The sequence below is a fragment of the Pelobates fuscus genome, chromosome 11 (genome assembly GCF_036172605.1).
Source record: "Pelobates fuscus isolate aPelFus1 chromosome 11, aPelFus1.pri, whole genome shotgun sequence".
Lineage (NCBI taxonomy): Eukaryota > Metazoa > Chordata > Amphibia > Anura > Pelobatidae > Pelobates > Pelobates fuscus.
In genome coordinates, this window is record NC_086327.1 from 37,972,448 (window position 1) to 38,111,472 (window position 139,025).

At 36.8% G+C, this 139,025-nt stretch overlaps 1 protein-coding gene across 1 annotated transcript; it reads left to right on the forward strand.

Annotated features, from left to right (window-relative positions):
* The first annotated feature begins 14,012 nt into the window (after positions 1–14,012).
* LOC134576866 (uncharacterized) lies at positions 14,013–97,427 on the forward strand. Its single transcript, XM_063435556.1, has 130 exons — positions 14,013–14,206; positions 18,241–18,307; positions 19,111–19,163; positions 19,666–19,821; positions 20,495–20,653; positions 20,795–20,950; positions 21,075–21,230; positions 21,373–21,528; positions 21,653–21,808; positions 21,956–22,111; positions 22,238–22,393; positions 22,536–22,691; positions 22,820–22,975; positions 23,100–23,255; positions 23,398–23,553; positions 23,682–23,837; positions 23,962–24,117; positions 24,260–24,415; positions 24,540–24,695; positions 24,838–24,993; positions 25,118–25,273; positions 25,416–25,571; positions 25,696–25,851; positions 25,994–26,149; positions 26,274–26,429; positions 26,575–26,730; positions 26,855–27,010; positions 27,153–27,308; positions 27,433–27,588; positions 27,731–27,886; positions 28,011–28,166; positions 28,309–28,464; positions 28,589–28,744; positions 28,887–29,042; positions 29,167–29,322; positions 29,468–29,623; positions 29,748–29,903; positions 30,046–30,201; positions 30,326–30,481; positions 30,624–30,779; positions 30,904–31,059; positions 31,483–31,638; positions 45,738–45,935; positions 46,158–46,373; positions 46,549–46,695; positions 47,499–47,636; positions 48,185–48,328; positions 48,640–48,754; positions 49,141–49,190; positions 49,471–49,625; positions 49,712–49,838; positions 50,234–50,408; positions 50,788–50,888; positions 51,261–51,482; positions 51,956–52,130; positions 52,628–52,705; positions 53,087–53,139; positions 53,549–53,696; positions 53,850–53,960; positions 54,728–54,869; positions 55,261–55,404; positions 56,148–56,285; positions 56,504–56,605; positions 56,701–56,811; positions 57,368–57,524; positions 57,612–57,638; positions 58,095–58,250; positions 58,579–58,857; positions 59,274–59,391; positions 59,705–59,784; positions 59,895–59,929; positions 60,181–60,283; positions 60,895–60,932; positions 61,079–61,181; positions 61,792–61,829; positions 61,976–62,078; positions 62,604–62,641; positions 62,788–62,890; positions 63,499–63,536; positions 63,683–63,785; positions 64,338–64,375; positions 64,527–64,629; positions 65,272–65,309; positions 65,433–65,538; positions 65,857–65,891; positions 66,170–66,275; positions 66,959–67,057; positions 67,574–67,614; positions 68,526–68,628; positions 68,965–68,984; positions 69,192–69,224; positions 70,045–70,147; positions 71,010–71,050; positions 71,167–71,272; positions 71,598–71,693; positions 72,977–72,993; positions 74,740–74,766; positions 74,964–75,069; positions 75,658–75,759; positions 76,135–76,160; positions 76,852–76,954; positions 77,128–77,147; positions 77,877–77,912; positions 79,047–79,152; positions 79,618–79,661; positions 79,751–79,856; positions 80,738–80,827; positions 81,216–81,235; positions 81,930–81,953; positions 82,357–82,465; positions 83,618–83,719; positions 85,084–85,112; positions 85,713–85,815; positions 86,106–86,125; positions 86,803–86,919; positions 87,375–87,480; positions 88,040–88,080; positions 88,166–88,271; positions 88,481–88,576; positions 89,918–89,949; positions 90,516–90,636; positions 91,126–91,142; positions 91,487–91,537; positions 92,188–92,296; positions 92,823–92,845; positions 93,404–93,424; positions 93,542–93,647; positions 94,418–94,510; positions 95,238–95,308; positions 95,987–97,427. The coding sequence occupies exons 1-130, from the start codon at positions 14,140–14,142 to the stop codon at positions 96,278–96,280; spliced, it is 14,445 nt and encodes a 4,814-aa protein (XP_063291626.1). The 5' UTR covers positions 14,013–14,139; the 3' UTR covers positions 96,281–97,427.
* Positions 97,428–139,025: the final 41,598 nt, after the last annotated feature.

Consider the following 139,025-nt stretch of genomic DNA (forward strand, 5'->3'; position numbering starts at 1 on the left):
TAATATTGGCTTGGATCCTGTTGGCGTGTATTCGTTTGCATTCCATATTTACCATGAAATTACCATGCCAGTATTGAACAGTAAACTGATCGCATAAAGCAACCATTATTCTAAGTTATAGGACTCTCTGTTGAATTTAACAACCATGAGAACATTGCAAATGCAGTACGTGCACTCATAAATGAGAAACTATTCCTGGAAAATACACCTTTGAATAAAAAAATTGAAACTCACCAGTAACGTGTTATCCTTTTTTTTTTTAATACAATGTTCTGTTGTCTTTAAAAAGTATACTGAAGATTTAGAAAATAACATTCACTAAATGTTGGTGGCTAGTGAATAAGCCCCACAGTTTTTCTAACATTTAAAGGAATTATCAATAGAGATGATCGACATAACTGCTTAGACAGATATTCAGTTTTAATAAAAAGTTTTACACGACAAAAACCTCAAAGTGTGACTCAAACTTTGTTTTAGCAATTTGATGCGTCATTGAAAACAAAAGGATCTTAAAGCTTATGACTTACCTTTGATACTGGGCTTTGCTGTATATGACATATGTGATATTAGAAAAAGACAGTTGATGTTAAGTCATGAGCCATGTATGACAAATATCACCTTTGGATTCATGTTAAGTAAAATATGGAGTAATCGAGCCTAACATTTCTAAGCTGTAGCTAACATGGGAAACTTGCTGTTCGCTTCTAAAGTTATGGATGCAAAAAATGTTTGATGAACTGCAGAAGTATGGTCTTGCATTCATTTAGCATTATAGCTTTCTAAATGTATAAACCCCTTTCTCCAAACCCTGGTGTAATTTAAAACTAAATGATTGTTTTTTTTTTCTGAAGTCAGAATAATTTTCTAAATAAGCATAATATATTTCTTATAAAATCTTCATGATTGTTATTTTTGGCATTTATCAAGCACCAACTTATTTTGCAGCACTTTACAATATTATAAAAGGGGGAAATTTAACAATTAAGAGACAATTACAAAAATGTTACAGAAACAATAGGATGATGAGGACCCTGCTCAAATGAGCTTACATAAGTATTATAAAATACTTATGTTGACTGAGTTGGAATTTGATTGAAATTTCATTGCAATCAAAAGTTGTCTTATGCTAAGTTTATGTTTGTCAAAAAGTAAGCTTCTACAATATATTACATTTCTAGCAGCTGTCGAGAAGAAGGTCACTCCAAGAAGGTCTCTAGAGAATCTTGCATGTACAAGTGGGCAACAGAGATGCAGGTTTCTAGCTACAGAAAGATCGGGGAACCGGTGAGGGAGAATTTCAGGTAAGTATGTATTCTTTTAGTTTATCTTCTGAGCTACCAAACACCAATGGAGCATGTAGACTTCGGAAGCTTTTGCAATATATGCAACGACCACAAAAGTGAAAGACATTTTAAAGCAGCACTGATTATAGTCAAGAATTTATAAATTACCAAATCTTATTGAAATATGTAAATTCAGGATAATAAGACACTCTGTATTAGAGGGTTATTGGTGGATATAGATACCTTTTCCATATACCATTTTTGTCGAGTTTTAAATTGCAATAAAAACAAATCTTAACTCAGAAATGATAGCCAGACATAAGAGTAGCCAATGTTATAAGTTGGCATAATAATGGATCACAAAAAAAGTATCAGCATTCAACCGTGCTACATAGGTCTCGGTTGAATATTTTGTTGGATAGACTTTTAAAATAATTTTATATTTTTGGATACACTTTTAAAATTATTTCATATTTTGAAAAAAAAATTATATTTAGAATTTGTTTTTAATATATATTTATGCATTTTTATACATGGTATATATTTTCATATTTTAAAATATTATTTTAGAAGTTTTGCAAAAAATATTAAATCATTTGAAATCTTTATCCAACAACATTAAATTAAGGCCATAGTTGAATGTTTAAAAGACAGCTACAACTTTTAACCATGTGAAAGGTAAAGGAAAATAAAGAAAAGGAAGGAACAAAATGGCGAGAGAGCTGCAGAGAGCCTTGGAGTGAAGTTAGGATTTCCATTATATTTTATTAATTGCTCCATCTGGCAAAAAGTACTAAACGCTTACAAAACAAGTCAGCCAGCACTATGCCATCTCAATATATCTCAGTGGTGTCACTTTTCACTTCTTGAAGAGATAGGAGTGTCTAAATATATATTCTTACAGTAGAAGGATTTTGAAGTATATTTACTAAATGCCAAATTATGCTGCTATGAAAAATGAACTGCAAAATGTAGCCTAAAATAATTAGACAGTGGCAAAGATAACTATGCCACATTTTGTAATGTGTAACAGTGTGCGTCCCTACAACAGCACTGAGCTAAATGCAGAAAAAAAATGGTCTCCTCTACTGCTAAAGGGTTTTCTCTTTTTGTATAAGTACTCAGTACAGAGGGAGATATTTACAGAGTCTTTAAATAGGGACCCTGGGACCCCCACTTATGTTTTAACACTAGCACTTGTAGGGTGAGAGTGGAGTTTGAAGATTCTTGGCAACTTGCATTCTCATTAGTGGTCTAAAGATCTGATTGCTTGCTACCTGATGCAGTGAGAATAGATTGTACATGAATAGAGATGGTTAGTTACATAGTTTGAGCTGTTATACTGCATTTTCCTAGGTTTAGAGTACCCATATTATGTAATTATCAGAGAAAGAACCAATGCAGGGATTTGTTTTTTTCACAATTCCAGTTTGTTCTCCTTTCATTTGCCCTTGTCACCCTTCTCCATTTATTTTCCACCTTATTTACTTCTCACGTCTCTCTCGTCCTTTGGCAGTCTCTTGCAGTCTGTTTTTCACAGGATCCCAAATAATGTCTGTCTCTCGATGGACAACTTTTAGTACATCAATGGAAAGCATAATTGTGTACACATTATTTAGATACATTCTCTTCCACAGTACATGAAATGAAGATCTGTTTCAGTTTCTGTGTCTGTGAGAATATGATGTAGACAATTGGATGGTAATGCTTTTAGGGTGATGTACATCGACACACATTGCAAAGACATTCTGTGATGGGCACTTTGTCATGATGTCTAGGTAAATCTGTGTCTTCTCAGCATCCATTCATGTATTGTAGGATTCAAAGCTCACTTTGTACACCTACATCAATCATCTCCTAAATCAGAGATGGATGACTGAAGCTGATACATTTTCCCCATGTATCGTCATCGTCATTGTAACGGATCCACTGGCACCCCGACTGGGTACCTCCGTTGAAAGATGCTCCTAGCGCTTCCAGAGGACTCCAAGCACTCCACCAGACAACATAAGCACCGCAGGCTGCAGCTATCTCCCTTCAGAACGAAGCAGGAACAAGCTCTTACAAGAGCTCAGTGATTATAGCAAGGGAATATGCCTAGCATAGCAATCCCTTGTAGCAGGTTCCCCCAATAAGACACAGGACTCAAGTTGAGGGTAAAACAGGAACTCAGGACTGGGACACCCAGTCTGGCTTTTATTACAAATAAGTACATACAGGACACTCCCAGGGGGAGGATGAAATTAACCAATCACAGGGATGTACCTCCCACACATTTCCTCCTCTTAGATTAACAGTTAAACCAATTATTACATACAATAAAAATACAGTTTTTACACACACACTGTAACTTTAAAACCATACATTCAATTTCAATAAAAGTTGCATATTCAGACTCAGCATACATCAAACATAAACACTTCCAAAAATCAGCCAAATCCCTCCAGTGGATCAAAAGTTAGCTGGAAGTCCTTTATGACCGACCGCAAGCACAATTTCCTGCCCAAAACAGTTCCATAGATTTGGGCTGTGCGGTCGGTCAATTTCATGCCGAAAAAACGACTAAGTCCCATTTCGAACGGGACTTAGTCTCTGGAGCTGCAAGTTCCGTATGGAAGAAGGTAAGGGTCAGCGGTGTTCGGCAGAATGTGTAGCCGATTTCAGTTCCACAGAATCTTTAGCATACCCCGCTGACCGCATTCGAGGAAACCAAGATGGCCGCCGCCACGTGCAATTAACCGGCAGTAACCTCACAGCCTGGGAGGTAAATTGCCTGCACACTTTAGCTTCTGGGTGGTCCGCCTGTGTGGTACTTGGTTCAGTAAGCCCTATTTACTGAACCAAGTGGGGGAAAGCCAGGAACAAGTTATTTTACCGGTCTGGGGACATAGTCTTAAAGGGGCATTGTTCACCAAAGTCACAATATGTCCCCAGACGGTTCTTAAAGGGCCATACACACCAATAAAAGTCCATACGTTTTCAGGGGCCATAGTCTTAAAGGGTATTGTTACCCAAAGTCTCAATAGGTCCCCAGACAGTTCTTAAAGGGCCAGCAGCAGTACAATAAAATACCATTCACTTTACTTAAAGGGCCAGCAGTCGCACGATAAAATACAATATGCCCCAAATATGTCCAGGGGCCATAGTCGCAGGGCAGGAGGCTAGCAACCAGGCTTCTCCAGTTCACAGTGGCGAAGTTGGTTTCGCCACAATTCTCCCCTTTTCCAATTAGACTAACAGGGTATCTGACCTCCTGCCGGTCAGTGCCCTGGTTAGTCCAGCAACCCACCCACAATAAACCGTTACTACACCTGGGTGAGGGAGAATCTTGTCCAGGTTCAGGTGCCTCACCACGGCTGTGTGGGGGACTGGTAGGCTGCCTTGGTAGGTTGCTGAGGGGGCAGAGACCAGCGGTACTCTGTCCTGTTGCCAGCACTACCACGGGAGTAGTCTGGTTGGAGCCTGGTTGCTGGAGACCGACTGTCTCCCCTTTAAATACACCGCTCTGCTGCTGGAGACCGACTGTCTCCCCTTGAGTTACATCGCTCTGCCGCTGGAGACCGACTGTCTCCCCTTGAGTTACACAGCTCTGCTGCTGGAGACCGACTGTCTCCCCTTTAGTTACACAGCTCTGCTGCTGGAGACCGACTGTCTCCCCTTGAGTTACACAACTCTGCTGCTGGAGACCGACTGTCTCCCCTTTAGTTACACAGCTCTGCTGCTGGAGACAGACTGTCTCCCCTTTGGCTAAACAGCCCTGTTGTGGGGGGGCAGGACCGACCGTCCCTACCCCCTGTGCTGGAAGTGCAGAGACCACGGTCCCATCTGCACAGGTGTGGGGCTTACAGTCTCCCCCTGGTACATTAAGCTGCCGCTGGGGAGAGGTGGTAACCAGCTCCTCTCCCATTAGAACACTCTGCCGCTGGGGAATGGAGACTGGGCTCTCTATTACCTGTACATTAATGATCCGCCGCTGGGGAGAGGTGGTAACAATCTCCTCTCCCATACATACTTTCCGCCTTTGTGGAGGGAGACCGACTGTCTCTCCTCCCAATACAGTGCCCTGCTGCTGGGGAAAGGAGACTGGGCTCCCTATTCCCTGCACATCAATGATCCGCTGCTGGGGAGAGGTGGTAGCAAGCTCCTCTCCCATACATACTTTCCGCCTTTGTGGAGGGAGACTGACTGTCTCTCCTCCCAATACATTGTCCTGCTGCTGGGGGGGGAGGTCGATGCTCTCCACTTTCTGTAACTCCAGCTCTAGTTGGGGATCTGGGCCGGTTGCCCAGCATCCCTGTAGGGCCGGTGGAGAGATCTCGGTCCCATCTCCACCTGCCTGCAGGGGGTCCTCCCAGGACCAGTCTATGAGGTCCTCTACCTCGGGTACCTCTGGTTGCTGTTGGGGAGGGAGACCGGTTGTCTCTTCCTCCAATAACCCATTCTGCCGCTGAGGAGTGAGACCGACTGTCTCCCCTCCCTGTAAAACATACTGCTGCTGGGGATCTGGGCCGGGTGCCCAGCATCCCTGTAGGGCCGGTAGAGAGACCTCGGTCCCATCTCCACCGGCCACTTCGGTTTCTTCCTCGTCCCACTCTACCTGTGGCTGGAGTTTCTCCCAACGTGCCCACTGGCCTTCCCTCAACGCCCTGTGTTGTAGGTTCCGGGTCACCATGTCCCACACGAACCGCACGTATTTCTCCTCTGGATTGGGTCCGTAAAACTTCAGGCGCAACCCTACCATCGTGCCAAACTCTAGTACGGAGTAGCTATACGCCATGCTTGCTGTAGCCACTGCTGGTTCCATTATGTTGCTGAAGATAGGGACGCTGCACAACTCCACACGTTACCGGTGTCTCTGAGCTGCTTCTCCTCGCACTAGGACGCCATCCCACCGCTTGCCACCAATGTAACGGATCCACTGGCACCCCGACTGGGTACCTCCGTTGAAAGATGCTCCTAGCGCTTCCAGAGGACTCCAAGCACTCCACCAGACAACATAAGCACCGCAGGCTGCAGCTATCTCCCTTCAGAACGAAGCAGGAACAAGCTCTTACAAGAGCTCAGTGATTATAGCAAGGGAATATGCCTAGCATAGCAATCCCTTGTAGCAGGTTCCCCCAATAAGACACAGGACTCAAGTTGAGGGTAAAACAGGAACTCAGGACTGGGACACCCAGTCTGGCTTTTATTACAAATAAGTACATACAGGACACTCCCAGGGGGAGGATGAAATTAACCAATCACAGGGATGTACCTCCCACACATTTCCTCCTCTTAGATTAACAGTTAAACCAATTATTACATACAATAAAAATACAGTTTTTACACACACACTGTAACTTTAAAACCATACATTCAATTTCAATAAAAGTTGCATATTCAGACTCAGCATACATCAAACATAAACACTTCCAAAAATCAGCCAAATCCCTCCAGTGGATCAAAAGTTAGCTGGAAGTCCTTTATGACCGACCGCAAGCACAATTTCCTGCCCAAAACAGTTCCATAGATTTGGGCTGTGCGGTCGGTCAATTTCATGCCGAAAAAACGACTAAGTCCCATTTCGAACGGGACTTAGTCTCTGGAGCTGCAAGTTCCGTATGGAAGAAGGTAAGGGTCAGCGGTGTTCGGCAGAATGTGTAGCCGATTTCAGTTCCACAGAATCTTTAGCATACCCCGCTGACCGCATTCGAGGAAACCAAGATGGCCGCCGCCACGTGCAATTAACCGGCAGTAACCTCACAGCCTGGGAGGTAAATTGCCTGCACACTTTAGCTTCTGGGTGGTCCGCCTGTGTGGTACTTGGTTCAGTAAGCCCTATTTACTGAACCAAGTGGGGGAAAGCCAGGAACAAGTTATTTTACCGGTCTGGGGACATAGTCTTAAAGGGGCATTGTTCACCAAAGTCACAATATGTCCCCAGACGGTTCTTAAAGGGCCATACACACCAATAAAAGTCCATACGTTTTCAGGGGCCATAGTCTTAAAGGGTATTGTTACCCAAAGTCTCAATAGGTCCCCAGACAGTTCTTAAAGGGCCAGCAGCAGTACAATAAAATACCATTCACTTTACTTAAAGGGCCAGCAGTCGCACGATAAAATACAATATGCCCCAAATATGTCCAGGGGCCATAGTCGCAGGGCAGGAGGCTAGCAACCAGGCTTCTCCAGTTCACAGTGGCGAAGTTGGTTTCGCCACAGTCATCATCATCTTTTCCAAATGTCATGATATGCATTTGGTATTTGTTCTGCTGGAACAAGACCTCACAACACAAAGTTAGTCTCACAACACAAATATAAACTTATTTTTGTTGTTGCTGTAGAACAGTAGTTGCCAAATAGTTAAGCCTCAATTGTTGCAGAACTGCAACTCCCATACGCTTGCAGGCTAAAGACTACTAAAGCAGGATGAGAATTATATTTCTGAAACATCTGAGGAACTCATCTTTGGTGCAGAGTGTCCTGCATTAAATAAGGAGAAATGCTACACTAAATGTTCTTGTGCAATGTTGACTTTCCTACTCCAGCTGCTTTTGTAATAAAAACTCTTCATAAGTGAACAACTCACCAGAAAAGTCAAACTGGGTGACTGTCACAGGGAAAGTAACCCGACTTACAGGAATGGCATATCCCACAAACAGAGGTTCTAGATAGACATATTACCGGGCCTTAGAGCAGCTAGACATAACATTTATAAAGATAAAGACAGAGTCAGGAATATAGAAAATATGGATAAATGGAATAACAAGTCGGGTCAGGATGCCAGAAATACTTAAAATCAGAAACAAGCCGGGTCAGGATACCAGAAATACAAAATGTCAAATATAAGTCGGGTCAGGATACCAGAAATATACAAAGTCAAATACAAGCCGAGGTCAATATCAGAATATAACAAAAGATACTTAATATGAGCATTAATGTGTATCAAAGCAGAAACCAGGAAATGTCTGTGAACAAAGATTCAAATAAATTTTATATAAGCTAACATACTTTCTGATTGGTTCATGTCATCTCTAAGACTTCAAGTGATTTGGGGTCGTCTAGATGCCGTGGTCACTTTAAGGGCTGGTGTGATGTCACATTTATTGAATAGACAAAAGATGCGCCATTCAAGCGGGCAGCATCCTTTAAAATACAAGGAAGAAAATGGCTAGGATTTTGGCCTGCGCAAACCAGCAGAGGGATCTGTGTGCTGGGCCGAATTGTAAGTATGAAGAAATCCCTGTTCAGGCCGCATGGCCATGTGGAGCGTTCGGGCTGCGCTTCCTGAGGAGGTGAGCTGTATGGCCGCATAAGGCATTCGTCTTGCGCGGCTTGACAAGGGGAGAAGCGTGGGTGCAAGGAGCAGGTAAGTTCCTCCTAATGACAGTAAGAGACTGATCGATAGCGGGAAGGGAGAAGAGAAGGGAAAAGAGGGCAAAGATGAGTAATTACTAAGGAGCAAATATCTGGTTTTCACCCATATCCCTCCACTGGAACACCCAAGGTGTGAGTGAAGTTTTTCAGTAGATCACCAGCCACATCCGTAAGTCCTGCACAGACTAGAAAAACTTATGGAAAGTTTGATACCCTTATATTTGTTTAAACAATGCCATCCATGTATCTGGAATATGTTGCACCTAGAGGCACGATTGAAGCTTTCTAAATAAATCATCTCACAAAGCACTGAGCAAAGGACAAGACTTTCAAGGGTGCAAGTATGTATCTCTCTACCCAGCTACTGAAAAAAGCATAGTGACACTATGCACTGGGATTTCTTGCCAATCTAGGGGGATAATAATGTATTCCGTATGCTTTTAAGCACCCCCTATGAACATAAAATTTGATTTTTCCTGAAACAGCTGCTTATGGGCATATTAAATGCATATTAAGTGCATTCTTAGCTTGAGACAATTTGCTGAGTAAAAAGGAAAATAATATATAATGAGAAAGCATTCTAAATAGAAAGATGAGATGTGAACCAACCAACAAATACGTAATGATTGCAAGGTTTTGAGATTACAGTAAATTTACCTGTAGGTGCTATGTAGCATTGTATACTTAAGGGGAAATTCTTTAACCACTTCTCATAAAAAATCTGGTTAGGGCAGTTTGTTCTCTTGTAATGTATAGAAACAGGTATATGACTAATCTTAGAAAGATGTGGTAAGCAACTTGATAGTCTAGGTATTAGCCCACCATAGAAAACACACAGATTGTAGATAAAATGTTATTGTTTAATTTTGCATACAGCATATAAGGAACTAATTGATTTTTACCAGAAAATATGTTAGTTCGATGTCCACATGGACAAGAGTTAAACTGATAAAAAGGAACCATGCTGGTGAGTTAATTTATATACAAAGGAATTTAGCATTAAGAAAATATAAATAACTATAGCTAGTATAACTAATATAAACTAATATAAATAACTATAACTATTTCAGAATAGGTAGTGGATTCATTGATACACCTCCTAGCACTAACTAATTAAATTAGTTTAACCAAAGAATGTTAGTCAGACTGTGGATCTTCTAAACAGAATGCTTAGCTGAGGCTAAGGGAGCTATCAGTCAATTCATAGTTTTCATTGCAGAAAATGCTAACGTAAGTGGTTTACAGTGACATAGAAAGAGTAATAAATAAGAGCAGAAGTAATGAAATGCCACATTCACAGTTTTTAGCAGACTACAATTCCTATAGAGTTTTTGCTAATAACTTGTTCTGTTTGTGGCTGAGCCTAATCTAGAGGTTCTAGCTACATGTATCCAGATAATTGCAGTATAGTTGCAGGACAGATGAGTATGTAACATGTGACCCCTATTAATTCAGTGGTTGCTGAGTTACTCAACATCTAGTGACTTTATTGGAAGATAAGACCCTAATTGCTTCTATAGGGACTTGTTTCTGCAGCTAAAAAGTAGAAAACATTTTTGGAACCCTTATAGTCATCCTGCATCTACTGTTCAGCAAGCTCTCTATCTACGCACTAGTAGAGATGTCCCGAACAGTTCGCCGGAAATGTTCGCTGGCGAACATAGCTTGTTCGCGGTCGCCGCGGCGGGCGAACATATGCGATGTTCGGTCCACCCCCTATTCGTCATGGAGGTGGGAGGGTCTGGGAGGGAGGGTCTGCTGCTGATTGGCTGGAATGTGTCTGCTGACTGGGAGGTACAGGGTCAAAGTTTACTCAATGATGACGAATAGGGGCGGACCGAACATCACATATGTTCGCCCGCCGCGGCGACCGCGAACAAGCTATGTTTGCTGGTGAATAGTTCCAGGCGAACTGTTCGGGACATCTCTACGCAATAGCTATGCTAAAATATATATTTTGTCCACTGACAACACCGTATGGTGTGTGATGGAATAGGTATCTGATTTGCATATAAGTGGATCATAGGAGAGTCTACTTGGTTTAATTTAGCTATTTTAACTAATTAGCCTTTTTTGAATTTGTATCACTTTATGTGCTGATTAGCATCTTATTGACAGCAGACTCTTATAAATCTTCTATTTATGAGCAGAACGCGACAGCCAATCAGCATCAAGAGGGTTTTACAGATCAAACTGCAATGGTTTTAATTGAGTCTTTTAAAGTTGGATGAAGATATATTTTTTTTGCCTTATTTTCACTGCATTTTGAATAACAATAGAATGAACTGAGTTTAAACATCCTTTTGAGCCAACCCCACCCAGCCTGTTTAAACAACATATCTAGAGAGTATAAACGCAGAAAACGAATCTCTCCAGTCTTCAGAAAACTTTACACTTTTGTGATTTTAAACACTCTAACAACAAAATGTATTTCATAGCATGTTACACAAAACAAAACAAAACAAAAAACCTCGAAAAATAAACAAGAAAAGAAAAACAAGTGTGCTATTCTTTGTGATAAACAAACCGACACCAACATTAAAAAATCAAATCAAAACAAACAAAAAAAATAGTAAAAAGTTTATTCAATATAATTGGCTGTAAATGGTCTGTAAACATTTACCGTTGTTAAGACTTTATTCTTTTTTTTTTTTTACTGTTCTATAGCATTAAAGACTGCTTAGTGTTTTTATAATTCATTCCATAACCTATTCTTATTTTCTTACAATCGCAATTAACTCCTTTACAACCAGCACACATTATACAATATGTTAGTTTCGTTTTGTATTATATTACACCAAAATTATATTACACTGTCTCTGTACAGACATGTGCATATATAAATATATACTCGGCTGACATTTTGAGTATTACATTCATATATACACCGGCATGCACTTTATATTTCTGGGTTACCGGAAGGAGGTGAGTGTAATCCATTGTAGACTTTACTATTTGAACTCCCACTACCACTCTAAGCCAGTACCCAATTTTTAATTTATTTTTAATGTGTTTTTTTTCTTCAATTTGATCTAATAAATTGATCCTTTTGAAAGTATTTCGGTTCTTGGGAATATTGTACCAGTAGGCATCTTTGACACCCCAGAGCATGTTTTATAGGGGACGGCTCTGGGCCATGTGAGTGATACTCCAACCCCATTCCTTCACCATATATATTTTTACAGTTCACACTAGGTTGGTTGTATTTTTTTGTGCTTTTTTTTTAGGTATCCGGTGGTACATAATTTTATGAACATACGTTTATATTTATACCTTTTTATTTTTGCTTATTGTGGCACAAGCTTCACTTCCTTACTGGTATATTTCTTTATTTTGGTTGATACGCCGGCACATGCCTTTTTTATAGTGCTTGGCATAGATACTTACACATTTGGATTTTCCCACGTTTTATAATGCTGCAATATAAGAACAATAATGATGCTAATGGAATTGTTAGTACTGGATTTGCATAGCATACCTTACACTTAAAGGTTATTAACTTTTAAGTGTTAGGTATGTTATGCTATTTTTTTTAAAACAAACAAAAAAAAAGTGCTCAAGTGTTCACCCCTGGTGCCATGAAATCCCAAAGTAAACCCAACCAATCAAACTCTACTCAATTCAGTTGCCTTGTCCTTGCGAAACACCAATTGTGCTTCCGTTATAAATAAATATTCCAAACTCTGGACACACAAAAAGCTGGACTTTATGTATGGTGAGAAGGAAGACTTTGCTAAAAAAAAAAAACAACAAAAAAAAAAATCTCAAATTTACCAAAAGGCATGTGGGAGGCACCACCAAAGGTATGCCTCGTGGTCTGATGAGACTATTGCAGGATAATAAATCAATGTTACCACAAAGTGATTTAAAATCAAGAACCAAAATCTCTTAAAATGACCTGGTTAAAACCAGTTCTTAATCCAATGGATAATTTGTGGAAAGAAACTTAAAAAATAATTGTTCGTTAGCGTTCCCCATCCAACTTGACAGACCATGAGCAATTTTCCCAAGAAAATTGGTCAAAAATTGCAGGATCCAGATGTGCAGAACCGGTGAAGACAAAACAAATCAAAATAAAAATCACAGTTGTAACTGCAGCCAAAATGTTTCTAACAAGTGCTCCCTTGGGGGTGTGAATACTTATGCAACCAAGAAAAGTTTTTTCCTTAAAAAGTTTTTTCCACAAAAAATGTTGATACAAACATAAATTAAGCTCTGTGCTCCAACTCCCACTACTCTTGGGCAGTAGCAATAACTACAGTACACATAAACCCCAATACATACAATAAAAACCAAAGGAGTACTGGGAATTTGAGTGCAGGACTTAATTGTGTATGTAAGTGTGTGTTTTTGTATTACACAACAATATTACAATGCTGCCACCCATGCCATGTGTTATCTATATAGGGTTAATACGTGTGTACGGATTTAAAAAGAATACCCCTCTCTTTCTCATAACCCTCTCTTAAAGCTGAAGACAGCAATGCAAATTGTTAGTTTAGGACTCACCCAAGATGTTTTGCCTCAACGTGGCAGGTGAGCTTACAATTTAATGGCCATTGGAATGATACTAAAAAATCTCCAGTTATTTTGGATAGTCTGCAAGTAACTTATTTCTTTGGTTTAAAAAAAAATTACTTTCAAGTTTCAATTTACAATAAAACAAACAGTAAAAATCTCATTAAAATATAATTTAAAGCCAGGTTGTGATATTACAAGTCATATATAGAATGAGGTATATACACACACACACACATATATATATATATATATATATATATATATATATATATATACCTAGTTCTCTTATATATATGTATATATATATATATATATTTATATATATATATACCTAGTTCTATATATATATATATATATATATATATATATACCTATATATATATATACCTAGCATATATACCTGACAGCTCCCAGCATTGCAAAAATCAGGCTGCACTTGCTCCGGCAAATTTTACACCTGTTAAGGGCTCTTCACAATTTTGTATAATATCTATATATCAGCTATATGATTTAATTTATGGTACATGAAATTATGATTGTTGATTTTTCACCTTTACAGCCAAATCACAGTGTCAGCACTATTGACCAGATTCAGGAGACCCACCAAGAGTTATTAATCTTTTAATGAATGTGGGAATTATGCTACGGATTAAAACAAAGTAAAAAAACTAAATTGTGAAAAGCCCTTAACAGGTGTAAAATTTGCAGGAGCAAGTGCAGCCTGATTTTTGCAATGCTGGGAGCTGTCAATGTTGAGAAACTTGCCATACCTGTCAGTTGTCTCCTCCCCCATTCCAATAGTCCACCTTATAAAATAAGAAGCCAGCAAGACATAATCCTACCACTCCAAAGTTGCTCTGCTATTTGGAGAGTGCTGTTTTGGTGACAGTAATGTTAACACTGCCATAGTAACAGAACGTGGAAGGTATAGACTTGGAGGCTACTTTTTAAGCTAGTATTGCACATACTGGCTAGAGCCATGAGTATTCTCCCAGTCTTGGTACTGACGGCCCTGTGCCTCTTCGCCAGCGCATCATCTGATAAAGGTAAATATGATTTCATTATACATTTATAAAAAAAAATCACTGTATCTTTTATTGAAAAATAGTATTTATATGTTTATGCATCGGATTTTGTCAGGGTTTCTGATCATACCCAGGACAAAAAAAATTCCATAGAACATAAGATTTTGCTCTCAAGATTTAATTCTGGGTCGTGTTGGTAATAGCAATGATTTATTCTTCAGCTACTTGGATAGACAGTACAGTTTGTTTTATTATATTTTCTAAAAAAAATGCGTCTTGTTATTTTGTTTTCTAGCTTTTCTGCATTATTACACTTTAAACAAAATACTATAAATCTATCCTAAGAAATCTTTCATTATTTATCGTCAACCCATGCCATCAGCAATTCTTGTCTTGAAAGATGCTATGCAGCCATATCCAGCCTTTGAATCTCTAACGCAATAATGCTAAAAAGTCAAGTCATTCAATTCCAGAGGTGGATCTTCTAGACTATTGGTATTGATGAAATAGCGAATTATCAGTACCCCAAAACCAACAACATAAATAGATTGGTCTCTGAGGTTTCCCAAACTTGCTAAACCATTTTCACTACTTTAAAAAAAAAAAAAAAAATACCTAAAATATATTTGTTTTTTATTGATGATCAGCTTTTTCAAAAAGTTTTTGAATGTATGGAAATTATATATATTTTTATTTAATATCTGTAATGCACAACTAGTTCCTAAGTAATGACCTATTCTTTGCCGAATAAATTTCAGCAATTTTGCAAAACATTTTTTTTAAAAATACCAATTATTTTTATTGTTCATAGAAATTAATGCTCACGGGAATTAATGCTTATATCTAAAAAGTAAAACGCATGCATTGACCCCAATTTGGCATCTACACTCTGTGTAGCCACTAAATAGTGTCTTGTTATGATTGCATACATGCAAGATTTGTCAAAGCACTAGAAAGTTTAGTGAATAAGCCACAAAATGATTTCTCTTTTTATTTGAAGTTGTTAAGTGTTAGATCATATTAGCTTTACAATGTTCCTGAAGACTTTACAATGTTCCTGAAGACTTTGCAATGTTCCTGACTTAAGACTTAATTTGGCAGAAGACACACCGAAAGCTGATCAAATAATTTAAAACTATTTGTTTCTGGACAAAAAGGTGAATTAAACAAAAAAAAAACATTTTGTTGGAGAATATTTATATATTTTTTTAAATAAATGGATTATCCAGAAAAAGGCTATTTTCCATAAGCCTTTGTATTAATTACTTTAAATATTTTAAGGATCTAGGCATCATCAAATCATCAAAAACATTAAACAGCAAGTTGTAAAAAAATCCTCAGTTCATCAATAATTGTATATTTATGTATTTTCTGGTGAGTATCACATACAAAATATACCCTGTGAAGTCCATACAATGTTTCTTTTATCTTGTTAGTGTATTCTTTTAAGTTTGACAGCCTTTATGTCTTAAAGTGTACCCCTAGGCAAGTTATGCTAGGAACCCACACACCTTTCTGCCTATAGGCACTAAATCTAGCTGGACCAGAATTTTAAGATTTGTAGCATATTTTGTGAAAGTGGACTGCCAGAATGAGAACAATTCACTGACTATGTGTTTAAGTGTTGACTTTTATCAGCGATAACATCTCACTGGGCAGCCCTAAGGCTATAGTGTGCTATATGTAGGACTGCACTACCATCCTTAAAATCTGTCATCTTTGTAGAACTCGAACAGGTCTGGTGACCCATGCACTACAACTTACTGGAGACCAACCTATTGATTCCATATATGCAGAGTTGAAGAAATAGGAGTTTATAAATTAAATTCTGAAACAGAATAGCAACATTTGAACAAAAATAGTTTGTCTGAATAAATTCTCACTTCCAGCTATAGTCACATACAGCTTGGCTACTTTAACTTGAATTAACATGTCCGAGCAGGTGTAGGCAACTTTTGGCACTCCAGATGTTGTGGACTACATCTCCCCTGATGCTTTGCCAGCATTATGGTTGTAACAGCATTATGGGAGGTGTAGTCTACAACAATATCTGGAGTGCCGAAGGCTGCCTGCCCCTTATGTAGACTATGTTTGATTCAGCAATACTCAGTCTTATGCTGTGACAGTCTTCAATACCTATGATGACTCACAGCCAGCCTACAGCCTATTCTGCTGCTAAGTCCTGCTATGGCTGACTTAAAATGACTAGATTTGCAGTTGTAAGTATATTATATTATATATGTATATTATTGGCGTGACATAAACAATCTGGACACAAGCCAGTTTGCGTCTTGCTGGTTTTCTTTTTCGCAAAGCAAAAAAAAGAAAAACAAAACACAACAATCAAACCTGTTTTTCCTTGAATGCAGGACAATCATCATTTCTGCTTCTTAACAATTATATCATATGTCAACTCTCCTGAGATGCATGCTGGGAAAAGGTCTATGCTGCAAAACATGGATAAGCTGTCTACTTAATACTAATAATGGAATGCGCAGCTCATCATATTTCATGTGTTGTAGCACAAATAGAAGTGATATTTAAACACGAATACATGGGTTTGCCATGTAAAGTGTCTTGCAGCATCAATATAATTACATGTTTAAGCATTGTGAATTGAGCTAGTGATTCTTTTAATCTTATTAAAGTTATTTAAAGCTCATAGGGAATTTATAGCTCAGGGGCAAAATAAAACTAACATCAGTTCCACTTGCTTAATAAAAACAGTTAGCAATGAGACACTGTGACGGTTGCTTGACAAAGCGAGAATTCTTGGGAATTCCAATTGAATTTCAAATTTAAGGCCAAAACAGTCAAACCGAATACTTTCAGTTCAGCTACTCTGGCCTTTAAATGAAATGTACCTTGAATTAATTCAGAATTTCCAGCAATCCTATCGAAATTCTGCTTTTTCTGCTTTTCACACACCTCTAACAATTTAATAAAGGGATCTCCCAGCACATTTTCCACTGGGATAATTATAACTGCAACACAACAATGCAAATGCTACAATTTATATAATAGTTTCCTGAAGCATACTTGTTTAATTAAGCTTCCATGATTAACATTATGTATTACCCAGTTTATACAGGGAAGGAATATATTGACATTGGCATTTAGTTTGTAATGTCTTAGTCCGTCCTGTCGTATTCAAAGGTTGAAAAAACAAATACATATAGTTCTGCTTTAGGAAAAAAAAAAGTTAACTTGCTGGTTTGTAAGTGATTATTTACTAAGATATGACAAAGTAAAAAAAAATGTGAGGTACTCCCTCATTTGACTCCCTCTTGACATGATTATAGAAAAATACATCATTTAAGTGTTATCCTCACTTATAAATCTGATTTGCTAACACTTACAGTGTTTTCATTGTTAGAGTAAAAGAGCAAGAATTATGGAGCTGTATGCAAACATCGTCACATAAAAATATAAGTGCAATTTTATATGGGATTCCTCAGTGTAGTGAAGTAGGTGAAGGGTGGGGAAATGGCTGAGTCCTGAGCAAACACATTTTATTTAATGTCCCTTGAATGTCAAGGTCTCTGTGTTTTTATAACTACATAGTGTCGTGTTTAACATTAGTACAATTAAAGGAATCCCGAGAGTCATCTCCATTCCTTTTAGTTGGTCTATTCTAGTGTACCCATAAAATGTAAGATATAGGGTCACAGGTGGAGTTCAATTGTCTCATTTCTCATCTCAAACCAATAGCGATCCATCTGCTATCCTTATCAATACATTTTGATTAATGTATAATACATCTTAGAGTTGTGTATTAAAAATTCAGGAATTTCGATACTTGGTAGCAAAATATGTAGACCTGAGAACTGATTTTAGGCCAAAACAGATTAAATGTGCTGTTTATATGAGTTAAATATTATAATTAACCTTGTATTTTGCCGGTTGCATGTTGCAGTGTATTGTGATAAATAAACTACGGTTTCAAAACTGCGTGTTTTGAAAATGTGCTATACCAGGATTACAGAACACATTTACATTCAAATTACATCAAATTAGGTACAAAAAGTGATGATTTTATTTTTTCTTTCCTGCAGCAAGTTGCACATTTAATGGAAAGACCTTCAAAGATGGAGAGACAATTCTTGACAAATGCCAGATTTGGTAAGACACTTAATGTTAATGTTAATCTAAAAAACAATTAGGGTTAAATTAGGGAGACATCGTAAAGGAAAATTAAAATTGAAAGCTTGTTGATAACATAATTATTTGCATGTTTTCAAATGAGAGGAGTAGCATAAACACTATAGTTAGTAATGTATAAATGGGAGTATTATGGGACATCACATATCCACTAACGTTTGAGTGACACAGAATTTGCTACTGACTTACCCAATGTCACTTTAAAACAGATGTCATAGGGAGTAACTCAATGTCAACAATGAACTAAAGGCCTGTCAGTTAAAAAAGTCTAGCCAATGTCTACCACTGTGTAAGCCAACACATTTTGGAAGAATATGACCTTTGCTATTTTAAATATGATGAAATGGATACTCACTAAGTCCAAACTTTTGGCCAACTTCCCTGAACAGGCAGTGTCACTTGTTCAGGTTGGGAATTAAAGGCCCAAAGCTGCTGATATCTTGAACGGAAACACAGCACTGTCGTCTGTATGAATTCCAACAATTATCAGATACCTTCTAAATTTCTGTGGCAGTATATCTGATAATGTTTTAACATTCTTATACTTATACAGTACATAACATTTTGCCTCTTACAAATGCAATCAATTCAACAGCTCCTGTTGTGTTCTACGTATTTGTGTTAGCTATGCAATCGTGCTTTCAAATAAATGTCGAGATTACTTTCTTAAGGAAAAATAACCATAGTCAATAAATTGAAAATAAATTAGGCGCACATTTAAATAGTAAGACAAGTTCAATATTTTCATGTCATTTTCTTTGCAGCGAGTGTGTCGATGGAGAAATAAAAGACTGCTCAGTAAATGCAAACTGCAAAGGTAAAACTCTTTTTAATTTATAATTAATTGTTTTATTTTGAAATGTAATTATAGTAGTACTCTTTATCTTCTTCAAAAGCTTAGGCAAACCACCTTATATAATGGTAGTCCTTGCGTGTGTCATGAAAAGGTTAAAATAAAAGCCTTTTCTGATAGCATACCTGCCATGCCATATCTGTCATGTGATCTGATTTTGAACAAATGCGTGTTATGCCATTTGTTACTAAATTCTCATATTTTTTAATGTAAATATAAAAAAGTCAACGTTTAAAAACGTAGTCCTGTGGGTTGTTTTCGACAATGCCTACAATCTCTGGAACGTAAGCCAGCAAGTTTTCAGATTCACTGAGTGAGGATAGGAAAAAAAAAACAGCTTAAGGGTGCAGTGCATTTAAATAATCTTAATCATACACATACCAAAAAGATAGAGAGGCTTACAGATTTATATGTCTTGTCTTATTTCCACCATGTATTGAAATGTACCTGTTTTATGAATTTAAAGCAGAGACTGTGACTCAACAAGAAGAACACAATGCTGCTATTAATTATGAAGATGACCCAAATGTAATTGGAAGCAGCAATGGGAATTCCTCAAATCGTAAAAAGCGTGGCCTGCCTCGAAAACAGGAAATGAAAGTCAACTTTCCAAATGTTGCGCGTAAGTATGGACACCATCAAAACATTCCATCACATAGATTTTATTGAGTACATATTTAGCACTGGCAAGAAGAAAATTACCCCTGGTGAGCATTCTGTGTAGCTACTTTTGCTTACGTTTTTCCCACCCTTCACTTAGAATTGAGAGCATTCAAGTAAGTAGGCCTGATGTTATAACTGATCATGGGAATTTTTATGCCATAAAGGGACACTTCACTGCCCAAATTAAAAGGAAAAAAAACACAGTTTAGTAGAGATTCAAAATAAAAACATTCATACCTTTAATTGTGCATTTTACATATCAAAAAGCATTTTGCAAAAGCTGCAGTTATCTTGTCTGAAGCCATTTGAAGCTCTCCCCTTCCAAACCCGTCCAGACTTTCAGTGTCTGTCCAACCACTGACATCACTTGGCCTGAATGTGGCTGTAAATATTGGTGTACAAATTTAAAACTTGGAGGTGGAGTTAACCTATGTCACCATGAATTCTGTACTAGCTGGGAAGGAAAAAAGACAATCATTGGTGGAGGTGTGAGTGGAGAATTAGAAGGAAGGAAATATGAGTAAAGCTTTTTATGAAATTTAACTCCATCTTTGCCTTCTTCTAATTATTTTGAGAACACTTTTCGAAAATATAAATCCACAAATGTTAATAGTTGTTTTAATTTGTTTAAGTAAATTCAATTGGCCTGAAGGGCAATTTAGAAATTGGTGTTGCAAAAATAGAGCTTGGAGGTGGAGAACGTCATGGACACCATGAATTAAGTACTAGCTGGGAAGGGAAGAAGACAATCATTGGTGGAGGTATGAGCGGAGAAATAGAAGGAAGCAAACGTTAGTAAAGTTTGTTTTTTAAAGGAATTCAATTTCAGTTTTTCCTACCTCGAGTTGTTTTGAGAACACATTTCTCATACATTTTCAGAATTACATTAAGAACCAACAAATGGTAATAGTTGTTTAAATGTGTTTAATTAGATTCAGTTGGCCTGAAAGGCAATGTAGAAATTGGTGGTGCCAAAATAGTGCTTGGAGGTGGAGAAGGTCATGGACACCATGAATTCAGTACTAGCTGGGAAGGGAAGAAGACAATCATTGGTGGAGGTGTGAGCGGAGAAATAGAAGGAAGCAAACGTTAGTAAATCTTTCTATATAATGTTACTTTGTTTCCTATGCCTTTCTTAATTGAAATATTAAAAATAAAATAGATTTATATATTAATCCACAAAAGCTAACAGTTTTCAATTCATATAATTAGATTCAATTGGATTGAATGGTGATGTAGAACTTGGTGGTGCAAAAATAGAACTTGGAGGTGGAGAAGGTAATGGACACCGTGAATTCAGTACTAGCTGGGAAGGGAAGAAGACAATCATTGGTGGAGGTGTGAGCGGAGAATTAGAAGGAAGCAAACGTTAGTAATGTTTGTTTTATTAATGGAATTTAATTTCAGCTTTTCCTACCTCTAGTTGTTTTGAGAACACATTTCTCATACATTTTCAGAATTACAATATGAACCAACAAATGCTAATAGTTGTTTAAATGTGTTTAATTAGATTCAGTTGTCCTGAATGGCAATGTAGAAATTGGTGGTGCCAAAATAGAGCTTGGAGGTGGAGAAGGTCATGGACACCATGAATTCAGTACTAGCTGGGAAGGGAAGAAGACAATCATTGGTGGAGGTGTGAGCGGAGAAATAGAAGGAAGCAAACGTTAGTAAATCTTTCTATATAATGTTACTTTGTTTCCAATGCACTTCTTAAGTGAAATATTAAAAATAAAATAGATTTATATATTAATCCACACAAGCTAACAGTTTTCAATTCATATAATTAGATTCAATTGGATTGAATGGTGATGTAGAACTTGGTGGTGCAAAAATAGAACTTGGAGGTGAAAAAGGTCATGGACACCGTGAATTCAGTACTAGCTCGAAAGGGAAGAAGACAATCATTGGTGGAGGTGTGAGCGGAGAAATAGAAGGAAGCAAACGTTAGTAATGTTTTGTTTTTTTTGTTAATGGAATTTAATTTCAGCTTTTCCTACCTCTAGTTGCTTTGAGAACACTTTTCTCATACATTTTCAGAATTACAATATGAACCAACAAATGCTAACAGTTGTTTAAATGTGTTTAATTAGAATCAGTTGGCCTGAATGGCAATGTAGAAATTGGCGGTGCCAAAATAGAGCTTGGAGGTGGAGAAGGTCATGGACACCATGAATTCAGTACTAGCTGGGAAGGGAAGAAGACAATAATTGGTGGAGGTGTGAGCGGAGAAATAGAAGGAAGCAAACGTTAGTAAATCTGACTATATAATGTTACTTTGTTTTCAATGCCCTTCTTAAGTGAAATATTAAAAATAAAATAGATCTATATATATAAATCCACAAAAGGTAACAGTTTTCAATTCATATAATTAGATTCAATTGGATTGAATGGTGATGTAGAACTTGGTGGTGCAAAAATAGAACTTGGAGGTGGAGAAGGTCATGGACACCGTGAATTCAGTACTAGCTGGGAAGGGAAGAAGACAATCATTGGTGGAGGTGTGAGCGGAGAATTAGAAGGAAGCAAACGTTAGTAATGTTTTTTTTTTTAATGGAATTTAATTTCAGCTTTTCCTACCTCTACTTGTTTTGAGAACACATTTCTCATACATTTTCATAATTACAATATTAACCAACAAATGCTAATAGTTGTTTAAATGTGTTTGATTAGATTCAGTTGGCCTGAATGGCAACGTAGAAATTGGTGGTGCCAAAATAGAGCTTGGAGGTGGAGAAGGTAATGGACACCATGAATTCAGTACTAGCTGGGAAGGGAAGAAGACAATCATTGGTGGAGGTGTGAGCGGAGAAATAGAAGGAAGTAAACGTTAGTAAATCTTTCTATATAATGTTACTTTGTTTCCAATGCCCTTCTTAAGTGAAATATTAAAAATAAAATAGATGTATACGTATATTAAACCACAAAAGCTAACAGTTTTCAATTAATATAATTAGATTCAATTGGATTGAATGGTGATGTAGAACTTGGTGGTGCAAAAATAGAACTTGGAGGTGGAAAAGGTCATGGACACCATGAATTCAGTACTAGCTGGGAAGGGAAGAAGACAATCATTGGTGGAGGTGTGAGCGGAGAAATAGAAGGAAGCAAACGTTAGTAAATCTTTCTATATAATGTTACTTTGTTTCCAATGCCCTTCTTAAGTGAAATATTAAAAATAAAATAGATTTATATATTAATCCACAAAAGATAACAGTTTTCAATTCATATAATTAGATTCAATTGGATTGAATGGTGATGTAGAACTTGGTGGTGCAAAAATAGAACTTGGAGGTGGAGAAGGTCATGGACACCGTGAATTCAGTACTAGCTGGGAAGGGAAGAAGACAATCATTGGTGGAGGTGTGAGCGGAGAATTAGAAGGAAGCAAACGTTAGTAATGTTTTTTTTTTTAATGGAATTTAATTTCAGCTTTTCCTACCTCTACTTGTTTTGAGAACACATTTCTCATACATTTTCATAATTACAATATTAACCAACAAATGCTAATAGTTGTTTAAATGTGTTTGATTAGATTCAGTTGGCCTGAATGGCAACGTAGAAATTGGTGGTGCCAAAATAGAGCTTGGAGGTGGAGAAGGTAATGGACACCATGAATTCAGTACTAGCTGGGAAGGGAAGAAGACAATCATTGGTGGAGGTGTGAGCGGAGAAATAGAAGGAAGTAAACGTTAGTAAATCTTTCTATATAATGTTACTTTGTTTCCAATGCCCTTCTTAAGTGAAATATTAAAAATAAAATAGATGTATACGTATATTAAACCACAAAAGCTAACAGTTTTCAATTAATATAATTAGATTCAATTGGATTGAATGGTGATGTAGAACTTGGTGGTGCAAAAATAGAACTTGGAGGTGGAAAAGGTCATGGACACCATGAATTCAGTACTAGCTGGGAAGGGAAGAAGACAATCATTGGTGGAGGTGTGAGCGGAGAAATAGAAGGAAGCAAACGTTAGTAAATCTTTCTATATAATGTTACTTTGTTTCCAATGCCCTTCTTAAGTGAAATATTAAAAATAAAATAGATTTATATATTAATCCACAAAAGCTAACAGTTTTCAATTCATATAATTAGATTCAATTGGATTGAATGGTGATGTAGAACTTGGTGGTGCAAAAATAGAACTTGGAGGTGGAGAAGGTCATGGACACCGTGAATTCAGTACTAGCTGGGAAGGGAAGAAGACAATCATTGGTGGAGGTGTGAGCGGAGAATTAGAAGGAAGCAAACGTTAGTAATGTTTGTTTTATTAATGGAATTTAATTTCAGCTTTTCCTACCTCTAGTTGTTTTGAGAACACATTTCTCATACATTTTCAGAATTACAATATGAACCAACAAATGCTAATAGTTTTTTAAATGTGTTTAATTAGATTCAGTTGGCCTGAATGGCAATGTAGAAATTGGTGGTGCCAAAATAGAGCTTGGAGGTGGAGAAGGTCATGGACACCATGAATTCAGTACTAGCTGGGAAGGGAAGAAGACAATCATTGGTGGAGGTGTGAGCAGAGAAATAGAAGGAAGCAAACGTTAGTAAATCTTTCTATATAATGTTACTTTGTTTCCAATGCCCTTCTTAAGTGAAATATTAAAAATAAAATAGATTTATATATTAATCCACCAAAGATAACAGTTTTCAATTCATATAATTAGATTCAATTGGATTGAATGGTGATGTAGAACTTGGTGGTGCAAAAATAGAACTTGGAGGTGGAAAAGGTCATGGACACCGTGAATTCAGTACTAGCTGGGAAGGAAAGAAGACAATCATTGGTGGAGGTGTGAGCGGAGAATTAGAAGGAAGCAAACGTTAGTAATGTTTGTTTTATTAATGGAATTTAATTTCAGCTTTTCCTACCTCTAGTTGTTTTGAGAACACATTTCTCATACATTTTCAGAATTACAATATGAACCAACAAATGCTAATAGTTTTTTAAATGTGTTTAATTAGATTCAGTTGGCCTGAATGGCAATGTAGAAATTGGTGGTGCCAAAATAGAGCTTGGAGGTGGAGAAGGTCATGGACACCATGAATTCAGTACTAGCTGGGAAGGGAAGAAGACAATCATTGGTGGAGGTGTGAGCGGAGAAATAGAAGGAAGCAAACGTTAGTAAATCTTTCTATATAATGTTACTTTGTTTCCAATGCCCTTCTTAAGTGAAATATTAAAAATAAAATAGATTTATATATTAATCCACCAAAGATAACAGTTTTCAATTCATATAATTAGATTCAATTGGATTGAATGGTGATGTAGAACTTGGTGGTGCAAAAATAGAACTTGGAGGTGGAAAAGGTCATGGACACCGTGAATTCAGTACTAGCTGGGAAGAAAAGAAGACAATCATTGGTGGAGGTGTGAGCGGAGAATTAGAAGGAAGCAAACGTTAGTAATGTTTGTTTTATTAATGGAATTTAATTTCAGCTTTTCCTACCTGTAGTTGTTTTGAGAACACATTTCTCATACATTTTCAGAATTACAATATGAACCAACAAATGCTTATAGTTTTTTAAATGTGTTTAATTAGATTCAGTTGGCCTGAATGGCAATGTAGAAATTGGTGGTGCCAAAATAGAGCTTGGAGGTGGAGAAGGTCATGGACACCATGAATTCAGTACTAGCTGGGAAGGGAAGAAGACAATCATTGGTGGAGGTGTGAGCAGAGAAATAGAAGGAAGCAAACGTTAGTAAATCTTTCTATATAATGTTACTTTGTTTCCAATGCCCTTCTTAAGTGAAATATTAAAAATAAAATAGATTTATATATTAATCCACCAAAGATAACAGTTTTCAATTCATATAATTAGATTCAATTGGATTGAATGGTGATGTAGAACTTGGTGGTGCAAAAATAGAACTTGGAGGTGGAAAAGGTCATGGACACCGTGAATTCAGTACTAGCTGGGAAGGAAAGAAGACAATCATTGGTGGAGGTGTGAGCGGAGAATTAGAAGGAAGCAAACGTTAGTAATGTTTGTTTTATTAATGGAATTTAATTTCAGCTTTTCCTACCTCTAGTTGTTTTGAGAACACATTTCTCATACATTTTCAGAATTACAATATGAACCAACAAATGCTAATAGTTTTTTAAATGTGTTTAATTAGATTCAGTTGGCCTGAATGGCAATGTAGAAATTGGTGGTGCCAAAATAGAGCTTGGAGGTGGAGAAGGTCATGGACACCATGAATTCAGTACTAGCTGGGAAGGGAAGAAGACAATCATTGGTGGAGGTGTGAGCGGAGAAATAGAAGGAAGCAAACGTTAGTAAATCTTTCTATATAATGTTACTTTGTTTCCAATGCCCTTCTTAAGTGAAATATTAAAAATAAAATAGATTTATATATTAATCCACCAAAGATAACAGTTTTCAATTCATATAATTAGATTCAATTGGATTGAATGGTGATGTAGAACTTGGTGGTGCAAAAATAGAACTTGGAGGTGGAAAAGGTCATGGACACCGTGAATTCAGTACTAGCTGGGAAGGAAAGAAGACAATCATTGGTGGAGGTGTGAGCGGAGAATTAGAAGGAAGCAAACGTTAGTAATGTTTTTGTTTTTTTTAATGGAATTTAATTTCAGCTTTTCCTACCTCTAGTTGCTTTGAGAACACTTTTCTCATACATTTTCAGAATTACAATATGAACCAACAAATGCTAACAGTTGTTTAAATGTGTTTAATTAGAATCAGTTGGCCTGAATGGCAATGTAGAAATTGGCGGTGCCAAAATAGAGCTTGGAGGTGGAGAAGGTCATGGACACCATGAATTCAGTACTAGCTGGGAAGGGAAGAAGACAATCATTGGTGGAGGTGTGAGCGGAGAAATAGAAGGAAGCAAACGTTAGTAAATCTTTCTATATAATGTTACTTTGTTTCCAATGCCCTTCTTAAGTGAAATATTAAAAATAAAATAGATTTATATATTAATCCACAAAAGCTAACAGTTTTCAATTCATATAATTAGATTCAATTGGATTGAATGGTGATGTAGAACTTGGTGGTGCAAAAATAGAACTTGGAGGTGGAGAAGGTCATGGACACCGTGAATTCAGTACTAGCTGGGAAGGGAAGAAGACAATCATTGGTGGAGGTGTGAGCGGAGAATTAGAAGGAAGCAAACGTTAGTAATGTTTGTTTTATTAATGTAATTTAATTTCAGCTTTTCCTACCTCTAGTTGTTTTGAGAACACATTTCTCATACATTTTCAGAATTACAATATGAACCAACAAATGCTAATAGTTTTTTAAATGTGTTTAATTAGATTCAGTTGGCCTGAATGGCAATGTAGAAATTGGTGGTGCCAAAATAGAGCTTGGAGGTGGAGAAGGTCATGGACACCATGAATTCAGTACTAGCTGGGAAGGGAAGAAGACAATCATTGGTGGAGGTGTGAGCAGAGAAATAGAAGGAAGCAAACGTTAGTAAATCTTTCTATATAATGTTACTTTGTTTCCAATGCCCTTCTTAAGTGAAATATTAAAAATAAAATAGATTTATATATTAATCCACCAAAGATAACAGTTTTCAATTCATATAATTAGATTCAATTGGATTGAATGGTGATGTAGAACTTGGTGGTGCAAAAATAGAACTTGGAGGTGGAAAAGGTCATGGACACCGTGAATTCAGTACTAGCTGGGAAGGAAAGAAGACAATCATTGGTGGAGGTGTGAGCGGAGAATTAGAAGGAAGCAAACGTTAGTAATGTTTGTTTTATTAATGGAATTTAATTTCAGCTTTTCCTACCTCTAGTTGTTTTGAGAACACATTTCTCATACATTTTCAGAATTACAATATGAACCAACAAATGCTAATAGTTTTTTAAATGTGTTTAATTAGATTCAGTTGGCCTGAATGGCAATGTAGAAATTGGTGGTGCCAAAATAGAGCTTGGAGGTGGAGAAGGTCATGGACACCATGAATTCAGTACTAGCTGGGAAGGGAAGAAGACAATCATTGGTGGAGGTGTGAGCGGAGAAATAGAAGGAAGCAAACGTTAGTAAATCTTTCTATATAATGTTACTTTGTTTCCAATGCCCTTCTTAAGTGAAATATTAAAAATAAAATAGATTTATATATTAATCCACCAAAGATAACAGTTTTCAATTCATATAATTAGATTCAATTGGATTGAATGGTGATGTAGAACTTGGTGGTGCAAAAATAGAACTTGGAGGTGGAAAAGGTCATGGACACCGTGAATTCAGTACTAGCTGGGAAGAAAAGAAGACAATCATTGGTGGAGGTGTGAGCGGAGAATTAGAAGGAAGCAAACGTTAGTAATGTTTGTTTTATTAATGGAATTTAATTTCAGCTTTTCCTACCTGTAGTTGTTTTGAGAACACATTTCTCATACATTTTCAGAATTACAATATGAACCAACAAATGCTTATAGTTTTTTAAATGTGTTTAATTAGATTCAGTTGGCCTGAATGGCAATGTAGAAATTGGTGGTGCCAAAATAGAGCTTGGAGGTGGAGAAGGTCATGGACACCATGAATTCAGTACTAGCTGGGAAGGGAAGAAGACAATCATTGGTGGAGGTGTGAGCAGAGAAATAGAAGGAAGCAAACGTTAGTAAATCTTTCTATATAATGTTACTTTGTTTCCAATGCCCTTCTTAAGTGAAATATTAAAAATAAAATAGATTTATATATTAATCCACCAAAGATAACAGTTTTCAATTCATATAATTAGATTCAATTGGATTGAATGGTGATGTAGAACTTGGTGGTGCAAAAATAGAACTTGGAGGTGGAAAAGGTCATGGACACCGTGAATTCAGTACTAGCTGGGAAGGAAAGAAGACAATCATTGGTGGAGGTGTGAGCGGAGAATTAGAAGGAAGCAAACGTTAGTAATGTTTGTTTTATTAATGGAATTTAATTTCAGCTTTTCCTACCTCTAGTTGTTTTGAGAACACATTTCTCATACATTTTCAGAATTACAATATGAACCAACAAATGCTAATAGTTTTTTAAATGTGTTTAATTAGATTCAGTTGGCCTGAATGGCAATGTAGAAATTGGTGGTGCCAAAATAGAGCTTGGAGGTGGAGAAGGTCATGGACACCATGAATTCAGTACTAGCTGGGAAGGGAAGAAGACAATCATTGGTGGAGGTGTGAGCGGAGAAATAGAAGGAAGCAAACGTTAGTAAATCTTTCTATATAATGTTACTTTGTTTCCAATGCCCTTCTTAAGTGAAATATTAAAAATAAAATAGATTTATATATTAATCCACCAAAGATAACAGTTTTCAATTCATATAATTAGATTCAATTGGATTGAATGGTGATGTAGAACTTGGTGGTGCAAAAATAGAACTTGGAGGTGGAAAAGGTCATGGACACCGTGAATTCAGTACTAGCTGGGAAGGAAAGAAGACAATCATTGGTGGAGGTGTGAGCGGAGAATTAGAAGGAAGCAAACGTTAGTAATGTTTTTGTTTTTTTTAATGGAATTTAATTTCAGCTTTTCCTACCTCTAGTTGCTTTGAGAACACTTTTCTCATACATTTTCAGAATTACAATATGAACCAACAAATGCTAACAGTTGTTTAAATGTGTTTAATTAGAATCAGTTGGCCTGAATGGCAATGTAGAAATTGGCGGTGCCAAAATAGAGCTTGGAGGTGGAGAAGGTCATGGACACCATGAATTCAGTACTAGCTGGGAAGGGAAGAAGACAATCATTGGTGGAGGTGTGAGCGGAGAAATAGAAGGAAGCAAACGTTAGTAAATCTTTCTATATAATGTTACTTTGTTTCCAATGCCCTTCTTAAGTGAAATATTAAAAATAAAATAGATTTATATATTAATCCACAAAAGCTAACAGTTTTCAATTCATATAATTAGATTCAATTGGATTGAATGGTGATGTAGAACTTGGTGGTGCAAAAATAGAACTTGGAGGTGGAGAAGGTCATGGACACCGTGAATTCAGTACTAGCTGGGAAGGGAAGAAGACAATCATTGGTGGAGGTGTGAGCGGAGAATTAGAAGGAAGCAAACGTTAGTAATGTTTGTTTTATTAATGTAATTTAATTTCAGCTTTTCCTACCTCTAGTTGTTTTGAGAACACATTTCTCATACATTTTCAGAATTACAATATGAACCAACAAATGCTAATAGTTTTTTAAATGTGTTTAATTAGATTCAGTTGGCCTGAATGGCAATGTAGAAATTGGTGGTGCCAAAATAGAGCTTGGAGGTGGAGAAGGTCATGGACACCATGAATTCAGTACTAGCTGGGAAGGGAAGAAGACAATCATTGGTGGAGGTGTGAGCAGAGAAATAGAAGGAAGCAAACGTTAGTAAATCTTTCTATATAATGTTACTTTGTTTCCAATGCCCTTCTTAAGTGAAATATTAAAAATAAAATAGATTTATATATTAATCCACCAAAGATAACAGTTTTCAATTGATATAATTAGATTCAATTGGATTGAATGGTGATGTAGAACTTGGTGGTGCAAAAATAGAACTTGGAGGTGGAAAAGGTCATGGACACCGTGAATTCAGTACTAGCTGGGAAGGAAAGAAGACAATCATTGGTGGAGGTGTGAGCGGAGAATTAGAAGGAAGCAAACGTTAGTAATGTTTGTTTTATTAATGGAATTTAATTTCAGCTTTTCCTACCTCTAGTTGTTTTGAGAACACATTTCTCATACATTTTCAGAATTACAATATGAACCAACAAATGCTAATAGTTTTTTAAATGTGTTTAATTAGATTCAGTTGGCCTGAATGGCAATGTAGAAATTGGTGGTGCCAAAATAGAGCTTGGAGGTGGAGAAGGTCATGGACACCATGAATTCAGTACTAGCTGGGAAGGGAAGAAGACAATCATTGGTGGAGGTGTGAGCGGAGAAATAGAAGGAAGCAAACGTTAGTAAATCTTTCTATATAATGTTACTTTGTTTCCAATGCCCTTCTTAAGTGAAATATTAAAAATAAAATAGATTTATATATTAATCCACCAAAGATAACAGTTTTCAATTCATATAATTAGATTCAATTGGATTGAATGGTGATGTAGAACTTGGTGGTGCAAAAATAGAACTTGGAGGTGGAAAAGGTCATGGACACCATGAATTCAGTACTAGCTGGGAAGGGAAGAAGACAATCATTGGTGGAGGTGTGAGCGGAGAAATAGAAGGAAGCAAACGTTAGTAAATCTTTCTATATAATGTTACTTTGTTTCCAATGCCCTTCTTAAGTGAAATATTAAAAATAAAATAGATTTATATATTAATCCACAAAAGCTAACAGTTTTCAATTCATATAATTAGATTCAATTGGATTGAATGGTGATGTAGAACTTGGTGGTGCAAAAATAGAGCTTGGAGGTGGAGAAGGTCATGGACACCATAAATTCAGTACTAGCTGGGAAGGGAAGAAGACAATCATTGGTGGAGGTGTGAGCGGAGAATTAGAAGGAAGCAAACGTTAGTAATGTTTGTTTTTTTATTGGAATTTAATTTCAGCTTTTCCTACCTCTATTTGTTTTGAGGAACACATTTCTCATACATTTTCAGAATTACAATATAAACCAACAAATGCTAATAGTTGTTTAAATGTGTTTAATTAGATTCACTTGGTTTGAATGGTGATGTAAAAATTGGTGGTGCAAAAATAGAGCTTGGAGGTGGAGCAGGCCACAGACACCATGAATTCAATACGACATGGGAAGTGAAGAAGACTATCAGTGGTGGAGGAGAGAGTGGAGAATTAGAAGGAATCAAACGTTAGTAAATCTCTGCATGAAATATCCTGTCTCCTTTGTATCTGATTACCTCTTTTTAAATTTTTATATTATATAGGCTTAAAATGCCTATGCACAAAAGCTATAATAGTTTGAATTCTTTAATTAGATGCACTTGGCCTGAATGGTGATGTGCAAACTGGTGGTGGAAATAAAGAGTTTGGAGGAGGAGCACGTCGTGGACACCATACATTCAGTACTAGCTGGGAAGGAAAGAAGACAGTTGTTGGTGGGGATGAGAGCAGAGAAATTGAAGGAATCAAACGTTAGTAGATATTTCTATATAATATCAGTTTTTTAAAATGCCCACCTTTTTTTGCAATATTTTACAAAATTTTAGACTAAAATATTAATCCACAAAAGCTAATTGTTTTAAATTTATATAATCAGAATTACTTGGTTTGAATGGTGATGTAGAACTTGGTGGTGCAAAAATAGAACTCGGAGGTGAAGCAGGTCACAGACACCATGAATTCAATACGACCTGGGAAATGAAGAAGACTATCAGAGGTGGTGGAGAGAGTGCAGAATTGGAAGGAATTAAACGTTAGTAAATCTCTGTATGAAATATACTGCCTGCTTTGTATAAAATCATCTATTTCATTAACTTTATATAATATTTTGGCTTAAAATGCCTATGCAAAAAAGCTGAAATAGTTTGATTTCTTTAATTAGATGCACTTGGCCTAAATGGTGATGTACAAATTGGTGGTGCAAACATAGAGTTTGGAGGTGGAGCACGTCATGGAAATCATATATTCAGTACTAGCTGGGAAGGGAAGAAGACAATCAATAGTGGAGGTGTGAGCGGAGAAATAGAAGGAAGCAAACGTTAGTAAATCTTTCTATATAATGTTACTTTGTTTCCAATGCCCTTCTTAAGTGAAATATTAAAAAAAAAATAGATTTATATATTAATGCACAAAAGCTAACAGTTTTCAATTTATATAATTAGATTCAATTGGATTGTATGGTGATGTAGAACTTGGTGGTGCAAAAATAGAACTTGGAGGTGGAGAAGGTCATGGACACCGTGAATTCAGTACTAGCTGGGAAGGGAAGAAGACAATCATTGGTGGAGGTGTGAGCGGAGAATTAGAAGGAAGCAAACGTTAGTAATGTTTGTTTTTTTAATGGAATTTAATTTCAGCTTTTCCTACCTCTAGTTGTTTTGAGAACACATTTCTCATACATTTTCAGAATTACAATAAGAACCAACAAATGGTAATAGTTGTTTAAATGTGTTTAATTAGAATCAGTTGGCCTGAATGGCAACGTAGAAATTGGTGGTGCCAAAATAGAGCTTGGAGGTGGAGAAGGTCATGGACACCATAAATTCAGTACTAGCTGGCAAGGGAAGAAGACAATCATTGGTGGAGGTGTGAGCGGAGAAATAGAAGGAAGCAAACGTTAGTAATGTTTGTTTTTTAATGGAATTTAATTTCAGCTTTTCCTACCTCTAGTTGTTTTGAGAACACATTTCTCATACATTTTCAGAATTACAATATGAACCAACAAATGCTAATAGTTGTTTAAATGTGTTTAATTAGATTCAGTTGGCCTGAATGGCAACGTAGAAATTGGTGGTGCCAAAATAGAGCTTGGAGGTGGAGAAGGTCATGGACACCATGAATTCAGTACTAGCTGGGAAGGGACGAAGACAATCATTGGTGGAGGTGTGAGCGGAGAAATAGAAGGAAGCAAACGTTAGTAAATCTTTCTATATAATGTTACTTTGTTTCCAATGCCCTTCTTAAGTGAAATATTAAAAATAAAATAGATTTATATATTAATCCACAAAAGCTAACAGTTTTCAATTCATATAATTAGATTCAATTGGATTGAATGGTGGTATAGAACTTGGTGGTGCAAAAATAGAACTTGGAGGTGGAGAAGGTCATGGACACCGTGAATTCAGTACTAGCTGGGAAGGGAAGAAGACAATCATTGGTGGAGGTGTGAGCGGAGAATTAGAAGGAAGCAAACGTTAGTAATGTTTGTTTTTTTAATGGAATTTAATTTCAGCTTTTCCTACCTCTAGTTGTTTTGAGAACACATTTCTCATACATTTTCAGAATTACATTATGAACCAACAAATGCTAATAGTTGTTTAAATGTGTTTAATTAGATTCAGTTGGCCTGAATGGCAATGTAGAAATTGGTGGTGCCAAAATAGAGATTGGAGGTGGAGAAGGTCATGGACACCATGAATTCAGTACTAGCTGGGAAGGGAAGAAGACAATCATTGGTGGAGGTGTGAGCGGAGAAATAGAAGGAAGCAAACGTTAGTAATGTTTGTTTTTTAATGGAATTTAATTTCAGCTTTTCCTACCTCTAGTTGTTTTGAGAACACATTTCTCATACATTTTCAGAATTACAATATGAACCAACAAATGCTAATAGTTGTTTAAATGTGTTTAATTAGATTCAGTTGGCCTGAATGGCAATGTAGAAATTGGTGGTGCCAAAATAGAGCTTGGAGGTGGAGAAGGTCATGGACACCATGAATTCAGTACTAGCTGGGAAGGGAAGAAGACAATCATTGGTGGAGGTGTGAGCGGAGAAATAGAAGGAAGCAAACGTTAGTAAATCTTTCTATATAATGTTACTTTGTTTCCAAGGCCCTTCTTAAGTAAAATATAAAAAATAAAATAGATGTATATGTTAATCCACAAAAGCTAACAGTTTTCAATTCATATAATTAGATTCAATTGGATTGAATGGTGATGTAGAACTTGGTGGTGCAAAAATAGAACTTGGAGGTGGAGAAGGTCATGGACACCATGAATTCAGTACTAGCTGGGAAGGGAAGAAGACAATCATTGGTGGAGGTGTGAGCGGAGAATTAGAAGGAAGCAAACGTTAGTAATGTTTGTTTTTTTAATGGAATTTAATTTCAGCTTTTCCTACCTCTAGTTGTTTTGAGAACACATTTCTCATACATTTTCAGAATTACAATATGAACCAACAAATGCTAACAGTTGTTTAAATGTGTTTAATTAGATTCAGTTGGCCTGAATGGCAACGTAGAAATTGGTGGTGCCAAAATAGAGCTTGGAGGTGGAGAAGGTAATGGACACCATGAATTCAGTACTAGCTGGGAAGGGAAGAAGACAATCATTGGTGGAGGTGTGAGCGGAGAAATTGAAGGAAGCAAACGTTAGTAAATCTTTCTATATAATGTTACTTTGTTTCCAATGCCCTTCTTAAGTGAAATATTAAAAATAAAATAGATTTATATATTAATGCACAAAAGCTAACAGTTTTCAATTCATATAAATAGATTCAATTGGATTGAATGGTGATGTAGAACTTGGTGGTGCAAAAATAGAACTTGGAGGTGGAGAAGGTCATGGACACCTTGAATTCAGTACTAGCTGGGAAGGGAAGAAGACAATCATTGGTGGAGGTGTGAGCGGAGAATTAGAAGGAAGCAAACGTTAGTAATGTTTGTTTTTTTTAATGGAATTTAATTTCAGCTTTTCCTACCTCTAGTTGTTTTGAGAACACATTTCTCATACATTTTCAGAATTACATTATGAACCAACAAATGCTAATAGTGTTTAAATGTGTTTAATTAGATTCAGTTGGCCTGAATGGCAATGTAGAAATTGGTGGTGCCAAAATAGAGCTTGGAGGTGGAGAAGGTCATGGACACCATGAATTCAGTACTAGCTGGGAAGGGAAGAAGACAATCATTGGTGGAGGTGTGAGCGGAGAAATAGAAGGAAGCAAACGTTAGTAAATCTTTCTATATAATGTTACTTTGTTTCCAATGCCCTTCTTAAGTGAAATATTAAAAATTAAATAGATTTATATATTAATCCACAAAAGCTAACAGTTTTCAATTCATATAATTAGATTCAATTGGATTGAATGGTGATGTAGAACTTGGTGGTGCAAAAATAGAACTTGGAGGTGGAGAAGGTCATGGACACCGTGAATTCAGTACTAGCTGGGAAGGGAAGAAGACAATCATTGGTGGAGGTGTGAGCGGAGAATTAGAAGGAAACAAACGTTAGTAATGTTTGTTTTTTTAATGGAATTTAATTTCAGATTTTCCTACCTCTAGTTGTTTTGAGAACACATTTCTCAAACATTTTCAGAATTACAATATGAACCAACAAATGCTAATAGTTGTTTAAATGTGTTTAATTAGATTCAGTTGGCCTGAATGGCAACGTAGAAATTGGTGGTGCCAAAATAGAGCTTGGGGTTAGAGAAGGTAATGGACACCATGAATTCAGTACTAGCTGGGAAGGGAAGAAGACAATCATTGGTGGAGGTGTGAGCGGAGAAATAGACGGAAGCAAATGTTAGTAAATCTTTCTATATAATGTTACTTTGTTTCCAATGCCCTTCTTAAGTGAAATATTAAAAATAAAATAGATTTATATATTAATCCACAAAAGCTAACAGTTTTCAATTCATATAATTAGATTCAATAGGATTGAATGGTGATGTAGAACTTGGTGGTGCAAAAATAGAACTTGGAGGTGGAGAAGGTCATGGACACCATGAATTCAGTACTAGCTGGGAAGGGAAGAAGACAATCATTGGTGGAGGTGTGAGCGGAGAATTAGAAGGAAGCAAACGTTAGTAATGTTTGTTTTTTTAATGGAATTAAATTTCAGCTTTTCCTACCTCTAGTTGTTTTGAGAACACATTTCTCATACATTTTCAGAATTACAATATGAACCAACAAATGCTAATAGTTGTTTAAATGTGTTTAATTAGATTCAGTTGGCCTGAATGGCAATGTAGAAATTGGTGGTGCCAAAATAGAGCTTGGAGGTGGAGAAGGTAATGGACACCATGAATTCAGTACTAGCTGGGAAGGGAAGAAGACAATCATTGGTGGAGGTGTGAGCGGAGAAATAGAAGGAAGCAAACGTTAGTAAATCTTTCTGTATAATGTTACTTTGTTTCCAATGCCCTTCTTAAGTGAAATATTAAAAATAAAATAGATTTATATATTAATCCACCAAAGCTAACAGTTTTCAATTGATATAATTAGATTTAATTGGATTGAATGGTGATGTAGAACTTGGTGGTGCAAAAATAGAACTTGGAGGTGGAGAAGGTCATGGACACCGTGAATTCAGTACTAGCTGGGAAGGGAAGAAGACAATCATTGGTGGAGGTGTGAGCGGAGAATTAGAAGGAAGCAAACGTTAGTAATGTTTTTTTTTTTTTTAATGGAATTTAATTTCAGATTTTCCTATCTCTAGTTGTTTTGAGAACACATTTCTCATACATTTTCAGAATTACATTATGAACCAACAAATGCTAATAGTTGTTTAAATGTGTTTAATTAGATTCAGTTGGCCTGAATGGCAATGTAGAAATTGGTGGTGCCAAAATAGAGATTGGAGGTGGAGAAGGTCATGGACACCATGAATTCAGTACTAGCTGGGAAGGGAAGAAGACAATCATTGGTGGAGGTGTGAGCGGAGAAATAGAAGGAAGCAAACGTTAGTAAATCTTTCTATATAATGTTACTTTGTTTCCAATGCCCTTCTTAAGTGAAATATTAAAAATAAAATAGATTGATCTATTAATCCACAAAAGCTAACCGTTTTCAATTGATATAATTAGATTTAATTGGATTGAATGGTGATGTAGAACTTGGTGGTGCAAAAATAGAACTTGGAGGTGGAGAAGGTCATGGACACCGTGAATTCAGTACTAGCTGGGAAGGGAAGAAGACAATCATTGGTGGAGGTGTGAGCGGAGAATTAGAAGGAAGCAAACGTTAGTAATGTTTGTTTTTTTTAATGGAATTTAATTTCAGCTTTTCCTACCTCTAGTTGTTTTGAGAACACATTTCTCATACATTTTCAGAATTACATTATGAACCAACAAATGCTAATAGTTGTTTAAATGTGTTTAATTAGATTCAGTTGGCCTGAATGGCAATGTAGAAATTGGTGGTGCCAAAATAGAGATTGGAGGTGGAGAAGGTCATGGACACCATGAATTCAGTACTAGCTGGGAAGGGAAGAAGACAATCATTGGTGGAGGTGTGAGCGGCGAAATAGAAGGAAGCAAACGTTAGTAAATCTTTCTATAAAATGTTACTTTGTTTCCAATGCCCTTCTTAAGTGAAATATTACAAATAAAATAGATTGATCTATTAATCCACAAAAGCTAACCGTTTTCAATTGATATAATTAGATTCAATTGGATTGAATGGTGATGTAGAACTTGGTGGTGCAAAAATAGAACTTGGAGGTGGAGAAGGTCATGGACACCGTGAATTCAGTACTAGCTGGGAAGGGAAGAAGACAATCATTGGTGGAGGTGTGAGCGGAGAATTAGAAGGAAGCAAACGTTAGTAATGTTTGTTTTTTTAATGGAATTTAATTTCAGCTTTTCCTACCTCTAGTTGTTTTGAGAACACATTTCTCATACATTTTCAGAATTACATTATGAACCAACAAATGCTAATAGTTGTTTAAATGTGTTTAATTAGATTCAGTTGGCCTGAATGGCAACGTAGAAATTGGTGGTGCCAAAATAGAGCTTGGAGGTGGAGAAGGTCATGGACACCATGAATTCAGTACTAGCTGGGAAGGGAAGAAGACAATCATTGGTGGAGGTGTGAGCGGAGAAATAGAAGGAAGCAAACGTTAGTAAATCTTTCTATATAATGTTACTTTGTTTCCAATGCCCTTCTTAAGTGAAATATTAAAAATAAAATAGATTTATATATTAATCCACAAAAGCTAACAGTTTTCAATTCATATAATTAGATTCAATTGGATTGAATGGTGATGTAGAACTTGGTGGTGCAAAAATAGAACTTGGAGGTGGAGAAGGTCATGGACACCATGAATTCAGTACTAGCTGGGAAGGGAAGAAGACAATCATTGGTGGAGGTGTGAGCGGAGAATTAGAAGGAAGCAAACGTTAGTAATGTTTGTTTTTTTAATGGAATTTAATTTCAGCTTTTCCTACCTCTAGTTGTTTTGAGAACACATTTCTCATACATTTTCAGAATTACAATATGAACCAACAAATGCTAATAGTTGTTTAAATGTGTTTAATTAGATTCAGTTGGCCTGAATGGCAACGTAGAAATTGGTGGTGCCAAAATAGAGCTTGGAGGTGGAGAAGGTAATGGACACCATGAATTCAGTACTAGCTGGGAAGGGAAAAAGACAATCATTGGTGGAGGTGTGAGCGGAGAAATTGAAGGAAGCAAACGTTAGTAAATCTTTCTATATAATGTTACTTTGTTTCCAATGCCCTTCTTAAGTGAAATATTAAAAATAAAATAGATTTATATATTAATGCACAAAAGCTAACAGTTTTCAATTCGTATAATTAGATTCAATTGGATTGAATGGTGATGTAGAACTTGGTGGTGCAAAAATAGAACTTGGAGGTGGAGAAGGTCATGGACACCGTGAATTCAGTACTAGCTGGGAAGGGAAGAAGACAATCATTGGTGGAGGTGTGAGCGGAGAATTAGAAGGAAGCAAACGTTAGTAATGTTTGTTTTTTTAATGGAATTTAATTTCAGCTTTTCCTACCTCTAGTTGTTTTGAGAACACATTTCTCAAACATTTTCAGAATTACAATATGAACCAACAAATGCTAATAGTTGTTTAAATGTGTTTAATTAGATTCAGTTGGCCTGAATGGCAACGTAGAAATTGGTGGTGCCAAAATAGAGCTTGGAGGTGGAGAAGGTAATGGACACCATGAATTCAGTACTAGCTGGGAAGGGAAGAAGACAATCATTGGTGGAGGTGTGAGCGGAGAAATAGACGGAAGCAAACGTTAGTAAATCTTTCTATATAATGTTACTTTGTTTCCAATGCCCTTCTTAAGTGAAATATTAAAAATAAAATAGATTTATATATTAATCCACAAAAGCTAACAGTTTTCAATTGATATAATTAGATTTAATTGGATTGAATGGTGATGTAGAACTTGGTGGTGCAAAAATAGAACTTGGAGGTGGAGAAGGTCATGGACACCGTGAATTCAGTACTAGCTGGGAAGGGAAGAAGACAATCATTGGTGGAGGTGTGAGCGGAGAATTAGAAGGAAGCAAACGTTAGTAATGTTTGTTTTTTTAATGGAATTTAATTTCAGCTTTTCCTACCTCTAGTTGTTTTGAGAACACATTTCTCATACATTTTCAGAATTACATTATGAACCAACAAATGCTAATAGTTGTTTAAATGTGTTTAATTAGATTCAGTTGGCCTGAATGGCAATGTAGAAATTGGTGGTGCCAAAATAGAGATTGGAGGTGGAGAAGGTCATGGACACCATGAATTCAGTACTAGCTGGGAAGGGAAGAAGACAATCATTGGTGGAGGTGTGAGCGGAGAAATAGAAGGAAGCAAACGTTAGTAAATCTTTCTATATAATGTTACTTTGTTTCCAATGCCCTTCTTAAGTAAAATATTAAAAATAAAATAGATTGATCTATTAATCCACAAAAGCTAACCGTTTTCAATTGATATAATTAGATTCAATTGGATTGAATGGTGATGTAGAACTTGGTGGTGCAAAAATAGAACTTGGAGGTGGAGAAGGTCATGGACACCGTGAATTCAGTACTAGCTGGGAAGGGAAGAAGACAATCATTGGTGGAGGTGTGAGCGGAGAAATAGAAGGAAGCAAACGTTAGTAATGTTTGTTTTTTTAATGGAATTTAATTTCAGCTTTTCCTACCTCTAGTTGTTTTGAGAACACATTTCTCATACATTTTCAGAATTACATTATGAACCAACAAATGCTAATAGTTGTTTAAATGTGTTTAATTAGATTCAGTTGGCCTGAATGGCAATGTAGAAATTGGTGGTGCCAAAATAGAGATTGGAGGTGGAGAAGGTCATGGACACCATGAATTCAGTACTAGCTGGGAAGGGAAGAAGACAATCATTGGTGGAGGTGTGAGCGGAGAAATAGAAGGAAGCAAACGTTAGTAATGTTTGTTTTTTAATGGAATTTAATTTCAGCTTTTCCTACCTCTAGTTGTTTTGAGAACACATTTCTCATACATTTTCAGAATTACAATATGAACCAACAAATACTAATAGTTGTTTAAATGTGGTTAATTAGATTCAGTTGGCCTGAATGGCAACATAGAAATTGGTGGTGCCAAAATAGAGCTTGGAGGTGGAGAAGGTCATGGACACCATGAATTCAGTACTAGCTGGGAAGGGAAGAAGACAATCATTGGTGGAGGTGTGAGCGGAGAAATAGAAGGAAGCAAACGTTAGTAAATCTTTCTATATAATGTTACTTTGTTTCCAATGCCCTTCTTAAGTAAAATATAAAAAATAAAATAGATTTATATGTTAATCCACAAAAGCTAACAGTTTTCAATTCATATAATTAGATTCAATTGGATTGAATGGTGATGTAGAACTTGGTGGTGCAAAAATAGAACTTGGAGGTGGAGAAGGTCATGGACACCATGAATTCAGTACTAGCTGGGAAGGGAAGAAGACAATCATTGGTGGAGGTGTGAGCGGAGAATTAGAAGGAAGCAAACGTTAGTAATGTTTGTTTTTTTAATGGAATTTAATTTCAGCTTTTCCTACCTCTAGTTGTTTTGAGAACACATTTCTCATACATTTTCAGAATTACAATATGAACCAACAAATGCTAATAGTTGTTTAAATGTGTTTAATTAGATTCAGTTGGCCTGAATGGCAACGTAGAAATTGGTGGTGCCAAAATAGAGCTTGGAGGTGGAGAAGGTCATGGACACCATGAATTCAGTACTAGCTGGGAAGGGAAGAAGACAATCATTGGTGGAGGTGTGAGCGGAGAAATAGAAGGAAGCAAACGTTAGTAAATCTTTCTATATAATGTTACTTTGTTTCCAATGCCCTTCTTAAGTGAAATATTAAAAATAAAATAGATTTATATATTAATCCACCAAAGCTAACAGTTTTCAATTCATATAATTAGATTCAATTGGATTGAATGGTGATGTAGAACTTGGTGGTGCAAAAATAGAACTTGGAGGTGGAGAAGGTCATGGATACCGTGAATTCATTACTAGCTGGGAAGGGAAGAAGACAATCATTGGTGGAGGTGTGAGCGGAGAATTAGAAGGAAGCAAACGTTAGTAATGTTTGTTTTTTTTAATGGAATTTAATTTCAGCTTTTCCTACCTCTAGTTGTTTTGAGAACACATTTCTCATACATTTTCAGAATTACATTATGAACCAACAAATGCTAATAGTTGTTTAAATGTTTTTAATTAGATTCAGTTGGCCTGAATGGCAATGTAGAAATTGGTGGTGCCAAAATAGAGCTTGGAGGTGGAGAAGGTCATGGACACCATGAATTCAGTACTAGCTGGGAAGGGAAGAAGACAATAATTGGTGGAGGTGTGAGCGGAGAATTAGAAGGAAGCAAACGTTAGTAAATCTTTCTATATAATGTTACTTTGTTTCCAATGCCCTTCTTAAGTGAAATATTAAAAATAAAATAGATTGATATGTTAATCCACAAAAGCTAACAGTTTTCAATTCATATAATTAGATTCAATTGGATTTAATGGTGATGTAGAACTTGGTGGTGCAAAAATAGAAGTTGGAGGTGGAGAAGATCTTGGACACCATGAATTCAGTACTAGCTGGGAAGGGAAGAAGACAATCATTGGTGGAGGTGTGAGCGGAGAATTAGAAGGAAGCAAACGTTAGTAATGTTTGTTTTTTTAATGGAATTTAATTTCAGCTTTTCCTACCTCTAGTTGTTTTGAGAACACATTTCTCATACATTTTCAGAATTACAATATGAACCAACAAATGCTAATAGTTGTTTAAATGTGTTTAATTAGATTCAGTTGGCCTGAATGGCAACGTAGAAATTGGTGGTGCCAAAATAGAGCTTGGAGGTGGAGAAGGTAATGGACACCATGAATTCAGTACTAGCTGGGAAGGGAAGAAGACAATCATTGGTGGAGGTGTGAGCGGAGAAATAGAAGGAAGCAAACGTTAGTAAATCTTTCTATATAATGTTACTTTGTTTCCAATGCCCTTCTTAAGTAAAATATAAAAAATAAAATAGATTTATATGTTAATCCACAAAAGCTAACAGTTTTCAATTCATATAATTAGATTCAATTGGATTGAATGGTGATGTAGAACTTGGTGGTGCAAAAATAGAACTTGGAGGTGGAGAAGGTCATGGACACCATGAATTCAGTACTAGCTGGGAAGGGAAGAAGACAATCATTGGTGGAGGTGTGAGCGGAGAATTAGAAGGAAGCAAACGTTAGTAATGTTTGTTTTTTTAATGGAATTTAATTTCAGCTTTTCCTACCTCTAGTTGTTTTGAGAACACATTTCTCATACATTTTCAGAATTACAATATGAACCAACAAATGCTAATAGTTGTTTAAATGTGTTTAATTAGATTCAGTTGGCCTGAATGGCAACGTAGAAATTGGTGGTGCCAAAATAGAGCTTGGAGGTGGAGAAGGTCATGGACACCATGAATTCAGTACTAGCTGGGAAGGGAAGAAGACAATCATTGGTGGAGGTGTGAGCGGAGAAATAGAAGGAAGCAAACGTTAGTAAATCTTTCTATATAATGTTACTTTGTTTCCAATGCCCTTCTTAAGTGAAATATTAAAAATAAAATAGATTTATATATTAATCCACCAAAGCTAACAGTTTTCAATTCATACAATTAGATTCAATTGGATTGAATGGTGATGTAGAACTTGGTGGTGCAAAAATAGAACTTGGAGGTGGAGAAGGTCATGGATACCGTGAATTCATTACTAGCTGGGAAGGGAAGAAGACAATCATTGGTGGAGGTGTGAGCGGAGAATTAGAAGGAAGCAAACGTTAGTAATGTTTGTTTTTTTTAATGGAATTTAATTTCAGCTTTTCCTACCTCTAGTTGTTTTGAGAACACATTTCTCATACATTTTCAGAATTACATTATGAACCAACAAATGCTAATAGTTGTTTAAATGTTTTTAATTAGATTCAGTTGGCCTGAATGGCAATGTAGAAATTGGTGGTGCCAAAATAGAGCTTGGAGGTGGAGAAGGTCATGGACACCATGAATTCAGTACTAGCTGGGAAGGGAAGAAGACAATCATTGGTGGAGGTGTGAGCGGAGAATTAGAAGGAAGCAAACGTTAGTAAATCTTTCTATATAATGTTACTTTGTTTCCAATGCCCTTCTTAAGTGAAATATTAAAAATAAAATAGATTTATATGTTAATCCACAAAAGCTAACAGTTTTCAATTCATATAATTAGATTCAATTGGATTTAATGGTGATGTAGAACTTGGTGGTGCAAAAATAGAACTTGGAGGTGGAGAAGGTCATGGACACCATGAATTCAGTACTAGCTGGGAAGGGAAGAAGACAATCATTGGTGGAGGTGTGAGCGGAGAATTAGAAGGAAGCAAACGTTAGTAATGTTTGTTTTTTTAATGGAATTTAATTTCAGCTTTTCCTACCTCTAGTTGTTTTGAGAACACTTTTCTCATACATTTTCAGAATTACATTATGAACCAACAAATGCTAATAGTTTTTTAAATGTGTTTAATTAGATTCAGTTGGCCTGAATGGCAATGTAGAAATTGGTGGTGCCAAAATAGAGATTGGAGGTGGAGAATTTCATGGACACCATGAATTCAGTACTAGCTGGGAAGGGAAGAAGACAATCATTGGTGGAGGTGTGAGCGGAGAAATAGAAGGAAGCAAACGTTAGTAATGTTTGTTTTTTTAATGGAATTTAATTTCCGCTTTTCCTACCTCTAGTTGTTTTGAGAACACATTTCTCATACATTTTCAGAATTACAATATGAACCAACAAATGCTAATAGTTGTTTAAATGTGTTTAATTAGATTCCGTTGGCCTGAATGGCAATGTAGAAATTGGTGGTGCAAAAATAGAACTTGGAGGTGGAGAAGGTCATGGACACCGTGAATTCAGTACTAGCTGGGAAGGGAAGAAGACAATCATTGGTGGAGGTGTGAGCGGAGAATTAGAAGGAAGCAAATGTTAGTAAAGTTTTTTAGGAAACTTAATTTCAGCTTTTCCCTACTCTACTTGTTTTGAGAAAACATTTCTCATACATTTACGTTATTAATATATGAATCCAGAATTGCTAATGGTTGTTTGAATGTTTACATTTTATTTTAATAGCTTGTTTTATTTGTTTAATTAGAGTCAGCCTGAATGGCAATGTAGAAATTTGTGGTTAAAATAGAGGTTAAAGGTTGAGCAGGTCGCAGACACCATGAATTCAATATTAATTGGAAGTGATGAAGAATTTAGGCTTAAAATGCATATGCACGAAAGCTAATATAGATTGAATTCTTTAAATAAATTCACTTGGGACGAATGGTGATGTATACATTTTTGGAGGATGAGCCATTCATGGTCACCATACATTCCATATTTGCTGGGAAGGCAAAAAGACAATTGCTGCTGGAGATAGGAGCAGAGAGTTAGAAGGAATCAAAAGTTAGTAAACTTCTATATGAAATACATAGTCAGATTTGTATTCAACTACCTTTTTATTTACATGTTTAATATTTTTTCAGTTTTAAAATATGAATTCTAAACAAGCAAATTGTTATTTCAATTTGTTTAATTAGATTCACTTTGCAATTTAGAAATTGGCGGTACAAACATAAATTTTAGAGGTGTATACCAGAATACACCATGGGCACTATGAATTCAGGACTAGTTGGAGAAGTTAAAAAGATAAATTGATGGAGTTGTGAGTAGAATATTACAAGGTTTAGCTACATCTCTGGTAGCTAGCTTATCTATGTATGTGTAGTGTTTAAAATTGACATTCTGAAAATGCAGTGACCACTTCAAATTACTAAATGGGTTATGGTGCTTGGAGTAAGCCTGTAGAAGATTTTCAGTAAAAGGAAGGAAAATTTACAGATAGATAGATAGATACATTTTATACATATACATCAATAAATATCTGCCTACCTCAAATCCTTATAGACTGGACGCTTGTTTGAGCAGGGCCTTCTACACTGCAAATATAAACTTTCTATAATTCAAAGTACGTAGGAATAGGACAATACTTATGTAAAATTTCCTAAACTAGATGGTGAAAATGTACAAGTGGGTGGCGAAGCTGGCAACTTGAAGGTGAAAGATGAGGATAGTGACCAGAATGAGAAACACGACTTCAACAGCGAGGAGGTAACAGCCACTTTCCATGGAAAGGTTGAGGGTGGCTGGAAGAAAAATTGGAAGGAGGAATCAAGTGAGGAGAGAAAAGACTCATTCAAATCAAGAAAAAGTATGTAAAATCTTTTTACATTAGCTGAATATTTAAAATGTACTGTTTTACCCCTTTTCCTGAACAATATTATTGAATTGGTGAATTTATTTTTGCACTGTCATGATCAGTCATGATCTATTGCCTATTATATGCTGTCTACATGTTCTACATGTTATAAGCTCCATGATTTTATTTTTTTTCTAACGAGATCCTATTTTTATTTAATTTTTTTTAAAACAGATTTCCATGGTGTAACTGTACAGTTAGGTGGCGAAGCTGCCAGCGTGGAGTTAAACGGGAAATTCGGCCATAAAAATAAGAAACACGAGGAAGGTGGCAGTAACAGTGAGGAGGAAACGGACAAGTCTAGTAGAAAGAAGGGTTGGAAGAAAACATCTGAGAGTGAAGAGATTCATTCAAGTGAAAATACAGAAGACTCATTCAACAAAGAAAAACGTTAGTAAAATTATTCTTTAATTATTTAATAGGGTTTTGTTTAATTTCTCTCCTTCAGAATATATGTTTTAAATAGTTCTACACACAATCTGCTAAGACAATGAAAAAGATATTTGACAAAGAATTTATATTTTTTAAATTACATAAATATTATTATTAACTTGATTAAAAATAGGACGCGGGGGTGGTAAACAGAAATTTGCATCTTCAAGCGAGCAGAGTACAATCACCATTAAAGGTAAAGGAAAGGGTGGATGGAAGAAGTTCTCTGAAAGTGAAAGCTCCATTGAAGAGGAAAAAAGCTCTTTCAAAAAACATAAAGGTCCGTTGTTCAAGTTAACAATTTACTTTTAAACTTGATAGAATTCTTGCATGTTTTAAACTATATTGAAGGCTATAACTTTAAGCAAAGTATACAAGTTCTATCAAGCTGTTTTAATTTACGACAATTATAGAGGGAATCACTTTAAAAGGTATATTGTTTTCCTATTAAATTTTGTTTTTTTTTCAAATAGAAAATATAACTATGATGCCTACATTGGTACATAGGAAAATGTAATTTCTTTTTATCAACATTGCTCACCACTGGACTTCATCACTCTTCCGATTTAGTTATAAAGCAAAGAAGAGCCATTAAAGAATTTGGAAGGGTGGGAGCATGTTTAATCGACTCCTAATATTCAAGTCAGTTGCATTTAGTTGGAAGAGCAGTCCTAGGAGCTGGCATGCACTTTAACTGCTTGATACAGAGCAACTAAAACTGAGCTGGACAGGACGTTTTACATTTTGACTGCATGCTTAAATCACTAAGTAGGGAGGGAACATTAGTGACATAGATATAGATAAGATAAGATTCACAAAAACAAAAAAACAATATACATTTTCATGGGCTGCTTTCTAGCACCATAAATACTGTAATAGTCTTTCACAATTATGGTACTTGGGGTGTCTTTCTAAATATTTTTAGATAGTAAGCACTTAAGTATAATATTTTTAGAAATTTTATTTTACATGGTTAATAACTTTAAAACCTTGCAACAATAATATATCAAAATAAATAAGCATGCAGCTTGATGGAAGGAGGCTTATTTTTTTTGTTTGCTGTTTTGCTTTTAATCTATGAAGGCACTCACGTAAAAGGAACGTTTGAAGAAAAGACCCAACATGGTCATGCCTATGGGCACAATAATAAGGGGAAGACTACCAAGTGGGGATTCAAAGATGGAGAAAATGAGAGTCATGATGAATCATCTGAAGAGAAATGTATGTTTTTCAGCCATTCAAGTTCTCTTACGTCTGTTTTTATGATGTATAGATGAACATATAAATCAAATTATAATTAAGTAGTTTTTAACACTACTTTTTTTTAATCACAACAGTTGATGGTAGATTAGACGTGCTCTTTTTTCATATTGTTTATATTGAGATATATTTATACAGTGAGCAAATGTGGGTCATATGGTGAAGAGTAGACTTGAATGGATAGAAATACCTTCTAAAATATTTTGTTGTCAGACACATGTGCTACAGTAACAATAGAGAAACATCTGAAGACTCCTTTCATATTGTCCTCTTTGCCCAATTTATCTCTCATTAAAAGCCCAGTTAACTAAACACCATGTACAGTTAAATACAGCAACATGAGATTAATTAAGAGAAGAAGAAGCAGGTAAGATAAATAGGACTATTCACAAGAAAATGCATTCCCAAGCCTAGCGTTACTAAATGAAGTATAAAATTAAACAAATTCCATTTATATTATGTAACAATTTGTATAAAGGTCATCAAAAATTGTTAATTTCTGCTTTTAGTTAAAAAAACTATAGAAGATATTGACCTGGAAATTGAAGAAACTGGTACAGTTGCTACTCCAACCGAGATTCCTGTAACCGTGTACGAACCTCCTGTCATCACTGAACGTGTTCCCTTACTATATACTGAAAATGAAGTCAAATGTGAGTAAACTAAAACAACCATTTCTTTTTTTATTTCAACCTTTCTTGAATTGAAGGTTAAAGTCCAATATGCATTATACCATACATATGTTTTATTAGTCACAAAGAAAATGCACTAAAAAGCTTAAAATTATTTTAAATAAATTGAAAATAAAAAAAATACAGTCACAGCAAATCCATTGATTTATACACTCGCAAAGACAGTGTGCTTGGGTTATTCCTCTTTTAATGATGCTTAAACTTTTTTATACTGTTATATGCCATTACACCAGAATTTGACTTGGTGAACTATATTTTCATATTTTTTTCAGCAATCGTTACAGAGCCAGAAACTCTCCCTATCACCAGAGGCCCACCGATAGACTGTATATTTAATAAAAACTCAGTGGCTGATGGAGACTCCTTGGTACTTAATTGTGTTACTTGGTATGTATACATTGTATTGATTTGCTGTTTTTAATTTGCCAGTTTATAAAAAAAAAACAGAAACCTTAAGGCTTAAAATTGATGCAGCCATCACCTTTTTCAGCGTTAAAGGTACTACTTTGACACTCTATTAAAAGAGACAAGGTTACATCTCAATAAACAAAATGGTTGAGTAAAACACTATTTACTTTAATTGGTTACGTGCCAGATGTTTGCATTGTTCAACTTGCCGAAAACTCTTTTGGTAAACCAGGGCAGCCTGAATTTGCCATATGTGGGTTAGAAAATGTGGTTATGGTGGCTGAGGCTGCATCGTTTGGCCTCCATTTAAAATGATTGATTATTGATTCTTTTAATGTCTTTTCTATTTTTCTTCTGTATTTCAGCACTTGCATCAGTGGATCACTTACATGTGTTAAAAACCTTGACTGCCCAGGTAAGAGTTCTTTCTCCTCTACCTTTACTGAACCAAAAACTACAGCTATATAACAGACAGTTACCAATGGTGAAAGTAAATGAACAATGTTTTTCATACTAGAACTCTAATTTCTAACTCTATTTCGTAAATCCTAATCCTAGAAAAATCCTAATCCTTAAAAAATCCTAATCCTAAATACTTTATACAAACTAAATATAATGCCTGTTACGTTCACTTGTCTTTTAACAGCAAACACGTCCACAAGTCTAATCTTTTTTATATATGTCTTTTATATCAGGAATATGTTCAATTACTGGATATCAGATGGTTCGCACATTTGATGGCACCTTGTATGAAAATCCTGGAACTTGCAGCTATGTTTTGGTAAAAACACCCAGTTACTCTATCACCCTGAACAACAAGCCCTGCGTTGAATTGAGAAATGGTATACAGGTAGGCAATTTCTTGAAGCATTTAAAAGACAATGTAACAGACTAATAAAAGGCAATATTTGACATTCTTTTTGTCTTGGTTTTTAGGATCCAAAGGCTGTGTGTATTGAATCGGTGGACATCTATATACCTCTTATAGCCAGCTTAAGCCTCTCATATGATGGCACAATAACCTCTGCAGGAAAACAGTCTGCTATTCCATATTTTATTCATGGTAAAAAAAAAACGTCTTGATACTATAATTAAAATTGTTGAAATGCCTAGTGGCATTTGAGCATGTGCTACTTTCTGTCTTTTAGTTTGGATTAACACATATGTGGAGAGCAAAACAAACAAAAACAAATTGATGCATTTTGGTTGGATGAAACCTCAAAGTATCAAATGAAAATATTTATACAACTGAAATCACGGTCAGCGGCGTAAGGAAATGCACAAATGACAATTCACTAATTGAAGCCCTCATTCTACTATAAAATGCATACTTACTTTCTGAAGTTATAAAAGTAAAATTAGGCTAAATCCACATATTTTAATCTATACTTTTGGAATTCTAAAGTGGAATAGTTTAATGTCATGTAATCTTGAGTTTCTTTTTGTATTTTCTCCTAGATACCATCACCATTCTCAGAAGCTCATCTGTCTTCCTGGATGTGGCTAGTGACTTCTTTAACCTGCAATATGACTTCAAGGGGAACCGGCTTTACGTGATCCTTCAGAACAGCTACAAGGACCAAACCAGTGGTTTGTGCGGAACTTACAATGACAACCGTAATGATGACTACAGGTAAAAATATTATTATTTTTGTTTGTGGCAGCTTAGCTGGTATTCCCTTGATACATATGTGGCCTTATTTATAATCTCTTAATGCACTTAAAAAGCAAATTGACGGTATGTTTTAATGTCGAGATTGTTCCTAACTGATGATATAGCTAAAGACATGTAACTTGATTTGTATATAAATACATAGAGCCTGCCCTGGACTAATTTATAGCTCATTTTTGTAACCCAATATTTTCTTAACCTTTTGTTTAGTTTAATATTAATACAGCTCTGACCCGTGTCTTATTTAATGCAATTAACAAGTGTGCTCAGTAAATCTACTAGTGCTTGCTCTTTTTGACTGATGAACCTGACGATTTTACCATTTTATTTTGAATTGCAGGAGCTCACTTGATATAACAGAGACAGTTTCTGGTTTATTCGCTGTATCTTGGAAAACCCCAGGCCAGTGCGCAGACAAACCCAAAGAAGCGGAAAATGAAGGTAAGGAAAATTGAATTTTCAAGAGAAACTACTCAATAAAATGAAACGAGTTTACTTTGAGCACTGGCTTCAAGCAAATCTATTTTGATTGTTTAATTGTCTTTTCTATTTCATTTTGATAAAAAAATAAGGATTGACTCTGATAAAGAACGTATTATAATGGCACAATCCAACATACTCTTAACTAACTACTTCCTTGTTCGCTGATGATTACAAGTGTTTTGGGGCATCAAGAGGTTGCCTAGCCATGCCTCTAGAAATCAGCAATGATTTTTAAATAAAAACAAAAATGTATAATTATGTTAGGACATACAATTTTTCACTTGATTGCTTGGTAGTTCTTATGACTAATCAAAACCTTGTTTTTTTCAGATAAACGTGTGACTGCTGAATTAACATGCACTAGTACTTTCCAAGATTCCATCTTTGAAGATTGTCGTCTTCTGATTGACACTCATGGCTACCAAGCTTCTTGTGCCAACAGTATCTACTATGGCAACTCCGAAGGATTTTGCTCTGCTATTGCAGACTATGCCTATCGCTGTGCCAGGGCAGGCATCTTCATTCCTGTGAGCTCTACATTCACTTTCTGCAGTAAGTATTAGTTGATGCGTCCAGTAATCTCTCTGTGTTCCTGATTCACAAAAAAGCAAATAATTACATTTTGATAGTAAGAATTTAATCTGCATTTATTGGGCAAATAAAATAACTGTTGCATTTAAAAAAAGAAATAGAGATTCCAAAATCCTGACTAATGAAAGCTGCTGGCGTTGGAGATACAGTTCCAGCAGCAACAGGAAATATTTAAGCATATGCAGTATTTCTTATGAACCCACTACATACAGTGTCCTTGTACCATGACCACTCCAAAACACAGATTTGGTCATAGTGCTTGGAGTAAACCTTTAAATACATGAACCATATTCAGCACATATTTGAAATATAGATTCAAATAATAAAATATGAGATGCCATATGTCATATCAGTGGTCTAAAATATGTACCAAAACATTTTGAATAGAACAAAGAAGTCTTGATTATAATACCATTTTTATTTTGTGATTTCAGCCCCTACATGTCAAGAAGACATGCTTCTTAGTTCAGACAACCTTTTCACCCAACAAGACTGTGCTGAATATTCGGCTACTCTATTGAAGATCTCATCCAGCATTCCTCTGAACGAAGCCTGCATCTGTCCTCGTGATTTGTATTATGATGCAACTTTAGATCGATGTGTCAGTGGGTATGTTGAGCGTAGGCTTCATGCCTTAGTTACCAAATGTTGGTTTATGATAATATAATTGAAAGATATTAGGAGACTGGGAAGTCTTTAGAGGGACATAATCATTAGTAATTATATGTTCATATGTGGGAGAAGATATGGTACTGGAGAAGATACTAAACAATTATGTTGGATATTTTGTTTAAACAAAAAAGTGAATGTGTATGAACTATACAAAAGAAAGAGAAACTAAAATATATTCAATAGTTTATTCAAGTTTCTAGGCTAGATGGTATCTGTGACATTGATAAGTTAATTAAAGCACCAGGTTTGCCTGCTTAAAAATTAGGATCACACTTTATGTAATAAAAAAAATAGCAGAGGCTTCATTCAATTTCTTTTTTCATTTTTCTAGCTCTGCGTGAATGATTTATGAATCTTGTGTATGTGTTTTTTTTTCAATATTGTAATAAGTAATATACATAAATATATGATATATTATTTTCTTTATTTTACAGTGAGCAATGTCCCTGCTACGTCAACAATGATGTGTACAAACTAGGTCAGAATATCACATTCCCCAATGGAGAATCATGGTAAGATATACAGATTAATTGGAAAATAGTAACTAATTGTAAAACGCATGCTTTCCCACGAGAAAAAAAAAATGAGTTTCTGTCGGTCTCTGGCCAATACAGTACATAAAAAAATAGATAAAATGAATAACATGACAAATAGGCAGTCATTGCATTAGTTTATATGTGGTTCACTTTGTTCTGTAGTATACAAGATGGGTAATTTAACGCTGTGTTCCGTTCACATCATTGTCAAGTTTTATTTTAGTAGTTCGTCTAGAGAAGGATTAAACCCTACATTTTATGTAAGGCCTCTGTATCAACAAAATGGTTAAGCTTGGCATCTGTAGTGTGGTCAAGGACATTATAGCTAATCTTTATCCTGGATGTGTTTCCCTATAGCCCCTGTGAAAGAATACTACAGTGCAGCGGAACAGATAAACCTGACAATGGTGGTAAGAAACTACATACCTGCTATACCTTACATACATTTCTCCTTGTTTTATGATAGAAACTTACATGTTCTTTAAAAGTCAAGTGTCCAAAAAGAAGTGAATCTCACTTTTGAGAGGAGTGTACTTTCAGATTGACATAGTCCTGTAGTTTGGCCAATACTGTAACATCTTTAGAAGTCAACTGCTTTTTCGCAGGACACCTACACATTAATATTCTTGCTACTTTATCACTGGAGATAGCGCAACAACAAAATATTCAGGATGATGTAATTATGGTTTCCAACCATCATAGACACAGTCAACAATGACTACTGGTCAATGTTGGGCTCTAAATATAGGCATTCGAATTCATTCAGTTATGGTTTTATAACCATAATCCGTTGAGACTCAACACTTGTTTCTTTTCTAGGAGTGATTAAAGAATGCCCAGAAAATGAAATATTCTCTGATTGCTCCCTGGGATATGGGAAATCTTGTGAACCCAGCTGTGAATTCCTGGCTGTGCTTGACCAGGGCTGCGGTGCAGAATGCGCAACAGGCTGTATCTGCAAACACGGGTAAGCATGGGAACAAAAAGAGTCTGCTGGACACTGAATCAAATATTAACTAAGTTTAAATATAGCCCAGCAGAACATATACATATTAGTTTTGTTTAGGTACCTGGTAAGATAACCTGCTTTTTGCTAAATGTTTCATTGTATTGATTCTAGTCTATTGAGAGGTAGCGATGGAAACTGCATCCCACTGAACGAATGTCCATGTATTCACGGAGATGATGTATACAACCCTGGAGAAACACTGGCCAGTGACTGCAATACTTGGTAAGTACCACTGATGAAAACTTGGATGTCAAAAATGCATGTGGTCATGTTGAATAAATATCGCTAAAGATCAGAGGTGTGCACAGCACATTACTCTAGGATGTGCAAGAGAAAATTATCATCCAAACTTTATTTTAAAAATAATAATAATAAAAAAAGGCAAAGCAATTCACAAAAATCTGTATTTTTTTTAAAAGTGATTACACAGATACTGAGATATACAGAATGGTTTCCTTAAAACTTAAAGTGAACTCGAACTCTATGCACTAGGGTGTGTCTGGGAATAACTGGAAAACCTTGTACGCATGCCTATGCTGAAGAACAGATTAGATCTATTGTTTTCTAAAACTCAACTGTATAGGTGCTCTTAGAGAGCTGTTTACTCAATAAGTGCACTATGACCGAAGCACAACTAGTTCTTCAGTTTATGGGACCAGAAAGATGGCTGGTGCTCAGTTCAGATAACTAGAGACTTATTTTACATGAGCAAAAGAAATCCTTCACTTATAAACACAGTGAAATAATAGGTTCATCAAGCTGAGAGCCAATATTTTAGCTAGCCACGTTTGAATTATCGGAAAAATTGCAGAATTGGAAGTGCTTCAGACTAGGTTTATTTGCCTTCTTTTGGATCAACAGCAAAAACATATGTGAGGAAGGCTGAATTTGATGGATGCAAGTCTCTTTTCAGCTATGTAACTATGTAACTATGTAACATACAATATTCCTATTTTTACCATTATACTGTTTATTGTTATCTATCCTAGCACGTGTGAAAATGGCAAATTCTCCTGTACCACCAATCCTTGCAATAAAGTGTGTAATGCATATGCCGGATCCCAGTTCTTCCTCTTTGACAATATCTGGAAGACATATACCACAAGGGATTGCCCAGTTGTCCTAGTGCAGGTATGTTACAATGGAGTAATATTTAATTATGCAAATTATTACATCATCGTCCCTTCTGCAAGCTCCTCTGTGTGTTCCCAAATTATGATCTGTTCCAAGCTTAAACAATAGAATATAATGTAATGGGGGTGCTGATACTTTTTCCTGTCTGTAGCCCATTAATTCAATTTGTGACCATCTTTGTCAAACACACCCTTGTTTTAACAGTGTAAGATTTTCTTCTACTGATGATGGCATATATTGTATATGAATTGAGTATAAATATAGAATGTAAAAATATGTATAAAATAAATACCAATTACATTAATTTAATTTAAGGAATTTTGTAGGTTGAGAAGATACTGTGAAATATATTATTTTACATGGATACTTTATTTTTTATTTTCCATAGTCTCGAGAGGATGCTGTTCCAAACTTCCGTGTTATCATGCAAAATGTCCGGTCTGAATCTGTTGGAGGAGCTTTGGCCAGAAAATATATTACCATTGCATTTGAAGGCATTAGTGTAGCGCTGACCGAGGGAGAGCCTAGTGTGGTAAGACAGAGCCTAATTATTTGCTGGGCTGAATCTCATTCAATGGGCTGCCTGTTTTAATTTCAGATTATCTCTTTTTCCATTGTTTTGACACATTGAGATAAACACTTGAATGAGAGCAGATTGCAACTATATTATACTGTTAACTAAAATAAATGTTATTATTTTGTGGTTATGGGAAACTATAACTGAGAAAGTGCTAAGATGTCAGCCTCCAAATGCTAATGGAAAACCTGTAGATCTCTTTAGGAAATATGACTAGCTTAAAATACAAACCGCATATGGCCTAATAAAGAAGAGCTGTAGCTTTGCAAATAACCATTATGCAATAAAGCTTATTTACACAAGGGTGGCTTTTCTGCCATAATTAACTGGCTGCTTTCCTAATATTCCTGACAAAGAGCTCAAACTCAGGTAAAGAGTCTAGTTGGCATCTTCATAGTAACTTTGTGGTTAAGGAAGCTGGCTATTGTAGCTCAGAGTCACATGTTCAATTCCCACCAGGATCAACTAATTTTTTCATCCTTCTGTTGTGGATAAAATGAGGAACATTAAGTTACGTAATAATAACATGAAGAGCTCAGGGAGTACTTGGAAAAAAAAGCTCAATGTATCTATCCTTGTTAAAAAGCATTGCTATTAACTTTCCTTCTTAATATTATTCATATTCCCATGTAACAGAAACTATCAAATGTGCCTAGTTAACGATTAGCAGTTGTTCAAATAGTGTTCTGTTTTTACAGGTATATGATCCTAACAGCAAAGCTCAAGTTAAGATCTACCGTTCTGGATTCTACGTAGTAGCCCATTTCACAGAAGGTCTTACTGTCTACTATGATCAACATCTGGATGTCATTGTTCAACTTGAGCCAAGCCTACAGGTAAGATATCAATATTGTGGCTTTCCTTTTTAAAATGGCCTTTTTAATAGTAGATACTTCATTATGCCTCCCTGCCTTAAATACTGCCAAACTGAAAATAATGATACAATGAGTTTGAAAGTTATAACATTTTAATATATATTTATCCATGTAAATATACATGGAGTCCACCAAGTATCAAAAGTTATAATCACCATCTAAATGTTCCTCTTCTCCAGGGCAAGGTTCTGGGAATGTGCGGTGATGCTGATGGATCAACAACTACTGAACTGGCCATAAGTAACATGGAGCAATATGCATCACAATATCTTTTGGGAGAGGTAGGACATCAATTAACCATCTTACAGAATAACAATACTTGATTGATTTAATTTCTGACAGTGCAAATGTAATATGTATATGTTTTTTTTCACAGTGCGCAGAACCAGAGGTACCACCCTTCGTTCCAAGTGACAACCACAGGAGTTACGTTGAGAAACGTTGCAGTGTGCTTAAGAGCTCAGAATTTGCACTGTGCCATACTGAGGTAAGACTTAATTCTGAGATACTGGTAAATAGTTTAACCAGTAGGTTTTTTTTTTAAAACTTTTTTTATAATTTCTACTAAATACAATAAAGGTCTTCTTGCTCATATTTCCATAATTTAAGATTATTATAAAGGGATACTTAGCTTCACTGAAGTGCGATAAGTTCCCATTTTTGACTTAAGTGTACTTCATTTGCTCTAGAACAGTGGTTCCCAAATCTGTCTTCCTGACCCACCAACATTCCAGTTTTTTTGACAGTATCTCCATTGGAGCAAACAAGGCAAATACATAAATCCTGGATTATTGGTGGGCCATGCAGACTACTGTTTTAGATGTTATGATTGTGTACAGTAATGCTATAACAGTCCAGAGAACACAACAAACTCAACAACAGCTGGATATTCTACGGTGCTTATTCCCTTTTTAACATTGTTTTAGGATTTGGAGATAGTTAGATCATTTGTTATTTAGCCTGTCCTTATCATCCTTATTGAATTTAAAGCAGACAGGCATCTAGAATTGACGCTCACTAAGTTTTCATATTTCCCTTTAAAGGTCAATGTCCAACCTTATTACGCAGCTTGCGTAGAAGAGACAGAGAGCTGCAGAGAAGGGGAAAGCTGCCTCTGCTTCTGCACATCACTTGCTGCTTATGCCCGTGCCTGTTGTCGTAAGGGCATCACCATTGACTGGAGAAATCCTGACACATGCCGTTAGTATATCCTCTTAAATATTTAGAACTTTGGATTTTGTACACCCTTAATTGCCCACTTAACCTGTTGTCTTATATCTCTTGCAGCATCTCCCTGTGAATATTACAACCGAGGTAAGTAAAATATGCATGAAGAATAAAGTACTACACCATGTACTAACATTTCCATATCAAACATATTTTTTTTTTAAATGGGCAAAGTTAAAAATGTGACCTTCAAAAAGTCACCAAAAATCTATTTGTTTATTTCCCAGGAATTTGTTACAGAAATTGTGACAAGTCTTTAATTAAAATGCATTTCGAATTATTTAAAAATATAATATTTTTTAAACTTGACAAGATATTATCAATATAACTGCCCAGAATATTTTAGCATTAGTTTATTTTAATTCAAAGTGTTTAGGTGGATCTGAACACAACCATACATGTAACATTATGCATCGATCTGAAGACAATTCAGATCAATAAAAGCACAGCTTTTCTGATTATATATTACAATACATATGCATTCAAATAATTCTCCAATGTATGTATTGATTTATAGAACAACCTGTCCTGTTTATTTTTTAGCTTCTGGAGAAGGACCTTATCGTTTGATCATGTTGAATGGCAACACACTGGTGACAGATTTTGTTACCAAGAAAGTATATGTGATCCAGGATGATTTGCCAAATAACTTAGCTGCAACCTTCATGGTCACGCCAAGCCTCTATATTGACTCACTGAGTAAGTTGTTACATTGTGTCTCTTTCCTATATGTAATGTGTAGTATGGTTTGAGGCATGGTTTGCACTTGATCCAACTTGGCCATGCCTAGAATTTATAGACTAACAATACTAAACTTTTTAAAAACTTTTCCATTAGTGAAAAAGAAGGCCTAGCTTATTGCTAAATTAGTTAAATTATAATTCAAGTTTATAAAATGGAAAGGAGAACATTTTACTGAAATTCTAAGAATTAGCACAAAAGCATAAAAGAACAAATTCTGCTTAGTTCTTTGGACAATAAGGATATTTTGCAGAATGTTGACTGATAAATTTGATTTTGTTTTCAGATGGCAGGAAGTTAGTTTCACTAGAATCCGCCGAACATCCAAATTTCTTCATCGTTCAAAATAGCGATGGCAGCCTCAGTCTTCAGAAATGGCAACCAAGCGTCAGCTTCCGTTCTCAGGCCACATTCATCATGAGAGCAGGTCGCTGGGTCAGAGGCTACAATGCCTTGGAGTCCTTCACATCCCGTGGGCAGTATCTTTCCATCAAAAATGATAACTCATTAATTATGTCCAAGGTGAAGTCTGGAAACATGCTGGTGATGAATTTCAAACTGAGAGGTAATTGTACAAACAATTTAATTATTTTCAAGATATGGAAAGGAGAAACAATATTAGATTTAATGGTGCCTTAGCATGGTACAAAAAAAAAAAAAAAAAAGATTGCATAGATTCTATAAAAAGTTTCCTAAAGTTTGCAATATAAAAATCAGTTAAACTATTGTATTCTTCAATTAGCACATGAAGTTAAATTACTGTATAATATGCCAGTGTCACATAATATTATTTGATTATTTTATGAACTGAGTATGATAAAAATTCATTAAAACACAAAAAGTGAAGAAAAATAGAATATATGGAACCTGATCTCCTTGCTAATTTAAAGCATTAATATATGTGTAAGCTTGCTTTAAACAAAGAGTTACCCAAAAGGTTTACTATGTTTTAACATGTTTTATATATATTTTTTTTTACAGAGGAAAGCTTTGGTTTGCCCTCTTTCTCCATCTGTACTTGGAAGTACAGAGCTTGCAGTAACCCTTGCATTCCAACATGCTCAGATCCTCTTGGAACCAAGTGCACCCTCACACTCAAGTAAGTGACAACAGCATTTCTGAGGAATACCAGTATGGTTTTAATCAATATATGTAGATTTAGAATTATGTTTGTAATGATGCTTTTCTGATAAAACAGACAAAGCTGTAGCTGTCAAGTGAAAAGTATATAAGTGAGGTTATGATTCTATGCATAGAACAATATGGAATGGTAATCACTTATTAGAATAATTTTTTAAAGAAATCAATAGACTTCTCCAATAGGATATGTACTTAGATCTTCTACATGTTGAGCCATTTGCTTGACTGCTGAATTAGAAGCATTAAAACAATATGTCTCATTTCTTTCTTAGAGTTGAAGGCTGTTATCCAATCTGTGCCCCTGGCATGGTTTTCGATGAGATTACCCATCGTTGTGTGCGATTTGAAGACTGTAAGTTGACTTTTGTTTCCATACTGATAGCTGACCTATAATCCAACATAGGCAATGCAAAAATCAATTAAGAAATCAATCACTCAATAGTGTTATCTGTCTTATTTCAGGTATTAGCTTTGGTGTGCCCACTACTCCTCCACCGGTAAGAATCTACTGGGAATTATTTTTTTAATTGTTTTCAGATATTTACCTGGCTTTCCTAAAAGTTATACAGATGTACTATTTTTTCTCTCAACACCAAATTATTGTGAATTGAACACTGGCCAAGCTGTGACTATAATGGAATTCTATATTGTTCTAAATCACTATTTTTTTTACAATAAAGGCAATCACAGAATTCTTAACCATTGCCATGTATTTTATTAATGTGTGTATTATATTTAAACATTACAGGAGCAATGTAAGGATGTGCAGTGCAAAGTAGAGACATGTGAACAAGGGAAGACCCAAGTAAGAGTTGACTCACCAGATCCTTGTTGTCCAAAGTACATTTGTGGTAAGTGTGAGAGAATCTTTCCATAAGATAAACAATAAATAAATTAATAATAAACAATTAATAAATTAATCACTTTGATATGTCTATAAAACAGGAAAACAAGATGTTTTATATTTAATTAATATTATTCATTCTAGACTCTGTGAAATTGTTCCATAAAGCAGTGAAGATGCACACTTTAAAATGTGTTATTTATCTAACCCACTTACCCATCAAACTGGCCTGACAATGATTTTAAAATTATTTAATCTCTGTCATTGTATTAATTAGATTGCTTCAGGCAGAGCAGGATTACCATGGGTGACTTTAGGCACCTGCCTCGGTCACATGGGCCAGACAGGGGTATCTGGAGTTAAATTCTAGGCTCCATTCACCATCTATACATGAAGAAGAAAGGGGGGCTTTAACCCCTGAAGGACACATGACATGTGTGACATGTCATGATTCCCTTTTATTCCAGAAGTTTGGTCCTTGAGGTGTTAAGCAGTAACATGCCTGGGGTTTCAGATATACATGCAATGTGTTTTACATGGTTCTGAAGGATTCTGAAGAAAAGCATTTACCACTTCTAATTTTTATGTGTTTTTTAATGAATTTATTTATTTTTACAGTTCCAGAACAGACAACTACACCATCAACTTCAACACTGGTAAGGCTATCATATTGTTACATTATAAGACGGAATAAAAAATATTTTTTATCCTTTTCTACATTATTTCTATCTAATAATCCTATGTTTTCTTGGTTTAACCATTACCACGTATCCTATTAATGTATTGTATGTAAACATTACAGGAACCATGTAAGGATGTGCAGTGCATAGTAGAGAAATGTGAACAATGGGAGACCCAAGTCAGAGTTGACTCACCAGATCCTTGTTGTCCAAAGTATATTTGTGGTAAGTGTGAGAGAATCTTTCCATAAGATAAACAATAAATAAATTAATCACTTTGAATTGTCTATAAAACAGGAAAACAAGATGTTTTATATTTAATTAATATTATTCATTCTAGACTCCGTGAAATTGTTCCATAAAGCAGTGAAGATGCACATTTTAAAATTTGTTATTTATCTAACCTACTTAAAACACTTACCCATCAAACTGGCCGGACAATGATTTTAAAATTATTTAATCTCTGTCATTGTATTAATTAGATTGCTTCAGGCAGAGCAGGATTACCACGGGTGACTTTAGGCACCTGCCTCGGTCACATGGGCCAGACAGGGGTATCTGGAGCTAAATTCTAGGCTCCATTCACCATCTATACATGAAGAAGAAAGGGGGGCTTTAACCCCTGAAGGGCACATGACATGTGTGACATGTCATGATTCCCTTTTATTCCAGAAGTTTGGTCCTTAAGGTGTTAAGCAGTAACATGCCTGGGGTTTCAGATATACATGCAATGTGTTTTCCATGGTTCTGAAGGATTCTGAAGAAATAAAAATAAATGCATTTATCACTTCTAATTTTTATGTGTTTTTTTTAATGGATTTATTTATTTTTACAGTTCCAGAACAGACAACTACACCATCAACTTCAACACTGGTAAGGCTGTCATATTGTTACATTATAAGACGGAATAAAAAATATTTTTTATCCTTTTCTACATTATTTCTATCTAATAATCCTATGTTTTCTTGGTTTAACCATTACCACGTATCCTATTAATGTATTGTATGTAAACATTACAGGAACCATGTAAGGATGTGAAGTGCATAGTAGAGAAATGTGAACAAGGGGAGACCCAAGTCAGAGTTGACTCCACAGATCCTTGTTGTCCAAAGTATATTTGTGGTAAGTGTGAGAGAATCTTTCCATAAGATAAACAATAAATAAATTAAACACTTTGAATTGTCTATAAAACAGGAAAACAAGATGTTTTATATTTAATTAATATTATTCATTCTAGACTCTGTGAAATTGTTCCATAAAGCAGTGAAGATGCACATTTTAAAATTTGTTATTTATCTAACCCACTTACCCATCAAACTGGCCTGACAATGATTTTACAATTATTTAATCTGTGTCATTTTATTAATTAGATTGCTTCAGGCAGAGCAGGATTACCATGGGTGACTTTAGGCACCTGCCTCGGTCACATGGGCCAGACAGGGGTATCTGGAGCTAAATTCTAGGCTCCATTCACCATCTATACATGAAGAGGAAAGGGGGGCTTTAAGCAGTAACATGCCTGGGGTTTCAGATATACATGCAATGTGTTTTCCATGGTTCTGAAGGATTCTGAAGAAATAAAAATAAATGCATTTATCACTTCTAATTTTTATGTGTTTTTTTTAATGGATTTATTTATTTTTACAGTTCCAGAACAGACAACTACACCATCAACTTCAACACTGGTAAGGCTGTCATATTGTTACGTTATAAGACGGAATAAAAAATATTTTTTATCCTTTTCTACATTATTTCTATCTAATAATCCTATGTTTTCTTGGTTTAACCATTACCACGTATCCTATTAATGTATTGTATGTAAACATTACAGGAGCCATGTAAGGATGTGCAGTGCATAGTGGAGAAATGTGAACAAGGGGAGACCCAAGTCAGAGTTGACTCCACAGATCCTTGTTGTCCAAAGTATATTTGTGGTAAGTGTGAGAGAATCTTTCCATAAGATAAACAATAAATAAATTAATCACTTTGATATGTCTATAAAACAGGAAAACAAGATGTTTTATATTTAATTAATATTATTCATTCTAGACTCCGTGAAATTGTTCCATAAAGCAGTGAAGATGCACACTTTAAAATGTGTTATTTATCTAACCCACTTAAAACACTTACCCATCAAAATGGCCTGACAATGATGTCAAATTATTTAATCTCTGTCATTTTATTAATTAGATTTCTTCAGGCAGAGCAGGATTACCACGGGTGACTTTAGGCACCTGCCTCGGTCACATGGGCCAGACAGGGGTATCTGGAGCTAAATTCTAGGCTCCATTCACCATCTATACATGAAGAAGAAAGGGGGGCTTTAACCCCTGAAGGACACATGACATGTGTGACATGTCATGATTCCCTTTTATTCCAGAAGTTTGGTCCTTAAGGTGTTAAGCAGTAACATGCCTGGGGTTTCAGATATACATGCAATGTGTTTTCCATGGTTCTGAAGGATTCTGAAGAAATAAAAATAAATGCATTTATCACTTCTAATTTTTATGTGTTTTTTTAATGAATTTATTTATTTTTACAGTTCCAGAACAGACAACTACACCATCAACTTCAACACTGGTAAGGCTGTCATATTGTTACGTTATAAGACGGAATAAAAAGTATTTTTTATCCTTTTCTACATTATTTCTATCTAATAATCCTATTTTTTCTTGGTTTAACCATAACCACGTATCCTATTAATGTATTGTATGTAAACATTACAGGAACCATGTAAGGATGTGAAGTGCATAGTAGAGAAATGTGAACAAGGGGAGACCCAAGTCAGAGTTGACTCCACAGATCCTTGTTGTCCAAAGTATATTTGTGGTAAGTGTGAGAGAATGTCTCCATATTAAGATAAACAATAAATAAATGAATCAATGAATTTATATATCTATCATACAGGAAAACAAGGTGTTTCATATTTAATGCATAATGATATTTTAGACTCTGTGAAGTTGTTCCATTAACCAGCGAACATGTACTCTTTAAAATGTGGTTTTTAGCTACTCCACATAATCATCAAAATAGCCTGAAAAATAATTTCAATAATTTAATCTCTGTAATATTATTAATTAGATTGATTCAGGCAGAGCAGGATTATCATGGGTGACCATAGACACCCGCCTAGGACACATGGGTTAGACAGGAGCCTCCAGAACTATTTGCTTGGCCCCATTCACCATCTAAACATGAACAAGGATGGTGGGCCTTAAGCAGTAACCTACCTGTGGCACTAATCAGTAGCCTGTCTGAGGTTTCAGATCTAGATGTAATGTGTTTTCCATGGTTTTGAAGGATTCTGAAGACATTAAATAAATGCATTTATCATTTAAACTTTTTATCTATTTTTATTTATGTATTTATTTCGTTTTACAGTTTCAGTACAGACAACTACACCATCAACTTCAACAGTGGTAAGACTGTCATATTGTTACGTTATCAGACAGAAAAAAAAAGTATTTCAACCTTTCCTACTTTATTTCTATATTATCATCCCATTTTTTTTCTTGGTTTAACCATTGCCACGTATTCTATTAATGTATATATTGTATGTAAACATTACAGGAACCATGTAAGAATGTGCAGTGCATAGTGGAGACATGTGAACAAGGGGAGAACAAAGTACGAGTTGACTCAACAGATCCTTGTTGTCCAACGTACATTTGTGGTAAGTGTGAGAGAATGTCTCCATATTAAGATAAACAATAAATAAATGAATCAATGAATTGATATATCTATCATACAGGAAAACAAGGTGTTTCATATTTAATGCCTAATGATATTTTAAACCAGGTCTGACCAAAAGGTAGATCACAGATGTTTTAAAACTACAGTTTCCATGATGCATTGCTTTTCTAAAGCATTCTAAAGGCATGCAAATTGTCATGGGGTTGTAGTTCTACAACATCTGGGCATCTACGCTTTGGGCACCCCTGTTTTAGAGTCTGTAAAGTAATTCCATTAACCAGTGAACATGCACACTTTAAAATGTGTTATTTATCTAGCCAACGTAAAACATGCAATCATCAAAATGACCTGGAATTTATTTCAAATCATTTAACCTCTGCCATGGGTGACCTTAGGCACCCGTCTATGACATGTGGGTTAGACAGGGTCCTTGGAACTATGTGCTTTGCCTCATTCACCGTCCATACACAAACAAGAAAGGGAGACCTTAAGCAGTATCCTGCCTTGGGCTTCAGATATACATGTAATGTCTATTCCATGGTTCTGAAGAAAGATATAACAATAAATACATTTATTGTTTCTAATTTTTATATGTGTTTAATAATGTTTTTTGTTTTTACAGTTCCCGTACTGACAACTACACCATCAACTACAACACTGGTAAGACTGTCATATTGTTACGTTATAATATGGAAAAAAAAATATTTCAACCTTCCCTTCATCTTTTATATCTAATCATCCTCTTTTATCTTGCTTTATATAAATATGTGCTCTTGATTTTAGGACGCGTGCTGGAATGTGCACTGCCCAGTGGTGACATGTAATGAAGGAGAGAATTTGGTGAGACTGGATTCAGCCGATCCTTGCTGTGCACGCGAAGTGTGTGTTGGTAAGTTCTTAGATGATGAAGACAGTGTATGCAAGACTTAGAACGGTATTGGTTGTAATAGACGATAGACAGACAGATACTATTTCCTGTTAATGCAAGATGGGGTTGGGATAAGCTCCTTTCTCTTGTTTAGTTCTTGCATTTGAAAATTGCTTTCTAAACAATAGCTAAAGGAATAAACATAGTTCATTATTAAAAGATTGCAACCTTACTGTTGGTGTTATCTGAAACTTGCAATGTCATGTGCTTAATGATTTGGACATGCTCGGTGTTAAAATATTCAACGTTAACACATAATCTATTTTATGCTATTTATAGGAACCACCACAACCACTGTACCAACCACAACAGAAGTGAGTATCTGCAAAAAAATCGCACTCATTTCTCACAGGTCATTGTTTATAATGTGTATTTAAACAATTCAGGCAGATACTTAGGTGGGTTAGATAAGGGTTTTTCAATTTATTCAATGTCATATAACACCACACTACCAATCAACATAAAATAATTGGTGTAGTTTATTGCAGTTCATATTCATCAACTAATACTATTAAAGGAAATTAAAAGAATGGCGTGCTCAGAAAATGTTGACATATTAATTGTGTTTATATAATGTGTGTATACTTTACAGGACAAATGCAAACATGTCGTGTGTGATGTAACAATATGTGACAAGAGTGGTTCATATGTGAAGGAACTCCCTTGGTCAGATCCGTGCTGTCCACGTTATGAGTGTGGTAAGTTCTAAGAACCTAATGGAGTATGTCAGTAGGAGATATTGATGTTTAGAATTCTTGTCTAAATACAAGCATTTACATGTAAGTTCTCCAGAGACTCATTCACCCAATATGTAGTATTTAAGACACCTTGTGTTTCAAAATATTATATATGACTTAGTCCAGTTACTTACTAACCAGCATTTGTTTCTGCATTTTTCATGAAGATAATGTCTAGCTATACGGGATCTGAGTAATATGTGTAATTGCTACATATTAACTATATTGACGGGTTTTAAAAGCTGATTTAGCAAAAGCTCACTAGTGAATGCACTTTTACATCAACAAAAGGCAAAGGCAGATTGTACCGGTTATGTTGATAATCATATTCCAAAGATATTTTATCCCTACTGTGTTAAGACTTGATTCTGTTTTTTGAATTCCGATTGCCCTAAAAATACGGTATTTAATTTTATTCAAGGCAACTGATTTGGCAACTAATTTATTTATTTGTCTTGTTTTCCCATGTTAGCTTTTGATTTTAAAAAACAGCAAATTTGGAATCTAGCAGTTTATCTAGCTTGTAAATGTAACTCAACATAACTTGAGCAATAATGGATTTTACAAAACAGTTTTGAAAAAAATACAACACCGGTTTAAATATATATATATTTATTTATTTATTTAAATTTCTGTTTTTCTAGCATGCAAGATGTGTGAAAATCCTCCGATATGTGAAAATGGAGAACCACCAATTGCACAATTTGATGAAAATACACAGTGTTGCCCAGTGTATATTTGTGGTAAATACCTACCTCATATAGGAAGACTAAATTGAGTGTGTAGCACAAGGAAGGCAATGTACAGTATAAAACAATTCATGGGTGAAAGTGTGAAAACGGAGGAGGAATATTAAATTTGCTCTCCATGAATAAATGTTAATTATTTTCTGTGCCACATAGGTTAGTCCAGCTGCCCAATTCTTGGAACAATATTTTACCTAGAACAATATTTGAATTTAAAATCAATGTAGTTTGAACATATTCTAAGGATAATGGCAAATGGTCAAATTCTAAGCAGGTCCTATCATACAGAACATGCACTCATTCTACAAATAAAATTCTTAAGGAAGTTGCAAATGATATTAATATCAATTTAATGTTTAAAAGGAAATACTTACATACCACAGGTATTCTCGATCTTAAATAATTTGTTACTGAAACTCAAGATTCAAAAGATAGATAGACAATGTTTCATGCTATTAAATCAGTCTCATTCAATAGAAACACTAATCTAACACTGACATTTTTTGGTAACAGGACAGACAAAGACTACGACAACTGTGTCTTCTAATACACCGGTATGTTTGTATTTTGTTGTTGTTTATCTTTATATTTATACTGAATTTTAAAATGTTGCTTTAATTCCATTTCCACCCAATATAGATATACTCTGGGGAAAATGTGCATATAATATAAATTATTTGAAAGTAATGATGACAATGAATTCGTTTAAAGAATAAAAGGAAAATAATGATCCACCTTAGACTTTTTAGCACTGAGCAGCACTGAAAAATTTTAAAAATTGGGAACAGTATATAACCCTGTAGTTTATGTGGGAACAAACAAAACTTTAACATCCCATAATAAGGATGCTTTTAAAGAACACTCCATAGAACTAAGCAATTTACTTTAATATCTGTTTATTGCTGAATATTTCACAAATAAAAGTACTTAGAGGGCATGTTTGCTTTTCATGCTGTCTTTACAATATTCTTTATCAACAAGTTTGCCCTATTGCATATATAAAACAAATATTACTTGGGCTGGGTTAGATGGTATAGACAAGGGGTGCCCAAAAAGTAGATCCCCAGATATTTTAAAACTACAGTTTCCATGATGCATTGTCATTCTAAAGGTATGCAAAGGAACGCAAAGCATCATGGAAGTTGTAGTTCTACAACATTTAGGGATCTACCTTTTAGGGATTCTGTGTATAGACTGTATATTAATCAGTATTGGCCCTGTTTAAACCTTGGTTATGGTAGGTTTCATTCAGTTCAACTTTTCAACCTAGTGAGGTGGATAAGATTGATAGGGAATGATAGTATCTATTTATGTATTGTCACTTAGTTATGTCAGAGAGCATGAATTAAAGACATTGGATTCCGATATGGAGCAAACATATTATACAGATGTTCCTGGACAGTGCTATATGATGGAACGTCTGAATGATGATACAATAATATCCTTTTGTTTATTTACTATGCAGAACCCATGCAGATATGTTGAGTGTCCCACTAAAACATGTAATTATGGCGAATATCTGGTGGCAATCAATGGAACAGACCCATGCTGTTTAGACAAAATATGTAGTAAGTATGAATGGAATATTTGTTTGCATTTTGAATTTTATATATGTATGTGTTGATAATCCTAGTTTAAAGCTTTTAAAGTGTTTTATGTTTGTTTTACTAAACTGCCATAGACAAGTGCAATTATGTAATCAATACAGCCCTTACCCTTAGCCAGAATAGCATAGATGTCTATTTGAATATTTAATTTATTTTAGTTAAATATATGCTTACCCTTATAAACAGGGAATAATTTATATCATGTATTTATTATTTTTTTTTAATTTCATCACAACCTTGTCCAGACTTAGACAAAATAATATAATAATATAATAATATCAATGTCTTTTTTTCTAGTTCCTGAAGTCACCACTCCAGTAAGTTCACAGTTTTATCTATCTATCTGTCTGTCTATCTGTCTATCCGTCCGTCCATCCGTCCGTCTGTCTATCTATCTATCTATCTATCTATCTATCTATATATCTATCTATCTATCTATCTATCTATCATCTACCTATCGACCCATCCAGTTTGGACTTCTTATACTTTCTGTTACTTTAATGTTTTTTTAATTTATTTTACAGGAACCTCCCATCTCTACCATCACTACTCCTTCGGTATGTCATTTATCATCCTTTGTTGATAATAAGTCAAATCAAGTTTAGCTTAGTTATAACAGAACAATAAAACATTTGCAAGGATTAGTACTCTAAGCATTATTTGACATCAGAGAACCCTGTGTGTTATAGGAGAATTGTCATGTTTGGCCTAGAAAGGTATTGAGTCCCATGCAAGCAATACAGCTACAATTAGTCAGGACACTATTGTCAGTTTGTCACAAATATTAATTTATATCAACTGACTTGCTTAAAGGGGCCCTCTCGGTAATATAACCACCACAGCTAACTAAAGTGTTTATGTTATGATGAGTCATTGGTCCTTTGTGAGAGCCATTTGGGAGCCATCTCCTGGTTCTTTGCTGAACTTTTTGGGAACAGTTTCGTTTTCTTTTTGGGAACAAACTGGGGCTCTCTCCTGCACTCTGAGACCACCTCCTCCTCAGCCATATTAATAACGTGGATTTAAAATGTCCTTGCTTCCAGTAACAATTTCATCCAACTTGGATGAACGTGATAGGTAAAGAAAGCTAGGCTAACCCACCTTCTGCTTTCTTAGTCAATCACTGCTATCTAGCTTGAAATAAATGAATATGAATAATGCAAAACTGTAAATTTCTAATTATCAATGTAGCTAAAAATGGTTGATCCCCTGTTTTACTGAAACAAAAAAAAACAAATAGATTGACAAAGAACAAGGGGAAGTCCCTAGAATCTTGGTAGTATACCCACCAAAAAAAAGATATGTGGTTCAGATTGTCCGTTTAAATCCGTTTTAGATGACTTATCTGGTTTACATTACGTTTCTTCTCTTTGTTAGCCTTGTGAAAATGTGCAGTGTCCAACCTCCAAATGCGATTTTGGAGATACTGTCTTGGTGAAAGTAGACTCAGAAAATCCATGCTGTGCATTGTATGAATGTGGTAAGTGCACACGTTACATCCAAAGTAACAATCTAGAATATTCACAAATACATTCAGGATTCACAGAATTGGAACTAATAAAAATGATATCATAAAATGCAACACAATTTAAAAATGATGGTCACACAGTCAAACAAAAAAACCTTAGTAATAAAAAAAACATAAAACAATGGAACTGCCCTTTTATTTTATTTTCAATAGTTTCTTCTCTAAAAAAAGAATAGTTAATTGGGCATATTCACAAAACGTTGAATACATCTGTTACAAGTTTAGAAGCAATTTTGTGAGAAATAGCCAAAAGAATTTAAAACATTTTTAGGAAATGTATCTCCTAACAAAAGTGAAATTGATCATAATGAAGTTTATATAGGCAGCAGAAATATAGATTTTATTCAGTATAGTGATCTTAATTTGTCTACGTGTGGGTAAAATTCAAAATGTTTAAAGACAATGTTTCCTATGATTAAAAAAAAAAACAGTTAACAATGAGAATAACCACAGAACAACTAAAACAAAAAAACTGCAAAAACAAACAAACAAAAAAACTAACTCTAATTGAAATAGAAGTACCCATATAATGAAGATGACCAACCTTAAATCTAAAGGCAAATACAAAGAAATAGCTATAATGGTAAATCGGATGTTGATTAATGTGCTTAATGGATTCCATCCAAAATTGTATTTTACCTATTGAGCAAACTAGCAATTGACCAATATATAAAATGCACAGACATGTTTCATAAAGCGGTGATGGCACAATGCTGTGGTCTCCAACAGCTGGACTGCCAGATTAATTACTATCACAAACCATGAAAATGAAGCAATGCTTTGGTTTATTTATTTCTCTTTCTGTCCTATCTAGTTCCACCTACTACAACTCCAACAACAGTAACAACAACAAAGGTAAGCATAGTTAATAGCAAAACCTTTCAGGCACAGTGTGCCTTGAGATAATATGCAAGTATATAAATTACACAGGATTGTTAAACCCCAGTTACTTACTGCTGTTACATTTGCAGGAGAAATGCTGGGATATAGTATGTCCAGTGCACGACTGTTATAAGGAAGGAACCTCAAAAGTTGAAATTAAAAGCGATGATCCCTGCTGTAAAGCATACGATTGTGGTAAGCTACTCTATGATCACGGAAGGGCAATATTATTATATGGTTAGCTGAAAAGAAACTTGCATCCATCAAGTTCAGCCTTTCTCACAAATGTTTTTGCTGTTGCTCCAAAAGCAGGCACAAAACCCAGTCGGAAAACGTTTCCAATCTTGTAAAATTCAATAACACATTAGTAATCCCCTTTATTAAAAAATAAATAAAACTTTAGTAGAATTGATTAGTTGCAATATTTCCCAAGGCATGTAACATTTTGTCATTTGGATTTCAATTGGATTCACTACAATTCTGAGATAATATGTCTGTACATTGTTTTTTTGTTTTCTAGAATGCCAACCATGCAGCCCAGCTCCCTTCTGCAATGGAAACAAGCCCATAATGAGCATTGATCCTGAAACGCAATGTTGTCCAACCTATAGATGTCGTAAGTACCAATATAAAGTGATGCATATCAGGCAATTATACTAGACTTAGATAACTATATTCATGATTCTGTAATCTACAGGATTATTGGTTTCTCTGTACTTAATGAATCTCCTCAAAACCCATAATGACTTGTGATATATCAATATGATTCATTAAAGGAACACCTATAGCATTAGGAATACAAATCTGTATTTCATACGCTATAGTGTTCCCCTCTATATTTAGATTCAGACCCCGCTCCTGAAATTTAAATAAAACTGGAAAATAAGTTTTTTTTACCACTGCCAATATAGAGTCCCTGCAGCAGCTCGATCTGCATTTCCTGATATCATGCTGACGCTTCTAAATGTCCAATTCGATGGTCCTCATAGATGAGCATTGGGAATGGCTTCTATGCTTTTACATTGCAAGGTGAAAACAAGAGGACCATTGCGCCCAGAGCACTTCATTGAGATGAAGTGGTCGGTTTGCCTTTTGTGATTGTTTAATCTACCTGGATACACAATTATTGGATATATTAAATAACTAAAGGGTTTTTAGTATCACTCCAATAGGCATTAAAGTGTAAGCTCCACCTGCCACGTCAAGGCAAAACCTCTTGGGTAAGTCCCTCACTTACTTTTCACCTTGCTACTTTAAGTTGAAATGTAACATATCTAATGAGACACAGAGGGGTATTTTTCTAAACTGCTACACACTTATTAACCCTTAATAGGTAACACATGGGGTGGGTGGCAGCACTGTAACATGGCTGTGTAATAGAAAAGCCATTTAGCTTACAGAAGCACGATGAATTGTTAATGTAGGACTCACCTCAGAGGTTTGCCTTGACGTGCCAGGTGGGCTTATACTTACATGGCCATTAGCGTGTTACTAAAAAAAACTCCAGTTATTTAAATGTGTATTGGGATATGAGAAAGTGCGCAAGTAAATTTGTCTTTGTTTTTGATTGTATGTTTTGGGGATGATGTGTACTATGATCATTACTGCCAACCAGGAGTAGTGGGAGGTTGAGTGCAGGGCTTACTTTTGTATGTTTTTATTTCAATATATGCTTTACTAACTCAATCACAATGTAATATTGTATCCGATGTATTAGTATCCATATATTATATGTACTGCTAACCCCATTGGTATAGTAACACAAAAAAATATATATTGGTCAAAAATGAATTTCAGGTAAAATGCCTAAATGATTAGTAGTTAATGGAAAACGTTTTTATATTGATTCTATTTTCTATGTTTTTATATAACATTAACAATGTTCCTTCTGCATTTTAGCACCAGAAAATCCTCCGGTAAGTTCTATGGTATAAAGTATTGATTATGTGGGTTTATGTATTGCAGTAATTAGTTATAGGTACACATGACATTAGCTATCATCCCATTAACATATTTCAGCTGTGGGTTTTTTCTCACTGTCATGGCACAACAGTTTAATTATAGTGTTATTAAATGACATACAAACATTAGAATATTGCAAGTCATTAAACCACATCCATTGGGCAGCCTGGAGAGATTAGCATAGCAGATGGTGCTCTGGTTCCATTAAGAAAAAAACTGTCAGCATTTCAGTCTTCTGATGCCATTGTCATTAAAGGGACACTCCAGACTCCTAAAGCACTTTAGCTTGCTGTAAAGCTGTATGTATGACGAGTGTGTCTTATTTTTTGGCATTTTGCTAAAAGTGCCGATTTCATTAGAATTTTCTAAATTAAAATGGTTACATCCCCTTGGCTGTCAAGCAGACAATTGGTTGTGTTACTTCCTGATTGTGTAACTTAGAAGAGCTAGACTCAAGAGGCAGCAATTGCCCAGGGCCTCTGCCTTGTAAAGACTTCTCAAGGAGCTGCATTGGGAAGTCTCTGATTGGACAGCCACAGAAAGTCTGGGAGGGGTTAGAAAAGGGAGGCTTGCAAAATCTGCAGACAAGAGAATTACAGGTGTTGCAAGCTGGCTTTTGATATGACTGCAATGAAAAAATGCATAATTAAATGCATGCAAGTTTTAATTTAGGTTATATCAACTCCACACACAGTGTTTTTATTTATTTTGTATTTGGGAAATAGAGTGTCCCTTTAAGTTGAGAAATAATAACATTTAGACCCCATAATGTATTCAAAAACCAGGGATGGCCAAACCCCCTTTAGTTGAGTGATTTGCTATTGCTTTACTATAATAAAACTCTATATTAATCATGATAATGACAATATTTTTACTTTACTATACACTTACAAAAATATAAAAAAACAAGCTAATAATCTCACCATCCATTCTTCATATCTTTAACTAATATGTTTAGATTGGAAGACAGTGGGTGTTGATGCATTTGGTGCATAATACTATTTCTTACGTATTGAGAATTAAATCATATGGTATAGTTGAAATCTTGTGGTGCTCATCAAGGGCACAAGGTGTTTTGTTTCTCTAACTTCTAGCATTATTACAATTCTTTACGTTTACGGTTATGGATCTTTGAATGATTATTCTGTGCAGATATTATACACCTTTGTGTTTCTATATAATTATTTTGTTATATCTCAGAGATAACCAGTTGCAGATGTCCATTTAAATGCACCTTGGCATGTGCTAGATTTTTGTCTAAGCAATATGTTAAATGCTACTTGTGTCTTGCATCTGGTACAAATGTTTCCTACATTCATAGAATCTCCTAACTAAACTGTATTCTGGTCAATTAAAAGTGCTGCTGCTCCATTAGTCAATCACATATAAAGAATAAACTATAAAAAAAACTGCAAAGGTATTCTTTGGATTTTTACATTTTTTAGCTTTGTGCTTCTGGTATCTGTGTTTCTATTCAGATGTTGGCACTCATACCTAATAGTATCCTAAATCCAAGTGTTGCTAGATATGCAATGAATTACATCTTTATTCAGATTATTATGTGTAACAGACAATTTTGAACATGCTCTTTCAAGAGTAAAATATTATCTTTATCAAGTCTAAAGAATAATTTTATAAAATGTGTACGCACTCAATCTAAAATGTTTTAGTAATCTTTTTGTATACATTTTTTCCCCTAGACACCTTTCATCCCTACGACCACCGAGGTAAGCAATGATAATGATAAAACTCAAATATGTGATTTTTTTTTTATTATTATTTCTTACTAGTTTATTATTTAGAAATATGGGATTAATCCTAATAAAAAAAAAATTGGACCTTTGACCTTATTATCATTTTATACTTGCTATTACTAAACTTTATAAGTCAATTGTTTATGATAATTGTGTTATCTTAATTCCAGAACCCATGCAATGGTATAGTGTGTGAATCTGTAACCTGCTCGAAGAAAGGTGAAGTTTTGGTGGATTTACACGTGACAGGTTCCTGCTGTCCCCATGTAGTGTGCGGTAAGTTTTCATGTACACTCTAAAAATACTGCATATTTAGCGAATATGTCTAGAGTACCGTACTAATAAATCATTAATTTATTTATCTTGTTTCTAAAGAAATCCTTTGGGTTTAAAATGTTAACTTTGATGTAACAGAAAAAGGGGAATTCTAGATATCTATGAATATAGACAGGCATTCTCTTAGCACAGGGGTGCCCAGATCTTCAGATGTTTTAAAACTACAACTTCCATGATGCTATGTCATTGTAAAGCATCCTAAAGACATGCAAAGTATCATGGGAGTTGTAGTTTCTCAACATCTGGGATCTACCCTGTGTTAGTATAACAGAAGGCTTTTTATAATTATACAAAAAAAATATGCTGTTTGGCATTTGATTAAAAAAAATATTACTGAGTTACATTTACAGTTACATTTCTCCTACCTTCAGCACTGGGCGGCTATGTGCTAAGGATCAGCTACTTATGGCCTAGTTTCTCCTAGTATTACATAACTACTTGATCACATATATATTACCTAACTCATTGATTATCTCCCAGCATGTGCTATCAGTTGTAAATTATATCATTATTTTTATTTGTGTGCAGAATGCTCCAACGCGTGCCCAAATCCTCCTGTGTGTGAATATGGCAACACACCAATAAAATCTTTCAATCCTGAAATTGAATGTTGTCCAGAATATATATGCAGTAAGTACACAAAACGCAGAAAAAAAATAAATAAAAAATACAGTAAAATATAAAAATGTTATTATGCTGGATAGATTTTTCTAACTCCCAGGACGATTGACACCAAATAATTAATGAGTGGATATTGTGCATTAATTTTAATGGAATCATGTTTGTCAATTGAATTAAATTATTCATATTATCAATATAATTATTAAAAATGACCCTGTTGTTCGATAAAATTATTACTGCATAGATCTGTGGAAAATGTTGGCGCCTTATAAATAATAATAAAAATAATATTTTTTTTATCATGATCTAAACAGTTAAATTTAGATAAATGTATTTGTCCTTTAAAACATGGAATAACTAAACAATGTTTTGTTTCATTGATAGATCCCATTGAACCTACAACACCAACGGTATGTTTCTCTAATCAAGTTAATTAATGGGCTATTGAGATAAAACCAATATATATACAACTTGGTCGTGGATGATATAAAAGACATCTTATGGAAAGCATACTTTAACAATAAATGTAGTTTAGCATGCAAAAATGTTTTTTTTTTTGTTTTTTTTTTGTCCAGGCTTATAGTATGTTTTGTGCCTAGTATTATATATCTAAATTGTATGTTCCCGCTTCCACAGCAATAATATTTCTCAAGGTAGCAGGGACTATAAGAAACATATATGCTGCAGTGTTAGAATTTTATATGGCACTCCAAACTAAGATCAGATATCCTCAATCAATTTGTAACAAGAAAGCTACGCTGGTATTTGACAGAGCTTGAATAAATAGAATATTTTAGTTTTTACACTTTTTGAGTGATATGAGATAACTTTGAGGTCAACAAAGAATGTTTGTGATGAAATCCTGGACCACATTGCTGTGGGTACACTGAGATCACAAGCTAAGGATTTGTAAATCCCCAATGGATTTTGATTATATCTATTTTCAACTTGCCAATCAGTGATTTTTTTTTAAATTCAGGCTGACACATTTTATCCTATAGAGTACCCACAAAGCTTGCACTTTACATCATGTACACTTTTTCCCTCATAAATAAAGCCTTGTATCTGTATACAATCTTCATGGCTAAAATTTTTGTATAGGTGGAATGTAAGGACGTTGTTTGCCCAACTAAAACATGTGATGAAGAGCACACTCTGGTTGCAGTATTAGGAAATGATCCCTGTTGTTTCGACTATACTTGTGGTAAGTGCAATTATCCAATTTCACAAATGAATTAAGTGAACAAATTAAAGTTGAGCAATTCCTGACATAGGCTTATTGGGTGTAGAATTGCTCACTGTGATTTCTTGCGAAGCACATAATTCATAGACATTTCATATTTCAGCCATTTAAAATAGTTTTCTTTTATTTTTCAGTGCCACACATTACAACTACAGTAAGTTCAATATTGCTTTCAAATATGTCAAGTGATGGATTCCTTTTGTCGATTTTTCTTTCTTCTCTTACATCAATATTTCATTTTAATTTCACCCTACTTTTATTGTGTTATTCATTCGTTTTCTTAAATGGGCTATGTCTGTAGGATTCATATTACAAATATATAAATTCAGAAAAGACTCAGATAAAAGATGAAAGCTGTATTAAATATTAACTCCTACAAAGCAGACTATTCCAACTTCCAGAGAGGCTGAAATCAAATCTCCTCCATTATATACCAATAAAACAAATAAATAGCCATATCTCAGAATAGGGGACATAAAAAAAACTAAATAAATACAAAGAAAAAATACCTTTATTTTCCATTATAAATTGTGTAGGGCTTTAGACATCAGGAAAGACAGGAAAGAAGAGAAAGATAGTCTGACGCATTTCGCTAATATGATCATGTCATCAAAGACTGTGCATCAATCAGTGTATACTCCATTTGAGTATTTCCTGGGAGCAGTGTTATGAATAGTTTGGGGATTAAAATAAACAAAAAAAAAAGAGTTAGTAAAGAGGTGGACTGTAAGTTATTTTCCTATATACTCTTTATATATGAATTCTGTTATATTGTTTGATTGTATTGAAAAATGTCATTTCTTTATATGCATCCATCTCCTGTTAAGCGATGTAGGTCATATTTCATTCTACAGCTAGTATTGTGTATTCATGTATTTTACAGACTCCTCAAATTGTCATCACCACTCCAACCCCAGAGGTAAGATAATAACCATTACTCATCGAATAAATCCCTTTTTGTTTGTCTGAGGTGACCTCTGTTTTTGTGAGGTAGTGGTACTCCGTGTCTGAGAGCCTAATTACTGAATAACATATGAGAAGCTTTGATGCTCAATGAGCAAATGAGCATATAGTTTCCATAAAGCATGCAAAAAGTAAAGCACCTGGCACTCCCAGTAAATTGTACTGAAAAACAGGTGTTATGTATTAAACATCATCTAATGTATTATTTTTGTATGCAAATGCCTCAAGGGGTTAAATCATTTTAAAACTATTTAACCACCAAAGTGAGCCTCCAGCGCCAATATCAACTCCACCCCCGTGTGCTGTTGGGCAGGGGTGCTGCTGATTGGCAGACAGCAGTCAGTTGACGCTCTCAGCCAGCCAGTGGCTTACCTCTCTGGCTGCACTCTGTGCTTCATGAAACTGAGATTTCAGTAAAGTAAATGTGTTATTCCATGTCACTGCTAGCATTACATTAACATATAACTTGATATGATGCTATAGTGCTTGTAAATACCTTTATTTCAGAAATATCCGATTTAACTGTCTATAGTGTATGTGGGCATTATGCTTAAATGCAGACATAGCTGAATGTAGGTAGCACCTCTAGTGGCCATCTGAGTAACTGCTCCTAGAGGTATTACTTTGCAGCTAAGTAAATGTTTACCAGGCAGCAATGTAACGTTTACATTAAAAAGCTTGCAGGGACAGTTAAAAGCCACCAAAACCACTACATTAAGCTGTAATGGATCTGATGACTATAGTGCCCCTTTAATTTTGTCTGACAAGCAATCTGTACACAAATTAAAATTGTATTATATGTTCATGTGCTAGCTATGCATCCCTTATTTCAAATAAAAGTTTTACTAATATTTCTCAAACAAAAAGTGTTTGGTAGTGAAGGAGTTAAGATGAACTGATTTGAGTGTCCCTTGGATTACTTGTGATGTCCTGATTCTTGCAGGCGAACAGAATGTATTAAGTGTTTTGACTCATTTAATTTAATTTATTTTATTTGTTTTGTAAAAGCTTTACTGTGAATTACTCTATATGAAATTATAGTAGCTAGCTAATATTGTTTAAACACATTTTTGTGTTTTCTTCCTGTCAGCCTTGCCGCGATGTTGTGTGCCCACCACCAACCACCTGTAATCTTGGAGATACCACCTTGGTAAAGATCGATCCAGCCAATCCTTGCTGTAACATAAATGAATGCAGTGAGTATCTTGTAAAGGATAGCAATCTAACTTATAAAAAAGATAATGACATCTTTATTGATATGTCACTAGATTTTTTTTCTGGTTATCTGGACATACGAATTAACTGGAATAATAAAATTGGAGCTATATTTGTCGATCTATTTTACATTTCACTGTACCCTATAGAATAAAAAAAAAACAAATATATAAATTTCACAGGGATCCGCAAATAATTCCTATAGAAAATCCAAACTGGTCTTGTCCTGTCAATTATTTTTGCAACTGAGGGGTCCACAGAGATGTGATTTCAACATTATTTTTAAGAAAAATATGTTAGGGTGCACTTCAAATTTAACAATTTAATTTAAAAAAAAATAAGGGAAGACAAATATAGAACATATATACATGGAACAATTACTTGAATAAATTCATATAAAATAAATACATAAAGAATGTATAAACTGAGTGTGATTTTGTTTTCAGTTGTCGTTCCTGGAACTACAACACCTCACTCAACAACAACACTGGTAAGCACTGTTAATAGTTTATTAATAATATGAGATAGCACAAAACATGCTGTAAAGTAAATACATTAATTATATATGTTTTTCTGCAGGATCAATGTAGAGATGTTACGTGCACACTGCCCGAGTGTTCACGAGACAATTCTTACCCATTGTCTCTTGGACATATTGAACCCTGCTGTGAATCATACACTTGCGGTAAGATCATCTAAATTCCTAGCAGTTTTATACATTGGACACAAGGTCAAGCATTTAAACTGGAAGAAAGGAGATTTAGTCTAAGGCAAGTGAAAGGAATTTTGCAGTAAAAACAAAAAGATATGAAGATATAAAGATATGGAACGAAAGAGGTGCCTGAAGAGGTGATTTTATCAGAGTTTGTACAGATGTTTAAATAGAAATTGGATAAATACTTCCAAAAACATAATATTCAGGGATATGATTCTGATTAAAGGAGATATCTGCCTGATATTTTGGGGCCAAGAAGGATTTTTTTCCTAGTTTGTTAAAAAAAATTGGAAGCACTGTGTTTTTGCCTTCTTTTGCAACAAGAGCAAACACAGATGTGAGAAAAGAAGAACTTAATGGATGCATGTCTATTTTCAGCTATATAATTATGCAACTATAGCACAGATTACTAGGATACATCATTTTAGAATGAATTCCCTATTCCCTACCTTCCAATACTGGGAGATGTGAATGAGGGCTGAGTGAGAGGGCACCAAGGAGGGGGCATCAGCGTGGCATACATCCACATCCGGCTCAAGGCTGATTGTTTAGAACACCTAATCTGAACTGAGGAACGTTATGCTTTATTGATATTTGGAGGCTCAGTAATTGGGTTTCCATCCTTGTGATTCTGTCTAGATTTTACAAATCAGTGTTGTACTGATCCAAATTAAGGCCTATCTAAAATTCAGGGCTATTCCATCTTATCTGGATGTTTTTGGAGGTATATTTTTTTTCTGTGACTAGCTGTATATTTTTTTCTATATGAAAGTGACAAATACTAGGAAATTAAATAATTGTCATCTAGAAAAGGGAAACATTTTAATTGTATGTATTTAATTTTCTCGTAGTATGCAAACCATGTGGCCCACCTCCATCCTGTGATGGATACGAAACGATTTTTAATTCTGAAACTCAATGCTGTCCAACATACATTTGTCGTAAGTATCCATTTAAATTAACATACTGCTTTTAAACATTTTATATATATTTATATAGAGAGAGAGATAGAGAGGGAATAAGATTGTGGTAAGGACAAACATGATACAACTCCCCATAGTGCAAGTACAAAAAGTTAATGTTATGCATCAACTGCATATCGCAAGTTAAATTACAAATGCTCTTTCTTAGGCATAAAACGTGAGAAATTATGTTTCCACAATTATCTCAGATTTCCCAGCTTGACATGCAAAGAAGCAAAGACAGTCATTGTATCAATATGTAAAGAATGCATAGAAGAATTTGGGGAATAATTCATATTTCTGGATTTGTTTAGGTCAATATGTTATTTCAATGCATTATTTATACTTTCTTATTTTCATATTTCAGCTATTATTCCAACTACCACAGTAAGTTATATGACATAAAATGCAGCTCTCAATAATATATGTTCTTCTGTTGTGAATATAATCATCAACCTTTTTTCTTTTTATTGTTGATAACTACTGAAGTAATTTGAGGTAATCAGCAGTACTATAAATGGTCTGTCAATAAAATGACTCAAGGAATACCTTCAGTACAGCCATGATACTCTGTGGAACAGTGAATATGTTTTTTGTTCTTGCTTAGGGACACAATTCAGTACATAATAAATCAATACCATATTGGTCTAAATTATATAAAAAAAGTTTACATTTAGTTAATACAAATTATGTATTCCCTAAGTAATTAATATTAATTTACTAAAATAAAATAAATGATTTCCTAATAGTTTATTGTTAAGAAATTTTAGATTTTTTTTTAGCAGATAAGAAAATATGTCAAGTCGGTAGGGGTGGCAAGGGGTAGGACTTACATAGACACTCTTTGTGGAATACGCGCAATTACCTAAACATAGCAAAAGAAAATATTTAATAATACAAAAACAAGGTGTCCAGTGATAACGATGAAAAGTAACTAACTTATTGTATGGTATAATTTATTGCGTTCACATTCTGTTTACATACTTTTATGAGAAAATGAAACAAAACATCTCCAGATAAGGTGGTGTAAAAATATATATTTGTAAAAGTCATTCTAATATTCTCTTTTTTTTTTCATTAGCCAATACCCCCTACAACTACTGAGGTAAGAAATGCTGATGATAGAACTCACAAAGACAGTCACTTTTTAAAAATTTTATTCAGATTTTTTTTTGTTTTGACGGTAATTCCCTGTAATCTTGTGTCAAGTCAGCAAAATGATTAAGGGCAGTTAGACTGCCCAAAATGGGATGCTGTGATTCTCTGCAACTGGAGCCTGTTTTCTATAGACCATTGGTTACATTGCACAGTATGTGTTCTACTTTTAGAATGTTGTAAAGAAGTAGTTAATGATAATGGGTATTATGTATAAAAGCTATTTGTATTGAATAGTTCTGCTAATAAAGCAATCACTTTAGTAATGTACGATTCCTGCTAATTACTCAATTTTACAACTTTGTCATACAAATGTTCTTTCCAATGATACAATTTATTTATTTAAATTCTAGAATCCATGTCTGAATATTGTGTGTGAACCTCCAGCACAGTGCAGCAAGAAAGGCGAAACACTAGTGGACGTATCCTGGGGAAATACCTGCTGTCGCAATATAGTGTGCCGTAAGTTCTTATGAAAAAAGCTAGAGACCCAGAAATAAATATAGTATTGTTAATGTAGGGGCTAATGGAGCAGCAGCTCCATGCCCATGCTTTGAAGTATGCCCAATGTTGATAACAGGACCAGCACTCACTAGCTAAAAGAAGGATTTTAAAACTATTGTGCCACACAGACTAGGGTGACTACAAAATCCCAGCAGTAAATCAAAATGCCAGAAAATGTCAGGGCACACAAAGATCAAACTACAGACTTTAATGGAAATTAACAGGCAATGTTTTGTCTCAAGCAGGAGCCTTTCTCAAGTGGTTATTTTGAAGTACACCCATAGTAACAACAAAATGAATGTGTTTTTTTTTTGTTATTTCTCGTGAAATAGGCTACTCATACAGTGGTGCGCTGCTCATTATGTATCCAATTGCCTTTTCATTTAGTAATAGTCTCGGAGGGCTCAGCCTGTTTTGTGCAGAGGCTGGTTTACATAGGTTAGATATGTGACTTTGTAATCCTATAAGAGGGAGAATACAGACATCATTGGACCAACAGTAGCTTAGTTATATGTCACACATACAATCCATGGCAATTATGACAATGAAAATAGAAATTTAATCTCACTTATTAGGACCATCATATTTTTCAGTTTCATGCCAATGAAGCCCTAAATACGGAACTGATAATATTAATTTCTTTTCTTTTAAATAATTAATGTATGATTCTCTTTGGGCTTCAAGATGTATGTTTAATCCAAAGTAAAAGGGATGATGAATTTGATCTTTGTTATAGCAGGTTCTAAATAACTATACAAATTAAATATTCAGTCCAGAATTTTAACACTATTAGGCTATTTAACTCAATTTCTAGTTAAGTCTTCTAAAGCTTATTTTCAAACTGAACCTCTTTATTCATCCAGTTAGGTCAGTCAGAGTTCGAAAAGGGCAACCAACAGTCTCACCAACAGTCCAGGACATTTCCAAGTTGTGTTGCTAAAGAGATACTAAAAAAACCTGGACCATTAGCCTGTCTTAGTGACAGGTTGGGCAACATTGGCCTTGGGCACATCTACACTGTGCTTTAATTAACTGCATCATTACCTCCACACAAAGAATACACACCAATACGTCATTAGTTGTAAACAATCTGGCTATTTTTTTGTGCAGAATGCCCCACGGTGTGTCCTGATGCTCCAGTATGTGAAAATGACAAACCAGCAATCAAGTATTTTAATCCTGAAATACAATGTTGTCCAGAATACGAATGCCGTAAGTACACAAAACACAGAAAAAGGAAACGAAAAATAAAATCTAAATATTCTACAATGCTGCAAAGAGTTTTCCTAACTCAAGACTCTATAGGATGAGTGAAACACAATATTCTGTAAGAGGATATGTTATAGGCAGAATCAGCAAAGTGATTAATGTACAGTATAGCGTGAATTAGTCATGTTAATGCTGTATAAGAATAGAAAATGAAAGTATAAACTTCTCTCTACTGAGTTCACAGCAGTGATGTCCGGTGCCGTTTTAAGACAGTGTGGCGCTAGGCTCCTCCCTATACAGTACAGAGATACTCATTTAATACAGAGGGCTGAGTATAATACAGAAATGCTCATACAAAATGACAAGCTGGGGACAACATAAATATATATATTAAAATTAACAGAGCTGGGCACAATGCAAAGATACCTGCACAATATACATAGCTGGACAGACTACAAAGATATCCATAAAACAGATAGAGCTGAGTAAATAAACGGTTCAATGTATGTTATCATTTCGCTTACAAAATAAAAAAAATAAAAAATATAGAGAAATAACACACAGAGTTAGGCACAATAAAGAGATACTAATAACTATCCCACACATCCAGGATCACCGTGATGGATTATACAGAGCTTCAATACATAGATATCCACATAGTACATGATCCAGCTCTCTCTCTCTGTCTATCTTCCTAGCTCACTTACATTTCCCTTTCATGATCTCATCTCCAGTAGTGCTCCTGCTATGATCATTTTAGTTTTCTAGTAAATATTGCTGCTGTTATGAAACATGTCAACTACTCCATTAGTGCTCAGTATACAGTGCATGCATGGTTAAAGCATCAAGATACTGTAAGACTCCAATCATGTCAGCAACTCACTCATAGCTCTCAGCACACTGTTTACACAGGGTTTAAGCAGCAGAATACTGAAATACTCTTTATTACCTTTGCAACTGGCAATACAATTAATCTGCAGTGGTAATATAGAGTCAAGAAGTAGCTGACATGATTAACAGAAGCAACAACCATTATATATTAAAACAGCCTACCCCTAGGCTTTCCTGGCTTTCTATATATTAATTGTAATTTGAGTAAATTCCCTTGCTTAATCAGCCATCAGACAGTCACTGGGGCTTTAGGGGGAGGGAAAAAGATATACACTTACATCTGACCGGGCCATGAGCTGCTGCTGAACTCTATTGAATGGTGGTGTTATTACTGCACAACGCTGCAGAAAATATTGGCGCTTTATGAACAATAATAAAAATAATCTTGTTCTTACAATCTAAATATATAAGTGTAGATTTGTGTATCTGGTCTTTGAAATGTAGAAGAACTAAACAATATATTCTTTTTTTGATAGAAATCGAAGTAACTACTCCAACTCCACTGGTAGGTTTCTATAATCAACATAAATGTATGGACCATAGAAATACTAACAATGTCCTATTGAAAACATGTTTTTTTGGGGCAAATTACTGTTCAGAAACTGAGACAGCCATCCATGGGCTATGTTCAAGATGACGTAGATCCATTCCATACAGCTACCTGGTAGAATAAATACAGGATTATTCACTAAACTGAGAATTCAAAATGAATTTCAAATTTAAGGCACAATTAGTGGTACTGGAATCATAGCTGAATTAGAGCTGAATTCTGGTTCAGCTGTTTTGACCTTAGATTTAGTAAATAACCCTGATAGAGGACATTTTATGGAAAACAAATTCGAGCAATATGTATAGTTGAACATGCTAAATACAAAAAAAATTGTATTCCATTGGTTACAAGCATAGTTATTGATTAAATTATCTTCATACAATTGTAATTGGAAAAAAAATGAAAAGCTTATTTGCAAGGAATGCAATTGTGTACAAGGTATATCTAATTCCGACTTGTCATTTTCTGAAGTAGCTGCAAAGTTAGCACTTTATATCATATGCATTTATTTTGTATCTCTATATTACCTTATTGCCTTACATTTTTGTATTTTAGTTACCCTGTAGAGACGTTGTGTGCCCAACTAAAACATGTGACGAAAACCACATTCTGGTGGCAGTAAAGGGAGATGACCTTTGTTGCTTCGACTATATATGCGGTAAGTGCAATTAAAAAAATGAATGAATTAAAGTTATATACAGTGCTGCGGAATGTCAAGGCACTTACTATAATAAAGTATAATAATAATAGTTGTAAAAAGCAAGATGATAAATGAGGTTGACGGGTTAGCACAATGTGTTTCAATTTAAACACATATAGGAACTTATCAATTCATGACTGATACTTCTTGGGTGCAGCATTTCACTCAGTTATTCTGTGTATGTAGCTTAGGTATAAAGGAACAATTATGCTTTTGGAAATTTAAAAATGTTTATTTTTGTTTTTCAGAACCAATTATTCACTCTACAGTAAGTACAATGTTGCTTTCAATTTTGTTTAGTGATGTATCAGTGCCACCTTTCTGCCTTTTTCAGAATTTTTCTGTTTTACCATTCTAATTTTAATTTCAGTTTACATTTTATTTCAATGATTTTGTCAATGTTGTGCTTTTTAGACTGTCATTACATGAATGTAAGATTGTGTAAAAAGATCATCTATGTTCTAGAATTGATATATCAATGGAGTTTTCCCAATGGCAATACCATGAGGAATTTGGGAGTTTGAAAATTAATAAAAAGGTGTTAAGTTGGGGAAAAATCCAATTGTGAATGAATTACTTACATCATTATCATTATTATATATTTAATCGGTTTCCATTTTTTTCATGGAATTCTTTTAGCTTACCTCAATATTTTCCTTTTAGTTTTTTAAATGTTATAGTTTGTGTTTTTTTTAGATTGATTTCATCCCATATTTGGCATAAATGCTGTTTAGAAATTGTAGACTAAGGTTGATGGATCAATGAAAATTGAGTATTTAGTTGGAGCAGTCTTATAAGAAATTTAGAATTTAGAGAAGTTGGAGAAAAGCTTATAATAAGTTAACTATTTGCATATATATTTATTTAAATTTATCATAGTTATAGTTTATTTAATTTATATTTATTTTATCTTTTTGTTATATTGTTGGATTGCTTTAATATTGTATTTCTCTATGCGTCCATCTCAAGTTTTACTTTGTAGATTATATGAATTCTACAATTAGTGTTGTGTGTTTGTTTATTTTACAGCCTCCTCCCGAGAGCACTACACCTTTCATTGAGGTACATGGATGTCACATTTATAACTGTGAAATTATTTCCGTTTTTGTTTATTTGTTTGGTGCTTAAATAATAAATGAAAACTGGCATCACCATCAAGTATGTAGAGAATAAAATATAAAGTTCCTGGTAGTCCCAATTAATTAAAAAAAAGTGAAATGTTAAAATTAAAGGTTCCTTGATGTTTTACCTTCATAGAGACATATCAGAGATACATTCTAATTCTAAAGAACTTATTTTAAACTCAAGATTCAACAGATTGAAAATGATGACACATAATTTAATTTACTTTATATTTTAAATATTTACAATGGGATAGATTTCTATGTGCCTTTGAATTTCTCTTTTCCATAGCAGAAAATAAATGCAACATTTTAAGTGGTTCACAATGATTTATTTTGTTTACATAGTGACTTCACGTTTATGTTTCATGTTTAAATTGTTTCTTTTCCTTCCAGCCTTGTCACGATGTTGTGTGTAACACAAAACATAACTGCAATCCTGAAGATGCCATCCTAATTAGATCTGATCCAGAAAATCCATGCTGTTCTATATATGAGTGCAGTGAGTATAGAGAAATTAGTGTGTGATGGATAACAATATAACTAAAAAAATAGTAATTTATATATATATAACATACTTTTTTTATTTTAAGGAACCTGACAGTAACAAATCAGTTGAATTAGTACAGTTTAATATGTAATATTCATCTAGGTAAAAAATAAAGTAAAAAAAATCTTAAATATAAAAAAAGCATAACAATATTAAATTAAAAGCATTTTCAAACTGCTCGTGGCTAATCCAGTCTGGCTTTGACCTGACCTAACTAGTAGAATTAAACAAATATAATAAATATTTCTTTAGGCAAAAAATATGTTGGATGCGTTAAACAAAATACTATTTTAAACATGAGCTATAAATGAAAATACAATAATTATTATTATTTTATTCAGTAACAATGTATACATTTTAAAACACTTATACATTGTATTACGTACATTAAAAGTTTTCTAGAATTAATACATAAATACATAAGAAATAAACATACTTATTAAATACTGAAATTATTTTTTTAAAATTAAATGAAGTGTGTAACATAGTATGTTTTTATTTTCTCTTGTAGTTCCTCCAACAACAACCACTGTGCCTCCAACAACTACAGAAGTAAGCATGGTTATTAAAGTTAGCTGTTTTTTGGCACATAAATTACCTTAAAACATATACATCAATGATATACTTCTTTTTGCAGGATCATTGTAGAGATGTTACATGCTCAGTGCCTACATGTTCACGAGATGGCTCTTATGCACAACCCACTGGAGGCTTTTATGCCTGCTGTCCAGAATACACTTGTGGTAAGATTATCTACACTTTTGGAAGGATTATGGTAAAGATTAGTTGGATCTATCAATACTTCAAAATGTATGCTCTTCTCTCTCTGACTTGCCTCAACTTCACCTCTATATGAAAGTGACATTTACATGGACATTAAAATGTTTGTAGTTAGAGATAGTAAATATTTTGAAGGTGAACATTATATCTTAACGTGCTATTTTCTTTGCAGTATGCAGGCCATGTGCATCAATTCCATTCTGTAATGGAGACAAGGCTATAATGAGTTTCGATCCATTTAACGAATGTTGCCCAACATACGAATGTCGTAAGTATTCTGGTTGCTAATGAATCTACTGGATTCCGATAAATAAATTAATGTTAAAACAATGTATCACTATTTCACCAAGGCATTAGTTGATATCTCTGTAGGGTTCAGATAATTTGTGGACATTTGTTTTACTATTTTTTAAGTTTATGTTTGTAAATGTAGTAACTGTGGGTAATTTGCTATCAATATAAATGAACCCCTTAAGGACCAATGATTGCCTACTTAGTCACAATAATCTGTTCTTTAAAGATCATATCCAAAATTGGAATGGCCCACTCAAGAAGCAAATTTATATTCTAAAAGATCTTTAGAGACCATGTTGGGCTAACTCAAATTATCTTGAATTTGGTACGTTTTGGTGCGTTGCTTAAAGGAAACTTAAAGAAAAGAAAAGCGTGATGGCAGCAAATGTGAAAACCTTAATTGAAAATTTACGATTTTAAGGAGGATTCAGTTCTAGTGGCCATTTCACTTTTGTCATGTTGTTGACAAGATATAAACATGGCTGGTTTTTTTTTAAATCAGAAATGACAATGTTTTACAGGGGAAGCATCTATGCACCAAAACCCCCATATAATATAGTGGTTTTGGTGCTTAAAGTGTCCCTTTAATTGATTTTAATTTACATACATGTTCTCCAGCCATCTGCCAGCACATGGTTTTAGGGGAGAGGAAATCATAGGTCCATTCAGATGCTGTCTTTCTGGTTAACATTGATCCTAAAGACACATATTAAATGTTTAAATATTAATTATTTCTTGTTATTCAATATGGTTTACTTGATGACAGCTACCTGCAGACTTTACTTTTACATAATATTGCTGCTCGGGTCTGAACACTGGGGATCTCTTACTAGAAATCTCTGACATAGACCACCAGCACTGGTTGGTTTCAGGAGTTGGGTTCAAGCAGGTACTTAGTAAATAGCCATGTTTCTCTCTGTGTAACCTGCTATATTTTTCAAGCTGTACCTGATGATAACTAACCCGTACAGTTTGAGTTACAATGTTTACTTTACAATCGATTGATCTAAAGTGAGTAATCAACCTTGGAGATGTTTCTCCAAATAATCTATTTCCACCAACATATGCATATTGGTTTCAAATTTGATTTAATTCAGTCTTCAGTTACAGTAATACTAGAATAAATTGGATCATTCATATTTGCACACCCTAATACATTATTTTGATGTACCGTATGATTTCTCATATATCAACAAAATAATTTTTAACTTATTTCTAATACCCCACTTGTTTTAAAATTATTCACAAATCTTCAGATGTGTTTGATCTCAAAATTGTGGTTAACATATCTGTGTTTTCTGTTTTATTTCATCAGCTCCACCACCACCACCACCACCAACAACACCAGTAAGTTAATTTAATAACTTTCTCTATCACTGACCATTTAAATCATTAGGTATTGACCTAATCCTCATAAATGCTATATTTTAATTGATTGGTTTAACTTAACAGGCTTTAGTATTCTATGTTTTATTTTATACAGATTTTACTAGTGTCATAAAAACACGATTCTGTAAGTTATAATTGATAACTGTAAGTTTGCATTTATTCACAATAAGTCTACTTCAACATGTATTTCTCTTAGAACCTTAAGCAGTAGTGGGCACTGGCAGTGAAGAACAAAGCTCACATGTCTAGAGTGTAGAGATTGGTGTTTAGAGATATAATGTGTCATAGTTCCTAATGCCAATATGGCAAAACTCACTTGGCTTTGTGACAAATCTAGGCCAAGAATACAACCTAAAATGTTTTTTGTTTTTTCCCCCGTAATTTATGGAACAAATAACACTAGGCAATACATTTTTTATTTTGCGAATTTATCACTCAGATACCTAATAAAACTACTAGAGCTGTAGAATTCGTCATTAAGCTGATATAGTTATCTAAAAGGTTGAATTTATTTCTTCTTGTAGGGTCTCTGCTCAGGTGTTACATGTATTAAGGATGTTACCTGTAAATTCAATGAAATCGAGATCCACGATGTCAACCCCAGTGACCCTTGCTGTCCATTGTATCGCTGTGGTAAGCAGAGAAAATAAACAATTTAGTAGAATAATATAAAGCAACCCTGTATACTTTTATTATACATGTTAGATTATTTGCCAGTACTACACCTTATTTACCGAAACATAATGCCATATCATAATTCTGCCCTGGCAGCTAGAAGATAGCTGCTAAACAAATCTCCAAAATATGTAAAAAGAAACCTCAGGGTTCAGAAACCATTTGCAGTGTTCTAGTGGTATAGTTCCAACGTGATTATAGTTGGGGTTGTGTTTTGAAAAGTAACATTGACTAATCATTTTTGCTTATATGATGGAGATCTTTCTCTAATAAGAATTACAACTTGACTTGAGGCACTGTACTTGTATGGGACAAAACAGCTAAAAAGTAGAGTGTAGGTTGTACTGACATATCTCTCTATATGAATATAATATGTTAAAGTATCTAAGGCTAGCCAGCTGGAAATATTTTAAAACATTTATACTGACATAACTCTTTCTATTTTTTCCATTTTTTTAGAACCACAAACCACGACGGTAAGTAGACAATCTTCAACATTAAATTTGCCTTTTGATTTAATTTGCATTTCCTTTTCTTAATTATGAACCTATTATAACTTTCAACCATTCTTTCAATACTGCTTCCATAAAAATAGAATTTGAGATTGTATGGGAGTTAAGATAAAGAGGCATGCTATGTTAAGTGATAGTTTTGAGCACCTAGCATAAGTCACTTAATGCCCAGATGCAGTTATAGGTAATAGAACACCTGTTTCTTTCTCTTTTGTCTGAATATATATATTTTTTTACAATTTAGTGGCCCATGTTTGCATATGTTACATGTGTAACAACATAATTATTGCACAATAATTGGTAATTTTCTCCATTTATTTTCTCAGCCATCTGTTCCTACCACCACCATTGTGACTTCGGTATGTTTTTTGTTCTGCTTCAAATTATAAAACTATAACTACATTTTTAGAAACTCGAACGATACATATGAATGTTGTAAGATTATATTTGGCAACATGTCAGAAGTATTAGAGAAAACCAAGTTTGTGAGTTAGCTAATCCCTTAAGGACACAACTTTAAAAATAAAAGGGAATTATGATGGAAAATTTAAACATGTGTACTAAAGGGGTAAATATCATTATCCTTAATTTAGTTGAGATAAACATGATATATCTTAGTACATGCTAATATAAAAGGTGTCAGAGAAACTATCTGAAAAACTTAGAATCTTGAGACACTGAATACACGGGCAAAGGAAAGGCTTGGGAGTTGAGGGGTTGTAACCCTAGAGCAGTTATCTCTATGTAATATTCATGTTTAAGTCCATTAAATACAAATCACTTATGAAAAATCTTGCAGGAAGCTAGAATTAGAATATATACACATATCTCAGTATATTTCATTATCTTCAGATACAGATGTCTAATCAGTCATCTAAGATAGTAACTAGCAAAGCATCTAATGAGAATGTATACAAAGTACTTTGAGAATATTCACGTAAGTAGATTATATTTCAAGACTAAGAGGAATCACTCTTGAATACTAAATATTGCTTTCTTCTTTTTGTAGTCAATCTGCAGCAACGTCAAGTGTTACAAAGATGTTCAATGTAGACCCGATGAACCCGTCATTGAGTTACCCAATCCATTTGATCCCTGCTGCCCCAGATACGAATGTGGTAAGTGAAAAAGTCGATCCACATTGATTAATGGGATCATACATTAAGAAACAAGTTGTTGCCTTCATTTGAGCTTCCAAATATCCATGCATTAATGTAAAGTGACAAATCGACCGAAATAATGTTTTCATATTGTAATTTGTACATAGCCTAGTGTACAGCATAACAGAGGACTGTTTTGTGCTAATCATTAATAAGCAGATAATAAGATATTGGTTACTGAAATAATTTCAAAAATAAATTTGGCAAATGAATTTACACACGTTAATGACACTAATCATCAAAATGAAATAAGATCAAGTCAACACTTGGAGCACATTTTCCTTCTTTACATATTTTGTTAAATATTATCAAATTATTGACTTGAGTGAAATAAGACAAAACCATAACAGTATGTCAGTATGTAAATTTCAGCTCAATTAATAACATATTCGTGTGGATTCATGTAGAAGACACTAAACTTGTATTTGAAGACTCATGGTATACTATCATGTCTTAAATCAACACATTCTCCTTTTAATTTTAGGAACTGTCACACCAACTCCTACAGTAAGTCAATATATTGTAAAACAAAATATGTGTTAACATAGTTTTTCTTTGTTTTGATGTGTTTGTGTGTCATCAGACTAACCAGTCATTTTATTCATATTTGACTGTCCTTCCAATGCGATTGTCATTTTCGTTATACACTTCGAGCTTACATGAGCATTTTATTTTTTTCCTGTCATATAGTAGGATATCTTACGCCCCATTTTATATTTTAGTATAGTTTGCGGCATTGTGTATTTTCGAAAGATTCCAGAATTTTCAGTTCAGCTCCTTAAACAAATATTCATTACTATACATACTCAAACTGTATATTAACACACCCTGTTTTTGCCCAATATTCATAGTTCATTAAAAACATATATTTAAACAACTAACAAGATGTATTACTAAAAACTTTCCACTAACTTCCTGTAGACCCTCTTAGAACTGATAAATAGTTTTTGTTTTTTTTAAATAAAGAATGTTTTTTTTTTTTTTTTGCTTGAACGATGTCATCCATCCTTCCTTCTTTTTTTCCATGTCTTTGAATCTTAATTGAATTTCTTTTTTTCCCAACAGGTCATTATCACCACAAGCCAGGTATGATGTGAATTCCACATTATTTTAATCATCGTGAAATTGACACATTCATAAGAAAAACTAATTATATGCATCTCTTATATCATAACACATTGCTCTGTTTAATGCATTTTTTAGGTTGATTGTTCTGCAAGAGTATGTGAAAGGAAAGTCTGTGGGGACAGTCAAAAACTGGTAGAAAGAGTGAACCCATTAGATCCTTGTTGCCCACTTTACACATGTGGTAAGTATCTAATCTAGACCTTATCAAAATATTTATAACCTACAATCCGTTTTAAGCAATCGATTCTTAAAATTAATAATACTAAAATGAGACTTGTTCAAACGATAGCACCTAGTTTTTAACAGCTTAATTTTATGTATCACCTACTTAGTTACAAGGAAGCAAACAATTTAATGCCAAAACCCACCAATACTAGCAAATAAAATGTATGGAACTACCTACTGCTAAGATATCTCACTCACACTCTTTACTTTAGAAGTAAAGTTAACATGTCAATATCTAGTACACTATGTACCATACCCGTAGTGTATGGGCAGGGTATGAGCTGGAGTTTTTAGATTAATTGATGGGACTTTCAGGGCAGTTCTGTGTAATTCTGTTCACTCCACAGCAATTATGCCACTAGTTTTGGGCAACCCAACTCATTTTAGAGACTTAGTTTCCCAATAGATTTCATCACATTCCAGATGATTCACTTCCTTTCTTTTAGACCACTATAGTCCCATTTCTTACCAGGAGGTGGAACTATATAAGCAAAGTGAATTTAGATGGCTACAGATATAAATATGTGGCTTGCAAACAGAGCAAATATTGTCCTTCAGCAAATTTAAATGACCACCAACCAATGTAAGATATATTTCTTAATCTAAAATATCCACCAACTTATTTCTAAAAAGTTTGTTTTTTATATTTTTTTTAGTAAAGTACAGTTGCATTTCTGTGCATTATTAAATCCTTACTAATCGCACACAATTTTCTTTGTTGTATAGAATGTGAGTGCAAGACCGTCCCATCATGCAGCAGTGATGAAAGACTGGTAGCAGTGCATCAGTACAACCAGTGCTGTCCCAAACTGAAATGTGGTATGTATCAGAACAGGTTTACCTGTTCAACTCTCAGAGTCATTGGTTATAGTCCAAGCAATGTCAACTATATTTTTCATTCTTCTGAGGTTAATAAAATAGAACACTTGAGCTGGGAAACAGTCAATTCTATACAAAGGACATGGATGGAAATGAGAGAGAATTTTATAATATTATGTCCTTTTTTGAATGGAACACCATCATTCATTTTATCAGTGAATATCAGGTTCAGTTATTTTAATGGACTGTTCACAAAAGTGCACAAATATGTGATCTATAACTTGCATTTAGAATGTAAAGTAAAGTTCATTTTGTAAAAGGTGACACTCGGTATATATCTATTTATATTTATCATTAGCATTTTTATAGTTCCAATAAATTATGCAGTGCTTTAAAATTACAGAAAGGGGATATTTAACCCCTTAAGGACACACGACATGTGTGACATGTCATGATTCCCTTTTATTCCAGATGTTTGGTCCTTAAGGGGTTAAAGGTAAAGAATGCTCTGCTCAAATAAGCTTACAATCTATAAGAACCCTCACTGATAAGGTGATCTAATCGGGATTCAAATCTGGGTTTCCCGCTTCTCTGCTCGAATCAGCCGATATATCTATTTATTAAATTCTTATAAATGTGTGTGTATATATCATACATTTAAGTTCACAGGTTGTGCTATTAATGCTGGACATGAGATGTTATTTATGTTGTTCTTTTTTATTTAAAGAGAGGAAAAGAGATGAATGTCACCCAGTTCCCACTGAAGTGACCCTTACTTCTGGACAATGTAGTGCTACGGTAAGTAGTCAGGAAATTGTATCAACCAATAACAACAAAGACTTAGGAGGACAACCAATCCATTTGAGTCTTTGAGGGGACAACATGCATTGCCCTTTATCTTCCAAACATTTTAACTTTCCATTGAGCATCAGTGCTTAAAATTTATTATTAATTAGAATTCTTATTTATCCTTGAGAAAATAGCAAAAAAATGCATTTCAGCATAGTTTTAATTTGAGCTAATGTGCAAGTAAGCATATAGAAACTTGTATGTTGCAACTATTTTTTTTTTCATGATGGTTTTTCATAACCATCATTTGTGGATCACTAGTGCAGTACTCTTTCTAAATCTAACTTTACTTACTTTACATTATATCTGTAAATATTCACTTTCACACACTACTAACACCATGGATAGTATTGCACCATTTGTTACCAATTTGTACATAAAAGTGCTTTTAATAGATAACCAATATCATAGTATACAATTGTGTTTTCAAATAAAATTATTGTATAGAAATTTTTATATCTAGGTTTTCTCTGAACAACTTATTGTTTGCTTTATACTTCAAATGTTTTTTTGTTTTTTTTCTTCATTATGACTTTTTCCACCTAATCATTTCTCCAGCTTTTTACTTTTCGGATGACTATTCAAATCCCAAGATTCTAACATTGACCTATTATTGTTTGTGTTTAGGTGGTCCTGTCATCATGCAGTGGATACTGTTACTCTAAGAGTGACTTCGACAGCCTTTGGAACCCGATCTCCAAATGTCGTTGCTGCTCTGCAACAAGTACTCATGCAAAGAACTTTGAGCTTCCCTGTCCAAATGGTTCAAGAGCTCGTCTAACAGTTCTGGAAGCAAAAGAATGTGGTTGCAATAAATGTTCAGATAATGACGAACATCATAGCGGTAGCGGAAGCGGTAGTGGTAGTGGAGAAGAGGGCAGTGGGTTCCTGTTATGGTCAAATTTGGAAGGAAGAAATTAAGTTTATAACATAGAATATAAAAGTGCAATCCATGAATATAGAAAATTGTTAAGTATTTGTTGTTTCATGCTCTCTCTATAACTTTGGAGTGAGGTATTTCCCTAAAGTCTCTATATACATTACTGTGAATTCCATTTTATTTTTTTTTCATTTTAGCACACTGTCATTTTGATATTTTCTAGCACAGTTTCCATCTGATGAGTACATATAATGCCATTTATAAAATATGTTTTCTATTTTTTATAATCTCATAATCTCTAACTAGAACATCAATACCTACATCTCTAAACCCATGAACATCTGAAAAAATGCAATACTTTTGGTTTTTGACCAAACACATTTTTTTTTGAGACGTCACATGACTAACTTCACATCTACAAATCACAAAGCACTACATGAGCCTTGAACAAATATTTTTAGGAAATAAACAATTAAGTTTAGTTTGCAGAAGTCAGGCATCTTCAAATTGTTCTCTTTCGTCCTAAATGTAACTTGATATAGACTATTAGATAAATCTACGGTATTGTCAGACATTGTCATCAAGAACTTCCATATTATAGTTCTCTCAAATAGATCAATGTGCATGGCAAAGAATATGTATAAGCCCCAAACAGTGAAACTACAAAGTATTCATTTTAAGTTCAGTGTGATGTGGAATGCGTTGGCTAAAAAGTGGTAAATGCATATCTGTCAAGCATAGATTTGCCACTCCAATTCTGACATTTCGGATATATCAAATGGCATGTTTTTGTTTTTTATGTTTTAAAAACCGGTACAATGAAGGATTTTTAGCACTTTTTTAATCTAATGTAACTCCATTTGTATTGGATGATGTAAAAAAAGAAATAATACTTTTCTGGCAATTTTATAGATTTTGTGCGTCAGAAACTGAGTTCATGCATAGTGTTTAACACTGTAAATAATTATAAAATAAGATGTATTACATGGTTCTAGAGATGTGGGCTCTGTTAAGATACTTTATTTGTATTGTGTGTTATATGACAGATTATCGCTATAAAATTGTCATGAAAAACAAAAAAAAATTGTTTTGTAAACATTTGTTTATTTTGCCTAAAGTGCATCAAAGTGATTTACTGTCTAGAAACATCTGCTGTAATTTCTTGAATAAATTCTATTCCTTTATAAATGTTGCTTATTTTTCTTTCTTTATTCATTGTATTTTTTTTTATGTTTTGTTTTTAATTAAAATATTAGTATACTTCATTGCAATGCAAACACAAGGGATTTGCTCTGTGGCAAAATACCAAGGGTACATGCAATGGCCCCTCATGCATATATTGACTTAAGTCCTTCCTAAAACCAGCCCCATACCATACCCCATGTCATTCCTAAACCATAATTTGTTCTAAGAACCATATATTGTGACACCAAATCTGTGATTGAATTAACCCACAAGCCATGCTGTATTATCCCTTCAACACACTGCGTTGAAATCCACCAACACATCAACAACCGCACTGTGCTGTACAATTAACATTCAATCCGATGCATTGAAGTGACACTGTCATGAATTTTATAACTGGAACTGTTACTTAATTCCCAGTATTACAGGGAACTCAGAGCTAACAAATGGCTAATAAAATTGTGTCAAATGAGATCAGGGTATTTCAAGACTCCACTTGGGACTCCAGCTCCTGTCAGTCCCCCTTACAATGTCGTTGGCCAAGCATACGCTTTCATTATTTGGTAGCTCATTTAAATACATGCAAAAAGCTAATGAAAGGACTACCCCATTTTGCTTACATATGGTACTTTACCACCGATAATTTCTTATCATTGATTTGTCATTTCAGAACTCATTAGTCTGGTGCTTTTAAGGTTAGGAATGAAGGTTAAATGTTAGAAAACTTAAGGGCTTAAGGGCTAGGAGTTAGGCTGCATCAAAGAAACAGATGCATGCAAGGCAAACAGTACAGGTGATACTCGAAAAATTAGAATATCGTACAAAAGTTCATTTATTTCAGTAATGCAACGTAAAAGGGGAAACTAATATATGAGATAGACGCATTACATGCAAAGCAAGATAGTTCAAGCCCTGATTTGTCAGTATTCTTTATTGTGTCCAAGCACATAAGTCAACGTTTCAGTCCTTATAGCAGGACATTTATATATTAATTTTATTAATTACAATTTGGAGAACCTAACTGCCAATCCAGGTAGAAAGTCCAGATAATTAAAATGTCCAGCCCTACATTTAACCCTGTAACTTTTCCAAACACCATAAAACTTGTACATAAGGGGAACTGTTGTACTCTGGAGAAATTGCTGAACACAAATACTTGTGTTTAAAAACATTAAAACATATCATCACTAAAAGTGCAGTGTTTATGTAAAAAATGCAAAAAAACTAATCTGAATGCTACTTTTGGCCAGCGTTTGTTACTAAATGGCTGCTAAAAAAGACTGGGAATGTCCTATTGTGAATACCCTGTGTTGTCTTCTTTTTTAAATACCATGATGGGGTAATTTCAATTTTTGGGCTTCCATATGGTCTCAAAGACAACATAACCAATACCAACAGAAAATGGGCAAGTCTTATATTTTACCTTGTAACTTTTTGAAAACACAGTGAAGCCTGAACATAGTGGGCTACTATTACACTCGTGAGACATTACTGAATACAAATATGAGTGTTTTAGAGCAGTGAACGTAAAATGCTGATGATATTATCAGTGAAAGAGCAGTTTATTTGTGAAAAAAAATATGAACACTAAGTTTGGGCAGGGTTTGTGACTAAGTGGAGGTGAATTAGAGGTCCTAGGAGAGGTAGAGGCTCATTGAGACGTAATTATGTAAGTGTTAGCTACAGTTGTGCTATATCTTGGCTTCATTGGTGCTAGCCCGCTTTTGTGCGCCTGTTTTGCCCCTGTCTCTCTGCCCTTGTGCCGTATCATGTCCCTAGTGGGCAGGTTCAGCTTCTGGAAGAATGCCACTCGGTTGTCTGCAGAGGATAGGGTGTGTATCTGGTCCCCTCTTGGGACCTGCAATGAGCTGTCTGTCCCCCAGCGGTAGCGGACTGCAGCCTCTTGGAGCTGTTTAGCGGTTGGTGCAAGCAGCCTCCGCACCACCAACGCTTATAAGGGGATGTCTTCATAGATAGCTACTGTGTGACCCTCAAATTAGATGTTGGGTAAGTCTCTGGAGCGTACTAGAATGGCGGTCCGGACTGCCACATCCCCAGTCACGGCTATGATGTCTCTGGGAGCATCGTCTGGGGCAGCTGCAGCTTTCCGGATCCAGAATGCAGAAAGTATTGTCCCTGGTTCTGTGCTGCCTTTGACACCAATCGTGGTAAATAGCCTCTGTATATAGGGCAACAGGTCTTCCCCGCCGATGCGTTCCGCAATGCCTCTGAGGCGGACATTCCTCCTCCTGTGCCTTGCTTCCAATGTCGTTACGGTCCGGTTCAACTTTTGGACCTGTTGTAAGACTTCTTTCATTTGGGCTTGAGTGGTCTGCTGGGTCTGCTCCCTGTCACCTTCTTTGGCATCCAGTGCTTTGCTGGACGGCTCCCATCTCCCTACGGGTTTCTCTGAGGTCGGCCTTCCATACCTCCTTCATTTCCATCAGGAGGTCTCTGATGTCCCTTTTTGTCACTGGTGAGTCCTCTTCTGACTCAGAGTCTCTATATTGGGCTCTCGCTGCTGGTGAGGTAAGGCTCTGCCTGTCATCTTGGGAGCTCACTGAGGCCTCTGGCACCATTTTGGTCTGAACCCGTGGTACAGGCCTTTCAAATGAAAGCCGAATGTCGGCTAATTTAGACGTCTATAGCACGCAGACTTTTTTATTTTTTCACCCTATTTGGTCTCTGGAAGGGGATAGCGTGGTTCTGGACTCAGTTAAGGAGCTGAATCATTCTTTTGGGCCATGTTTTTCCAGGGTTGAAACAGAGCTCCACATGCACACGTCTGGTCTGGTAGATGGTCCACCACAACCCCCCACAGCCCATTTTTAATACCCTAGGTTGTCTTCTTTTGTAAATGGTATGCCATGATGGATGAAATTCTCATTCCTGTGCTGCCATACTGTTTCAAAGGCAACTTAGGCCCAGAAAACCAATCTAGTAAATTTCAGTGTGTAAAAACAGAAAATGGGAAAAGCCCTCTATTTAACCCTGTAACTTTCCAAAACCTGATAAAGCCTGTAGGGGTGGGGGCCAGGGGCAGGGGGAGGACATTAGGTCCCCCCCCTTATTATAATTCAGGGCCCCCACCCACTGCTCAGGGGTGGGGGTCAGGGGGCAGGACATTAGGTCCCCCCTTATTATAATTTAAGGCCCCCACCCACCGCTCGGGGGGAGGACAATAGGTCCCCCCTTATTCTGATTTAGGTCCCCCACCCGCCGCTCAGGAGTGGGAAATGGGGGGGAGGACAATAGGTCCCCCCATTATTTTACTTTAGGGCCCCCACCCATCGCTCGTGGATGGGGGACAGGGGGAGGACAATAGGTCCCCTCCATTTTTTATTTTAGGGACCCCACCCGCCGCTCAGGGGTGGGGGCCAGGGGGGAAATAGGTCCCCCCTTTAGTTTAAAAGCCCCCAATTGCACGTCGCAGGTGGGGGCTCTGGGAGGGGTGGACCCTTTTTTTTTTAAAGCCTGTGGCTGCTCACTGTTTAGTAGACATGCCCCTACTCGCGTGTTAGTATTAGTCAATTTTGTCCCTACTCGCTAAGTAATTTTTACTTAGTATTAGTAAATTTGTCTGAAAGACCAATTTAGGTCTTTCAGCCTTTTGGTAGATAGCTCCCTAATACCGTGGTAATTAGGGAGTTATCTACTAAGCGGCTGCAAGAGAAGTCCCGAAGTGCTGAAGTCCCGAAATTCCAAAATGCCGAAGTTCATAAATTCCGAAGTGCCGAAGTGCTGAAGTTCCGAAGTGTCGAAGTGCCAAAGTGCCGAAGTGCTGAAGTCCAGAATTGCCGAAGTCCAGAATTGCCGAAGTTCCGAATTTCGTAATGCCGACCGAACCGAAAATTTTCCCCATGCACATGCCTAGTATCAGATATTACTGTAGGTGAAAGTTTAGGATCCAGTGATCATCAGTCAGTGTGGTTTAATATAAGAATAGTGACTGAATTACACCACACAAAAACAAAAGTTTTAGACTTTAGAAAAACAGACTTTTCTAAAATTAGAATGTGAGTCATTATTAGACTGGAGCAGTTTAAATTGAGTCCAAGAAAAATGGGATTATTTAAAAGTTGCACTGCTGAAGGTAACAGAAAATTGCATTAGGCTTATCAGTAAAAGCAAAAAATGTAAGAAACCACTGTGGTACTCCGCAGATGTCGCAAACATTTTAAAAAACAAAATGTTAGCATTTAGTAATTATTAAAAAAGTGAGGAAAATGGACAGATCTATAAGATTAGGCAGAATTGGGCTAATCAAGTTATAAGAGCTTCCAAATAACACACAGAAGAGAAAATAGCACAGTCAGTAAAAAAAGGGGACAAAACATTTTTCAGATACATAAATGAGAAAAGAAAAAGTAAAACAAGGATTAGTTAGATTAAAAACAAAAGAAGGAAGGTATGTAGAAGAGGATAAAGGTCTAGTGTACTGCCTCAATGAATATTTTTGTTCAGTATTTACAGATGAAAATGAAGGAAAGGGGCATCAGTTAGGAAAAAGGACAAATGAGTCATCTGTTACATCTGAGTTTACAGAGGAAGTGGTTCTATTTCAGCTGTCAAAAGTCAAGACAAATACGTTAATAGGGCCTGATGGAATACACCCAAAGTTATTAAAATAGCTTAATGGTGTACCATTAATAGTTTTATTTAACCAATCATCATTAGCAGGAGTAGTCCCAGAAGATTGGAAGTTAGCGAATGTTGTGCCCATTCACAAGAACGGTAGTAGGGAGGAGTTGAGCAACTATAGGCCAGTAAGCCTTACTTCAGTAGTAGGGAAAGTAATGGAAACCATGTTAAAGGATAGGATTGTTAAACACCTAAAATCACATGGATTTCAACATCAGAGACAACATGGGTTTACTACAGGGAGATCATGCCAAACTAATCTTGTTGAATTTTTTAAATTGGGTAACTAAAATAATAGATAGACAAAAGGATAAAAAAGGATCAGCTATAATACACCAAACTAAAAGATATATATAAAAATGAAAGTAGGCGACACGCCTTAAAACAAAAGCCTCCCTCTAAGCCTTATAAACAACAGAGATAAGTCAAACAGGGGGGATAAGGGTAGCGCCAGAAATTATGAAAACAGAGGTGTATTATAACATATATATATATATATATATATATATATATATATATATATATATATATATATATATATATATATATATATATATAAAGGCTTGGCCTGTAGTTGTGGGAGGGGCTTGGTTTCCCTATAAAAGGGCTACCAATCCACTCTCACATTACCGTCAATGGTCTGGCGAGTCACAAATGTTACTTCCGGTTCTGACCGCCATCTTGGATTTCCTCTTACCTGTTCATCGTGGTCTCCGGGTCCGGTGCCCTCCTGAGTTGTCCAGGTTCTCCAGTGCTATTTCCCGCCGCCGCTGCCGCCGCTGCCGCCGCTGCTGCCACCGCCGCTGCCGCCGCCGCTGCCGCCGTCCGCACAGTTTTCCGGTACTCACTGCCGCCATAATAACCGTAAGTTGGGCCCGCCGTAAAGCAAACCGCTTCACATTCACGGCTTACACGGCGGAGCCCCTATTCACATTTAACCGCATTCGGAACTATTTTCGTGGGAATCACTCCGCCGCTAAACAATATAATCCCTATTTTTAAACGATTTAAACGATCACTGCATTCGTCTATATATTTAAAATTACGCTACTAAAACGAAACGTTTTCATTTATAATCTAATCACACTATTTAAATTTACATTTTTTACTCAATATTTATACACGATCCTGCATCCACTTCTTAGGTGGAATCTCGCCCCCTACCGGTCAATAACGATATTACACCAAAATAAATTAAATTTATGTTACATTTAATTAGATTCCTGATTTCTGATATCTTCCAACAGGTTTTCTGACCAGTATTCATATTAATATTTGGGAACCCTGAGATCGGTATCATTTATACGTTATAGGTTGGTAACATTGTCATATGATCCATGTAAATGACCATATAAACATATGATATTAGTTAAAATATAATTTACTCTCCTAGGTTTAGTCATTGGAACGGTAGCTTTTACAAGCAAGAAGCCGGTTTCTCTCGGTTATCTCCTCCACAGTTATCGGGTAGGTTCTGGTTCTAAGGTCCACGATCTGGCCTAACCACTACCCCAGATTCAGATATTTACATATCATCTTATATCCACAGGTTAACCAACCGACAAAATCACAGTTACTCTTCAATTGAGAGATCATGCCTGACTCACTTTTCAGGTACTACGCCAGATCCCACTATTTCCTAAAAATATTATTTGAGGGGTACTGGTCCCAGGTTAGGTGGCCCAATTAGATAAATATTTTCTGGTCTTAATCCATAGGCTAGTGGTCCCGCGAGGCCAACATCCCTAACGTAACACTCGGAGGTGATACGTCCCTCGGGCCAAATCATAGCTAGCCTCCTCGCATCAATGCAAAGAGAGGGCCTCACCTGTCACTCCCAATCTTTCTTATGCTTTAAATGACACCGAGAGGCCAACACCCCGCCACAACGTTCGGTGGCCTCAAACGTCCCCTCGGGCCCACGCATAGATAGTGCCTCTCAAGCCGCTTGGCAACTAGCAGGGCCTCATCTGTCACGTTCAAAAAAGCTTAATTGTTTCACTGCTTGGTATTTTGCTAGCCCACCAGTAACCACCCACAAAACAATTCATACGACTGACTATATATATTTATAATTTCAGTTATGTCACTAACGCCAGATATTCCTGAAGAACTGTCACTACCTAGCACACCCGCTAGGCCTGCCACCCCTGGTCCAAGTACAGACGTGAATAGCCCGGCATCCATACCACGTCTTACAGCTGAACTAAGAAGACGCTGCATCCCTTTCCCAGCTACAGCTAGAAAGGCGGAGTTGTATAGACTACTGAACACTACCACTGACAACTCCGAGGCAGGGGAAGGCCCTAGCGGGTCTCAAGTACCAGCATTTCATGCAATGATGACGTCCCTTATGACATCCATGGGGAAAATCAGCGACAGGCTGGACAAATTGGAGGCCGGTAGTGCTACTCACTCCACTACAAATACAACGGTCACCACTCAGCCTCTTGCTGATACCTTACCCGGTAATACCCTACCAGCCACGGCTGACATAGAATCTATTGATCCCTCACACATGGTCCCAGCTCACCTTAAAAAGGACATTCTGGAAGGCAAGGACGTTAACCTAGCTTCATTGCTTATTGCCTCCCAGGATGTCCTTGAGAACAGGACCTCTGCTTGTGGGGACATTTCTGTAGTCCTTAAAGCTAGGGACCCTCGCCTGAACAAAAAATTGAATATACCAGAATTTGTGTTAGGTTTTGGCATCTATAGGGACGTATATTGCACTGTATACCCAGGGAAAAGAGCCGAGCTAGATGCATACATGCACAAGTTGGTGGATTTGGGGCACAAATACGGTGGTACAGCGTTCTACGATTACCACCGTTCCTTCTCTGCAAAGGTGGCCGCAGCTCTGGCTCAGTTCAATTTAAGTATTAAGTGGAACAAGTTGGACATTGAGCTATTCTGTAGGCACTTTGCAGGCCTCAAGCCCCCAACTTGTGCAGTATGCTCATCAGCAACCCACAGCACTAATTTTTGCCCTAATACAGCTGAGGTAGAACAAAACCAAGCAACTACTAACCCCTCAAGGTCAAATAAAGGTTTGAAAGACAAATTAGGAAGAGATATTGTCTTCTTAGGGAAATCCCAAGTATGCAACAATTTTAATGCTGGCAATTGTGGGTTTAGTTCGTGTAGACTAATGCATGTCTGTTCACATTGTTTTAGGGCTCATTCCAAGACAATGTGCCCAAATAAAGCTTTCCCCAAACCCTATCTCGCATGCGTGAACCTCAGCTTATTCACCGATTTGCTACATCTACACCCATCACGACATTTTAGTGACTACCTCATAACAGGTCTATCAGAGGGTTTTCACACAGGGTTGATACATTTACCTACAGGCACACTGGAATGTGACAACTTACTTTCCACACGAGATGACCCACAGCTGGTACATAAACTTATCACAATTGAGGTGAACCAAGGGTTTTTGCTGGGTCCTTTCAACTCACCACCTTTCACTTCTTGGAGAACCAATCCCATTGGGATTGTCACGGGGAAAAACTCACTTAAACCCAGGCTGATCATTGATTTATCCGCACCACATTCCTCCACAGTCCCCAGCTTAAATTCCCTCATACCATCTGAGTTTTCACTGCATTACGCCACTATCGACCATGCCATTGGGGCTATCATTAAAGCAGGCACAGGGGCATGGTTAAGTAAAACGGATGTAGTGAACGCCTTCAAATTACATCCTATGCACCCTACACTTTGGCACCTTCACGGCATTAAATGGGAAGGGTTATACTATTTCTTCACTCGCCTCACTTTTGGCTCTAAAAGCAGCCCGCGTATTTTCGACTCATTTGCAGAGGCCTTATGTTGGTTGTTACTCAATATATGCAAATGTCCCTCAGTGATTCACTATTTAGACGATTTCCTCACAATTGAGAACAACACACTTCCACCCACAAGTTTAACCCCTTAAGGACCAAACTTCTGGAATAAAAAGGAATCATGACGTGTCACACACGTCATGTGTCCTTAAGGGGTTAAGACACATGTTGGCATTATTCGAGTCACTTTCTATCCCAGTCTCCCCACACAAGACCCTGGGGCCAGGCACTCAGATGCAATTTCTGGGGATACAACTAGACACAGTACACATGCAGGCTAGCCTCCCTCATGAGAAAATTGAGCGTATCCTGGCGAGCATTGACCATTACCTACAGCAAGGTTGTTGCACAAAAAAAGATCTACAATCATTGCTGGGATCGCTTAATTTTGCAATGAGAATCATTCCTCAGGGGAGATCATTTATTTCACATTTGCTGTCACTATTTCCACAATTTACCTCAGACACATCTTACATTTCATTAGACAACCACGCAACATCCGATTTGCGCATGTGGAGAATTTTCCTCACTTCTTGGAACGGGCGTGCCATGTTTATACCACCTCACTCAGACACTTTTTTTTTTTTATAAATCTCTTTATTAAAGGATTAATAAGGACGACATGTCAGAGTGTTAGGACACGCAGGTCCAGCATTTTGAATGAAACAACAAAATATAACAGGTAGATAACGGCTTTTGACATTCACTAGGTAATCAATAGCGGTCTAAACAATAAAATATCTACGACAATTGAGCCTGGTCCTTTATAAGCGTATTTTCAAAGTGTGAAAAGATATAAGCGGCAGTAATCTTGCCGATAAAACGCTTTATATACTAGATTCTGGGTTGAAACGTCTCAGGTGTAAACAGGTAATGTCCGGAATCGAGCCCTCCATTACGTACAGTACACATTATAAATATCTATTGTGCTGTATGCTCACCTACACACTTAGGTTTGGGAATGCTATATCTGAGAATTAAATGGCTAGTGGTATCGATACCAGGGCAAAGAAAAAACAAGCAAGAAAGAACCCCCTGGTGTATGAAGAGTGGATTCACGTGCCTTGGTGAAGACCTCAGGCCCCGTGTAGACTTGGGAGACGGGACCTATAACTAATAAAGGCCTCATATGTGACCCATCGATGGTCCCCTCCAACTCAGCTCTGGATCAGGCCAGTTGGCCATTTCAACGCGCATGAAAAAAGAAAAAACAAAAGGGGGGGGGGGACGTGAGGAGGTTCCCCATCTCAAGTTTCAGAAGTAAAGTATGTTATGTAAGTTGTAGCGTGTGCTATCGGTGCATAAGCAGGAATTGTGTCGGGGGTGTGTCACATCTATAACCCACGGTTCGGTGGGTATCATCCCATCATAAGATAGGTAATAATCAAGTCTGATAGTCAGGTAGTTCAGTCCGTGAGCGCTTTCTATATAGTGTTGTTGTTGTGTGTGTATCTCGGATCTCCACATCATGTATTAAGGTCGAAGTGTGCAGTCATTATCTCACAGTGAGCGTCTAAAGGACTCCTCCGGTCTGAGTCCGGAACCTCGGCCACCGACATGGGTAAGGAAGGGGGTGAGGGGGGAGAATAGGAATGGAACTGAAAGGGTATTGCTCCCTCTGCCTAACTCGGCACGGCCCCCGCACCCGACGCGCCCCTGTCCTCGCGGCATCGAGAAATATACATGAACCACGGCGTCCACATCTCCGCATGCTTCGTTTCCCTGCCAGTTAGAACAGAGTAGGCTGCTTCAGCACTTTGGATTTCCTCCACCCTAAGAATCCATTCGGATTTGGAAGGTGTATCAGGTTTTTTCCAGTGAGCTGGAACGTTGGCTTTAGCGGCGTTGAGTAAGTGCCGCAAAATCGATTTCTTGTACGATGAAATAGAGGACGACGTGATATGCAGAAGGGCGAGTTCCGCCGACCAGTCCGGAACTTCCCCCAGGATCTGTACGATTGTGTCCCTGATCATCTCCCAATACGGGGTTATAGCCGTGCAGGTCCACCAGATGTGTAGAACCGTTCCGCTCGCCTCCTGACATCTCCAGCATACAGAAGGTATGGAGGGGAATATACGGTGCAATAAGGTCGGCGTCCTATACCAATGGGAGATGAGTTTATAATTCATCTCTTGGTAATAAGAACTCATGGAGCTCTTATTCTGCCATAATAATGCTGTATCCCATTGTTGTACCGTGAGAGATGTTCCAAGTTGTTCTTCCCATTGTCTCTTGAACGTCTGAGACGTCGTTACTTGACTGGTTTGGAGGTATGTATATAGGACCGAGATAGCATGCTCCACAGCCGTGCCTTGGTCACAGAGGTTCTCGAACCATGTGAGGGGCCTGTGCAGCTTGTCTTTATGAGGTAGTGTTTCATAGAAGTGCTGTAATTGGAAGTATCGAAAGCATATGAGAGGCGTGCGTGGTCTGTCGCCCATCATCGAAGGCAAGGTCCGCAGCCTCCCGCCCTCAAGGGCTCTGTGGATGGGTATATACGTCCCCGTATCCTGCAAGGGCCAGGCTACGGGGGGAAGTCCCCCACCTATGGCCTCATTATGCGAGATCGGGAGCATCGGGCTCGGGGATGGGGATATGTGATCCAACTGTCTCACAGATCTCCATCCCACCAAAGTCTGGTAGGTCAGGCCCTCGACCGGGTGGCGGGTCGGCGATCGCCTCGGGGAGCCCCATATGTGTTCCTCCAATGTCGGGCCTATAAGACCTTTATCAAGTGTCACCCATTGCTTGGTGGAGGGTGTTATATGCCAATCCAGGATGCGTTGCATTATCGCGGCATGGTAGTATTTCTTGAAGTCGGGTAATGCCAACCCACCCTGGGTTCTAGGTCGACAAATGATTTCGTGCCGGATCCGAGATCGACCGCCTCTCCAGATATACTTGAGCACTGCCGTCTTCAGGGTAGAAAAGAAGACCAGCGGTAGAGCTAGAGGTATGGTTTGCATTAGGTACAGAATCCGCGGCAGGATGTTCATCTTGATTACCGCGACTCTGCCGTGCCAAGTGATGTGTGGGTGTGCCCATCTGATGAGGTCCGAAAGTACGGTCTTTAATAAGGGTGCGAAGTTGTGTTGGTACATGCTATTTGGGTCTTCTGAAACCCAGACCCCAAGGTATTTCATTTTGTCATGACACCAATGAAATGCGAACTCTGTTTCCAGTGAGCGGAATTCCTCTGAGGGGAGCGTGATGTTCAAGACCTCGCATTTCGATACATTGAGCTTAAATCCGGAGATTTGCCCGAATCTATCGAATTCCTTAAGTAGGCACGGCAGCGTGGTCCTAGGGCTGCGGACAAAGAAAAGAAGATCATCCGCGTATGCTGCCACTTTGTGTTGTGTCCCTTTCCAATCGTAACCATGGATGTCTGGATTGTTGCGAATCGCTTGTAAGAGGGGTTCCAGAGAGAGGGCGAACAATAAGGGCGATAGCGGGCATCCTTGTCGGGTTCCGTTGCTAATTGCGAAATCCCCGGTTGTAGCCCCGTTCACCCTCACAGACGCTCGTGGACAGCTATATAGCGCGGATATCCACGCAAGTAGTCTCTGCCCACAGCCTTGTAAACGGAGGGTCTCTAGCATATACTTCCAGTTGACACGATCAAATGCCTTTTCGGCATCGGTAGACAGCAGGAGCAGTTGTGTCCCCGATTTTCTAGCGTGGTGCTGGCTCACTCAGACACTTCACCTACATATTGGACAGACGCTGCAGCAAACACAGGTTACGCAGCCATATGGGGAGACCAATGGCTTGGGGGGCCGTGGCCAACTGAGGTCATAGCACTCACAAAATTCACAGAGACCTCAGCTTTATTTGAGTTGTACCCCATTGTGGCAGCGGCCGTTACCTGGGGCCACCAGTGGTCCGGTCACACGGTTTGGTGCTATTCTGACAATATGGCTGCTTGCCATATTGTCAATAAAGGCCGGTCATCATCACTGGTAATTATGGCTCTTGAGATGACTCACATGGGTAGCAGCCACTTGTCAATTCTTTCTAACATGTATTCACGTTCCAGGGTGCACAAACATCAGTGCTGATCACTTGTCTCGATTTCGTTTTCAGGAATTCTTCACGACACTACCCACCGCTTCCAGACGGGCAACTCCAGCCCCACTTTTCACAGACATGATAATGGATTAAAAGCTTTGTTAAATCACGCACGTCACATTTCTCACCTGGCACTTTCTGTAAATACAAGAAACACTTACGACAGAGCATTTCACATATTCAGGAAATTTATCACTGATTTTCACATTCACGACATGTTCACGATAGAATCAATTTTGGGTTTCACTTCTTTTTGCCACATCAACCTAAAACTATCATTCAACACTATTAAATTATACCTCACGGGAATTCAACACCACATGCTTATTCAACAACCCAAAGCCACCAGTTTCCTGTCCTCATATCAAATCAAGACAGTTCTTAGAGGCATTAAAAAATTAGACACACATGTCCCAGCAAAACGACTACCTATAGATAACCATATATTTCATGCACTAATCAACTTGTTAGATTCCTCCCCGTTTGAGCCCAGGACAAACACGGTCATAAAGACAGCCATATATCTAGCTTTTTATGGATTCCTCCGTCCCAACGAATTCACAACCAGGACTATTACGACCACTGATTACTTAAGAACCATGGACTTAGAGAAACATAACGACCATTACCTACTCATACTTAAACACTCTAAAACCAGCACCATGGGTCATACCGTTACTATCCCTTTGTACCCTACTCATAACAAATGGTGCCCGGTACAAAATGTTGACAATTATCTGCAATCACTCCACAAACAATCATTACAACCTTTGCTAGAACTGCACGGTAACGTTCTAACTACAGCAAGGTTTATGCTCTATGTAAGATTGCTGTTGACTAGACTCGGCTTGAACCCTAGTCAATTTTCAGGTCATTCTTTTCGAATCGGGGCAGCATCTACAGCCTCTGCTAACCACATACCTCCGCACATCATCAAAACAATGGGACGCTGGAAATCTTCCGCTTATACTCTCTATATACCCAATCCTGTTAAAGAATTAAGACTAGCTTTCTGTGACTTATCTAAATAAAGTTTTGGTCAACATATTATGTCTTATGGTATTTTATTTTTGCCCACTTTTTACAGGCCTACTGCTCTGTCGGTTTCGGCACACCACAACCGACTAATTCCAACTAATTGGTATTTGTTATTATATGCTATGATCTCATATACGGCTATATGGCCACGACCACAAATATAAAGGCTTGGCCTGTAGTTGTGGGAGGGGCTTGGTTTCCCTATAAAAGGGCTACCAATCCACTCTCACATTACCGTCAATGGTCTGGCGAGTCACCCCACCCGCCACTCCCTCTATTACAAACACCCTCTAAGGTGAGCCCACTTTTTACAGGCCTACTGCTCTGTAGGTTTCGGCACACCACAACCGACTAATTCCAACTAATTGGTATTTGTTATTATATGCTATGATCTCATATACGGCTATATGGCCACGACCACAAATATATATATATATATATATATATATATATATATATATATATATATATATATTATATATATATATATATATATATATATATATATATATTATTATGTTATTTATATTATTATAAATATTGTTATTTTTTATTTATTATGTTATTTATTAATGTTATTATTATGTTATTTATATATATGAAAAAATATATATATAAAAAACATATATATGAGGACAAACAAATAACAAGCAAAAGAAAGTTCATAAACACATTGAGCAGTTAGTCTGCCCAATTAAATGTGAGTACCAATTCATTATTTTATACTCCTGGTACCATTTATGCTGTGAGCACTATTGCTGTCTCTTTTATATGTTTTATGATCTTCATACCGATGATACATCTGCCTACCTACACCATCCTATATATCCTATAAGTGGGGATTGTACCACTGTATGCCATTCAGACTAGAGCTAGGTTAAGCTTTATAAATTGTAAGTAAGACCATCAACGTTTTATTATCTTTTATGTTATTCTGGGATTTTGTGCACCATTAATTCTCTCTTTCTGTTGCATATATGGCTGCCAAGAATACTCTGATCTGACCCCATACCAGAGGAACTACCCTTACTTTAAGGGTTTTATCTTCCAGCAAGTAATTACATTTGATTTCACACTTAGACTTTTTTTTTAATTTAAGTACATACCAGTCAAGCCATAAGACTTGCTTTTCCTGCAGAAATCTTTCTTTAACAGTGCTCTCACTACTGCAAGGGATTCTGGGTAGGCGTATGCAAATGAGCTCAACAAAGAGCCACATTTTTGCCTCATAATTCCACTTTATAGCCCTTGGAGTATGTGTCTGCTGTATACAACAGCTCTGAAACACAACTCAGGAAGAGGAGCAAAGACAGTGAACCACTCATGGACAGCTGTTTCATTGTTAATGCAAATCATCAGCATGAGGTTGGTTACTGGCTTGCTATAGAGGCTTGGTGTTACTTGTAAAGTACATACTAAAAGAGTTATATATATGTTGTAAAACACCTCTGTTTTTATAATGTCCGGCGCTACCTCTATCCACCCTGTTTGACTTAACTAAAATAATAGATCGGGGTGGTGCAGTAGACATTGCTTACCTAAATTTCAGTAATGCTTTTGACACTGTTCCACATAGAAGGCTTATCAATAAACTGCAATCTTTAAGTTTGGATTCCAATATTGTTGAATGGTTAAGGCAGTGGCTGAGTGACAGGCAGCAGAGGATTGTAGTCAATGGAGTATATTCGAAGCATGGTCTTGTCACCAGTGGGGTGCCTCAGGGATCTGTACTTGACCCATTCTCTTTAATAGTTTTAGTAGTGATATTAGAGAAGGTCTTGTAATAGAGCAGCAGGAAATGCTAGAAGAATGCTTGGTTGTATAGAGAGACATTAGCAGTAGAAAGAGGGAAGTGCTCATGCCATTGTACAGATCATTGGTGAGACCTCACTTGGAGTATTGTACGCAGTACTGGAGACGGATCTTCAGAAGGATATTGATACCTTAGGGAGAGTTAAGAGAAGGGCTACTAAACTGGTTCATGGATTGCAGGATAAAACTTACCAGGAAAGGTTAAAGGATCTTAACATGTATAGCTTGGAGGAAAGACGAGACAGGGGGATATGATAGAAACATTTAAATACATAAAGGGAATCAACACAGTAAAAAAGAAGAAAAACTACCACAACAAGAGTACATAGTCTTAAATTAGAGGGACAAAGGTTTAAAAATAATATCAGGAAGTATTACTTTACTGAGAGGGTAGTGGATGCATGGAATAGCCTTCCAGCTGAAGTGGTAGAGGTTAACACAGTAAAGGAGTTTAAGCATGCGTGGGATAGGCATAAGGCTATCCTAACTATAAGATAAGGCCAGGGACTAATGAAAGTATTTAGAAAATTGGGCAGACTAGATGGGCTGAATGGTTCTTATCTGCCGTCACATTCTATGTTTCTATGTTTCTATGTCTTGATATGAACATCAACTAAACAACTGGTTTAAACAGCCCACACCGTAGACTGTATGTAATAAATATGAGATAAAAAAGCAAACGGACAAAAGTCTAATGCTTCAACCAGGAGTAGACACTAACACTCGCACATAAATGAAAAAATGAAAATATATACAAATAAATCAAATAAATATGACCAAACAGTGGGAACAGGGGAAGGTCCACTAAGTGGTGAATACAAGAGAATGAGTACTTCACGGGAAATATCTCAGGTACAATATATCTGTAACAATTGCACAACAGCCCAAGTAGATGCAATTGATGAAATTATCAGTCACTTCGTCCAAAAAGTCTACAATGTCTATAAACTGTACACACATGCACAACCTGTGTACCTGTGTACACACATACACAAGTTCACTCACTAGCAGGCACATACACAAACACACAAGCCCACTGACTAGCAGACACACACACACACACACACAAACTCGCTCACTAGCAGACACACACAAGTTCACTCACTAGCAGGCGCACACAAACACACACACACAAATGCTCACTATCGAACACAGCTGACTGTGCCACTCCTCCCCAAACCAGCACTTGCGATTGAATGGACCAATAGGACCACAATTCGAAGGTTTAAAAGCATGTAGACTTCTGGAGCAGATCACGCTGATTGAACGAGCCACTAGAATCAGAAAAACATGTCTCAGAGAATTAGAGTACCTTAGACTGTGTTTGTATATAGTTTATATTTGTATATTTGTTTTATACAATCGTTTTAACAATACATATTTGCCTAATTCAACCAGTACTGTGTGGTAAGCTGCAACTCTGGTATCTGCTCCTAACCCCAGTCAAGGGCTGTGCCCCCTGAGGTGACACTCAGGCTATTTGTGCCTAGAGCCAGGATCAAGTACTCTAGAGAAGGATAGCAGGATATATATAGTTATTCATTGATATTCCTATATTAACATACTACACTAAGAGCTACCGTATATTTTATGTCTCCCCTTTCCTAAGCCTTATCAGACAAAGACTGAAGAGGGTCTGTGTCACCTATGGACACACCTGTCTAAGTGATCTGAGCCTGTCTTGTGTGTGTGTAGTACATATCTTTTAAACACAATTTCCTACAGACTATATTGCACCATATTTTTATGTTTTTTTTTTACTTTTTATTTAGCCTCTGCTGTGAATCAATCCCTTATTGTATAAGGGTAAGTGTGAACAAGTTTAACTCTCCACTTTATTCACTGGTGGTAGTTATTGCCACTCAGTATATTGTCTTTAATATATCACCTAGTACTATTTTTGGTGCTCTTTCCTACAATATAGTTTATACAAATATTTTTATTATTACTAGTAGTTTTTTCACTGTATATGTATCACTGGCTTGTAAACTTTGTGTTTCCCAACACGATTGGAACTTCAGTATCAAAATGTATTGCCAGATGGGTGAAAACTGGCTCTGGAGCTAACGTGGAGGTAATAAGAAATGGTGATCAATAGTGCTGTCGTGAACATAAAATTTTCGGTTCGCGAACGGCGAACGCGAACTTCCACAAATGTTCGCGAACGGGCGAACCGGGCGAACCGCCATAGACTTCAATAGGCAGGCAAATTTTAAAACCCACAGGGACTCTTTCTGGCCACAATAGTGATGGAAAAGTTATTTCAAGGGGACTAACACCTGGACTGTGGCATGCCGGAGGGGGATCCATGGAAAAACTCCCATGGAAAATTACATAGTTGATGCAGAGTCTGGTTTTAATCCATAAAGGGCATAAATCAACTAACATTCCTAAATTGTTTGGAATAACCTGCTGTAAAACATCAGGTATGATGTTGTATCGATCAGGTAGTGTAAGGGTTACGCCCGCTTCACAGTGACAGACCAAACTCCCCGTTTAACGCACCGCAAACAACCGCAAACAGTATATTTGCACAACCGCAAACTCCCCATTTGCACAAGGTTGGATACCAAGCTAGCCATGTCCCGTTCCTTGTCCTCACTGATGTCATTGAAGGTCTCTTCCTCCACCCAGCCACGTACAACACCAAGGGTCCCCGAAAGGTGACAACAAGCCCCCTGTATTTTTTTTTTTTTTTAAATGTACACTAGATATGAGTTGCACTGGTGTGACATTGTGCCCTGGCAAATTTCATTCAAATTTCAATTTTTTTTTTTTAATGTACACTACTGTTACACCACTGATTGGCCCACGTCATGCCTACACCCCCAAAACGTTTGTGTGGGGGTGCTGGAATGACGTGGGCCAATGGGAGCCGTAATCAACTTTTGACTCCCACTGCCCCTTTAAGAGCGAGCTCGTGACTCGAGCCGTGCTCCTAGTGTCAGGCAGGCCACGTGACCGATCACTGCGGTCAGTGCACGCGGCTAAGTCAGAAGAGGAGATCAAGCCGCATGCGGCTCGTGTGGAGGCAGGAGTGATCCAGCCACACGCGGCTCAAGCTTAGGAGCCAGGTTGGTCCCAGGATAAGGTAAATACAGCCACCACCACTTATCCCAATCACACACCTTTCCTAACGTCCTATCCCATTAAAAGCATATTACCGCGTATTTAATAAAACAGATAGACCCCCTACTTCATCCAGGTTACCGATCGATGGTTCGATATTCTGAGCCCTCTCTGATTTACTGTACACGACTATTCGATATTCACACAAATGTTATATAGCATTTTATGTTTGTTTGAGACCACCTTAAAAATATTGGATATCGCTAAAAATCATGATCACTATATACTTTCTCTACAAACCTCTAAAACGAACCAAACTACTCATTAGACTTGGGCACTTCAGAAATTTTTGTTTCGTACGAATGTATTCGTACGAAAAAGAAATTAGTTTAGTCAGAACCGAAATTCGTCAATTCTTCAATTCGTTTTCGGACGATATTCGTTAATATTTTCGTTTCGGATAAACTCATTTGTTCATTCGGCGTGATTTAATTGAACTAAATGAATTGAATACATAAAATTATGTTCCCTAATCCCTAAATACCGAATAGCTTCAACCGAACTCAGTATAACCATTTGTTTCAAATTTTGTACATTGATCTAACAGCATGGCATTGAATGCTGTATGTCGTTTAATTTACGCCTAAAACTCCCGAACTAACTCCCGAACCGTCAAATGCGCGAACGCTGCCAATCGCATGAAAATTTATTGGCACTAGCAGTAAACTACCGAACACCACTTACTAAAGTTATTCGCATGTCGAATGACATTGCAAATGCAATGCATTGCTTTTGCTTAGTTTCTTGGGCTCATGAATCATCATGCTTCCCTGACAGGTGGTACTGGAAACACAGTGTCATTTTATAAAAGAGTGGGAAAGTAGGAGCCAATTAAATAGGCTTTTACATACTGCCAGACTAAACTGTAAAAAAAAAGTATCAAATCAAGGCAGTCCTTCAATGCAAAAACTATCTAGATTTTCTATAGGCCAGCCATTCAGCCATTTTGGAGCTCAGCCAGCCCACCAACCTGTCAGCCATTTTAGGCACTTTGATAGGGACCTTGCCAGAAGTGGTCATGTCCTCCTCCAGCTCCTCAATTAACTTAGAGGTGGATGTGGATACAGTGGAGGGGGGCATTGGCCACTCTGGCCAGGAGGAAGGAGAAGCAAGTGGGAGAAGCATGAAGAATCAGAGACAGCCAAGGATTTTAAAAGGAGCAGTTCCTGGGAGGAAGAATAAATATGCTGATAGCTTTCGTGCAGAGGAGAATACAGTACTGGTAAACAAGCTTTGCCATTACTACCAATGTATGTTTGGGGGAGCAGCCAAAAAGACTTCAAGAGCAAAGAAGGACAATTGGTGGAGGAAGATTGTGGCAGCGGTGAATGCTGTTGGAGGGAACAACCGCACCCAAGAGGTGGTGAAGAAACGGTAAGTGCACTTATATTCCTAAAAAATTATTTTCTTTATGCCATATTTTTTTTTAAATTATTTTTTTCCTCCATGTGCTTTTGCTACACACCCCCACCAGTGGCAGCTATGCTTTTAAAGTCTTTTAAAAGTGAGGGTTGGGTCACTTAAGCACATAGAGGGAAAAAACACCATGTGCAGCTCAGCTTTAAAGGAACACCATAGTGACAGGAATACATGTTTGCATTCCTGTCACTGTAACTGTGAAAACACAGTTTAACCTCCCTCTCAGCAATGTAACTGTAATTAAAGGGACACTCCAGTGCCAGGAGAACAAATCATTTTCCTGGCACTGCAGGTCCCCTCTCCCTCCCACCCCCCACCCCAGGGGGAGACCGATTGCGCATGCGCGGACGCTGGCGGGTGAGACCTAATGCGCATGCGCTGCAATGCTGCACATGCATGGCAATGCTGCACATGCGCATTAGACCTCCCCATCGGAAAGCATTGAAAAATGCTTTCAATGCTTTCCTATCGGGGTTTCAGCGACACCACTAGAGGAGGAGTTAACCCTGCAAGGTAAATATTGCAGTTTATGAAAACTGCAATATTTATTTACAGTTGCAGGGTTAAGGGTAGTGGGAGTTGGCACCCAGACCACTCCAATGGGCAGAAGTGGTCTGGGTGCCTGGAGTGTCCCTTTAATTACTCATCCTTATAGCAGAGCTGTGCTCTGCCTCCTTGGCTGCGATCTTCATAATTGACAAGATCAGCAAATCCAATGATTTCCCAAAGGAAAGCATTGGGAGGCTGTCATGCTGCAAAATGCCACTGTTCTATCAGATATCTATATCTATCAGATTTCTATATTGACGTCACTTCTGGTGCCCCCATGTCACTAGAAGTGACGCGAGATCAGCTGCACGCTAGCAGGCCTCGAGGTATAGAATTCTGGTGGAGGTATCACGAGCATGTGTGCCGCCTCTGATGACACTCGATCAGCTGGGCCTTTAAGCTGAAGGGTGTACCGCGCATATAGCAATCTGATGGGTGTGCAACACATGCGCGCAGCACATCCTTCAGATATAGCAATCGGATGGGTGTACTGTGCATGCGTGCAGCACATCCATCAGATATTGCAATCTGATCTACAAATCTGACGGATTTCTGTATCACAGCTTTCACTGTGTAGTAACATACACAGTGTAGGTGAATGTGGTGTTAAATAAGGGAGATGCACGGTTAATAGGGGTGACACACAGGGACAGGGGGTTAATAGGGGTGATACACATGGGATGGTGGATATGGAGGGGTGACCAAAAGTTGCCTAACAACCCAGAAGTCCCTCTAGTGGCCATCTGGTAGCCAGCCACTAGAGGTGGAGTTAACACTTAAGATAATTATTGCAGTTGCACTTGCAATAGTTACCTTTACACAGTTAAGGGACCTGGGACACTGAACCCAGACCACTTCAATGCGCTGAATTGGTCTGGGTGCCTATAGTATCCCTTTAAACATGGAAAGGATAGAAAGGGCTAAAGGAAGCCCATATGGAGAGTAATGTTGTAAAGGGAAGTCCCTACCTTTAATAATCCTAAGGGAAAACAATGGGTAATAAAACAGATAGACAGGGAGGTAGTGATATGCCAGTCAGAGGAGAATATTCACAAAAACAGATGCTCACTATGAGTGAAGCTAACTGGGTAGTATCCTAATTAAAGGTAAAAAATCCCCCCCCCCCCAAAAAGAAACAAAGCCTCACAATGACGAAAAATAACAATACAGGACTCTTTCGAGGCCCTGTAATTGGAATGAGTACACTTTAAATCCTTTAACGAGGATCTATTGGAGGGCAAGTCTGGTGCCAGCAGCCGCGGTAATTCCAGCTCCAATAGCGTATATTAAAGTTGCTGCAGTTAAAAAGCTCGTAGTTGGATCTTGGGATCGAGCTGGCGGTCCCAGCCCCTGCCTCTCGGCGCCCCCCTGATGCTCTTGACTGAGTGTCCCGGGGGCCCGAAGCGTTTACTTTGAAAAAATTAGAGTGTTCAAAGCAGGCCGGTCGCCCGGATACTTCAGCTAGGAATAATGGAATAGCACTCAGGTTCTATTTTGTTGGTTTTCGGAACTGAGGCCATGATTAAGAGGGACCGCCGGGGGCATTCGTATTGTGCCGCTAGAGGTGAAATTCTTGGACCGGCGCAAGACGAACCAAAGCAAAAGCATTTGCCAAGAATGTTTTCATTAATCAAGAACGAAAGTCGGAGATGATCAGATACCGTCGTAGTTCCGACTATAAACGATGCCGACTAGCGATCCGGCGGCGTTATTCCCATGAGCTAGTCCTTGTTTATTTATTTATTTATTTTTGCACTTTTTTGGTAGCACTTATGGATTAAGTTAATTGATTTATTTAAGTTATTTAGACAGGTAGGGACTTTGGTTCTAGTAAGCACTAGTGGTTTATCCACTGTGCTGAAGTACTTAGGGACAGTTCATCCTCTACAGGGGTTTCTGTTTAGGCTCAGATTTTGGGATTCTTTAGTGTCTCCTTTTAGAGGCTTTCTTTTACCTCTTAATTATGGCTTTATCAAGTTATCTCTAACTAACCTGGACCACTCATTGTGAGGCTTTGTTTCTTTTTTGGGGGGGATTTTTTACCTTTAATTAGGATACTACCCAGTTAGCTTCACTCATAGTGAGCATCTGTTTTTGTGGATATTCTCCTCTGACTGGCTTATCACTACCTCCCTGTCTATCTGTTTTATTACCCATTGTTTTCCCTTAGGATTATTAAAGGTAGGGACTTCCCTTTACAACATTACTCTCCATATGGGCTTCCTTTAGCCCTTTCTTTCCTTTCCTTTTTTACAATATTTGAGGGTTATTCCCTACTCTGGGAGAGTAATTTCTAGGGCTCTTGGCACTTATTCATTGGTCAATGTTCTGACCTCTGAATCAGAGCCATCACTATTTTATCCCTTTAAACATGTCAGTAAACATATATATAGAAACATATTAAAGTAATTAATCAATTACACATGTCATTGCAGTTGCAGTTACGACATCAGGCGGATGGTGAAGAGGAAGGTGAAGGCAGCAGCCGCCTCCAGGAAGACAGGAGGCGGTTCACAAGAACCGGACCTGTTGCCCTATGAAGAGGAGCTCCTGCAGTTCCTGGGAAGAGACAACCTCCTTGGGATTGAGGGGACATCTGGCGCTGAAACATCTGAAGGAACGTTGTTAAACGACCACTATAGGGTAATTAGCCCCCCCCCAACCCTCGTGGCCCCCTTCCCACTTCAGCCACTTACCTTTCTGCAACCCCTTCAGCCACTTACCTTTCTCCAGCGCCGGGCTCCCTCGGCGCTGGGGAACACTCCTCCCTCTGCCGACATCAGCTCCGAATGCACAGCAAGAGCCGTGCGCGCATTCAAACCACCCATAGGAAAGCATTACTCAATGCTTTCCTATGGACGTCCAGCATCTTCTCACTGTGATTTTCACAGTGAGAATCGCGGAAGCGCCTCTAGTGGCTGTCAGTGAGACAGCCACTAGAGGCTGGATTAACCCTCAGTAAAATGTTTTCAGCTGCAGGCTTTAAACTAGAGGGACGTGGCACCCAGACCACTTCATTGAGCTGAAGTGGTCTGGGTGCCTATAGTGGTCCTTTAAATTCATATTTGTTAGTCGAAATGTACAAAAATCAGTTTTCTTGTGTTAACCTTCCAATGTGTGTTTTCTATGCCATCAGTGCAAGCCCCTCAATCCCCAGAAGAGGCACCAGGAACTGCAGGAGATGCTGTCTGCATGGAGAGCAGGGCAGCAGGTTCACCTCCTGTCTCCCTGGAAATGTGCCTGGCTTCACTTTCCTCTCGTAAGTACTTGCATAGCATTGTTAGATAAATGTTATGTGTGTGTGTGTGTTCATTTAAACATACACACACACACACACACACACACACGTATGTGATTTTACTGTATATGAAGTTAATTTATCACATACATGTATTTCAGACCATCCGCAACTTGTCGATGTTTCTTCACCACGTATGAGTGTGGTTTCCCTCCAACAGCCGGCCACTGGTGTCCAGGAACAGGGATCCACTGCTGAGCATAAGTAAAAAATGCTTTAACTGTACACATTTTCTTTGCAGGCATACTAGTTTATGTAACAGGCAGGGCCGGGTCGACCGCTAAGCAAACTAAGCGTCTGCCTAGTACGCACTGACCAGGGGGCTCAATGTCTGGGTGACCAGCAGGGGTGGGGGGGGAGCTCACATCGCTCCTCTCCTTCTGTTCACTTTACATACTGTGGCTGAGTGGACCACGTGTGATCTTATCTACCATCTACTTGCCCTGACAGGAAGCTGAGTGCAACGATCAGCTTCCTGTCATGCAGAAGTAACAGGAGATTCTCTACCTGGGGACGCTCGACCACGATACATGTAGTGAGATTAGAAGGAAATAGAGGTGGGCACAAAGACATGCGTTGAGAGGTCACAAAGAGACAGAGAAAGGGCTAGGGGGGACAAAGATGCATAACTATACTTAGACATAATAATAAATTAATAGCATGACTATAAATAATATTGTTGTATAGATATATTGTTGTATAGATGATAGTAAGCATTGCAACATATGACACATGCTAACAATGTTCTTTCTCTGTTCTCCCCTATAGGTTCTGATGGTACTCTCCCCCTGCAAGAGGAGGGTACCATTACCCTAACAGCAGTGGATCCTGATTCAGTGACATCAGTGGCCGAAGAAATGCAGTCGCCACAACTTCCTCCACCGTTGGCTGCGCTGTATGCGACGATCCAGGCTCGTCAAGCTGAACTGGAGACGTCCATACAGCAGGATAGGGAGAATCAGCGAACTATTGCAGAATGTAATAACCGAGGTACGCTCCATGTCTAACGTTTTGAATGAGGGCGTTAGGCAATTTACATCAGCAATGGTTTCCTTGCAGCAAAATATGGAGCGCTTTATGGAAATGAGGGAGGAAGAGTGCATTTTAATGCGCTCGCAAGCTGCCCATAATTTGGGCATAACCATTGCTGATGTAGATAGCCTAGTTCGTGAACGACGTGCGCAGGGTCTTCCCAGAAGGGATGATGATGATGAATAGATATCTGTGGGAAGAATGCACTCAGATGTTTATTTCTCATTATCATCCACAATGTGAACACAACTGACGCTGTTCATTATAGGTTGTTACATTCTCAATTTCCTCCTGGTTTTCCCTATCCTTCCCCTAAATATCCATTGGTTCATTCTCCTCTGCACTATATCCTCCCAGGACTGCTCCTAACAACCTGGGCTGCCTCTGCTTTGTTGCTTCTCCCACTTGCTTTTCTAATTAAAAAAATATTGGATTACAACTTCTGACTCCTCTTTTCTTTAATAATTTATATATATATATATATATATATATACATGGTGATAATTTCAAAAAAACGATCAAGTACTTGATCGTTTTTTTGAAATTATCACATGAATGTGAATAAATGAAACTTATTTTTCAAAGAAGTCCTCCTGAGTGCACTCTTTTCTATTTATATACAATACGGCTGAGGCAGCACCGAGGCAGGTACAAGACCGGCAAATTGAGTGCGGGAGATTCGAATACTATATATATATACATACACACACACTTGAACGAAAAATATCACTATATATATACCAATATATAAATAAAAATAATTACAAAAAAAAAAATATATATATATATATATATATATATATATACACACACATAAAGCAAATAGTGAACAGAGCACTCCTTATGAAATTTTCAATTGTGTATTTAAGTAATCTTGATTACTTATTAAAAACACGATTGAAAATTTCCTAAGGAGTGCTCCGTTCACTATTTGCTTTATGTTTGGCGTTGGAAGCACCCAGGTATTACAAGTTATATTTTTTTAATGATGGTGAGTGTCGGAGGTCGGATTATATATATATACACAAACACGTATATATTTATATAATAATTCTATGTATATATTTATGTAATATTTTTACATAATTAGGTCATTTAATTAATTACAATTTGCAGGACCTGCCTGACAACCCAGGCTGAAAGTCCAGGGAATTTAATTTGCTGGCACTGTATTTAACCCTGTAACTTTCTATGACACCATAAAACCTGTACATGGGGGGTACTATTTTACTTCGCTGAACACAAATATTAGTGTTTCAAAGCAGTAAAATGTATTACAACGATAATATCATCAGTGAAAGTGACATTTTTCTACACATAAATGGCACTTACCCGGACGAGATAATTGCTGTGATATGTTTTACTGTTTTGAAATACAAATTTTTGTGTTCAGCGAAGTCTCCTGAGTATAACAGCACCCCTTATGTACAGGTTTTATGGTTGTAACTGATCGACGGGCACCCTGACTGGGTACCTTCGTTGGAGGATGCTCCTAGCGCTTCCTGAGGGCTTCCAGCACTCCAGCCGACACCATAACCACCGTAGACTCCTTCAGAGCGCAAACCAGGAACAAGCTCTTGCAAGAGTTTAGGAGTGATTATAGCAAGGGAATATGCAGAGCATAGCAATCCCTTGTAGCAGATTCCCCCAATAAGAGACAGGACTCAAATTGAGGGTGAAGAAGAAGTGAAGCTTTTAATGAGACACTGCTTTTATGCACATTTTGCACACATAGTACTGCCCACAGGGTTTTGTAAAACAACCAATCAATACGTACAATACACTCAGACACTCCCAGCAATTACAGACAAAATCCTCCCCTCTGCCTGTGATTTAATTACCTTACACAATGGGTTAATGTAATTATCACTGGCAGAGAAATACAGTTTTTACACATGTACTATAACTTTAAAACTATACATTCAATATTAAAAAAACGACATATTATTATTCAGCACACTTTAATTATAAACATAGTCAAAATTCAGCCAATTACATCCAGGGGTTTAAAGTTAGTTGGAGGTCCCTTTATGACCGACCGCAAGCACATTTTCCTGCCCAAAACAGTTCTATAGAGTTGGGCTGTGCGGTCGGTCAATTTCACACTGAAAATCGCCGAATGGGACTTAGTCTCTGCTGCTGCAAAATCATTGTGGGAGAAGGTAATGCTCAGCGGTGTTCGCGGAACTGTATAGCCGATTTCAGTTCCATGGATTTGGCTACACACACCGTTGACCGCATTGAATGTACAAAGATGGCCGCCGCCACGTGTTCGTTTGCACGAACGGCGGCCCCCCAGCGTTCGGCAATTTACCTACAGCAGGCTCCCAGCCTGGGAGGTAAATTGATGGCACACTTCCCCTTCTGGGTGGTCCGCCTGTGTGGTACCTGGTTCAGTAAGCCCCATTTACTGAACCAAGTGGAAAATAGCAATGAACAAAGGATTTTAACAGTCTGGGGACAAAGTCTTAAAGGGGCATTGTTCCCAAAAGTTACAATATGTCCCCAGATGGTTCTTAAAGGGGCATACACAGTCCAATAAAAGTTAATCACTTACCTTTTTCCAGCGCCGGGCTCCCTCTGCGCTGGGGAAATCTCTCTCTTCGGACGTCAGTGCTGAATGCGCATGCGCGGCAAGAGCCGCGCGTGCATTAAATCAGTCCATAGGAAAGCATTACTGTAACGGATCGCCTGGCACCCCGACTGGGTACCTCCATTGAAGGATGCTCCTAGCGCTTCCTGAGGGCTCCAAGCACTTCAGCAGACACCACAACCATCACAGACCAAACCTCTCTTCCTACAGAGCGAAGCAGGAACAAGCTCTTAAATGAGCTTAGAAGTATAGCAAGAGAGTATGACAAGCATAGCAATCCCTTGTAGCAGATTCCCCCAATAAGAGACAGGACTCCAAATTGAGGGTGAAGTAGAACTGAAGTTTTAATGAAACACTCAGCTTTTATGCCCATTTTCTACCCATAGTACAGCCCACAGGGTTTTGTAAGACGACCAATAAAACACGTAAATTATAGTAAAACACTCCCAGCAATTACACACATCCTCCCCTCTGCCTGTGATATAATTACTGAACACAATGGGTTAAAGTAATTATCACTGGCAGGAAAAATACACTTTTTACACAGTTACTGTAACTTTAAAAATATACATCCAATCTTCCTAAAAGTAACATATTACTAATCAGCATCCTTTAAATATAAACACTCTCAAAAACAATACAAATCCCTCCAGTAGATAAAAAGTTATTCGAAGTCCTTTGTGATCGGTCAGTTTTAGGCATAAAAATGATTGTCTTATTCGAATGCACGAACGGGGCCGTTCATGCAATTGGCTCAGTATATGTTACGTCCTGCTCTGTTCTGTGGAGATGTCTGGTCTTGGCTTCTAGTATCCAGTACTCTTGTTACAATTCTTGTTTAGTTTTTCTTGGTTTTTGGTTTTCTATTCTATGTCTGGTTTTCTTTATGCTGGGATTTCTGGGTTAATTCCTATAATCCATCCCTGGGATTCCCAGTCTCCAGGTTTCATTTAAATGATTGTTTTATGTTGCCACACCCGTTTGTTTTCCATCATTCACTCTGTTTCAGTGTTCCTGCAGGCAGCTCCTCAAGGCTTCTGCCCTTTCTTGCAGGTAAGTGCTATATATGTATTTTGGTTGTTTTAGTATACATTAGGCAGTGTAGGCCCTGCCAGATATGGGGTACATTGGCGTTGTTGGCAGGCTTATGCAATCTATGATCATATAGTGTGACTAAATCCCCATGATTTCCATATGTAGTACTTGGTTATTTCTCCTCTTGTTTTGCCTATGTTATCTTGTCTTGTTTTAGTTTGTATACCCTGTTCATGTACAGTCCTGTCCAGTCATGCCCATGTTATGTTCATGTTTTCCTCATGTCTTGTGTATATGTTCTGGGTTTAGCTTACTATCTTTCTCTGGTTCTGGGGTCTATTAGTTCTGTCTTGTTTTCATGTTTGGTGCCTAGTCTTGCTTTGTTTCTAGTACTGGATACAATCTTGCTGCAGAGCCTCCCTATTCAGCTCCTGGGAGGTCTGCTTAATTTCCAAGCTTTTAGTTCCTGGTATCCGCTTAAGCTGATTCAGGGTCTTGGTATGTGGCTGCACAAACGCTGGTGCTCAAAACCAGGGGGCGTGCGGTTACCCTGCACCAGACCCTGCTAATCCATGGCATACTGGGTCCCGGTCCTGCTCCGCCGCCTTGACACTGTGTCTGGGTTCCAGACACCGGACCGCCACCCTGACAGTATAGCAGTGAGTGAGTCCAAATAGCCGAACTGTACCAAACGGCGACCACCCATCTGTTCGTCAATTAGGTCAATTAGTTGCGGTTAACCACAGCTTCTGGGAGGTTAACAGGCTGCACACTCCCATTGCGTGTGGTCTGGCCGTTCGGCAGTTTATTCGGTGAAATAAAAGGGAATAAATAGGGCTAAATGCACGAACGACATATGAAAAAAAGGGCACTGGTAGCCACAAAACTGGGGTTTTGTCAGTTACTTACTACACAGTAAAAGATATATATATATATATAAAAAAATATGATATAGAATTCTATACCCCAAGGCCTGCTAGCGGACATGCGCGCTGCTGAGATCAGCAAGTACTTTAGCAGACCTTGGGGTATAGGATTTTATATCAGATTTTTTTATATATATCTTTTACTGTGTGTGTAGTAAGTAACTGTGACAAAACCCAATTTTTGTGGATACAAGTGCCCTTTTTTTTTTTTAATATGCCGTTCGTGCATTTAGCCCTATTTATTTATTCCCTTTTATTTTAGTTACGGTGACGTGACATTTTTTTATTTTACTTACAGTGACGTGGGTGCACCGGAAGTGACCTAGGTATAGAAATCTGATAAATACAGATTTCTGATAGAGCACAGGAAGTCCCTTTAGTGCAGTGGTTCCCAACCAGGTCTTCAAGTTCCCCCTAACAGTACAGGATTTAAGGATTACTCAATTGTGTCTAAGGTGTTTTGGGGAAAAAAACAAAAAACACTTTAGACACATCAGGGTAATCCCTAAATACGGAACTGGTAGGGGGTACTTGAGCACTGGGTTTGGAACCCCTGCTCTAGTGGCTGTCTGGTAGAGGAGGAGTTAAAGGAGCACTATAGTGCCAGCACAACAAACTTGTTTTCCTGCCACTATAGGGTCATTAGGTCTGCCCACCCTCAGGGTCCCTGTCCCGCTGGGATGAATGGGTTAAAATCCCTTCAGCCACTTACCTTTCTTCAGTGCCGGACTCCCTCTGTGCTGGGGAACTCTCAAACCCCTGCCGATGTCAGATCCGAATGTGCATGCACACATTTAATTTGATTCATAAGAAAGAAAGTGAAAAAGCTAGAAAAAGGAAAAAGTGAGAAAGTAAATAAAAATGTAACCACAAATGGTAAAGAGGAGTGAGTGGGCAATTGGCGACCCACTCACCTGTTTCATCCCCAGGGCAGAGCATCCAAACTCCTTCCATCCTTGGCATGGGGAGTGGACCTCCAGAGCTCAAACACAATGCCCTAGCGTTAACTGACTGCGCTGGCGGAGGTAGCAGGCGTTGCCACACCGCTGTCAGACACAGCCAGAGGGGAGAAACCAGTACCACTTTAAGGGAGATTTTAAGGTATTGTGGGGGCAGGGGGGGAGAGAATAGAAGAATAAGGAGGAATGAGAAACAAAAGAAATATTTTGTCGCCACCAACTTTATATAATTCGAAAGAAAGTTGAGAAACCCTAAGCTCAATTACAGTCAAAGTGTAGAGCAGGGTACCCCAAGTTAGGCAGATTGAACTTAAGAAAGGCAATCTGCTCCATGAGATGAGATGAGATGACATTTGTGAGCGCTTAATGTATAATAAACACAGGTTACTGGCTATGGGGGGATAATGTATAATAAACACAGGTTACTGGCTATGGGAGGATAATGTATAATAAACACAGGTTACTGGCTATGGGAGGATAATGTATAATAAACACAGGTTACTGGCTATGGGGAGGATAATGTATAATAAACACAGGTTACTGGCTATGGGGGGATAATGTATAATAAACACAGGTTACTGGCTATGGGGGGATAATGTATAATAAACACAGGTTACTGGCTATGGGGAGGATAATGTATAATAAACACAGGTTACTGGCTATGGGAGGATAATGTATAATAAACACAGGTTACTGGCTATGGGGAGGATAATGTATAATAAACACAGGTTACTGGCTATGGGAGGATAATGTATAATAAACACAGGTTACTGGCTATGGGGGGATAATGTATAATAAACACAGGTTACTGGCTATGGGGGGATGATGTATAATAAACACAGGTTACTGGCTATGGGGAGGATAATGTATAATAAACACAGGTTACTGGCTATGGGGGGATAATGTATAATAAACACAGGTTACTGGCTATGGGGGGATAATGTATAATAAACACAGGTTACTGGTTGTGGGGGGATAATGTATAATAAACACAGGTTACTGGCTATGGGGGAGATAATGTATAATAAACACAGGTTACTGGCTATGGGGGAGATAATGTATAATAAACACAGGTTACTGGCTATGGGGGGATAATGTATAATAAACACAGGTTACTGGCTATGGGGAGGATAATGTATAATAAACACAGGTTACTGGCTATGGGGGGATAATGTATAATAAACACAGGTTACTGGCTATGGGGGGATAATGTATAATAAACACAGGTTACTGGTTGTGGGGGGATAATGTATAATAAACACAGGTTACTGGCTATGGGGGAGATAATGTATAATAAACACAGGTTACTGGCTATGGGGAGGATAATGTATAATAAACACAGGTTACTGGTTGTGGGGGGATAATGTATAATAAACATAGGTTACTGGTTGTGGGGGGATAATGTATAATAAACACAGGTTACTGGTTGTGGGGGATAATGTATAATAAACACAGTTTACTGGCTATGGGAGGATAATGTATAATAAACACAGGTTACTGGCTATGGGAGGTTAATGTATAATAAGCACAGGTTACTTACTATGGGGGGATAATGTATAATAAAGACAGGTTACTAGCTATGGGGATAATGTATAATAAACACATGTTACTGGCTATGGGGGGATAATGTATAATAAACACAGGTTACTGGCTATGGGAGGATAATGTATAATAAACACAGGTTACTGGCTATGGGGGGATAATGTATAATAAACACAGGTTACTGGCTATGGGAGGGATAATGTATAATAAACACAGGTTACTGGCTATGGGGGGATAATGTATAATAAACACAGGTTACTAGCTATGGGGATAATGTATACATAATACATTATCCCCCCACAACCAATAACCTGTGTTTATTATACATTATCCCCCCCATAGTCAGTAACCTGGTTTTATTATACATTATCCTCCCCATAGCCAGTAACCTGTGTTTATTATTCATTATCCTCCCATAGCCAGTAACCTGTGTTTATTATACATAATCCCTCCATAGCCAGTAACCTGTGTTTATTATACATTATCCCCCATAGCCTGTAACCTGTGTTTATTATACATTATCCCCCCATAGCCAGTAACCTGTGTTTATTATACATTATCCCACCCATAGCCAGTAACCTGTGCTTATTATACATTATCCCTCCCATAGCCAGTAACCTGTGTTTATTATACATTATCCCCCCATAGCCAGTAACCTGTGTTTATTATACATTATCCCTCCCATAGCCAGTAACCTGTGTTTATTATACATTATCCTCCCATAGCCAGTAACCTGTGCTTATTATACATTATCCCTCCCATAGCCAGTAACCTGTGTTTATTATACATTATCCCCCCATAGTCAGTAACCTGTGTTTATTATACATTATCCCTCCCATAGCCAGTAACCTGTGTTTATTATACATTATCCTCCCATAGCCAGTAACCTGTGCTTATTATACATTATCCCCCCTTAGTCAGTAACCTGTGTTTATTATACATTATCCCCCCCATAGTCAGTAACCTGTGTTTATTATGCATTATCCTCCCATAGCCAGTAACCTGTGTTTATTATACATAATCCCTCCATAGCCAGTAACCTGTGTTTATTATACATTATCCCCCATAGCCTGTAACCTGTGTTTATTATACATTATCCCCCCATAGCCAGTAACCTGTGTTTATTATACATTATCCCACCCATAGCCAGTAACCTGTGCTTATTATACATTATCCCTTCCATAGCCAGTAACCTGTGTTTATTATACATTATCCCCCCATAGCCAGTAACCTGTGTTTATTATACGTTATCCCTCCCATAGCCAGTAACCTGTGTTTATTATACATTATCCTCCCATAGCCAGTAACCTGTGCTTATTATACATTATCCTCCCATAGCCAGTAACCTGTGTTTATTATACATTATCCTCCCATAGCCAGTAACCTATGTTTATTATACATTATCCCCCCATAGCCAGTAACCTGTGCTTATTATACATTATCCTCTCATAGCCAGTAACATGTCTTTATTATACATTATCCCTCCCATAGCCAGTAACCTGTGTTTATTATACATTATCCCTCCCATAGCCAGTAACCTGTGTTTATTATACATTATCCCCCATAGTCATTTATCGTTGCACCTAGGCAGCATGATGTCTTAGGCCGGCCCAGAGAGTGAGTGAGTGAGTGAATAATATAATATATATGTTCAGAAACATATCAGTAATATATGTAAATCGGGTTCATGCAAAGAGGGTGAAAAGGTATTAAAGAAAAACACACTTATTGCATTAAATTTACAAAGTCAAACTTTTAAAAGCTTTCCTCATTTCTTTCTCGGGATGAGGAATATATCGGTTGTGGGATGAGGAATATATCGGTTGTAGACTGAGGATTTCCATCTGCCCAATCTTTTAATAATATGCACTGGAGTGTCAGTGTTGAAGGAGACCGAAGCTGCCCCTATTCTAAATGAAATACCCGAGACATGGATACAACCCAATCTTAGGAGTAGTATTCTAATGTAGAAGATGAATTTAGCCGTAGTCAGAGGGATTCAGTGAGAGTAGTGGTGAAATGTGTGTGGCATGACTGAGTGTGGGTAAGTAAGAGTCAAGTATTTTAACTGGGCACTAGTTCTAGGTGGGATAAAGTGGTATACCAGATGGATGAGTAGTTTGGTTCGTTTTAGAGGTTTGTACAGAAAGTATATAGTGATCATGATTTTTAGCGATATCCAATATTTTTAAGGTGGTCTCAAACAAACATAAAATGCTATATAAAATTTGTGGGAATATCGAATAGTCGTGTACAGTAAATCAGAGAGGGCTCAGAATATCGAACCATTGATCGGTAACCTGGATGAAGTAGGGGGTCTATCTGTTTTATTAAATACGCGGTAATATGCTTTTAATGGGATAGGATGCAGGCAGGCTCTGCATTTCTGTTTGTGCCTCCGGTCCCGTCTTTGATGCCTTTTGCGTTGGTGGATTTTAATGGGGACTGCTTCGCTTAGCTGTGGTGGAGCTTGTTGGGGCTGTGGTGGAGCTTGTTGGGGCTTCCTGCTTGTTATTTGCTTCCAAAATTGATTAAAGAGTCTGTCCAGCTTAGACTCAATATCCTGCCATGCTTTGCTGGTACCAGGAGGACACGTGGCTGCCGCCAAATAGGGAGAGTCGCAGATGAGTATGTCAGCCTGGGCGGCTGTGCTCTGTGCGTCCATTAGCTCCAGACAGCCTCTCAGGGGTCCAGGGGGGGTAACGGAGCTCCTGTCAGGAAGTAGCTGCTCCTGTGCATCCCAGGATCGGGAGATCGGCCGACTCTCCCGCCCGGTGAGCACCACGTCACACTTGCCACGCGGAGGTGAGTAAGACTCTGTCGAGTTGCTGACCGCTATTAAGCATGTCGGGTTGGTCAGGTAGGAGCAACATTGCTGGGTCATCCTCTTCTGGGGTGAAATCCGCTTGTTGATAGCTGCTTAAAGTGAGATATTGTGGGAGCTCACACGAAGTGCGTCTTTCCTCCATGAAAGCTAGGCCCCGCCCCCCGGAAGCTGCATTCTTAGTGAGAGGAGGGACAGTGTAGCTGCTGCTCATTTAATAGGGAAATTGATAGATAGGCTAGTGTATTCAGTGTCCAATACAGTCCTGAAGGACTCATCAGATCGCTGCTGTAAGGACAGCACCCCAAAAAGCCCTTTTTAGGGCTAGAACATCAGTCTGCTTTTTTTTTTTTCTGTGTAATCTAATTGCAGTTGCCTGCCTGCCTACCTGCGTTTGTGTCAGGCTCACAGCGTATACTGTGCCCACTTGCCCAGTGCCACCACTCATATCTGGTGTCACAATAGCTTGCATGTAATATAATAGCAGTCAGTTTCCTTCACACGTGTGCATTTCAGGGCCTGCCAGGGCACAGTGTCACACCAGTGCAACTCATATCTGGTGTAACAGTAGTGTACATTTAAAAAAGAAAATACAGGGGGCTTGTTGTCACCTTTCGGGGACCCTTGGTGTTGTACGTGGCTGGGTGGAGGAAGAGACCTTCAATGACATCAGTGAGGACAAGGAACGGGACATGGCTAGCTTGGTATCCAACCTTGTGCAAATGGGGAGTTTGCGGTTGTGCAAATGGACTGTTTGCGGTTGTTTGCGGTGCGTTAAACGGGCAGTTTGGTCTGTCACTGTGAAGCGGGCATAACCCTTACACTACCTGATCGATACAACATCATACCTGATGTTTTAAAGCACGTTATTCCAAACAATTTAGGAATGTTAGGTGATTTATGCCCTTTATGGATTAAAACCAGACTCTGCATCAACTATGTAATTTTCCATGGGAGTTTTGCCATGGATCCCCCTCCGGCATGCCACAGTCCAGGTGTTAGTCCCCTTGAAACAACTTTTCCATCACTATTGTGGCCAGAAAGAGTCCCTGTGGGTTTTAAAATTCGCCTGCCTATTGAAGTCTATGGCGTTCGCCGGGTTCGCCCATTCGCGAACATTTGTGGAAGTTTGCGTTCGCCGTTCGCGAACGGAAAATTTTATGTTCGTGACATCACTATCCCTGACACTTTGTACTTTGTTTGGAACAAAAGATCTTTTTTGATACCGACATATTCTTTTATGATTTGTTTATGTAAATAGTTATGTTTACTTTTGTATGAATACATATATTCATGTAGTGAGTGTTAGTTCTTAATACTGATTCTCCTTCTTATAGGAAGATTAATAAGAAAAGCTGTATAATCTCTCCCAAGCTTTGAGCTTCTGGCTCACAAAGAACCTTCAGAACATTTGGATTTTAATAGCAGATTACAGGTTGAACTGTATTTGATGCCTTAATCCACTCAGACAGATCAGTCTGCTCTCTGAAAAACTCTGCCTTCAAGAGGGTGCCCTTTCCATGATTAATGATAAAGACAACAGATTTCTTTCTCTAAGCTATCAAGCATTTTCTTCCGACTTCTGCAATTTTTCATTAATAAAGCATCCTCTCCTAAATCAGATCTATTTCTTTGTTGGAAAATCTGTTTAAGCTCATCTGTCACCAGTTGGCCGTATAGAAAGGTTCTGCTTGTAGAATATGTGTTGTGGGAAATAATTATGTTTTAGAAAAGTATTTTTTGATTGTTCTCAAGAACTTTCTAAATATGAAAATAAAAAGTAGAAATCTATCTATCTATCTATCTACCTATCTATCAATCTGTCCGTCTGTCTGTTCATCTATCCATCAGCCTACCCATCCACATCTTTCAAGTTGTGGTGTCTATGTCATGAAAGCTCTATGACATAGTAGTCTTTTAGCAATACTCCTTCTGGATTTGTGGTTCTCTTGCATGATATTTTGAATTTCTTAGGGATTACTGTGCTGTGCAATTTTGGGCAACTGTTCTAAAGAAGGATATTATGGCACTAGAAAAAGTCCAGAGGTGGGCTACAAAATCGAATAAAGGAATGGATCATTTTAGTTATAAAGAAAGGTTAACAAATTTTAATCTCTTTAGTTTGGAAAAATGGCACCTCTGAAGGGAATATGATAGCATTATACAAATTTTAAAGAAAAACAAGTTACCTGCGATTTTAGATCAACAGCAAAAAAATATATGAGGAAGGCTGAACTTGATGAACGCATGTCTCTTTTCAGCTCTGTAACTATGTAACTATGTAATATCACAGGTGTTTTTTTCAGAAACATCTGTGGATCATATTCCGTATCACAATCAAAAGAATTAAAACACTCACATGAGAAAAATGCAAAAACACTTTAATATACTTTTGTTCTTTTTTTCAGTAGAGGAAGTCTATTTATTACAGCACATCTGAATATTTTATAAATGTATATACGCTAAATACAAATATAATCAATTTTACAGCATATTCCTAGTATAAAGTGAGAGCACGCTAAACTGTAGCAAGATGTATATACTCACTAACATGACTTCAAAAGATGGATACAAAATCCTGCAATTGCCAAATTAAAAAAAAATATGATATGTGCCAGTTCATTAACAATTTAGGAATTAGTCAGAAACCACATTATACATTTTTGTCTATTTAATTTATCCATTTTATTATAATATAATATACGAACATATTATTACCTTTCTATCTCTCATTAGTCATATGTTACGTATAGCCATTTCCAAATAAATCCACTTACAGATATGTTTGACATTAATATTACTATATAGTCATATAAAAAAAACATCATTTGTAATAACATGTGGTGCTTCATCATCTGTCTCATGTGTTTACAATTTATTTTAAAAAATCATCTGGATTACTGTCTTTAATGGGTGCTTTAATAACAATAAACAGGTGCTGTTCTTGGGCAAATTGCTAAATGTAGAAAAATAACCTATTTGTTTCCATAATGATGTCGACTTATGTAATATTGTTGAATGGGTAAGGCAGTGGCTGAGTGACAGGCAACAGAGGGTTGTAGTCAATGGAGTATATTCGAAGCTTGGGCTTGTCACCAGTGGGGTACCTCAGGGATCTGTACTTGGACCCATTCTCTTTAATATTTTTATTAGTGATATTGCAGAAGGTCTTGATGGTAAGGTGTGTCTTTTTGCGGATGATACTAAGATATGTAACAGGGTTGATGTTCCAGGAGGGATAAGCCAAATGGCAAATGATTTAGGTAAACTAGAAAAATGGTCAGAGTTGTGGCAACTGACATTTAATGTGGATAAGTGCAAGATAATGCATCTTGGACGTAAAAACCCAAGGGCAGAGTACAGAATATTTGATAGAGTCCTAACCTCAACATCTGAGGAAAGGGATTTAGGGGTGATTATTTCTGAGGACTTAAAGGTAGGCAGACAATGTAATAGAGCAGCAGGAAATGCTAGCAGAATGCTTGGTTGTATAGGGAGAGGTATTAGCAGTAGAAAGAGGGAAGTGCTCATGCCATTGTACAGAACACTGGTGAGACCTCACTTGGAGTACTGTACACAGTACTGGAGACCATATCTTCAGAAGGATATTGATACCTTAGAGAGAGTTCAAAGAAGGGCTACTAAACTGGTTCATGGATTGCAGGATAAAACTTACCAGGAAAGGTTAAAGGATCTTAACATGTATAGCTTGGTGGAAAGACGAGACAGGGGGGATATGATAGAAACATTTAAATACATAAAGGGAATCAACACAGTAAAGGAGGAGACTATATTTAAAAGAAGAAAAACTACCACAACCAGAGGACATAGTCTAAAATTAGAAGGACAAAGGTTTAAAAATAATATCAGGAAGTATTACTTTACTGAGAGGGTAGTGGATGCATGGAATAGCCTTCCAGCTGAAGTGGTAGAGGTTAACACAGTAAAGGAGTTTAAGCATGCGTGGGATAGGCATAAGGCTATCCTAACTATAAGATAATGCCAGGGACTAATGAAAGTATTTAGAAAACTGGGCAGACTAGATGGGCCGAATGGTTCTTATCTGCCGTCACATTCTATGTTTCTATGTTTCTATGTAGCATGTGGCTCTGAAAAACATCTGGTTTTGTATTGATAAATGCGTACCCTTTATATCTATTGACATATTTTAAAATTATTTACCCAGAATTGCTATATTATTATAAATTATTTCCATTGATACATATTACTTAAATACGTTTTTAAATGTGTTGACATTTAAAAAATGTTTTTTTTTTTTAAATGAACACATCATACATATAGATTCTCTGAGTTCAATGCGGAGGATTGAATGATCGTCTCAGTTTAGTATCACATTGTCTCAGTCAATACATATAAATATCCTCGATTGGCAGTCCCATTTTTATTGAAATGGACATTACGTCTCTCATTATTTTTCCTATGCGTGTAGGTTAAGTAGGTTCTTAGATGTATGCATTAATTTGGAATCTGATAATTAAGTTCCTTGTGGTATCTTGTACATGATAGAAAATGGTAGGAAGAGCTTTTTGTGTGCCTCAAATATCTGACGAAGTCACGTAAATTGAGAAATAACTGGCTGATACAAGAACCAAAGTATTTAATGACCATACTCTCAGAAAAAACAATGTCATTAATAATCAAATAATTTAATTTAAGATGGATCATTGTAAATATTAGTACTAAAAAGGTGCTTCAAAACTCTGAATACAGATACAAAGGAAGCATGATACCAAACTGTGTAAAATGGCAAAACAATGTCACAGAGGTTTTAATAGACATCATAGAACCAAAGGTAAAGTTCTTTATAAATATTTCAAGAAGCCTGATATGGCTTTATTTTCCTTTTCCTTCGATATATGCTTCAGCATTTTACACCTTTTTATATTACAAACCTTTTTTTAAATAAATATTTTAACTGAATTCTATTTCTCAAAAGCTAGATGTTTATGGGAGAGATTGAGTGTTAAGTATGTGAGAATTTGTGGTGGCTAAGTGTTGTGTGAGTGGAGGAGGATGAGAGTTGTGTGTGTTGGCTGAATTTGTATGTGTGGAGGAGTGTATGTGTTTTGTTTGTGTGTTTGTTTAGGGGAGTCTGAGTGTTGTATGTGTGTGGAGAAGTATGTTTTGCACTCCTCCTACTTACTTTTGTCAGGAGGATGTGCTATCCTGTTGGTCCAGTACAGAGCAGTCTGGGCTGGATCCCTGGTGGTCCAGTAAGAGAGTGCTGTATTCTGCACTATTTAATGAGTTAGCGTGCAAGATATTTTGATCAACATGCTGGCTCAAGGAGGGCCCCCTTACATTCAGAGCCCCAGGCCCAGACAGCGAGTAAGCAGGCCACTGTCTGAGCCTAGGCTCTAGGTGGCCTCTGTTGCTGCCTTATGAGTGATCCAGTTCTGCCTTAGACGCCTGAGATTGAATGGAGTCACACACCTGGGCAGCAGGTTTTTTTCTGGTGTACGCATTTGCTAGCGGCTGGATAAATTTACACAGGTGAACTGGAGCATAACAATATATCAAACACAATATAACATTTGTCTTCGACAAATTCCAACAAAAGTACTTGCACCATTGCACCACACAAAAGTAATAAATAGGTTATATCTGTTCATAATAAAGGAGGTAGAAAGAGAAAGGAATAAAGACCTCTGTAAAAGCTATAACATGTATTCTAGTGCAGAACTGCCATTTGCAAACAAGTAGGGAAATGATGACCAACATTGGCACTGCATATAACTTTGGACTACATTCCCCGCAAAGCTAATTTAATCTCATCATCGGAGCACATTACAGGTTGAATGAGTTATATATTGAATAATGCATTTAAAAAAATGTATAAAGGTTTGAGCAGGCTAATACCATACAAGAAATTGTACAACATTTCCTGGCAACCCACATCCAGCTGGATGACCCCAGTATAGCTGGTAGTTAGGGACATTAATGCATTTTCCTTTTAAATGATACTAACAGTGCGTCACATAATTGTATAACTGTAGCTATCTCAAGAGTAGAGAGGGTTGTAAATTAACATTACATTCACACATACATGCAACAGGCATGCGTGAGAATATTTGATTTTGCTGTGGTCATACATGTACACTCTCACACAGATAGTAGCCATCCTGGTAGATTTTGGGTGTTAGTTATCAGATCATTACAGCCCTCTACTCATATTTGTTTCATTAGGGAGCTGGGTCTGTACTTTTATTTTCTCTGCTTCAAAAAACTCTCAAACTCTCCAACATCCCTTGTTGTTGGCATCTATTTCTAAATCATTCAATCTATTGTGCCCATTGATGCACCTATATTATTGTCAATTTGATCCATCTAATAACATTTGTAGCAATTTTAGTTGTTTACTACTCTATTTCAGGCCAATGTAAATGAAGAGCTTCCCTGAGTATCTACATTTGAAGAAACTCACAAACAACTGTGGTCTGGAAACATTTCCCTTGAGTCAATGAAGACTTATCGTGAGCAAACCTGGCAAAATGTATAAAGTGCAGTGTGATTCTGAAAACAATGATCTCACCTAGCACTCATATATTTCCCAATGAAAGTTTCGAAGACTAGACTAGACTTTATGTTCACCTTGAAGCATAACTGTACATTATTTTACAGTTGACCACTAAACTACAGGATAAAAGTGGTATATATTTGAGGATAGTATAAATACATATAGATAGATAGAGAGAGGGAGCATTTTGAATATACTTGAAGATAAAAAGTCGAGATTCCTAATAAAGAATAAGTAAATGAGGCAGGAGTAAACATCCTATTATAATTGTCTTGTACATTACGTTTAAACTAAATAAATATGGTCATCAGATAAATGGTACATTGAGATAAATCACACCCCAA

Coding starts and splice junctions, on each gene's coding strand:
- LOC134576866 (XM_063435556.1), top strand. CDS start 14,140: ATGAGTATTCTCCCAGTCTTGGTACTGACGGCCCTGTGCCTCTTCGCC. Junction 59,930..60,180: donor TGCCCACTACTCCTCCACCG/GTAAGAATCTAC, acceptor TAAACATTACAG/GAGCAATGTAAGGATGTGCA. Junction 89,950..90,515: donor CACCACCACCAACAACACCA/GTAAGTTAATTT, acceptor TTCTTCTTGTAG/GGTCTCTGCTCAGGTGTTAC.